The 134,089-nt window shown below is 45.8% G+C and overlaps 2 protein-coding genes and 1 long non-coding RNA gene across 4 annotated transcripts; 1 reads left to right on the top strand and 2 right to left on the bottom strand.

Annotated features, from left to right (window-relative positions):
* Positions 1 to 14,089: 14,089 nt before the first annotated feature.
* Trpm1 (transient receptor potential cation channel subfamily M member 1) lies at positions 14,090 to 127,741 on the bottom strand. Of its 2 annotated transcripts, none has more exons than XM_038313418.1 (27): positions 127,667 to 127,741; positions 84,207 to 84,286; positions 81,371 to 81,566; positions 78,642 to 78,855; positions 77,560 to 77,684; positions 76,110 to 76,281; positions 72,449 to 72,623; positions 71,918 to 72,041; positions 71,058 to 71,130; positions 70,193 to 70,293; positions 62,181 to 62,351; positions 60,683 to 60,817; positions 59,616 to 59,666; positions 57,614 to 57,754; positions 56,749 to 56,778; positions 51,507 to 51,799; positions 49,064 to 49,292; positions 45,402 to 45,524; positions 44,678 to 44,809; positions 42,745 to 42,873; positions 40,003 to 40,254; positions 37,172 to 37,364; positions 34,825 to 34,845; positions 33,524 to 33,668; positions 32,119 to 32,321; positions 31,342 to 31,474; positions 14,090 to 15,266 (listed from the first exon to the last, which is right to left on the bottom strand). In XM_038313418.1, exons 1-27 carry the CDS (start codon positions 127,739 to 127,741, stop codon positions 14,090 to 14,092), a joined length of 4,893 nt encoding a protein of 1,630 aa, XP_038169346.1. The 2 variants fall into 2 exon arrangements, with proteins under 2 accessions (XP_038169346.1, XP_038169347.1); XM_038313419.1 differs by having other exon boundaries at positions 37,190 to 37,364.
* LOC119802716 lies at positions 91,251 to 93,979 on the top strand. Its single transcript, XR_005283495.1, has 3 exons — positions 91,251 to 92,310; positions 92,566 to 92,675; positions 93,687 to 93,979. It is a non-coding gene; the product is annotated as an uncharacterized LOC119802716 (long non-coding RNA).
* LOC119802715 (metallothionein-1-like) lies at positions 109,332 to 109,563 on the bottom strand. Its single transcript, XM_038313807.1, has one exon. The coding sequence runs from the start codon at positions 109,515 to 109,517 to the stop codon at positions 109,332 to 109,334; it is 186 nt and encodes a 61-aa protein (XP_038169735.1). The 5' UTR covers positions 109,518 to 109,563.
* Positions 127,742 to 134,089: the final 6,348 nt, after the last annotated feature.

Here is a 134,089-nt window from a genome sequence, read left to right as displayed (position 1 = left end):
CCCCTTCCCGGCTGGTGAACCGTCCCGTCCCGAAGTGCGGGCGGTATGCTACAGGCCTAGTACAGTAGTACACGCAGTCCGGGCACTGCAGGACCATGGCACCCGTAGCAGCGCAGGCGCTGTAGATCACCCCCTTCTTTGGGCTTTTGAGTCGCTGTTTGAGTGGTCTAATTACATATCTGTCTCCACTGTTGGGTTTTCTACCATAGGGAACCCTGCCATTCCCTAGAGACCACTTTCTTTTCTTTGACAGAAAAAAAGAAGAAGAATTAAAAGAATGAGTTCATTTTTGTTGAATATCTATCGAGTGCTAGATACTTTTGTTTCATTTAGATTCTCATCCAGTCAATTACCAGATTTTTATTGAGTGCCAGCTTTGTATTGGGCTTGAATCAGGACTTTTAAGAGGCCAAAGTTCTTTACATTCATGCCATTTTCATTATGCGTAAAAAGAAAAAAATGATATATAACATATAGGTGGTTTAAAGGGATTAAGAATGGGGGAGGGGTTGTATTTACCAACTAAGATTTAGGTCAAATCAGGGAAGGCAATGCTGTATAGATGACATTTGAGCAAAGGCTGAAGGGAGTAAGGGAGGTGGAAATCAGAAGGAAGAGTTTCCAGGCGGAGGTCAGCAACATAAATACCCCGAGGTAAGAGGCTTAGATTAAGTATTTGAGGCAAGGGCGCCTGAAGCAGCCTGATCTAGGGGAAGAGTAGGTCAGAGGGAAACAGACCGTCAGAGTCCTTGAGAGTTGGAAACTGAGCAGAGCTGAGAAGTGAGCGAGCCGGACTTCTATTTTGAAATAGCCATGCTGTAGTGGCACAGCACAAGAGACAAGTTGTGATAACAATGTAGATAAAAGTAGGAGACTTCGGTAGCTACGGATTTAACTAGAGGGGGCTACACTTTATGCCTACAAAAGGATGTCCTCGGCTGAATGTATGCTTCTCAAGCTAACAAGCATTTTAAAGTGTATTAAAGGAGAATTTAGGAAAATTTAGAATTTAGTTGACGAGCCACAACAGTTTTTAGTTCTCATATAAAACAGACAAAACAACAACATATTCAAGCAGAGCAAACAAACAAACAGAAAATCCCCCAAAACCACCCAAAGGAAGCATCAACAGCACATCTAAGGGACATTACATCCTCAAGTTTTCCAAAAGAGAGCAAAAGACACTAACAAACAAATGCTCAGGAGCCTGAAATGTTTGCAGTGTCAGCATCAGGGATCAGTGAGACTTCCAGAGAACTCCAGAGTAACCCAAGGTGTTTCCTGGAAGATCCAGCTGGTCTGGTCAAGGACAGCAGCTGAAACAGACGGGATAGTTCTTCAAAAGCAGGAGAAAGCCAGAGGCTCCTAATTAGGTGTGTGTTGACTAAGGAACTGGATTGACGGAATTTGAAAAACAGCCGAAGGAGACTTCCCTTCCAGGAAAGGGAGCCACACTGAGGACAAATTGATGAGGGTGAAGCACAATTAAGTAAAGAAGAAGCAAAGGCAAGAGAAAGGCACCTAAGAGTATGAGCTAATTGGAAAAGCTGTCTTAAACCGCCGCAAAAACTTAAGAAAACGAATTTCACATAAAAAAAAAATAATCTCAGCAGAGTATGTGAGTCAAGATTTGGGAGGAAAAAAAAACGTGCAATGAGCAGGCTGGGGAGATGGCTCGGTCGGAAGTGCCAGCTGCATAAGGATAAGGGTCTGAGTTTGCACCTTAGCACCCACATAAGAAGCCAAACTTAGTGGCGGGTGGCTGTGACAAAACAAAGACAGGGGGATCACCAGGACTTGGGAGCCAGCTATCATAGTTGAATCCAAAAGTTTCAGGCTCAGTGAGAAACTCGGTCTCAAAAAATAAGACAGAAAGCAATAGAAGACACGCTTCTTCAACATCTGACCTCCACATGCACCCGTACTCACTCAGAGATGCTAAACACATCGTCACCACACACGCATGCGCACACACACATGCATGTGCACACACACACACACACGCACACTATAAAGAAATGAAGAGTTGTGATGAAAGGGAGTAAGAAGGAAGCAACATTGCTGGGGAAGGTTGTTTTCAGGTGTGTGACTTGTTTGTCCTGCACTTGTTTAACTCAGGGAAGCTGTGTTCCTGTGCCTGTCCAAAACGCTTGATGGTCCTAATAAGGAGATGACTGGCCAACAACGAAGCAGGAGCAAGGAGAGGCAGGCCTGGCAGGCAGAGAGGATAAATAGAAGAAGAAACGAAGAAGAGGGGGAGCAAGAGAACAAGGAGAGGAGGACATCAGGGGTCAGTCACCCAGCCAGTCATGGAGTAAGAAGGAAAGAAAGGTATACAGAAATAGAGAAAGATAAAAGCCCAGAAGGCAAAAGGTAGTAGGGATAATTAGTTAAGAAAAGCTGGCAAGAAATAAACCAAGCTAATAGCAGGCATTCATAAGTAATAATAAGCCTCAGTGTGTGATTTACTTGGGAGCTGGGTAGCAGGCTTCACAACAAAGTCAAAAGAGTAAAACACACAACAGTCTTACACATGCCCACTAAGCAGAACTACTGTGTCAAAGGGGGTACAAAGTGTAAGCCCCCATCTCTGGCCTCTATCTTTGGAGGCCCCGTCCTTGTGCCCTGGAAAGTTTCCTCATGGTCTCCACTGCATCAGAGGCTGCACATTCACCAGTGACTCCCACCCAGGCTCTTACAATGCCAAGCTTCCAGTGATCTCCAAAGCCCCCTCAATCTTGCAGCTTTCATGCCATAAAACCAGAACCATGCGAGAGATTTCTGCACATTACCAAGTTTGGCTGCCAGAATGAGACGCAGCCTTGATCACCAGGGGCCACAACTTCTAGGTGCCAACCCTAAAGAAATAATCCCAGAAGATTCCACCTTAATGATGCTTGTCTCTTCTTAGCATCTGATCTCAGCCCCAGCTGACCAGTACCAATTGTCCTAGAAAACAAAGGCTTCGCTTCAGTAGTGATGGTCTCTTGTTAATCACAGCCAATTATTTAGCCCCAGAAGATCAGAAGCCCAGACTAAAAATGATCATAGGAACAATCCCAGTAAAGTCCGATGGACTCTCGAATGTCCCTCCAGAACATCTCATGCTAGGCCTGCATTGTCTGCGTTGCTCTCAGCACGCTGACCTCCCACAAAGCATCCCACTCAGCTTTAAGCACGAATGCTTTTCTGAACACTTCTACAATCCTCCCCAAACACCCTGCACAGGTCTGCCACAGTTACATCCCATTCTCTGGTGCCAATTTCTGCCCTACTTCGCTTCCTATAATTGTAATAAAAATACCACCAAAAGCAACTTTGGGAGGACAGGCTTTATTTCAGGTTACAGCTTGTAGTCCATCACTGTGGAAGTCAAGGCAGGAATCTGGAGAGACCATGGACGAATGCTGTTCACTGGCTCACTCAGGCTGCTTTCTTATACAACCCAGGACCACCAGCCAGGCATGGTACCACCCACAGTGGGCTGGGGTCCTCCTACATAAATCATTAATCAAGAAAATGCCCACAGACTTGCCCGAAGACAAATCTGATGGAGGCATTTTCTCAGCTGAGTTTTCCTCTCCAGATGACCCTGACTTGTGTCAAGTTGACAAACAAAAAGACAAAACCCAACCAGCACAAGTACAAAGTGGTAGCTATTTACTGTAGACAAAAGAGATCCATACAGAGCGTATATTATCTTTGAGTTGGAGGAAGGTGTGCGGGGTGCAGGGTAAGGAAACAGAACAGATACGAGCAATTGTTGTTCAAAAGAAGTCCTTCTTTCTGGTGAGGGCTAGAAGCAACCTCCGCGTGATCCAGTGAAGGAGAGAGTCAAAAAAGAGGAAGTGTTCTATCACAGCAACAAGGACAGAAACTAAGACAACTGGAGAAGCGGGGAGACAGCCTCTCCAAAAATGACGCCAGGAAACAGGATATCTTCCTATGAAAAGGGGATACTAGATGCCTGTCTCTCACCCTGTGCAAACTCCAATTCAAACGTCAAAGAACTTAAGGTTCAAAACACTGGAAGTTCTAGAAGAAAATGTAAAACATTTCAGGAAAAGACTGCTTTTTTTTCCCCCTTTTCTTTGTTTGTTTTGCGACAGGGTCTCACTGTGTACCCCTGGCTGGCCTGGAACTTCCTGTATAGATCAGGCTATTGTGAGAGCCAAAGCTACATTTTAGAGTTTAATTACTATGCCCAAGAGATCCACGCAATAAAAAATGCCGCTGATCTGCAAGCCCCTTGCCAAGGACAGATAGTTCCTGAAATGCTGGAGGCTATTGTTCATGGGAGATTATAAGTCACATGTTTTCACTCCCCTAAACAAGTTTTTTTGACCCAACTACACCAGACATGATTGAGCACGTGTTGGCGGGAGTTTCACAGGCAGGAAAAAGATGCACACTTGTCCCTGATGATGCACACAGGACCTGATGAAAAATACTAAAATACCTGCAAACCACGACTGAGGGCCATTTTCTGTGAAACCAGAGATGAACCTGAACAGAGAGTCCATCAACCTGGCCAATATTTGATTAAAGCTTGCTTCAAATTTGACTGTAAACTGTGGTAGTGGTTTTATTCTTCCCTGGTGGGATTAACACTTGCCTTGAACCCAAAGAGATCCATCTGTTTCTGCTCCCCAGTGCTGGGATTAGAGGGTATAAGTCACCACATTCTGATTTTACTTTTTTTAAAAAAAAATTATAATTTATTTTCTACATAGCAATACACTTTATGTATTAAATAACACTATTATAAAATGACTTGTTATAGTTCTGAACAGACGACAAAAGGGAAATTTTAAGTCTATAAAATCCCTCCACTCAAACAATTTTTTTTTAATTTATTTTTTCTCATCAGGTCAGTACAGCAAATGTACTCAGTGTCTCTCTCATTCCTATTGTACCTATGACACATGCATACTCCTTTCCTCCACATATATGAATAAACAAGTAAAGAGAATTTCAAAATTAAAAGACCTTCTGCACAGCAAAAGAGACATTAGTAGTTTACAGAATGAGAGGATTTTTTTTTGCCAACTGTACCATCTGAACCAAAATCTGGAAAGAAATGCAAACATTCCAAGCTCTCACAGATCATCCAAACCTACTAATCAACTGAATAGACACTTCTTCTTTTTAAAAAATACATCTCTAAAATTTTTATTAAAATTTATCTGTAGAGGTGTTTTGCCTGCACATATGTCTTATGCCATATTTTTGTCTGGTGCCCATAAAGGCAGAAGAAAAGGGCATTGGATCCTCTGGATAGTTATCATCTGTCATGTAGGCAGTGGAACCTGGACTCTGGCTCTCTGGAAGAGCAATCAGGTCTCTTAACTGCTGAATCATCTCTCTATAAATAGATTCTTTTTAAGGGAAAAAATACAAATAATTAGTAAATGCTTGAAAAATATCCCATATCCTTGGCTTCAGGGAAATGCTAATCAAAACTGCTTTGAGACCATTTCACCCCAATCAGAATGTCTATCACCAAGAAAACAAATGAAAACAGATGCTGAAGAGGATTGCAGAGAGGAACACTTCTTAACTTCTGGTTGAGTGTAAACTGGTACAGTCTCTATGGGAATCAGTAGGAAGTTTCTCAAAACACAGAAAAGCAGAACTATCTTACGATTCGGCGATGCCAACCCTAAGTCAGCCCCAATAGAGACCTGAGCAGATTCACATTTATTGATTATGGTACAATAGCCAAGATATGGAACCAGCCTACATGTCCATCAACAAGTGAATGGATAAAGAAAATGCTATATACATATGCAATGAATATTATCCAGTTGTAAAGAATAAAATTATGACATTTGTAGGAAAACATAGAGAACTGGAGATTATTATGTTAACCACAGTAAGTCAGACAAATATGGCAGTACTTTCTCTCATGTGGGTACATATGGATGATAGTAGAAGGAGTTAGGAGAGGGGAGAAAGAAACTGAGAAGGAGAGGGGAAGGAATAAGTATGGGTCTTAGAATATACAGGACATGCAAATATAAAGAGGGAATATTTGGGGATCAGTGAGAAGAAGAAGAGGGCTGGGATCAAACAGCCCAGAAGAATAAGAGCAGAGTATAATAATTTATACATATACATGCATATGCGTGTATACACACACACATATATGTGTATGTGTAAAAACATCATAATGAAAACCATAACAGCCATAACTTTGTATTTGTATGCTGGCTAAAATAATCAATCAAAATCATTCTTGTTTTGTAGTGGGGAGCAGTGGGCTGTGTTCCTGCCGCCCAGCTCCCAGTCGCCTGGCTAGCTTATGCCCCGAAATAACAACACACAAATTGTATTCATTTAAACACTGTCTGGCCCATTAGTTTCAGCCTCTTACTGGCTAATTCTCATATCTTGATTTAACCCATGTTTAGTAATCTGTGTAGCACCACAAGGTGGTAGCTTACCGGGAAAGATCCAGCATGTCTGACCTGGTGGCTGGCTTCATGGTGACTGACCCAGAGAGGAGAGGCATGGCGATTGCCTCACTTCCCTCTTCCTCCCAGCGTTCTGTTCTGTCTACTCCACCCACCTAAGGGCTGGCCTATCAAATGGACAAGGCAGTTTCTTTATTAACCAATGAAATCAACACAAAACAGAAGACCCTCCCACATCATTATTTGAAAGGGATAATTCACTGACATTAGAATACGGGTTTGAAACCACAAACTGAAAGATCATATTTTATTGAGAACACTAGTCTGGACTGTAACAGCATTAGGGCACATTCCTCTAGAACTAACTCTCAGACTCTCAGATTCTCAAGAAGGAAAAATAAGGAAAATATCTTTGTAGCTAGACAAACAAAGCCAATGAGTTTGGGGTGAAAGAAATCAGATTTCATCACAAGTTTTGATGGCTACATTCTATGCCAGAAGAAAGTCAAGTAATGTATTTAAAGTGTGAAAGAAAGAAAATGGGAGAAAATAATGCATACAATGGATGATCTCTGCCTCGTGCATATTTATATGGCTATCGGATCATGGGTGTGCTTCCAAAAATGGGACTAGCGGTCACTTTTAGATAGGAAATGGATGCATTGTGAAGGCAGCACATACAAGGGAGCAATCAGTCCTGTTTCACAGTGTGAATCCTCTTGCAGCGCACCCAACCAGTGGACAAAGGCAGCCATCTCTTCCTAAAGCATTCTGGCAAAGAAATAAAAAGAATAATAGAGTTTGGATATTGCAACGTTTTTCTGTTTATTAAATAATTTGGGGGGGGGGTTCATCATAGAAGTTGGAGGGAAACCTGTGAGAGTCAGTTCTTCTCTGTAGTGAGGAGCTGCGGGTCTGCTTTTCATCCTGCCCGGCTCCCGCATGGTTAGCTTTACACCCGAAATAACAACACACAAACTGTATTCGTTTAAACACTGCCTGGCCCATTAGTTTCAGCCTCTTACTCACATCTTGACTAACCCATATCTAATAATCCGTGTAACACCACGAGTGGTGTCTTACCGGGAAAGATTCAACATGTCTGACCTGGCAGCTGGCTTCATCACATCTGTCCCAGAGAAGAGAGGCATGGCGGTCTGACTAACTTTCCAGCATTTTGTTCTGTCTACTCCACCCACCTAAGGGCTGGCCTATCAAGTGGGCCAAGGTAGTTTCTTTATTAACCAATGAGAGTCCTCCATCACTTCTCTTTCTCCTCGGTAATCCCTGGGATCAAACTCAGGTGTCAGGTTTGAGGACAAGGACCCTTATCCACTGAGCCATCTTGGCAGCCCATGTTATAATGTTTGCTCTCCTATGACTGAAGGAAATTTGGCATTGAACATCAACACCTGCTGAGGGGACAAAAAGACAAGTACAAAGAGGTGTCTCAAGAGGAGTGGGGCAACAATACCTTGCCAGAGGCTTCAAACTGTGCACCCTGAGGGGAGCCCTGAGGGGAGGTGGGAGAGAGGAACAGGTCCAGCACTGCTGCCAACAGCCTGAGAAGCCGGACATGAATGCAAAGCCGGACAGGAACCCAAAGCCGGACAGGTACGCAAAGCCGGACATGAACACAAAGCCTAGACTTTGACTGTAGCACAGACAACAATTTAAGATGAGTCGGCGTGAAGCAGAAGTCAGTGAAGTTTATTCTAAGGGCACGTACACACTTTAGATTTGAGAGAGATGGGCGAAGAGAGCTGCTAACCCAGTGGTGAGTACTCAACACAGGCTAGAGGTAACATTTTTATGAGTCGCATTTAGGTATCTTCCTGACGCCCACATTCATGATTCTATGCTTTGTAAGGTATGCTGCTGAATGGATGTAACTTATAAAAAGGCGTACAGATTAAGCAAAGCTAAAATTTAGATAATTTTAGAATTAAGTAAAAATTATGTGAACTGATTTGCTTAATTTTCTTATCTTAAAGAAAAATGTTATTAACTCTAAGTTAATTTATAAGGTGGCCTAATGAGGTACATGTTTAGATTTCAGGAGAGAGGTGTGATAATATGGTAAGCCTTAAGGTCGCATACATTCTGGCCCTAAGTAAGCATGGTTTATTTGATGCTTTTAGCATCCTTATTTGATGGTGTCTTTAGGAGAACACAACACACATCTCTGCAGGCAATTTTAGCTTTATTAGTTCTGTTAAAATTTCCTGACTCCAGTAAGAAGAAAAGACAAGCTGAATTCCATGCTGAGGACTTCTTTTTCTTCTCCTGTCCCTTAATTTTCTTTTTGTCTTGCTGAAAAACCCAAGTATAAGCAGCCCTGGGAGTCCTCCTGCCATTATGCAAAACACAAGAACATATCAAGCTACTGCGAAGTATCCAAGAGGTAAAATTTAGACCAGAGGGGACTTGGCATAACAAATGATCCATGTTCTTGACAAATAAACTATAAGGAGAACAGAGAGCCAGAGAGCCAACCAGGAGATTAATACCGATTTCAAATACCTTCAAGCAAAAACAAAAAGATAACCACCATTCAAGAAGCATTCCGCTGGTAAAATCTATAATCAGTGAAAAGTAAAGTAACTTTAAAGCCTGTCTGCAAAAGTTTCAGCAAATTCCCGTATGTGGCCCCACCCCTCGAATCTGAGCTGGCGTTAGTGACTGACTCAACCGTAGCCAACAGAATGCACTGGAAGTCAGTCTGCATGACTTCTACCACAAAAATGCTGACATTTCCTCCCTGTTTGCACGGACGCTCACTTTCCAAATCCGGAACTACCATGGGAGAAACCTGATTACTGTGAGAGAGTCTGGGTCCCCCAGACACCACAGATAGGTGTTCTGTGCTGAGATGTAGATCCCAGCAGAGTGGGCTCAGCTTTCAGACTTGTGACTAAGCATGTCTCCGCCCTAGCTCAGCCCTCAGTTCTTGAGTCTCCTCCAGATGCTGAGTCTTCCCTGAAAGCCATGGAATGAGTCCATAATATGCTATTGCTGGCTTAGGATAAGACGTAGTAGGCAACTGTTGGCATCTTTATCCAATTCTACACTCAGGGCTCCCACATTAGTAGTCTGGGACTGGAAGGAATCTTTACATCACAGAAATCAGCGTGTGTTCAAATCAGGGTGTTGATTACCGACTGTGTCTATGAATTCCTGATCCTCGGAATCCACGAGGTGAATGAGTTAAAGCCACACAGTTTGGTAGTCATTAATTATGGATGGCAGTGATTGGAACAGCAAGGAAATGGTCTTTGTAAACAAGACTACTGGCTGGCTTCTTTTGGGAGATGAAGGGTATTGAGACTGTTGGAGTGAATGGCAAGTTCTCTTTTTAAAACCGCTTCATGGTTCTTATTTGATCATTATTATTGTTGTTTGGATGAGGTGCCCAGGCTCATCTCAACCTGTGAGCACAAGTGATCAAGTACCTAGGACTAAAGTTATGTGACACCACAACTAAGCTGCAAATTCTCTGACCTTAGTGGCAGTTGTAAAGATATTCATTGTATAACACTTAATTAAATCATATACTTTTTTCATGTGACTTTTCTGTATCTTTTATAAATAAGGCATGTTTAAAACAAAACATTTCTCTTTATTTCCAATGTATTCAGTAACATGCACTTGAATATGGAATTACTGTTTGTTAACATTAACAACTTAAATGTAAAAATTGAAGCCTAGATTAAGGAAGACTGTAGAGGGCACTAGGTCCTTGGGCTCACAGATAAGTGTTAAATATTTTTCCTTGGCTGGCAAATGGTTCTGCTGATGCCAACATTCCCACCCCCCCCCACCCCAGGAAAACACAGAGAAGGGACAGAGAACCGGAAAGACCACAGAAAATAGGGATACCATGAGACCCTTCTCTGGGAGGGGGCAGTTTAAATAGCCTGTGATAGTGGTCTTGACCTCTGGGCCACCTGGGAATGTTGGCATCCATTAAACCTGGGCATCTTCTAATTCGGCCTAATTTGGTCTGATTGGAATTATTGCATCGATGGAAAGGTTTGTTGGCCAAGGAAAAGTATTAGCAATAAGCACTAGAGAAACCAGGAATGTTAAAAAGTTGTCTCTTCAACAGAAGAGACATATTCCTGTTTTTCACCCAGAAATCAGGGAATGGATGTAGTTAGTAATCTGGTGGCCTATGTTATCTGAAGGGCCAGGCCACATCTGAATTCTCCACGTTCTTCCTCCCTCAACCTTTATCTTGAACATTGTTTCTCAGTCCTTAGGGGAGATGCCGAGAGTACTTTCTAGCTTGGTGATCTCCATGATGATTGCAATCATGCCAGATCCTCCCTTAGGCCCTTAAACTACAGAACCCATTCTTATTGTGAAGGTCGCATGCACTAAACAAAAGAATTTTTATTTAGTCACACCTTAAGCTTTATTGTGCGCACAGGATTGAGGTAATTGTTACCAGCAAACTCTTTTTTCAAAGTGGTACTGTACTTAAATGCCTCAAATAAAGTATCTGGTGTCAGACTCTAGAAGTTTGAACCAACACTGGCTACTGAGCTGTGTCAAACTGAATTTCCTTCTTGCCTTACATTGATGGTTACCCTGCTGATTCTAATGTTTGCAGAGATCCCCACAGAAGACCAAAAAAAAAAAAAAAAAAAAAAAAAAAAACCAACAACAACAAAATACTGTATGTCATTGTGTGGTCTTTTGATACTCTGAGTTCCTAATTCCCGTAGGACAGAGTTGAAAACAAGCTTAATATGTTAAGAACATGAGTAAAGCCATCTTGTATGACTTGGAATAATGTAGAGCTTGCAAGATAGGAGTCAGCCATAAGGCAGCTCCTATGTGAGTCACACCTATGGTAGACTGTTATAACCAATTCCAAAATGGTTTTGATATGTTAGCAAATCAACCCTAAGTTGTGGGCCCAGATAGCACAAAGGTAGTGCCCATTGGAATAATACAAAACACTGGAACTTTGGAAACTACACCAGAATCCCACTGTCATAGTCTAGGGACAAGGTTCCTCAAGCCTCATACTGATTCCCAGAGGCAAAGGGACTTTGAGACTGGCTACTGCTTCTGGTGACCTATCAAGGCTAGCCTCTGTCCAGATCTCTCTAGGCCCTTCTGGATCTTCCAACAGTGTGATCCTCTCTGCCCGCCACAGCCGAAGGACTTCCACGTGGGTGCTAGTGGAGCTTGCTCCTACATTGTCCTCACTGGAGAGGATTCCCCAGGAGAAGTCGGCAGCATCTCCTGCACCACTGCTCCCTGCTCTATAAGATGTCCGTTTATATGAGACTACGATAATAGGATGGCATTGGAAGGAATGTGTGTGTGAAATAACTGAGCATATTCTAAAGTCTTAGAGAGACTTACAGGGATGGGACATGTGTCTCACACCTGAGCAAGGTAGGAGAATTATCAGCAAGTGGTGTGTGTGTGTGTGTGTGTGTGTGTGTGTGTGTGTGTCTACTGTGGACATCCTAATTACCGAGTGCCTCACAGCTTACCGGCTCTGCTCGCCACATTTAATATCTACCAAATGCCATATTATAACTTGAATGTTATGTCTTGGAATCTGGGGTGATATAAGTATAAAAGCCTTATTATATTTTACGTTATATTTATATAGCACAGAAAGAGAATTTGTGTACTCTGTATGGATTCACCAAACCAGTTCAACATATGCAGTGTTTTATTTGGATGTAGTAGATGGTGCTATATATTTGATTACATTGATTATTTGTCCCTAATAGTTGGTTCCCTATATTTAGACAATGTGATGACAATAGGAACAGTAACAATGCCATAGCAAATAGTTGGGCCCATTACATAGATAAAACTCTCAGTTCCTGAGTTGTGCTAAGTAGATAAGTACATAAATAGCTACACAGTACTATTTAAGCTACATAACAAAACTCTTAAGAATATCTGGGTTGTCACAGGTTCTCAGATTTCAAGCTATTCATTTCTATCTTTAAATCATCATTTCCTGTTTCCATCTGTCATGGTCCCTTACTACTGCCATTACTTTGTAGATCTTGGATCTAATAGCCAATGGTTCTTTCTAGGAAGGCCTTGGCTTCTGTGAGAGCCATCAGTGATTCTAGGCAGGAGACTGGCTCTTTGTGTGTGCTGGAGACTTCCTTGAGTCCTTAGAAGAAGTACTTGGAACTAACTAACTTCCTTTAAAGCCAGGGAAGTCCTCTCTCTATTCTTTGTGTATAGTTGAGTGGTGACATTCTAGATGGTACCCCGTCCTTCCCCAACTCCTGCACAAGGTGCTGGTGTTATGATGGGTGTTGACTTGGTGAGGAATCATTGTACAAAATGGAGGTACTTCTGTCACACTTCAGTGAAATGAAGCAGAGGGCACACTGAGGGAACTGCATCAATCCCATTAAGACTAGCTTTGCATAGGCGCTACCTCCATCGGGTACTCAGCGACCGCCAGCTCCTGCAAGTGCTGGAAATGCCAGTGAACCTTCATTTGCAATGGCGTGTATGACATTTTCAGTTTTTAAACCCCAACCTTTTCTTTGTTCTCAGAGCATGCTACATTCCACCTGCTCAGGGGTATATGTGTCCCGGATAATAATCCAAACCTTTAGTCCCAAATGAAAGTGACTTTTTTGATACCTAGCCCTTTGTTTTGTATGAACAACACGTGGGAGCACAGCACTCTGTGTTCTTGGCCTTGAGCTGTCTCTGGTTGTTGAGCCAGCTCTGGTTGTAGATAAAGCCTTTAGGTTTTATTTACAGCTTTGCACAGCCATTCCTAGAGAAAGATGTAGCGATTTGGGTTTTGCTACTGAGGACCACAAAGAAAAGAAAATGCAACTCGGTACCCTTGTATTCACAAAATTCAGTCATCCTATATTATATATTATTAGAATGTGAAATTTAACAAAATTCTGCAATTTCTCCCTTTGTATAATTTTAAAACATAAAACCAGCAAAACTCCTCATAAAAACACATGAACTGTGTGGCTGCTTCTCATTTCTACCGATTTTTATTCTTGTTCTTTTTTCCACACTATTTTTCTACTATTTCTTTAATTTTCTTGTGTCACTTACTCAGTAAGTGGCTCAGTAGTGACTTCAGTACCTTAATGCCTCCGTCAGGCTACAGTGGCTCTCAGAAGGAAGAGCTCCTGCAGTCTTGACAGTGACCAACTAATTAGCTTCACTGGCCTAGTGTCTTGTATGTGACAGTCTTGGGTAGCCCACGCTGGCCTGGAACTTGCTGTGTAACCAAGGATGACTGTGAATTTCTGATCCTCCTGCCCCCACCTCCCTGGGTGCTGGGACCACAGCTGTGCTGGTGTTGTACCCCTACCCGCAGTTCTTATGGTGCGGGAGCTGGGATGTTGGGATTTGGGTGAACTGGGTAAGCAAGTCCTCTACCTACTGAGCTACAGCCCCAACCTGGCAGTATCACTTTCGTTCTGTTCTACTCCAACTGAAAACAACACAGTTTACAAAACCTTGCTTAACAAGACACGGCTGTAAGTTCATTACAACTTAAGTTTAAATTTTCATCGTTTTAAAATGAAAGCGTTTCCAGGCATTGATAATGCTTTGGATGGCCAAGACGGCATCTGTTCATGGTTCTGGTTGTGAGTGTGTTGTTGTTTTTGTTGTGGTTTTAATCAAAGACACAAAACAGATTAGCATTCAGTTTCTGTGTTTCTTTTCTCTTGCTTGGCATTTTGTCCCTTCGGGGCAACGGACACGACTGCTAAGTTGCTCGTGCTGCTTGCATGTCCTGCCCTGTCTAATTTGCTAGGAGTGGGTTCCGCACTCCTAGGATGGCCATGCAAACTTCTTGACCGCAGACAGGGGAATCCTACAGTTTGGTGAGGCTTCACAGACAGTAAGTTTTCCTTCTCAGTCCTGTCAACAGCAACTGTGAGGGCTGAACGGGAAATCTGAGGAGCCAGGAGAGAATCGCAGCGTTCATCTTCAAACTCATCTTGCACCGCTGCTTCCGACACGATGTATGGGATGTCTGTGCTGCGCGAGCGTGTGATCCTTTGAACTTGGCATTTCCATTCTGCCGAGTGGAAGTTCCATGCTTGGTCCATGATCGAACTGTACTCGGCACCCCAGTTGCTAAGTCCCCGGACCAGCTTTCTGCCCTCAGAATAGACAAAGCTTCTGGACTTCATTGTTTTATAGGCGTTGGGGTCTCCTGGGTAGTAGCGCGCGAGTTTGCTCTCCCGCAGTTGTTGGGAAACGGTGCTTTCGACTGTCAGCTGAGTGCCTGCAACACCCACTGCATTCAGATCCGGTGTAGCTTCCGCGCTCTTGAGGTCAGTCCGCTGGTCGAGCTCGCCCACGGAGGTGCCAGGATCCGGTCCCGGTCTGGGCTCTGCGCTCGTGGGACCATCCTGGGCAAGCTTGCTGCGGCCTGGTGTGGCGGGTGGGCTGGGACCCGGAGTGTGGTGCAGGCTGCTGGTCTGGTCCAGGTGCAACTTTGCATCCTCTTCCTTCACCCTGAAGGAGCGGGTTTTCTTCCGGAACGCTGTCCCTGGCGAGGAGAGGGCAGGCTCCTCAAACAGAAGCTCCTCGCCATTGAAATGGTAGCGATACATGCTGTAACCATCGGCGCTGTTGATGCTGCCCTGCCGCAGCAGGTAGGTGGCCTCGCATTCTGAGGACGCTCGCGACCTAGCCTGGATCAGGTCAGACCTGTCAATGCCCGCCAGATTCTCCAGAGCGTTCACCATCCTGCCAGACAGCTCCTCCAACTGAGAGAGCCGAAGGTCAACGGTTTGCAGAGACGTTTTCATGAAGTTTTCTCTTTCATTGATTTCCTCCAACCTCATTGACATATTTTCAACTCTGGTAAATACAAAGGGATACATTTATTAAATTGAGATTAATTAAATATTGAAAACAATAGAGATACTGTTGTCGTTGTTGGAACCTCCAGGCTTTGATCGCCAGCCTTGTTTGTGCATGTTGCCTATCCCAAATACAAGCTCTCACTCAAATTATGAGAAGCATTAGGAAATATCAGTCAGCATGTGGTATTTGCCATATGCCAAGTATTCTGTTAGAGGGGTGTGTGCTCACTAATAAGTCTACTTGGTGCTGGTCTAGGTATATTCAGGCCCCAGCACTGCCCTACGAGGTAAGCACTGTTACTGTCGTCCCCATTTTACAGAAAGGAAGTTGATCCACAAAAAAAATGTAACTCTTCAGGGGTCAGAGCTAATAAACGTTGCGGACACAACGTTTGCTTCTGCCCGTGCCTCGCAGCTGGTTCCTCACACTTAGGAATGAAGAAAGATGGGGCTGGCCAGCGGCATTGGATTAAGGACATGGACACTTTAAAGAACCCAGAGCCTTCCTGAGTTGGGAGCGCCTGTGAGGGCATTTTCAGAGAGGGTTCATTGAGGGGGAAGACTTGCCGTGGGCAGCACCATCCCATGGGGTTCCCACTAAACGAAAAGCAAAGGAGAAAGCCACTACAGCAGTACACCAACGAGCCAAGCAGGCTTCCGCCTCTCTCTGTTTCTTGACCAATCAGATGTGAGCGGGTTACCCTCCCCCACCCCCACAGCCCAAGCCAGCTGCCATGCCTCGCAGCCACGATGGACTGTACCCCAAACTGTGAGCAGAAATAAAGCACCCCTCTTTTTTTTTTGTTTTTTCGAGACAGGGTTTCTCTGTAGCTTTGGAGCCTGTCCTGGAACTAGCTCTTGTAGACCAGGCTGGTCTCGAACTCACAGAGATCCGCCTGCCTCTGCCTCCCGAGTGCTGGGATTAAAGGCGTGCGCCACCACTGCCCGGCAAAGCACCCCTCTTTTAAGTCTCTTCTACAAATACAGTACAACCTCTGTAGCTGCCAGAGATTGCTTCCAGGACCCTCATGGGCATCAGAGACCATCAGAGGCTCAAGTCCCTTATAAAACGGCACACTAACTGCGTATAACCTTCACACATCCTCCCACACACTTTAAGTCAGCTCGGGATGGTTTATAATGCCTAATGTAATGTAAATGCTCTGTAAAAATTGGCTCCATTGTATTATTTAGGCAATAATGACAAAATAAAAGTTGGCACGTGTTCAGTATAGAGGGAATTTTAAAGATTTTACTTTTAAAGCTTACTATACTTATTTAGTGTTTTTATTTGTGGTGTGTGTGTGTGCGCGCGCATGTGCTTCCGTGCCTGTGCCGTGGAGCAGGGGAGGATGAATGTTCCACAGCGCATGTGTGGAGACCAAAGAACAACTTGCAGAACTGGTTTTCTGCTTCCACCATGTGGGTCTCAGAGCTCAAACTCAGATGGCCTGGGGACAAGTACTTTTACCCATTGAGCTAGCTTGCCTGCCAATATAGTTTCAGTCTGAGGACGGATGCACAGATGCAGAATCCACAGATCTCGAAGGCCAAATGTACTAGTAGTTACCATTGATTTTAGCTATGACTGTCAACGGTAAATGGGTCATAGCAAAATAAATAAATAATTTTATTGGAAGTTCAGGGACTTAAAAATAAATTTTAATAATTAGATGCAGATTACCACATAATTATTTGAAGGACAATGGAACATTAAATTGTCTGCATGTTAGATTAGTATTTAACAATATTCTCTTGGTGAGAATCCCCAAGAAAAGATAATAGCACATTGTAAATTTCTGGTGTTAGATAATTTTTTTAAAATCTCCTAAATCACCAAGCAACAGCTCATGAAACTGTACTGCTGCTTGAACTGAAACCTGCTAGAATAAACCTCATCTTACATTTCAATAGGTGCAGTGTGGATAAGTTCATGACATACAACTCTAGGAGGCAGTGAGGAATGCCCAGCATTCTGGACGACCTTCTAAAAACTGAATTTATTCCAGGGATGAGTCGGGAGTTCTGGCTCCAGGGTACTTCAGTGGCTTGTCCAGGCAGGTTCCTCCCTATGATGGCAAACACCTTGATGCGAAGCCACCAGGCTTTGATTTTTCTCCCAACATTCTTAAAAGAAAATGTGTGGTTTCTTTAATAACTTGGCTGGCAGTGCAGCCTGGTTCTAGGTCCCTGGTGTCCTTTCTGCAGATCATCATAAGCTCCTCTCTGTTCGGCTGGCTTTCCTCATTCCCACACCGTGAGAGTCTGCCCTCCTTCTTGCTTCTTTTGTCCTCTGGGTGACGCCTGGTGCTCTTCCTTGCACTACCGCCTCTGCTCACGCTGGACATCCGGCGTGCCACACACAACCTGCCGATGCACTAGCAAGCTTGCCTGGCATTTGCCTAGAGTGGCTTTGTCAGTGCTGCTCTTCTGTGCCCTCATTGACAGCTCCACCCTGCTGCTTGGCAGGATCCTGGTGTCTGTTCTTAACTCTTCTCTTGGACAGAGAACTATTTATGTGCCCCTTGATTAGTTACATCATTTGAGGAGGGAAGGTCTGGCTTCCTGGGAGCTTGCCACTAAGCAGGACCAAATTTGCATGAACGAGAAGACCTGGGACCGCCTTACGGTATAGCCTCCCTCCGTCAGCCAGTCCAGTCCTGAGGGTTCTCTCTGCTCTTGCCCTGCAGGGCTGTGCAGAAGAGTAGCGCTGAAGGAGGCTTCCCATGACTTTTGAAGGACACTTGGAATTCACCGTTAACTATATTCCTTGCTCTCCTCAATCTATTACCTCTAATGACCCCTTTTGTATTTAAACCACAATGTGTCTGCAGCAGTCAAACTTGAAATTCTCCAACAGGCATCCCAGAAAAAAGATAATGCAGCTGTGCATGCATTTAAAGAGAAGTAAACTGCTATACACAGAGACAGGCATCTTTCCTCTGACATCTTCTATAATATCCTCCTCCATATGAACCAACTCAGAGTGCAGTTTGCCAGCTGCTCACACATGAAAAAGGAACCCTCAACGTCAAAGTCATTGTATCTTTGTTCTCCTTGTATTCTGCTTGCCTCTCTAAGCCTCCCGTCCCACTGCGTGGTCTCTGGTCCTGGCCTCTGGGAGAGACCCCATTTTGGTCTCTTACATCTCCCTTCTCTAAGGCTGCTTCCTGAAGCTAAAGAAGAAATGTTATGTCATCCAACAGAGGCCAAGAGAAACTGCCAGACACTTGGTTAGAACCTGAAACTGTTGCCACTTGGAGAAAGCCAAACTTTAATCACTGTGCAGGAATAAAGGAGGTTGACCTGGGGTGGGGTTCTTTTTGTTTGCTTTTTGTCTTTTCTCCCCATGCAGAAATGTTACAGGATATATGGGAAAAAGAAGGGAAAATGGACTGAGTTCGTTCACTTTTGAAATGGTTAATGAAAATAGCAAAGTATGAATGTCTTAATTACTTTTCAATTGCTGTGATAATTTATCATGGTAACTAAAGAGAGAGAGTGTCATTTGGCTTATAATTTCAGAGGGTTAGAGACCGTGATGGGGGAGCAAAAGAACAGCTGAATGAAGATCATATTCATAGGAGAGAGAGAGAGAGAGGGAGAGAGAGAGAGAGAGAGAGAGAGAGAGAGAGAGAGAGAGAGAGAGAGAGAGAGAGAACGCACTGGAAACAGCATGGGCTTTGGAAACCACAAAGGTCACCTGCAGTGACACACCTCCAACGAGGTCTCATCTCCTCATCCTTCTTAAATAATTCCACCAAGTGGGGACAAAGTAGTCAAATAAATGAGCCTATGGGGGGGACATTCTCATTCAAAGCACACATTTCACTCCTTGACCTCAACTGAACTTAATGTAAAACGCATTTAGTTCTACTTTAAACAACTTCACACTCTTACAATCTCAACAATTTCAAAGTCCAAAGCCTCTCTTGAGACACAAAACAATCTATGAATTGTAGCTCCCTGAAAAATCAAAGAGCAGTTTATACACCTTCAACATGCGATGGCACATTTATACATGACCATTCCAAAAGGGAGGAATGGGGAACTATGGAGGAAATACTGGGCTAAAGCAAGACCAAGACCCGGAGGGCGAACTTCAACTCCTGAGCTCAGTGTCTGATGCCAAAGGGCTTAAATGGTTCTCCCTACCTCTGCTTTGTGCCTACAACACCCTTCTCTCTTGTAGAGGCATTTCACTTGTATTTTAATAAATGAAGCTTACCCGGAGATTGGGAAAGTAAAACAGCCACACTGGCCTTACAGACCAGTAAGCAATGACATACACCTTTAATCCAAGTGGCCACAGTAGTTGCCATAGAAACTGGGCGGTGCGTGGCTTTAATCCCAGTGGTGCACACCTTTAATCCCAGCCCTAGAGAGGATTATAAAAAAGGAGAAGACAGTTCTCAGACACCATCTCATTCTGAGATTCCTGGAGGTAGGATCACCATTTTGGACTGAGGTCGAGGTAAGAGCCAGTCTGGCTGTTTTGCTCTCTGAACTTCAGGCAAGCTTTATTTATTAAAATATAAATGAAATATCACTACAGTCTCTCTTGGGCTGGATCCACTCCCTGTTTGCAGCACTCCTTGACAGGTAGGTCTTCCACATCTCTGGCCTCTCCAACATCCTGGTGTCGCTAACACATTCCAGGTTTCACTTCCACAGCTGCATGCAATGGCCTCTCAGTGCCCTGTGCACAGATTCCCCTGCCACACACTTGCCTCGGTGGCTCACCTTGACCACAGATAGAAGATTCCAAAACACCTTTATTTGTGTATCTCTCGTAATTCCAAAGCCAGATCCACACAGATGACGCTGCTGAACCTGACTACTAACTTTGGATGAACCTAGAACCCCTGAATAATATTTGCTGTTGCATTTTAGGAGCAGAAAATTCCTTTTCTGAAGTTGGAAGCTTAGTTGTGTGGGGTCTTGCTCCAGGGGCACCCCTCCTTTACTTCATCTCTGATCATACCTTTCTCTAATCTTCTCACTTCTTTCCGCACAAGCCTTAGCTACAACATTAAATTTTGGTGCTTCTCCTCCTCTTCTTTTAATATACAATTATATTTCTTTTTGTCACACTTGCTCTTTTTTACTACAGATTTGGTTAAGAGTGATTATTAATAACCCCATGACAGAGTCAATATTAATCTTGAATCTCTTCTGCCAAGCAAATTAGCCCATTGATTCTTGGGACAAGGGCAGAAAGCAGGCACATTCTTCATTGCCAAAATATCACAACAATGGTCTCTAGCCCAGTTGCTGATACTGTTCTTTGAAACCTCTTAAACTAGGCCCCCATAGTTTCCAAGCTTTCAAATACTTCTGTCTTCCGAGTTTCTACAAGGAAGGTCCACTATGGTCTGCTTTTGTAGTCCAAAGCCCCAAAGTCTTCTACATTCCTCCAAAAACATAGGTCACAGCAACAGTCCACTCTCTGTTCCAGCCTCTGGCTTAATTACTTTTCTATTTCTGTGATAAAACACCATGACCAAAGCAGTTTATTAAGTAGAGTGTTCAATGTGTCTTATGGTTTCAGAGGGTCAGAGTCCAGGATGGTAGACTGAAGGAATGAGCTTATATTTTGGTACACAGCCACAAAGCAGAAAGAGAGCACACACACACAAGGAATCTTAGGAACTTTTTTGAATCTCACAACCCACACCCAGTGATAACACCTGCTCCAACAATGACACATCTCTTAATCCTTCCTAAATAAGTCTACCAACTGGGACCAATCATTCAAATAAATGAGCCAGTTTCATTCCAAGCACCACAATGCTTCTTTTCTAGTCATGCTTTGTGACTTCTTACTAATCTTGGCATCTGCACAGAGTAACTCCACATATTATAGACTACCTAGGATTTATTTTGTTTGTTTGTTGTTTGTCTGTTTGTTTGTTTGTTTGAGACAGAGTATCTCTGTATCCTTGGCTGTCCTGGAACTCACTCTGTAGACCAGGCTAGACTTGAATTCACAGAGATATGCCTGCCTCTGCCTTCCAAGTGCTGAGATTAAAGGTATGTGCCACTACTGCCTGGCTGACTTGACATCTTTCAATGTGCTTAGCTGCTAACATGAAAAACCTCTATTCTTTGACTCATAGTGAAATTTGATTAATTAGTAAACTCAGAGATAACCATGTTATTTACAAATGAAAATAGTTATATTTCTTCCCTTTCAAGAAGACTCATGCAAGCCATTTATTTTTATTGTCTTATTGAAGGGGCCATGACTCTCAACACTGTGTAACAGATCTGGCTGTCCTGGAATTTGCTTTGTAGACCAGGCTGGCCTTGAACTCACAAAGATCCACCTGCCTCTGACTCCCAAGTGCTAAATGTAGGGTTTTTCAACTGGCAGGACAACAGAAAATTCCTGAGGGCTAGCCTTCACCCTTTATTATATGAAAGTAAATTTACACAAATGAAGTCTATAAACTTTCTGGGCCCACATGCATCAGGCCCTTGTCTTTGAGCAGAATTTTTAACTCCACTTAATTTCCAACGTCAGTTCTTTCACCCTTCCTCTTTCTAAAGACATTGAGGAGGTCAAAAACAAATTTGCTTAATCGATTAAAATTTTAATTAGTAATCCCAGTGTCCCATACCCCTTCATATTTCTCTGTCCAACTCAGAGGTTAGTATAGATTGACTTTGGGGTCCTCTGTTAAGAGCGTGCACCCTAAATGCCACCATCATCCCCAAAGTTTCAGATTAACAATTGACAATACATACTCTTTTTGTTTGCTTAGTTGAGCTCGAGCTCGTTCTCTCTCTCTCTCTCTCTCTCTCTCTCTCTCTCTCTCTCTCTCTCTCTTTAATTTTTTTAAAGGAAAAAAACCCGTCTGTTTCCGATTAATTCCATACCAACTTTGGGAATCCTGTTAGAGCTGGGGATGGAGTTATTCCTCTAATCCCCTTTATTATGCATCTGTCACCAAGAGTCCCTTGTAGAACAACAGCAGTATTGAGTGACTGTAACACAGTTGTGTTGGAAGACTTACTGAAACTGTATATGTGAAGGTTTCCCCATGAACGGCAGGTGCTATGTGAGTGTCAAAGAATGCGACTGTGAGGAACTAGGTGTCATTGCTAGCGTCCTCTACATCTCCATGGGCCTCTATACTGCTTACTAAATGGGTATTTTGGTTTTAGTGTAATAGCCATAAAACTTAAACTCGAGCAAAAGTTTTTGTTAAAGAAGTTGAAGCTAGCACTTCCATAACACTTTAAAACAATGTTATATCTATCAACATGGAACTTTTGTAGTAATTCCTGTGGGATGGTACAGTTCTGTTAATGTCTCACCTTCATCTCCGCATGGTGAGACCCTGTGTGCCTCTTTTGAAGGAAAGGACCTAGACATGCGGGGCTCTACTCCGAGCCAGTTATTCAAATGTATTTTTTTGCACAGCCACCTTTTCAGATGGAACAGTCACTTTTTACCTGCACAGTACCTCATAAATTACACAGAACATTTTCATAATAACAGAGTTAAGTATTCACATCAAAACATGATGTTAGTGGAGTTAGGTCCAGTTCATTCTTGTATAAACCCATGTTTCAAGATCCCGTGGTATTCTATACTTGAGTTCTAAGACTATTCCTACTCTATAATTTTATTCCAGATTCATAGATCATAAAGTTGTCTAATCCACTCTAAATTTTACATTAGGCATTTAATTTCCAGTTACTTCCTTACATAGACTGTCTTTAAGGTTAGTAATTATAGGGAGAACACCCAGGGTAGTGCCTTGCCCTGACTTGCAGAGATTTTATACATGAAAGACTGAACAAGGACTAATAATGACAGAATAAAATGCAAGCCTTAAGTCTCCCGTCTTTCTCACTCTTTGTAGTCAATACACAGAGCAGTTACTATAAGAATATTAAGCTTTCTGGGATGCTAGTTCTGTGTCCCTCATTTATACACAACCATTGCTGTTCCTCCATTTCTAGAATCGAAACATCAAAATTACTAGCTTCTTCTGGCACTTTCTACTTGGGCCAGAGCCTGCAGTCAGCTGCTAAGTGAAGCCCATTGGCATCCTGGATTCTCTCTTCCACAGTCTTAGATTCTCACCCTTTGTCTGGCATCATTAGGGCCATAGAGATGCAAAGAAAAATAGTGCCTGGAGACAATCAAAGGTGTTTTGCTGCCATTGGTGACACTAGTATTGTCCCAGCTGGTTGGTTGTGGATAGTAGAGTCTCTTCAATCTCTAAGCCCCATGCATCCTTATGTTGGGGCTATTGGGTGAGTGCTGGATTAACCTTATGTCAACTTGACATAGCTAGAGTCATCTGAAAGGAGGGAGCCTAGGTTGAGAAAATGCCTTCATAAGATCCAGTTGTAGGGCATTTTCTTAATTAGTTTGATTCATTAGACTGATTATGGGTGGTGTCACCCAGGGCTGGTGGTCCTGGGTTCTTTTAGAAAGCAGGCTGACCAAGCCATAGAGAGCAAGCCAATTTGCAGCACCCCTCCATGGCCTCTGCATCAGCTCCTGCCTCCGGTTCCTACCCTGTTTGAGCTCCATTCCTGATTTCCTTCTATGACAGACAGCAATGTGGAAGTGTGAGCCAAATAATCCCTTTCCTCTTCAACTTGATTTTTTGTCAGGCGTTTTGTCCCAGCAATAGAAATCCAAACTAAGAAAGATGTCTCTCATGAAAGCCACGGAAGTCACACTGACATGTCCCAGTACAATGCCATGCTGTCTCATGGCTGCATCTTTATTACTCTGCCAAACAACCCTATGGCTATTGCCCTTCTGTGTATATTTTCCCTAAAACTAAGCTTGTGCAACTAGAATCACCCCTACTGGACTCATGACCACTGTAGCACTCACGTGAGTGGTCCTGAGTGCTGGTTTTTTTCCTTCTATGTTCTCAGCCTTTACATTTGTGTCTCTAGCCACTCTCGTGGTCTTTATTTCTTCTGGAGGAGGAATGATTTTCAGGTTAGGAGCTGCGGGCTGTGGATTGGAATATAGGCCACCTGTACACTTTACTTTCTCTCTTTGAAAGTCGGCTGCCTGCAAGGAAAGTGGTTTTCTTTTTGTCTTGGTCCTACAGAAGCGTGGTGAGACTGATGACCACGGGCAGGGGCTGTGATAATCACTACTGCCAGTGGCTGAGCTGGCAGGCCCAATCCTAGGAGTATATTTAACAAGCCCTGAGCCACACCGCCCAGTATAATTCCATTGCTAATGAAATTGGTATTTTTTTGTCTGTTGACTTAATGTTTGTATCTCGCTCTGAATTGACTTTGTGTTGGTTAGTTTTATGTCAACTTGGCAAAAGCTGTAATCATTGGGAAGAGAGAGTCTCAATGGAGAAAATGCCTCATATGATTGATAAGATTTGCTTATAGGAAGTCTGTAGTGCATTTTCTAGATTAATGATTAATGTGGGTGGTCCCGGTTCACTGGGGGCAGTGTTGCCACTGGGCAAAAGGTTTTAAATGATATAAAAAGCACTTGCTGATCGAGTCAGCAGACAGTGTTCCTTGATGGCTTCTGTCTCAATTCCTGCTTCCAGATTTCTGCCTTGAGTTCCTGTCTTGGCTTTCATTAATATCACCCAGGATATGTAAGCCCAATAAACTCCTCCTCCCAAATTGTTTTTGGTCATAGTGCTTTATCACAGCAATAGAAACTGTAACTAAAACAGGTTGTCCAAGACAGATGAGGAATAAGAATACCACTTAAGGAGCAAATAATGCTCCAGCATTTAATCCATTCCTTTCTCTGCTCAAGCAGCCTTGATTCCCATTAACTTGTAAGATGAAAGCATTCAAAAAATTTGAGAGCAGGGTGGCAAGGAGTAGAAGGAAGGGGAGAAGGGGAGGTTGAGGAGAACTTGAGGGAATGGGATAGTCGAGGTGGAGGAAGGACAGATACAAGAGCAAGAAAAGAGATATCTTGATTAAAGGAGCCATTAGGGAGGTAGCAAGAAACCTGGCTCTAGAATAATGACCAAGAACCCACAGGGATGAGCCCAGATAAGACCTTAAGCAATAGAGAGGGTGTCTGAACTGGCCTTACCCTGTAGGCAGACTGATGATTATTTTAAATATCACCATAGAACCTTTGTCCAACAACAGATGGGAACAGAGGCAATGACCCACATCAGAGCACTGGACTGAGCTCCCAAGATCCAGTTGAAGAGTGGAAGGAGTAAGAATATGAGCAAGGAATCAAAGACCATGAGGGGTTCATCCACTGAGACAGTTTGCTTAAGCTAATAATGGTAGCTCATCAACTCCAACTGGACTGGGAGTCAGTTCTGAAGGGGGTTGACAGTTGGGGCAGACTGAGGGGCCACTGATAGTGACACTGGGATTTGTCTCTACAGCATGTACTGGCTTCTTGGGATCCTGTTCTCTTCGGATGTAAACCTTGCTCAACCTAGATGTAGTAGGGAGGGCCTTGGACTTTCCACAGGGTGGGGTTCATGGCCCTCTGTTAAGACTGGAGAGAGGGGTGGGGTGGGAGGGTTTTTGGAGGGAGTTGGAGAAGGAGAGGGAGTGGAAATTTGGATTGGTATTTTTAAGTAATAAAATAATAATAATAAAAGAAAAATAAAATTTCATGGTATTAAATAATAAAAATTTTGTAAGGGTAAAAGAAAATTATGTTAATAAAAATTTATATGTTAAAAAAGAAAGCATTCAGATGTGATTGGTCCTAAATGTCTTTCTCACTACTGTGTGTTTTGTCTTCTTATGCTCTCTACATCTTTCTAAGACTGATCTCACAACTCCTCTTCTTGCTACCATCTTGTCTCTTTGCTGAGGTCTCTATTACCAACACCTTCTCTTCCTTATCACATGAGAAAAGGAAGCCAATTACACCTCAGTGCCATGGACTGTTGACTTCCTGTCAAGCCTACAGGAGACCCAAGACTTAGTCCAATTCATGAACGTGACAAAAATACCCACCTGAACAGGATCTATGGATCCAGCTTCAGCTAGCCCAGGCCTAAGGCTCTCTAGGGACAGGACCAATTGCATTCAAAATGTGCAGCTTGTGAACTCCAGTCTGCATGTTTTGAGATATTAGACATAATAAAACTTATGGAAGTACTGTACTGGAAGACTGAGGCAGGAGGATGTTGAATTTGAGGTTAGGATGGGCTACATAGCAAGACGAACAAAACAAAATAATACAAATGGCAGCAGCATATAATTTTGAAAGAAGAAGGAATATATCACATATTCTGCAACAGAGACTAACAGATTTGTTGTACTCAAAAATTAAACTTTGGTGCTAGACTTCCTTGAAGCCACATGAACAGGGTAACCATGGTGGATAACGTAATTCTTTTTTCCTTTTCTTTTCTTTCTTTTCCTTTCTTTGTTCCTTCCTTCCTTCCTTCCTTCCTTCCTTCCTTCCTTCCTTCCTTCCTTCCTTGCTTGCTTGCTTTTTGAAACAGGGTTTCTCTGTAGCTTTGGAGCCTGTCTTGGCACTAGCTCTGTAGACCAGGCTGGCCTCGAACTCACAGAGATCCACCTGTCTCTGTCTCCTGAGATCAAGGATTAAAAGTGTGTGCCACCACTGCCTGGTGATAACGTAATTTTTTTTTCAAGACAGGGTTTCTTTATAGTTTTGGAGCCTGTCCTGGAACTAGCTCTTATAGACCAGGTAATTCTTGATTATGAAAAACAGAAGTTAAATCACTCAGAAAAGACTCCTTCCAACCCAGTTGGCCTTGTGGATCCATTGTAAAGATGTGGACATCAAGAAAACCATGTGCTCAACACTAGACTTGCAGAAGACTTCGGGGAGATGTTGACGCTTCAATTACCAACATACCCATTGTCAGCTAGCCATTAAGTAGGAAGTGATCATCTCATTTTAGTTCAACTGGATTTGAGTCCACTAGGAGACACACCCCTGTGTGTCTATAAGGTGTTTCCAGACAGGGCTAACTGAGCCAGGAAGACCCACCCTGATTGTGGGTGGCACCATTTATAAGCTGAGTTCTCAGAATGAATAATGGAGAAAAGAAAGCCATGAGCTGAACTCCAGCTTTTGTCTCTCCCAGTTTCCAGGGAGACTGGCACCGGGGGTCCAGGGAGACTGGCAGCTTCATGCTCCTGCTGCCAAGCCTCCCACCACGATGACCCTCAGACTATGAGCCTAGGTAAAGTCTTTCTTTAAGTTGCTTTTGTGGGCGTTTTATCACAGTAACAAAACATTTAACTAATGCATATGATGAGGATGAAGTGTTCAGGTGGGCAAACTCTGACTTGGTCTTGCTGGTGGCTATCACTATGTAGCCTACTGACCCCAGTTCTTGGTTGTCCACTTTTGCACTCTGAGGAAAGAGGCAATGCCTGCCAACATTAACCCTTGTTTTGGTGCTGCTGACATTAAGCTCTCGCTCCTCCTCCACATCATTTCCTCCTCTCTCCGCTCCATTCTCCTCCTCTCCTCCCTCCTCTTTCTCTTCCTGTTCTTCTTATTTTGATACACATTTAAGACTTCTTTAGAATTCATTACAAACCTCAGAATGACTTCAATGATCCTTCTGCCTTAGTTCTCATGCAATATGCCACTATGCCCAACTAATATCGAATGTCTCAGGGTTGTGCGTCCTATGGTCCTTTGCCTTTCTCATTCTTAATAGGAATCACCAAGTCATCATCATTTTGAGTTAACCGAAAACCTTAACTCAAATACATAAATCTGACAGAAAACCTCTAAACAGGGACCGGGAAGAATCAGAACCTGTAATTAAAGGATTGGACTATTTACAATCAACAGTTTCTTTCGGACAGGATCAACTGCATCTAACTGTATAATCTATGAGCTGCATTATGTCCTGTATGTCTTGAAGTGATTAGAAGACATAAAATGAGTAAAGGCTATATAACAAGATTCATGCACAAGTCTATGAGAATTTTCAAAAAGCTCCAGCATAGAAGGCCATGGAGATCAGTGTCTGCCAGGACATGTTTGGCCCATCAAAACCATAGACATCTGAAGCACGAGGGAGCATAGCTAAGTCCCATCACCTGCCTCAGATTCCACAAGGGTTGAGAAGAGATTAGAGATTTGTAGTGAAGTGTGAATGATTTTTAGTCACTCATTCATAAAACTCTATTTATACCTTATGAAATTATTTTGGCGGACAAAATCCAGACATGCTGACTACATCTTAGGGTTCAATGGTCTTGACCCAGTTACACATGTTTGGTCGACAGGGAGCTTTTTCACATGGCAATGGTATTTGAGCAGAGGTTCAAAGGATGAATAAGGAAGGTGGGTGTGGGTGGATCAGGTAGAGGAGTTGGCATGGGCAGAACTCCTGTGTCAGAAAGGACAAGGTACTCGAAGGAAGTCAAAGAAGAGTAAGATAAGGGACATGAACCACGGTGACATTCAGTTTCTGCCTTATTGAAGCGGCTGAATGGTGGTGTCATTTACAAAACCTGGAGCCCAGGAGAGGTTGTCTATATTTAAGAGAACTATGAGAGCCCATGGGCATGTTGGTGGAGCTTTGAGTTGAACCCTTTGCTGCAACCCAGGGCTGTGTTATCTAACAGTGAGTCATACTGTAAATCTCTTACTGAGGGACTAAACATTGGGTGTTACAAAATATTGACATTTGATAACAAAAATCAGTATTAGAACTTAATGTTCATTCCCAAGCATTCCCCATAGGGGGAAGGGCTAGGTTGAGTTGTGGGGATGTGCGTTGACATGCTTGGTGGACCCTTGGTGGAAGGGAATGACTGATGTGCAGAGCCCTGTGTGGGCACATCAGGGAGACAGACAGTGATGAGACTCCCCAGTTTGTGTTTGCAGAGGTTCTTGGGCAACAGAGTGGTAAGAGAGGGTCTGAGGCCTGTCTCTTCAAACCAGACCTGACCCCGCACCGATGGCTGAATCAGATACCATTGAGAGAAAGAGCAATCAGTAGTCAAATGAATGAAATATGGTGCAGAAATGAACTGACTGAATCAATTGACGGGATGGAAGAATCAGCAAAAATTTCCAAACACACAAACGTCTGTTTTGAAAGTAACCACAAGTACCCCAAATTAGGTACAGCAAGTGCCTGCACGGCACCTGCTCCTCTGGTGGTCTGGTCCCTGGGCAGAAAGCTCCCCCTCTTGCCTAGAGCATTCACCTGTGAGTCAGCCTTGGCAAAGAGCAGCCAAAGGAAGGAGAGGGGCAGGAATGTGTTCCCTTCTCTCGTGGGGGCCTCAGGCAAGAAAACAGGAAATAGTGTGTTTGTTGCCCTGCACACTTTCATTCCTATTACGTGTGCACAGCCCCAAGAGAAAACCTCAATTTGGTAGTGCCCTGATAACTACATTCATGAATCACTGGTCCAAGAATGATAAAAATCCAAACAATGCTAGGGAAAGGGAGAAGAGAGAGAGAGAGAGAGAGAGAGAGAGAGAGAGAGAGAGAGAGAGAGAGAGAGAGAGACAAAACAAAACCAAACACAATTTCCATTGTGTTTCTGACTACAGCAACATTCAAGTCAAGGTCTAGCTCCTAACTGGAAATTTTCACTATATTATGAAGAAGGAATTTATATGTTTTAGAAACTTAATAACTACTGTAAAGCCACCAAGTTGAGTGTTTCAGTCTTTTTTTTTCTTTTTTTCTTTTTTTTTTTTTTTTGGTTTTTCAAGACAGGGTTTCTCTGCAGCTTTTTTAGAGCCTGTCCTGGACCTAGCACTTGTAGACCAGGCTGGCCTCGAACTCACAGAGATCCGCCTGCCTCTGCCTCCCGAGTGCTGGGATTAAAGGCGTGCGCCACCACCGCCCTGCTCAAAGTCTTTTTTAAAATGTCCTTCATTAAGGCTAAATGTTGGTACAGGTAACCTTTGAATTTAGCTGGTCAGGCTCAGTAGATTACAAGGTGACTGTGGCCAGGAGGGGCTGGGGACCAGAGGTCAGAAGCATATCTAGTTGTTTTGGCTGGGGCAGAATCAAAGGCCGTGCATGCAGCAGAGAGGCTTGATGATGCATCTGAGTTCTGCAGTAGTCTTTGGGCTTCGCTGGTCAAGGCTGACTGAAGAACCCTTTTTAAATGCTATCATGTTTGTGTTTCTCAGAATATGCTGGTATCTGTATCAGAAAAATACTCCTAAGTGCTTGGAGATACAGGATGGGCCAGACCTTGCTTGGGCATGTTTCCTGCGTCTGTTTCTACCCAGTTTAGTGACATTCTCAGGAACAATATGCCAGCAAGATCCAAACAAGCTTGCATTCCTTTTCCTAAGAAATAACGGGTCCCAACAATTCTGATTTCAAAAACATGTATATAGAGTTTGTTGTTCCCGCCCATCCTTTCTTTACTAGTTACTTATTCCCAGTTTAGGGTACAGAAATACATCAGACTGACACCCTCCTAGCTTTGTGTTTCTCCTTGGCCGTCCTTCATTGAGCCATTTGTTGATTTATGTGCTTATTCATCCATCTACCCACCCTCTCGCCTGTCCATCTATCCATCCATCCATCCATCCATCCATCCATCCACCCACCCACCCACCCATCCATCCATCCATCCATCCATCCATCCATCCATCCATCCATGCATGGTTAACCAGTGTCATATTTCTCTGTCTACCAGACAGATCCTGCCTAATTGGGGAGATTAAGGGAAACAGACACTCACCCCTTACTCCAGCCCTGCATGTTATACCAGAGATGGGAGCCTTTTCTTCTGGGCTTCCCTGCAGCAGCAAGGAACTATGCATATGTGCAGGGTGGGGAACTCAGTCCCCAGTGGGCCTCCTGGCTTGGCAAAGGGAACCTCACACTAAAGGCAGGGATTTTATGGTGGCCTCCTATAGCTGATATAGGGTTTGAGGTAAACACTCCACTTGAAGAAGTATGTTTTTTTCATGATTATTTAAAATAAATATTATTTCCCATATACAATTTGCATCACTATTGCAGAGGTAGAGAAGGTGACTTTTTAAAGCGTGGGAGAACACTGAGCAACTACATGCGATCTTAGCCAAAATCCCAAGCAGTGATTTGAAATGAACACCCCGCCAAGAGTGGAGTGCAGAGTCTGGCGTACCTCTCACATGTGACCCGGATGCGCTCGTCGCTGGATGACTGCTGCTCATCCTCCTTTTCCCGGAAGTGTTCCTGAACGCACTGCTCCTCAAACTCGTGCAGTTTCTTCAGCTCCTCGTCACTGAGGAACAGCTCTGTGTGGGGGAAAAAGTGTGGGGCACGTGAGCACAGCTTTTAGAAGAATCGTTTTGGCTGTAGCTATGCCATTGAGAATTTTATAACCAGGCTTTGATTAAGCTTTAATTCGACCCCACGAATAGACATTTTTTTGATTACTTCAAGTAGTTGTTATTCCCTACGTTCCCCCCCAAAACAAAGTCTGTCACAGTGTTCCAAATGCTATCGGAGCAAAATGGATCACGTTTTAATGAAAAACAAAAGAGAACTGCATCTGTCTGGAAAGTAAAAGGTTTCCCAGAGAACAGTTTGCACATTATTGCATAAGCAGCCAAGCTTTTCTTTTCTTACCTTCTTTAGATGGAGCACATTAATACACTTAAGGGGGTCTTCAAGCATACGGAAGTGGAAATAAAAGAAAGACTTGCGAACTTTAAGTCTCTGGTCTCTGTGAGTTGGCTTTTTACCAACACCATTTACAATATAAGTGAGCAAGGCTAGAATACCCAGAAAACAAGAAACATTCTAAAACACCCAGCAGTTGGACTGCCGTGGTTTTCACACACCTCGGTACTTTGATGAGGCTTCAATGGAAGTGTCTATTTAGTACCTTTTTAAAAAAAATTATCCTGCAAGTAAAAATGAAGAATCCCCAACGTACTCAGCCCACGGTCCCGTTCCTCCTGCTCCCCTTCTTTCTTCTTTCTGCAGCGACCACTGAAGCGCATAATGATAATATAGATGTGGCTCAAAATGATCATGGGTGGGGGCAGAACTGGTCTATCGTGAAATGTCATGATCAGTTGGTATCGCTGGAACTTCCACACTTGATTGGATATTGACTTGACTTCAAAGAAGGTATTGCTTTAAAGGAAGACAGTTTTACAGTTAGTTCCTAATGGGATTTCAGGGCTCTCTGTTCCTTGGGTTTAAATGACATCATGAGATGGACTTAGCGCAATCTCACTGAAGCAGATTCCTCGATCATCTGATTTTTTTTAGCCTTATTCATCAGTGTGGATTATCCACGCTCAAAGACATATCAAGTATGTTGAATTTTGGTTTACACTGTTTTCTTGAAAATGCACACCAAACTTTGCTGATTAATATACTCAATGTGTTATTTTATGTTTTAAAGTTACTTTGAGAAAACTTTCCGTTCAAATGACTAGATGACCTACTTTTTACTGTGTAGATGATCAGCTGATTAATTATTGAGCTTATTTGAGGGTGCACTATTTTGGATGTGGGCAATGTAATCTTTGTCATATTTTAGCTTTCAGCAGGAGTCAGTCAGCATGTGAACGTTGGTACTGGAGCTTTAAGAAAAACCCACTATTGTCTGGAGACCTTAGTATTCTCTTTTCTCAAGTCTCAGCCAGACCCTTGTCTTGTTACATGGTATGACTTTACAATTCTAGGGAGAGTTAGAAGATGTTTCGTGCTTGTGTTTTGGTTTTTGAGACAGGGTCTCATGTAGCCTTGAATTTGTTGAATTTGAACTTGTTGAATGGTCGAGGATGACTTTGCTCTCCTTGATGCCCTTGCCTCTATTTTCAAAACCCATCTTAGATTGTAAAATAATTTTTCAACATCTTTAAAGTGTTGTCAACAAAATCAATGCATGTTAAATGGGCAGTTTTATTTAAAAAAAAACCCTTTATTTAGTAATTTAAGCCACTCTACTGCTCTGACTGATAAGATTTGATATTTTATATATAAAATAATTATGAAAGTAAGTATTTTTGTCTCCCGTAGTGAATGAACAGCACAAGTTGCTCAAATCTTCTGTTGCTCAGGAGACTTTTGCATAAGAAATTATCTCCATTAGTTTAGAATGTGTGCTTCAGTGTTAAAATACTAGCGAAGATTCAAAGTTAGTATAGTCAAGTGCTGACACTTGATTTATGTCTACACTGAGCAAAATGACTGCAAACCCTATCCCTTTTTAAAGTTTTAGTAAAGTTCTCTGAACGTACTGTAGGTATCACCATAACTTTCTGACCCTGAGCTGGAGCCCTTAGAGCAATGAACAGCAGCCACGAGGCCTCTGTCGTGATCCTTACTTGAAAACAGCGATCAGGAGGTTGACCAGCAGGATGTTGGCCACCAGGAGATAACAGGCCATGAGGGCAGGTGTGAGCCAGGCACCAGGGATGCAGGGAGGGAGCCGCTTGCCTTCCTCATCATAGAGATTTTCACCACAAGGAGCTGAAAGAAAAGTTTGTTGGGGGTGAGCTTGTTTTGTTTATGTAACAAAAAGAATAAACATCTATTAAATGTGTTTTAAATAATCTTTTTCTTTTGGGGTGGATACATATGTGTCTGTGTATGCACATCTGTGCATCTGCATGTAGAGGCCAGATGCTCTCCACCTTACTTTTGATGCAAGGTCTCTCTCTGAACTTGCAGTTTGCTATATTGGCTCCACTAGAGCCAGCAAGCCCCAGGGATCTTCCTGTCCGGTATGTGTGGCTGCACCTTGATTTTTCATATGGGTTCTGGGGACTCGAACCCAGCTCCTCATGCTTGCAGTAAGAACTTCACCCACTGAGCCATCTCCAGCCCTATTTAGTTTGACACCGTCTTACAAATTTGAGATCCTCTGGCCACAGTGCTAGAATTACAGCTATGCACCCCCACTCTTGACTTAATTTGATTTTTGTATCTCATAAGCAATAATTTTCTAAACAAAGATATCAAATCATATAAAGAAGGTAATACATTTATGTTTTTACTTTGGGATAGTCATAGTGAGCTTGTTGCATTTGTAAACATTTTCCATTTTCTTACCATTGTATCCCCTCACTATGTTTAGAAGCTTTATTGTTCATTTGGTAGTCCTGGGAAAAATGAGCACAGGGCCTTGCACATGCTTGGCAGGTATTCTACAACTTAGCTACACCATGTATATAATCAGCTTTTAGTGATGATTAAATAGACCCATTAACCATTATTGTATCTCCCTATGTTGTCTATTAGAATCTTATTCTGTCATTTAATAATTTACCATTAGCTGATGCTGTCTTCTTGTGATTTTCTTGCTTTCATTGTACATTAACTCTGAAAACACATTTGGTTTCCGGTGTGACATAGGAGTCCCTGCCACCCTCTCAGATCGACTATGGAGTCTTGTTTGAAAATGAATCCTTCCCCTTCTGTTCACATAGGAGATCTATTTCCCAAAGGGGGAAAACACAAGGATCCCAATATGGAACTTAACAGTCTGCAGTCTAAAAGAGTACTGGTCTCAGGAAACCAAAGCCATATTTAAAACTAGGATAAGACCATCAGTAAACAGATGAGGAAAAAGATTACTTAGGAAAACCCTTCACAAACTCACCCCACCAATTCCATGTGAACTTACGATTGATTTCCATGGCGTAGACTAGACAGTCATTGGATATGAAGAATGCATTTTGTTTTTTGATTGTCCCAGGAGGGGAGAAAAGAAAACAAGATGATGGGTGAGAGGAACATAAAATAATTTACCATCACAAGAATTGCTTTGCTGCTGAGATACACAAAGACTCAAGCCTGCTAGAATAAATGTACCTATTATTAATTCTGAGAAACAGATTTCATGAATATCCATCTAGCCATATGTCTATAAACAACAGTGTGAGCTCAGAAGTTAAGCGCTGGGAAGGCATGATGTTGCTTCAGATGATCCTTTGAACTTTCGAGTGTGACAATCAAGCATTCCCTGTATCCTGCCATGAACACCTCAACAGCACAAATAGAGGCAAAAGTACGGGGAAGCAGTCAGATGATGAGCTGAAAACCTGCACTGAATGACGTTACTGAAAAAGTATAGTCTTTTGTTTACCTCATTATCGTCTCTCATTAACCAATGTGATTAAAAGCACGAACCATAAAAATACCACAGCTATATCTGTAGTCCAGAAACTTCTGTTTGTTGTAAATATATATGTTTGATTAAATTTGTATTTAGACCAATTTCTCACAAGGTGTACCAACCACTTTCATCCCCACCTTTCTATTTTTCCAGTCAACCTCCCCTCCTCCCCACAAATCTCACTCTCGTATTTCTTCATTCGTTTTGGCCCACTTAGATTTATCAGGACCACCTGTGTGCCCATGAATTTGGAGCGAATCTTTCGGGTCTGGTAGGCTCAGCAGAGAACACAGCTACAGACAATGATTCCTGCCCTCCCGCGTCTTTCCCAGAATCTACTGATAGCCAATAGTTCAGAGGTAAAGGATCGCTGTGAACATCTCCCATTTCCTCGTCTTGTTGGTAGTCCTTTGTCTGGTGTTGTCCCTATGCAAGTAACTATAGTTGTGAGAACTTGATTGTAAGAGCTGTATTGACTCCAGAGAATGGCATTTTGTAGCGCATCCTTCACCCTGTCTTCATGACATAAAGGGAGGGGAGCAAAAGGGGTAATTGGAGGAAGATAAAATAAATTTTCTCTCTTATAATATGTATATGCATACATATTAAATATATACACACCTATGTAATAGCAAAGCAGAAATGGGGCTATTTGAAGGGAGGAAGTGACCAATAAAAGAAGGGAATAAAGGACAGGAGGATACTGGGAGGGGGGACAAATAAGAGCAAGGTACAATGATATGTAATGTGAAAAATGTCAAAATGAAGTCCATTCTTTTGTATGCTAACTAAAACACAATAGAAAAAAACAGGGAATAATAATATGCTTACATAGGCTAAGATACTTTCAAAACAAAATTAGATTTTGATGTTCTGATTTACAGCACAGCAAAGCTACAGTAAATGGTTAAATTTGTTATATTTGTAATAACGATGACTTTAAAAGCTACAAAGAAGTTACTAGTCCAAACTTGTGTCCGCAGATATACTGACAACTTCGTATTTCACATGAGAGGAGAGTGTTTTTAACCTCCTGCTTCTAAAGAGCAGAACTCTGGAAGCAATAGAGACACCATTGGACTTGGTGCTTCATGACAAAGGATGAGGGGCAAGATGTGGTCACTGCATGGAAATAGAACTGAAGTTCCTGGCTCATTAGAATCCGAATTGTCCTGGTGAGATGGGCACAAGGACATCTGAGCTTCACACCCTACAATACAGAGGCACTGTCACCTACCAGCTTTACCCGACAAGGAGCTGGGGCTTAGAGCCCGTCCTCGCATGCAACCTATTTGCTCTACTATATCCAGGTTATCACTGACATTGAAAACTGGTACTCCTGCACACCTGCATTGGATTGTCACACTGTAAATTTGTAAAATCATGTGTTATTTAAAAAATAAGTAAATAATACATTTTTTAAAAGAACACCCATGGTGAAGAAGAAATATATAGCTATATGGGAAGCAGTCTGTGGTGGCATGAGGAAGAGGACCATATGAGCTGTCACCTGCTGTGCTCACTGCCTCATGGACTAAGCCTACCTTCTTTATCCTGGTGTGGGAAGATATCAGGGTTGAAGACAAATTAATGGACTGGGGTTACATCATGTGAGGTAATGTATACCAGCTCCAGGGAAGAGAATCTCTGAATTACAGAGAGTGGGCTTTAGAGAAAAAGAAACAGCCAGTACCTCAAAATCTACACTTCATAGTCTGTACTTATGTTTTCATAAAATAATCCAGTGCTTGTGGCAGAATGAAAAATACTTTACTTCCAAATTAATGAGCATTCTTCCATTGACACGCAGCTAAGTGATGATCATCTGCCCTGGAAGCAGGGAAGAGAATCTTACTATGAATTCTAGTCTTACGGTCTATCTGGTCTGCAAACACCTCTCCGTAGATCATCCAGTAGGGCATGTAGAAGATGTTTCGAGCCAGTTTCCAGGAAGGCTTCTCCTCTGGGTGCAAGATGGCTTGGCGAGCTACTCCAAAACTCATTAGCACCACCAGCATGATGACCACAAAATACAGCATGTCGATCATCTGCGTAGGAAGAACAAGCATTCCTCAGTACTGACTCGTGGACCAAGTTCACTTTGGCTCGTGCTACTGTGCTCCCCAAAGGTGTCAGTTTAATTGTGGCAAAAAAAAGCTTCTTTCCCATCTTTCCTCCTAACCCAAGGATGATAGCTTTTTATACCCCATGCAAAGCTTGTGTCTTATTCCAGAACCCTGATGCCTTCAGCTGCTTGGGCTCATTCTTGCTTCTCTTGTTGCTGCCCATTGCTCTAGTTCAGTTCTAGAATGCCCCTTACCAGAGGCATTTGAATAATGTTTTCTAGTTTGCATCTAGAATACCCCTCACTAAAGGCTGTGTGTTAAAGGTTTGGTTTCCAGGTTGACGTTATTGGTCGAGTCCAGGACAGAGATGGAACCTTTGAGATTTGTGGCTTTGTTGGAGATCCTTAAGTCATCAGGAAGATGATTGGACCCCATCTCCTTCCTCTTTCTTTCCTCCTTGCTTTATGCTGTAAGCATGCTTGCTCCAACATGTACTCTTGCCATGAGGAGCTTCCTTGACACACACCCAAAGCCACAGGCTCAGTCAACCGTGACTGTGACCAGTAATAGATGTTTTCTTTTATAGGTTGTATTTTCTTACAGTGACAAAAGCTAAGTGACACGCCCCTACACAGATGTTCTTCTGGTAATTCTAAGTGCAAATAGAGAAAGGGCTGGCCATGGTGGCACGCAGCTTTAGTACCAGCACTTGGGAGGCAGAGGCAGGGGGTGTTCTGTGAATTTGAGGCCCTGCATGGTCTATGAAATGATTGTCATGTCGGTCAAGGCTACATAACAAGACCCTGTCTTACAAATGAAAAATGAATAGAGGCAGGGAGGCCTCATCAGAAAACATGGGAGTTTCTAGGAACTACAGCAAGAGAGGATTCTTCTTAGAAATAAAGGCATGAATGCTGAGAGGACAGCACTCCAGATGCTAGACAGATAGAACTCCCATTTCCCTCCTTTTATGTGCTGCTATAGATTGAACTAGGGCCTCACCCATTCTAGGCAGGAACTGAACTACATTGCCAGTGCTAAACTACTGTAACCCCCAATGTAAACAACCCCCCTTTTTAAATGTATGGGTGCTTTGCCTCCAAGTTTCTCTCCATCACATGTATGCAGTGCCTACAGAAAGTGTCAAATCACTTGGGACTGGAGTTACAGACGGTTCTGGCCAACATGTGGCTTCTGGAAGAATAGCCAGTGCCCTTATTCATTGAGCCATCTCTCTAGTTCCTATAATCCCCAATTTTGAATGTCCCTGAGCATTAGGGTCCTTCCTGGAATTAACTAAACAATACGTCCTGTAGCTCAAATATACTGGCTCTATTGAAGTATTTAAAAATAATTATTATTCTGTTATCCTATTTCTTGATTATTGCATAACTTAGAAGGTTGCCTTTCTTCTATACTAGCCCTAACATAAATCAGTTTAGTTATGTAGGGACAACTTGCTGGGTCATAGGTAGTCTTACATTCTGTGGCCTGTTCTCAAATAAATGTCATCATGGTTGCAGCTCAAACTAACGGCACAAAGAACATACGACCACTACCCCAGGCCAGAGCTCACGAGCCAGAGTCTGTTGGGCCCCAGGTAAGAGCCAGGCTTGGGCCCCATTGTCACTGGCTTCTGCCAGAGGCTAGGAAGTTAGCAGTCTGAATTGTCTATGAAAGCATTCTGAAAATGGATGAATCTTCCTGACACATGAAATCCACACCCTGCCGTGAAGAGTTTCTATGATGGTCCCAGCCTCCAAGAGGCAGAGCAAGTATACTGAGATACAACTATTGCTGCTGAATTATTTTTAAAAAGTTTAAATATTATTATTATATTATATTATTATGTATATGGTGCTTTGCCTGTATGTATGTCTATGCATACAGTGCACTCCAAAGCCAGAAGAGGGTATTGGATCACCAACACTGGAGTTACAGATGGTTGCATGCCACCATGGGGATATTGGGAATTGAAGTTCTTAATTTTTTTTTTTTTTTTTGGTTTTTCAAGACAGGGTTTCCCTGTAGTTTCTAGAGCCTGTCCTGGAACTAGCTCTTGTAGACCAGGCTGGCCTCGAACTCAGAGATCCGCCTGCCTCTGCCTCCCGAGTGCTGGGATTAAAGGCATGCGCCACCACTGCCCAGCCCGAAGTTCTTAACTTTTGAGACATCTCTCCAGCCCCCTGACACTGAACTCTTACTACATATACGAAACTTAGGCTTCTTATGTCCTGGGACAGCAAAACAAATTCTTAGAGAAGTGGAGGATATTTTCCTTTCTCTTCCTATCAAAATATAATCAGTACAAAATTGGAACAAATTTGATAAATGCTTGATCATCCTACAGTTTAAATATGCTGTGAAAGGAGGGATATGTCATATATTGAGTTCCTGGTACAGAATCAGAAATAAATGTCTATATGTGTGTGTATAAGAATCTTCAACTCCTGGTTTCCTGTTGGAATGTATTAAGATATCAACACGCAGGGTAAATGTACATGTTAAACCAGCTGCAACGGAAAGACCACGTGAAATCAAAGGAAGCCACACCCAAGCCCGGCCCAGTGTTCTAATGCCAGCCAAGCTATCTGGTTACTCATGGGGAGCTATTACTAACCATCTTTCCGATCATCATCACATACGGACCAAGGTATTTGTTGACACCAAAGATGTCTAACACTCGGATGTACCAGAGGATGATGTCCACACAGTAGATGACCCGGCCATAGCCCATGTATGGCTGGTTCTGGAGACGCAGGATTGCCCCGACCATGAACATAGAAATGGCCACGAGGTCCGTGATGTTCCAGTACTCCTGAAGCCACACTTTGATTTTCTGGCTGAGTTTGCCTGGTTCCGACATGAGGATCTAAAAGTAAACCCCAAAGAGCAGTAAGCGGAGAGGGTCCTATCAGAAACCTCATCTTCATTGGAATCTAGGAAAGATAAGAATGCTGGGACGTTTCAGGGCATCTGAGCCCTTTGTGACTCAAGATCTCCACACATGAATTTTTCAGGCCGAGGATATATCTAGAGGGGGAAATTCCATGGAATCCTCTGTATTCTTCGATTCAGGGATTTTGTAGACACGGGAAATGCCTTCCAGATTGTCCCCTTCTGACTGTAATTAGAGCAGCTACCTTTTGATTCTCTTTTTAATTATCTGGACTCGTGCCTGCTGACTCACATTCCAGAACTGTAAAGAAGGAAAACTCTAGAGCAGGAGCAAGTTCTGTTACCGCAGAGGGATGACCCACCCGGCAGAGACGGCTGGATGGGGCTGGGAAACACAGGCTTGCCAAATTTTTTTCTCAAGTTAGACATGAGAAATCAGAGAAAGTTGAGCCAAGATTTTTCCTCCTGCTTGAGATCCTATCCTTTTGCATCACCACTGACTTAAAGGACTCTTCCACAGAGAATAGTGGGAGCTATTCCACCAGCAGAATGCACAGCCATGCACTTGCAGTCATGACAGGCACAGTGGAGGCACGGCAGGGGACAAGGAAGCCATGCCAAAGTACCCTTTCAACTTTGAAAATCTTGGGTAGATCCCTGGATCCAAGGGCCAGCGGGGTATTGACCATCTACCAACTGACATAGAAGGGCTCACTGTCTCAGCAAGCCATGCGTACTGGCTGACAGCTGTCCCATCTTTCCTGGAACGATAGGTAGGATCCAGATCTTGACGGAGGGTGAGCAAGATGGTAAAGACACTTGCCATACGAGTCTGGTGACCTGAGGCTGATCACCTGGGACCCACATAAAAGTAGAAGGATAAAACTGGCTTCCCCAAATTTTCCTCTGACTTCTCCATGTGCCCCCAATTATATAAAGGTAAGACCGGCATCTAGGGAAGTCTTGGGTGTAGCAGCTGCAGAAACCTAATAGAGCCCAGCAATGGAAGAAACAACGGGAGTCATGGAAGAGGATGGAGTGTAGAATTCTCAGCACTCTTGATTGCCCTGCTGTCCCTTGACTGACGACATCAAACTTACTCTACTGGGTGAGGTCAGTAGTCATTACAAGATAACGGTATTGGTTCTGTGTCCACTGGGTAAAGGTCAGCAACCTGTGCTGTGTGTTTCTTCTCTGTAAGTTCATGTTCTGCCTGGATAAAAACTTGCGGTTTGTGAATGAATACATTAATGTCAGGCTTGTGGGTGACAGCTCATTCCAGGTAGCACTTCCCTTGCTGTCTACAGAAACTGACGCTTGGCTTTCCATTTTAAATAAAATACCTGGTTGATGTGAGCCATATGCAAGAGCATGTCTGTTCTTTTACAGCACTTAGTTTAAAATCCAGACCCTTCTGTTTGCAGCAGATGCTCTGGGCCCCGCCCAGGTTCCCTGGAGCCTCTCACCAGGTGGGCATGCCACCCAATTTACTGCAGGTGCTGCTGGGAGGCCCACACCTGCCCCTTTCTGGGAGGCCCGCCCTCGGGTAATTGGAGTCACCGCTGCTCTGGGAGCCAAACACTGATGTGGGTCTGAAATTCCTCTCCCTCCTTGCAGGGTGGATCACCTGTGGGGTTACACAGAGAACAGCCTCTTTCTGGAGCCACACCTCATTCAGCTCCTTCTCCTGCCTCCTTCCCCTATTCCCTCTCGCCAAGAACTCTTCTTCCATGCACCTCTGAAACAAGGCACCAGCTATGCGAATGCACAGTGCAATGCAAAGTCCCAAGTTATAGCACCAATGTTGTTCCCGGGGCTCGGGAGGGGGAATCTGTGAGCGAAGTGCCTGTTGGACAAGCACAAAGTCCTGCATGTAGATGTCTGGAACTCACGTGAAATCTGGACAAGATGATGTGTGCCTATGAGCCCAACATTGGGCTCGGGCAGTGATGGGGCGGGGGCTGTTGCAGAGACAGAGGAATCCCGGCTTTCTCACCCGTCAGTCTAGTCTAAGACAACCTATATGCTTGCCCATGCAAGTGTACCAACCCACACGGATGGGTACACTCACTTGCACACACACACACACACACACACTTTTAAAAAGTTGCCGTCTCAGTTTTAATCTCAGGTCCCACAAGACTGCTGAAAGTTGTGGCCACTCGTACTTGCTGGCTCATGTCAAGTAGCTGGCAGAATTTGCTATACCTCTTCCATACACTCGAACCTATTTTTTGTTATCATGCATCATTTACGTTGCTTTGTGTTTCGAACTGTGAGTTCAAAGTCAGTCAGAAGGAGGAGGCATGTACATCTGAAACAAGCGAATAGAATGACTCCGGGAGGTGAGGCCTCACAGGGAGGGCCCTCGGGCAGCCACCGTCTGCACACAGCCCTGCGTCAGTAACACCTGAAGCCGAACCCAGCAGTTAGTGGAGGAGGGATCGTTCTTTTCAATAATCACCTCTCGTATTTTCTCTAATGCCAGGCTCACAATGTAGGAGATGACGATCCACTCTTGAGGGGAGGGCCATCCGTCCATCCGCACCAGGATAACATAGTTAAACAGCAGCAGGTAGCCCAAGTAGGAGATCTGAAGGAGAAAAGCTGGCGGTTGTGTCTCAGAGATAGCATTCAATGCTTCATCTACAAGAGGTTCTTTCCTTCCCTGCTTAGTGGATACCCTTCCTCCGTGCCCATCACCAGTGCAGAGATTGAAGTAGGTTGGGGGTGTCACACAACTTGGGGACCAAGCAGGCCCTAGAGCCCATGCTTCACCATAGGCTTGTCATGAAGTTGCAGAAACCATAACATACAAGGGACCTTTTTTTGCTAATTTGCTGGTGTGTCTTCTACATTCTGGGGAAAATGGCAAAGGTGACTTAGCCTTTCTGTCTCACACAGCTCGTTCTTCTATCTCCCATTGTAGACAGACAACTGAGAGTTTAGAAGAGAGAACATTCGGATGAATTGTCTTCTGAGGCCCTCATCAATGGGCAAAGAACTTCTCACTTTCCAGCGGCAGGTCTGTGATTTTTCCGTGGCCATAGCCAATTATCTTTTTTTGACAAGAAGAGGGGTAGAATAGAGGTGGGGAAGAGGTGAGGCGAAGGGGCATAGCTGGAAGGAGGTTCTCTGCAGCTGGATCTCAAAATGGCATTGTGACCAAGCTATAGAACTCCTGGCACAACACTGGGATTGCATGTGGGTAGTCATGCTCCATCTAGAGAATGCTCCAGTCTGTTCTTGTGTCCTGTCCTGCTCTTGCTACCAGTGAGCCACATTCTCAGAGAGTATAGCTCTCTGGCGAGAGAATGACCCACTATGGCCCAGCGTATTGTTTGGTGACAGCTTTAGAGAAGAAAGTCTTTGCTGCCCTTCTAATTGTGTATCTGGGTTCAGCCATGCTATTGTTCCTAATGGAGATGCTCCCATTGGCCCATGCGTTTCCAGCCTGTGGTGCAGCCTTTAAGAGCTGCAGCCTAGAGGGAGGGCAGTGGTGGTGGGCCTTTGAAGGTAACATGGGGACTCTGGTTCTTCTTCTACTTTCTGTTCTATTCCCATCTGTGAGAAGTGTGGTTCTGCTCTGCTGCAGATTCCCAGCTATGATGTATGACTTTACTACAGGCCCAGAAGCACCAGGGCCAACTGACTACGGGCAGAAACACCAGAACTATGAGCAGAAGGAACCCTTTCTCTTTACATGCTGATCAGTTGTTGGGAGGGGGCAGGTTATAGTAACAGAGAGCTGACAGAAGCTATAGCCTTTTTAACAACTATGTCATTTTAGTGGAAAAAATGGGGTCTCTGCGTTGACCCTAATTCACAGGTCATTTTTATTTTAAACATTTTTTACATTTACTTTTAATTTTTTTATGTGTATGGGTATTTTTCTTGCATATGTGTCTGGGCACCATGTGTCAGTGGAAACCAAAAGAGGGTGTTGGGCCCTTGGAACTGGAGTTACAAATGGTTGTGAACCACCATGTGGCTGCCTGGGATTGAACCTGGGACCTCTGGAAGAGTAGACAGTGCTCTTATTTGCTGAGTCATCTCTCCAGCCCCTGTTTTTTGTTTCTTTTAAAGTCAAACAAAACTTCCTCTAGTGTCAATTACTAAAAGTATTTTTAAAATCCTTTCCATAAGCGAATAGAATATGCCTACTTTGCTTAATGAAGTGGCCATGTGGGGCTAGGGTAGCCAATAATCCTGCATCTATAAAATATATGTGACAATATATTGGGATCTAATTTAAAAATTCTCAGTCCTATTTTTTTATGACTCATTTTATCTTAATGAACCTTTGAACACTTTTTGAAGCTCTGAAATTTTTCTTGATTCTGATGTAGCTCAGTAGTCCCCACATGACCAAGGGCAATCATTGGGGAGAGCCTTACTGTGTAAAACCAGAACTTGACAATGGGCGCATTATAGAACTCGCAGATCTTTGTTCCAATGGGGATGCTCCTCTGCTTTTTGTGCTCATTCTCCTCATCCCCCTTTCTCGAGCCGGCATCTGCATTTGCATCCTGGAAAATAGCATAGCATATGGCAGGCAGGTGTGAAAGGCCAACCCCAGTGCATGGCAGGCAGTCTGCAGGTGTGTATGGGTATTTTGCTTGCATATGTGTCTGGGCACCATGTGTCATAGGTCATCCCCAGCAAAGGGCAGGAAGTCTACAGGTGGGAATAGGTCACCCCCCAGCAAAGGGCAGGAAGTCTGCAGGTGGGAATAGGTCATCCCCAGCCCATGGCAGGCAGTCTGCAGGTGGGAATAGGTCATCCCCAGCCCATGGCAGGCAGTCTGCAGGTGGGAATAGGTCATCCCCAGCCCATGGCAGGCAGTCTGCAGGTGGGAATAGGTCATCCCCAGCCCATGGCAGGCAATCTGCTGGTGGGAATAGGCCATCCCCAGCACATGGAAGGTGGCCTACAGGTGGGAACTACCTCTTTCCCAGCACAAGAGGCCTTAACAATAGGAAATTCTTCTAGTGCCCCTATTAGCAAGCCTTCTAAGTCCATAGTAAAACAAATCTAAACACTGAAAATGAGAGCCACATGACCCTCTTGGGAGCCATGTGACCCTCTGAGAGCCACGTGACCCTCTTGAGAGCCACTGACCACATTCTCCTCTTCTTTTTCTTTGCCGTCTTCATTCTCCTTGGATGTTTGATATGAGAAGTCATCGTATGTTCGGAATTCCAAGAACAGGATGGTGGGTGGAAGAAGGATCCCCATGATCACCTAGGTGATGAGGAACAAACCCAGTTTTAAGCTAAGATAATCCAAGGAGAATCTAGTCTCTGTTAGTTGCTCTTTTTGTATTGGGATGAAATACCTAAGAAAACAAGTTATGGGAGGAAAGACTTGTTTTAAATCAACATAGTAGGGAAGAGACGAGGAAGGGAAGAGGAGAGGAGCTGCCATCCTCGTAGAGAGGGTCAGGGCCCGAGCCTGTACTTTGTGCTTTCTCCCTTTTCCCCCTTTATTTCATCCATTTGTAGCCTATGCACTGATGCTATCCACAATTTGGGGGGGTCTCCCCCTCTTGCCCTTAGTTAATCCTTCCTGGATATGCCATCATGGTCAACCCAGAGGTGTGCTTTACTGATTCAACGACCTTAGATACCAAAACCTGTAGGCGCTTATGGTCATTAAGTGACACAATATTTGCATAAAATCTACACACATCCTTCCACATACTTTGAATCATGTCTAGATGGCTGCTAATTAAATGCAATGTAAATGCTGGGTTAAAAGCTGTTCTACTTTATTGTTTGGGGAGTAAGACAAAAAGGACAGCGTGTATACATTCAGGTCAGATATACTTACAAATGTTAATTTCTTTAAAAAAAAGAATCACACATCCATCTATTGTGTGTGCATGTCACATGCCACAGTGCATTTGAGGGATCAGAGCACAACTCTTGCAAGAGTTGATTCTCTCCTGCAACCATGTGTGTCTTAGGGATTGAGTTCAGGTTATCGGGGTTATAGCAGGCACCTTTGCCCTTTCAAAAGCCCTTAAAGGGGTTTTGTTGTGTGTTCGGTTGATTTCAAGAACACGAAATCCTGGGAGCTGGAAGGCTGACTGTACTGTTGAAGTTGTAAAGTTGGACTGCTCACTTGGGTCACCTAGGAGCCTGGGTTGTCCCCACCCTGACAATCTGTGTCTTTATGTGCTAGATACTTTGGTAGAACCACAGGCCGTGAGAAGTTTGGGAATATCCACTGAATTTCTTTTTTCAAAAGAGGAGAAACGACGAGCAACGCTGTGTGTGATCCAGACTTTAAAAAGCAATGTTTAAACATTAAATCCCCACACAGGTAAGTCGGGGTTGAGGCTTAGCTAGAATTTTGCCAGTGTGGATGTGTCCAGGCTGAGGTGAACTCACTCTGCAGATCAGGCTAGCCTTAAATTGTAGCCTTTTCACCTCGGCCTCCCATGTAGCCAGGATCCTGGGCATGCACCACCAGTACTGGCCCGGTTCTTCACCTGGTTTAGATGCATCTGCTCTCCTTGTATATTTTGCTTGTTTTTCTGTTGCCTCGTGCAAGCTAGGAACCCAGGGCCTCATGCAAGCCAGGCAAATGTTGAACCACTGAGCTACATCCTGGCTCTCCTCATATGTTCTAAAAAGCTGGATCAAGTAAAAAAGTAATCCAGATGTTAAATGTTTTTCCTATCAAAACGATGCTTCCTTTTCTGCTGCCTTCTAGATTTCATTCCCTCGATGAGGTGTGATGCCAATCCAGTCTTCATCACGTCACACTTGACCTGTTTTCTTTAATGCTTTTAAGATCTCCTTCATTCAGAAAACAAACTATTTGTTAATATACAAGGCTATCTACAATAGCAATCTAACAAATTGGTGCTTTGTGTAGAATTTGATAGCAAGGCATAGCATCTGTATTTGTAAGAGGTGGAAGTTCTTCTGCTAGTCACTATGCCATACAGGATGAGTGCCGACCTGAAATTTTAAGTACCCCCAAATCTGATTTCAACACAATGCCATAAGTGGGAAATTCCACACCGAGTTAATGTAATGGGCCATAGTCAAAATGCAGGCACCCTAGAAATAGTGAATAAAATATACCCCAGGCTGTGTATATAAAGCAAATGTGGGACAATTAATTTTGCAGTGGGGCTTGAATATCATCTTCAAGACATCTTATTATGTCTATGTAAAAATTCCAGACCTAAAAAGAAATTGAAAACAGTTTTGACCCCAGACATTTCGGATAAGAGATAGTGAACTTGCAGTATTTTGCCTCTATTTTCAGAGAGCCCATAAAATCGATATAATAGAATCATTATATAGTTGGATTCGCTGCCAAATAAAACCTTTTCTCAAGATAACCTAAGAGTTTGTTGACTGGTTTTTCTCTCAACACACCTTCTTCAGACCTTTCCATTGCTTTATGTTCTCCCATAAGCCATGTGTAAGGGCGCCATGTTGTCAGTTCAAACACAGAGGGCAGAGCTGTAGTTTGACTTTTTAAGGTGAATTTATTTTATGCATATGTGTCTGTGCACTGTGTGCATGTTATGCCTGAGGAGGCCAGAGAGAGCATTGCCTCTTCCGGAACTGGAGTTACAGACAGTTGCTAACCACTGTGGGGGTGCCGGGAATTAAACTGGAGTTACAGACAGTTGTTAACCACTGTGGGGGTGCTGGGAATTAAACTGGAGTTACAGACAGTTGTTAACCACTGTGGGGGTGCTGGGACTTAAACTGGAGTTACAGACGTTGTTAACCACTGTGGGGGTGCTGGGGATTAAACCTGGATCCTCTGCAAGAGCAATGAGTGGTTTTAACCATTGAGCATTGAGCCCCCTCCCTGGCCCCCAGGCCTGTGCTTCAATAGTAGATTGGTGACCTGTCTGGAGAGCATGCTCCAGCTGAAAACAAAGACAGTGACAAAGAGCTCTGTAAGCGAAGCCCACTGGCTACAGTGGGGCCAGACTGTCTGGCCACCTCAGCTCTGGTCTTGTCCTGTACTGACCAACTCAGACCCTGGGAAACTTAATCGCTAAGCTTCGAGTTCTTCAACTGTGCAGTCAGAACCGTTGTAGTGTCCCCTGCATGGGGATGCTTAGGGGGGATACAGTGGTGCCCCTTATCTCTAACCACCAGGATGCCTGACATAGACGCTGCTGACCTCTGTGTCCTCTGGGTGGGGTGTTGCCTACGTGCCTGCAGCATTGCCACCTAGTAGCTAAGCTAACGTGCCATGCATTTTACACCCTCCCAAGCGGAGTCAGCAATGCTCTCTTCTTTGCGGCCCTAAATAAGGAACTTCTGGGTCACGTGAATACAAGCACTGGGATGTTGTGGCAGTTGATGTGGTCACGGAGACATCTACCAGGTGACTAATGGGTAGGCGCAGCATACATTGTGAATACTCTGGACAAACAGATGATTTATGGTTTTGGGGGGAGGTAGAGTGAGATCATGTGAGACTTCATCACTCTGCTCGGATCAATACACAATTTACAACTCAAGCAAGAGGATGAGGGTGGAGCTCAGGGGCAGAGTCTTCATCTAGTTTACATCAGGCCCCTTATTGTCCCCCCCAAACAAGTGAAAGAATCTTATGAATTGATTATTTCCTGAATTTTCCACTTAACATTTCTAGGCTGTGGGTGGTGGGGTGACTGAGGTGGAGGAAAATGGGCTCCTGAACCACAAGGCAGCTGTGGATGGATTAGGCTACTGCTACTGAGCTCAGCCTGGTGTTCCGTCTTGGTGACCCTAGCTTAATGTCCGCATCACACCCACCTTCAGGCCAGGGTTCTTCCGCATACGGAGCCTTCCCATCCACATGTCCGTCAGCAGCATCTGGCTGCAGGTGTGAGCAATGAAGTCCCGGTGCTTGGCTGCCACAGCCAGCTTGAGGCAGGTCGAGTTGCTCCAGTTTTTGAGCTCGTAGGTCAGAAGTTTCATGGCCACCTGCTCATCGTGCTTGTAAGACTGATCTAAGAGCTCCACAGCAAGCTGCCCAAAATCTCTGTGGGGAAGAAGATGTTGGTGGTGATGAAGCCACAGTGGCTATGAGTTTGTACTTAAATGTACGTGTCCATGGGGATGTGGGGAGCCATAAGACACAGAACACGGGATTGAAAGTGGCTTTAATGTCCTCTTTAAGGTCTTAAGACCTGTCACCAGAGGAAGGAGACAGCAAGTAGCAGGATTTATGATTGGTCAGAGAGGGAACAGGTTGCTCTTCTTGCAAACAGGGCTTTAGGTAGACCTAACTATGTCCTTCAGGAATCGAATGGGGTTGGTGGAACACCAGGATGGCTTGTGAGTGTTCGTTAGGCGTTGCAGGGAGGGGCTGCTTGTTTTTAAATGTAGCTGCTGGACATGCACCTGCATTGACACAAGCCAATCATTTAAGCCGTGTGCTCTTCATGTATCATGTAAGACTTCAACAAGGCATTGATTGCAAGGTAATTCAACATGCTCAGTGCAATGAAACAAAGTGTAGTTGTCATAGGGCCCAGAGCAGGACATCTGATTGCCAATGGCAGGGTAAGTGTAGGAGTCAAGGGCATGGAGAAGGAGACATAGCTGTATTTTGAAAATAGTTTGTCCCTTTTCCCTCATGACCACAATTCCAATATTTAATGACAGTGATAGCCATTTCCCATTTCTTTGACTTTTTGCATGAGATATGATTAAAATATGGCCATATAGTGATCATTCCCTTCTGGTTTTGCTTCTCCATTTATAGGGCATTTTATTGAAGTTATAAAGATGAAAATGAAGGAGGGAGAGTGGCCATTCCTGTCCCTTGAAGATTCTACACTGTACGGTACTTTCTTGTCCTGGTCCTAGGCTGCAGGGTGACATATCACCAAGGGAGGATTCTCTAGAAGGCAGGATTGCATCTAGAATAGCTGCATTACCCAAGGTAGGTGAACATATCTCTATTCTAAAAGTCCTTTGGGCTCAGGATTTATAGAGATGGCTTTGTGGCTAAGAGCATTTGTTTCTTCTGTCAAGGAGCCAGGTTCAGTGCCCACCACCCACATGGTGACTCACAACCACCTGTAACTTCAACTCCAGGGGATTGGACGCCCTCTTCTGACCTCCTCAGACACCAAGCATGCAGGTGGGATGGCGCACACATGTGCACATACACACACACACACACACAGACAAAACATTCATACTCACAAAATAAATCTAAGAGAAAACCATTTAAAGCCTCGGGTTCTAACATTTAGAAGCCTACTAATCATTTTGGAAATCACTGCATCTAGAACAAAAGCAGAAGGCTTCCAAAGCCCTCAGATGCTGGCATGACTGCCTGACTGCATCTGCCTCAAGTTTATATGCTTATAAAATCTTCCCTGGGTTTCGTATTTCCAGTCTGGCATGTGACAAACTTGGAAAGGGCTGGTTGCTCCTAACAACAGAAGAAATGCTGAACAAGCTGGAGATCAGAATCCTTCTTCACTCCATCACAGGGAAGACTTCTATACCTAGACTGCTGGGGCAGGCAGGCAGACACAGAATCACTGCTCACTGTAGCGGACATGCCCACAGAACCAGGGCGAACTCAGGAAACACAACATGAGCTATATAACCCATGAATTGCTAAATGCTTGCTGTGGCCAAGTCCAAATGGGATCAAGTCCAGGACCCTACCCAACCAGGTTCTGACAGCGAATGTAGGAGCAACCCCTCTTCCAATAGCGGGGAGGGAAAAGGAGCCACATTGAAATCTGGGAGTATTCTGCCCTTCTTTTCCAGGCCTGCCCCGGGAGAAACAAGCTAAACAGAAAACCTAGCCTACTGTGGGTATCCACATGAAGAGAAAACACCAACACCAGCCCCCTTTAGCCATCTGCCCCAGCTACAGGGGAAGAAGAATCCAGAAGTCCTCCTGACATTCAGAGCCCAGTGCATAGTTGTGTTGAAGTTTATATAACACAAGTGAGTGCCTCTTTATGGGAATCTATTTCACTACCTTGTTAGCACAAAAGTGGGCTTTGATAACTGGCACGGGAAAGCAGCAGACTAAACCAGTAACCACCCAGAAATAGCCCAGGGGACAGCTGTGAAAATACTGGCAGACATGATGAGCGGGGAGGGGGGTTATGAGTAAGCCTCAACCACAACGGTCCTCAAAGGGGAAGCTCAGTGGCCATGCCTTCGAGGGGAGAGCACCAGGGCAGCAGCCAATCTTGGCCTCACATTCCTTCAAGATCCTCACTTGGAGTTGTTGTCCAGGTCCTGAGAGATGTCATCTACTAACTCGCTCTCGGACGACTCATGGGCCATGGCCTTGTAGAGCTTACAGGCCACCAAGGCCTTGGCCATGCTCTCCTCCCCGCGCTGCCACAGGAAGACGGCCATCTTCTGGCGCTTCATGAGCACGGCCCACACCATGAGCTCGTGAAATGGGTACTGGAATCGACTCACGGCCGGGTCGTCCACATCGATGTCAATCTCTTCCTCTTTCTTCTTCTTCTTTTTCTTCTTCCCTTTGGCTGGAGGTTCATCATCCTGGGAGGAAAGGAACATGGCTTTTTTTTTTTTTTTTTAAATGGCTCTTCTTAAATTGACAACAAATTAGCTCTTCAGGAGCTACAGGAGAGAGGAAGGCTTCTGTGTCAGAAGCAGCGGAGAGACTTGGTGAGCCCCAGGCTCTGGGCTCCACTCTGCATACTGATTCCTTTGAGAAGGCCCCGCGTGTTTACTATGGGAAGCCAAGTGATCTGAAAAGGAATGCTGCTATTTGAGTAACTTATCCCACCGGGTTAGCAGCTGTTTGTTTTTTGTTTTTTTTTCCCTAGAAGGTTTAAACCAAGGAGACAAAGCAAACAGCTGAAAACCTCCCCATAAACTAAATACAGATAGCACAACAGGAAAGGTGGAGTCGCTGTTTGTCTCTTCAGGGGCATCTTCCAACACAGCAGAACACTGATACTTGTTTGTAAGATATAGCTGGAGCTAAGAACTGATGGAGACAGTGTAGTGGGGCCTGGTAGCACAGGCCTCTAATACCAGGTAACCCAGAGGCTGAGGCAGGGCTCAGCAAGGTCAAGACCTTCCTGGGCTACTGAGAGAGTCAAAGGCAAGCCTGGGCAACCACGTGAGATTCCCCTCAGAATAAAAGTAAAGGCTTGCTGTGCAAGCACGAGGAACTGGGTTTGGATCCCTGTGCCGTGTAGAAGGTCAGCCGAGGCAGCAAGGGCTTGTAACCCCAGCACCGGGAGGCGGAGACAAAAGGATCTCTGGGGCTCGATGGCCAAGTCAGTCTAGCCAATCGGTGAGGTCCAGCTTCAGGGAACGACTGTCTCAAAAAATAAGGGGAAGGGGAAAAGGGGATGGAGGAATATGTACATCTTTTAAAAATCAGGAGATCGGTAAGTGGGCCAGCAGGCTCTTGCTGTCAAGCCTCAGGACCAGAATTCAAAGACTTCAATTCCCAGCACCTACATGGTGGAAGGAGAGAACGGACTTCTACAAGCTGTCTACTGACCTCTACTGGCATATATTTTGTGTGTGTGTGTGTGTGTGTGTGTGTGTGTGTGTGTGTGTGCGCGCGTGTGCGCGCGTGCGTGCGTGCACGCATGTGTGCATGCGCATACACCCACACACCCACACACACATAATGTAATTAAAAAGAAAACTCGGAATAAGAACTCTGCATCACAGCCGGGCGGTGGTGGCGCACGCCTTTAATCCCAGCACTCGGGAGGCAGAGGCAGGCGGATCTCTGAGTTCGAGGCCAGCCTGGTCTACAAGAGCTAGTTCCAGGACAGGCTCTAGAAACTACAGGGAAACCCTGTCTCAAAAAAAAAAAAAAAAAAAAAAAAAAAAGAACTCTGCATCACTAAGCTATCGGACAGATGGGAGAGGCTAGAATGGTGTGTAAAGGCTTGTAAAAGTGAACTTGGAAGTCTCTTTTAGGAAAAATGGAAATGAGCAAGTTCAACGTTGGAAGACAGGAAGACAGGACGAATTCGTATTCTTAGTGCCTGTCATTGAGGAAATGAAATATAAAGTAAAAGCAGGCCTGGGAGCGGAGGCACATGGAGCAAATCTCTGTGACCAGGTTGGTCCTACCAGATGAAAGGACTTGAGAAAGGGAATGATAGAAGACTGGGGCTCGTAGGATAGAGCCGGAGTTGGGCCTTAGCTGTGAGTTCTGAACTGAAGCCTTTTTTTATCAAATCATTCAGAATGGGATGCTGTTGAACACGGCAGTTTATGTATAAGCACACTCAGCAATAGCCAAGTGCCATTCTGAGCTGCAGTATTGCTCCCACTGCTCCAGGGTGGTGTTGTTTTGTGTGTGTCTGTGTCTTGTTTTTCTTAGTGCTTCATTTTTAAAGCTTCTTGTTAATGGTGCTGTCAACTCTTTTGTCCCGTGATGAGGGTACTTGAATTGATCTTCCTGATGTCAAATAGTATTCTTTGCTGATAGTCATTTTGCTAAAGAAATGCAGCAATAAAATTGACTCCCAATGACATTCCTCTATACCCATAGGCTGGTTCCTCTCTCAGCCAGAGAAGCTTCCTCCTGCAGTAGATGGGAACCAACACAGAGAGCTACAACTGGATGCTGTGCAAAGACCTTGAAACTCTCCGTTCTAAATGGGATGTTTTCACCAAGTCCCTCCCCCTCTTGGCTCAGGGAGCTTTGAAGAAGAGGAGGCAGAAGAGTTATAAGATCCAGAGGCACTGGAAGACACTAAAGAGACAGTGTCTTCTAGATATGACAGGGTTGATCCGTTAGAGACTGTGGCTGCATGCACAGGGCCTGCACAGATCCAAACCAGACAGGGTCCCAGCACCAAGATGAGGAAGTGGGCATGAATGTCTATCCCCATCCAAGAAGCTATTTCCAATTGATAACTATGAGAAAAGGAGTCTCACTGGGTATACAAACCAGATTTAAGGGCCAGCCTATACCCAGCAGCAGATGGGCACAAAATGAACTTGGTGATATCTTACAAGATTTTTTTGGTCTCATATTGCTGTTTGAGTTTTTTTTTTTAAAGAAAAAAGAAAAAAAGAATAAAAGGGAAAAATTTGCTTGTATATTATGGCTTATGGTTTTGAGATTGTATGGGGTTTGCTTGCTTGCTTGTGGTTTTGTGTGTGTGTGTGTGTGTGTGTGTGTGCATTTCTCATGCTCTTTCTTAGTTTCTTTTTCTTTTTTGTTAGTTTATTTTGTTTTATCCTTGTTTGTCTTTTTTATTTATGTGTTTTTCTGTTTGTTTATTTGGTGGGTTGGTTTTTCAGGGCTGGGTTTCTCAGTAGCTATGGAGCGAGTCCTGGAACTTGCTATATACACCAGGCTGGTTTTGAACTCACAGGGATCCGCCTGCCTCTGCCTCCTGAGTGCTGGGATTAAAGGCGTGCGCCACCACAGCCCAACATGGGTTTGTTTTTTAAAGAGAGAAATAAAAAACATGCAGTTGGAAGAGTTGGGAGGTGGGGAGGATCTGTGAAGATATGGAAAGCAACCATGGTCAAAATGTATTCTATTAAAAAAAATACTTTATTTTTAACTTAAAAAAAAGATTAGGAATGTCATACAGTTTTGAGTTTCCTCATTAGCACCTATTGACAAATGATCGTGTCGTATCTTTTCCTTGTTTATCTTAACAATAAGGTAATATATTAAAGACTTACTAATATTAAATTTTATTTGCATTTAGGAAATCTTAATTTCTTATTTAGGACATTAAAAAGTTTTATTAAGTCCTTTGGTATTTTATGGTTTTTTAGATGATAGAAGTAATATTGTTCTCTATGGGTTTCTGGTAGTATTTCTTTGGAAACTGACTTTACAAATTTTATAGCATTAATTAGGTAGCCTCCATCTCTAAAGGTATCTGTTATCCCATAGACACCCTCAACAGAATCTGTGGGCTGTTATCATTGTTTCTGGCTACCTTCTAGAACCTGATCATAAGACCCCATTGCTGTGGACACCATATGCTTGAGTCAAGGAGAAGTCAAGCTGGTAAGACCTGGAAACTTCATCCCTATTGGCTAACTTTCATAGAGCTAGACGGTTCTGTACACACTACCAGGGAAGAAAGCTCATCGCCCCCTCCCCTGCAGGGAATCCTGTGAGCTACAGCAATGACTGGCCTGGCAAGACATGCCACCGGTGCAATAGCAGCATGAATGTTAGGGTAGCGACAACACCATCTGACTGGATTAAAGGCTAGCTTCACCAGATGGAACTCTTGTTCCTGTGCCTGCTACTGGGCCCCAAGCCCATGGCTGGCCATGTCAGAGGCCTTCAGGAATAACCTAATGTATCTGCTAAATGGACATAGTATCAAACTGCCCCCTAAGGTATTTTTAATGTTCATAGATCAGAACACCTTTCAAACCGTATTAGAGAAGCTTCTTTCTACAGTAGAGACTGCGGAGTGCTCATCTCTAAGGGGATGTTTACATCACATTTTCTTTCTCCAAGGCTTGGAGGCCATTGCAGAAAAAGGGGAAGAGAAATTGTAAGAGCCAGAGGTGGCTGATATCTGCAGTGAAACAGTACTTGCTAGACATAACAGGGCCGTTGCCTCTGTGAACTCACAGTGGCCGTGACTGTATGCCCAAGACCTGCATAAGATCAAGCCAACCAAAATCCCAGCATGGATGGGAGAGGAGCTTATCAAGTCCACCCCTAGCTGAGGCGTGACGGGTAATTGATGTCTATGAGGGCAAATAGAATCAGTTTTCTTCAGGGATGAGGTTTCTGAGAGGTTACCCATGCTTTGGTAGATGGTCCTACATTCATGTACATACAGGGAGCATCCAGTGAACCCTGTGGCTTTAAAAAGCAGCCCACGGAGTTATGAGTGAAGAGCGGTGTGTGGATATGGGAGGAGTTGGAGGGGAGTAAATGAGGGTGGATTTGATTGATCGAAATACATTATATTCATATATGAAATTGTTAACAAAAAAGAAAATTAAATTGTTAAGATATAAGCTTAGGCTGGGGAGATGGCTCAGTGCTTGGCTCTGAAGTGTGAGGACTGAGTTCGAATCCCTAGAACTCACGAAGAAGCTGGGCAGGTGTCATACCTGCGTGTAGTCCTGCCGTTGGGAGGCAGAGACAGCTTTCCTAGGCCAAGTTGGTTAGATAAAGTAGTTGTAACTAGCATGCTCCAGGTTCAGGCAGAGATCCTGCCTCAATAAATACAGTGGAGAGCAACTGAGGATGACGTGAGGACAACCTCTCACCTGCATGTGTGTGTGTGTGTGCGCGCGCACACACACACACACACACATTCAAAAACACAGCCTCCCCCAGTACTTAGATTTGTTTAAAGGTGTCTGACCTTTTTTGACGATTCCTCCAACCCATCTAATATTTTGGTATAGAGTGTTTATTCATGGAAAACATCACTCACTTTTCTGTTACTCTGAATCTAACCATTTCCACAAAGTGACCAAAGTGTCATACACAACCCCGCTCTACTTACTTCCATTCCCAGAAGTTTAAGTGCTTTCGGCTGCATAATGAAGAAGCAGGAAAAGGAAATAAATTTACTCAAGTTAACTGTGATCACTGTGCTAATTAAGTTAAATATTCTGTGTTACTACTAATTAATGGCAACATCCAAGTGGAGGAAATGGTTGCACGTAAACTGCTTCTGTCAGCAGAAGTCAGTTTGGAAAGACATACAGACACACAGCCCTCCTCGGGAAGCAGAGCCAAACAAATCTCCAGTACAGATTGTGGCGTAGGAGTGAGGAGTACTCCCCACAGATCTGATGTTTACAGGACTGGGGTTTTGATGGACTGGAGCAGCCAGAAGCATTAGGGCAGGCCAGGAATTAGCCTTATGTTTGGTAGAGAAATAGGATCTATTGTGGTAGGGTGGGGATGGCTTGCCACAGCTGTCTTGGATTCCTTGGATATACCGTGAGTTTGGCTATAATTGTGTGACAAGCAGGGAGCCCTTACTTTGGCGGGGGCGGTGGTGGGGGGGAGTAACAGATGCTTTTTCATGCTTTAGAAGGTGACAGCAGCTCCAGTGGTTGGTGGGAGGAGGGGTTGAGAGAGCAGAGACACGGGACCAGGAGGAAGGCTATTGTGGGGAGAGAGGGAGGGCAGACTGCTGGACAGGTTGCACTGACTGACCCAGTATTTGAGGTGACAAGAGTGTCTGCAGGTAGTACCGGGAAGCCTCACACCGGGGGTCAGGACAGGGGCAGTGTGGGTGTACTCTGGGACAGAGGGCGTGAAAAGCTGGGTTCTGCATGGGGAGACTTATTGGGAAACATATTAAGGAACCACACGTCACTCTGGGGGACACAGGACACTGGGTGGCCGCTGATCTGTACCCTCTTAGGGCCAAACAAGTTGTTATAGAGAGTTCGGAAACTTTTCCGAGTGTAGTTGCAGCGGTAGGCGCCTCCCATGAGATACTCCAGCACCAGCCCTATGTCGATGAGGCTGATGTGGTAATCAGGTGGAAGGTTGCTCTGCAAAAGAAGAAGTTCACAGTGAGGACAGAATCCCACAAGTTAGGCCACATCGCCCCAGTAGCAACTTGGCTGTTACTATAACAACCATGTTCAGTCTGTTACCATATGACGCATGGGGATGATTCCAAACATTGGCATCAGCTCTTGCACTGAAAAGGAAGAGTTAAGAACTCAGGCACTGCAGAGTCTATGGCACGCCCATGGCCAGACAGAGTGGTTTGCAGCTGGTATGTGGAGGTGGAGGGAGCAGTGTGGTACCAGCGGAATAGAAGTGTTTATTTGTATGACACATACCCTGGATAACCCCTTGGAGAAGACATGCTAGCTTCAGGGAGGGGCCAAGTTTCATTTGGAAAGTAGTGGGTCTTATGGGAAACTATAGGCGGCCAACGTATTTTTTAGGGCTGGAGCCCTTCTGGTGAAAGCCTAAGTGGTAGTCAGTGACTCTGGAGGACACCACCAGATCCTCAGTAAAAACACAACCAGCACCTGTCTGAACTGACAAGGAGCCACCACCGGGGCTGAATCTTATCAACATGGAAGAGGATTCTGCTGGGACAGAGTCCCAGTGGCGAGAGGCAATGGCATGAAGAGAAGCACTCATCCATATCCTAGACTAGCTACACTGGCTGAACCTTTGTTCCTGAAACCTAGTCTTTCTTCCACCTGGGTCTTGTGGCAGGAAGCAGAGTGTGGAACAAGGCTCTGGGTTCGGGGATCTCTGAGGTCCTCAGTTCCCATCCACTGATTCCATTTTGCTCTGTAGAAATCACATTATCATATTCTTAGAACTGAATAATGATAAGAAATACGTCTAGGTTATTAGAACTCTGACCAAAAGCCCCACTCTCTCATTCTAGAGATAAGATTGCCCCTATGAGACCTCATCTCTAACTTGGGATGACAAGAACAAGAGATGCCAGCGTAGGACTGAGTGAGCAAGACCCCACAGGAACACAGGCTGTGATAGTGGGGGGCCCTGGAGAATGAGGAGAGCTGATCCCCTTAGAAATGAGGGAAGCGCAAAGGCTGAGAACCTCTGGTGCACTACACAGGACACACCCACCTCCTGAGCAGCCTCCTGCCGGTTCTTCTGGAGCCTACACTGTTATCAGCGTGCCCCTGTGCTATGATACTTCGAGTTTTATTTTTGCTTTTTGTATATTTGTTTGTTTGATATGCATACATGTATGTATCTATGTTTGTGTGTGTAGGTACACATGCATGCATGTGTGTGAATGCATGTGGAGACCTGAGGTTGTTGTCTGGTGTCTTCCTCAATGTCTTTCTACCTTATATATTGAAGTAGAGGCACTAATGAACCTGGGGTTTGCCAGCTTAATTTTTGGATTCTCTGTCTCTACCTCTGGCAGGCTTGGGTTATGGAAGATAGGGCACCATGACCATCCAGCTTAGATGTTTAAAAAAAAAAAAGCTTTATATATTTAGTGTGAGTGTGAGAGAGTGTGTGTGTGTGTGTGTGTGTGTACACGTGCGCATGCACACACACACCACAGTGCACCTCTGGAGGTCAGAGGAAAACCTATAGAAATCAATTCTCCCTGTCTACTGTATGAGTCCCAGAGTACGCAAACTTGCCAGTAAGCCCCTTTACCCGCTGAGCCATCTCACATTTACTGGGTGCTACAAATACAAGCTACAGTTCCAAGCGTTTTACAGTCATCTCCCTCGCCCTTTGTTCTTCTCTTTCTAAAGTTATAGCTGAACTCCTATTATGAGCAGAGGAAGCCATTGTTGCCTATGCTTCAAATAAGAAGGGAACACATGTCAAAACAGAATACTGTTTTTACGAACTATTTTCCTGGCGGTGTCAGCCGGTAAAGGGTGGATAACTCACCTTCTTAACATCCCTCACCAGCAGGTGAAGGGTGTTGGGAGGGCCCAGTCTCTGAAAGGGAAGCAGGCAGCCTCAATCAGTATGGTTGACTCTTTAACTCTAGAACAAAATTCTACCCCAGTGAATTGTGGGGTTCACAATATACCACTGACTCATTTGTTATAAGGCAACTGGCTGTGGTTACCACATTTAAATGTGTGTGAAATGCTTTGAATAATTTTAGCATTCTCGCAGTGTTAAATATCTGCATGTTTTACACCATTTCTGCCACTGAAAGTCTTCGAATGACGGAAGAAGACGTAAATTTTCAAAACTTGAATTGGACTAGTGTGGGCAAAGCAAATTTTATCCACACACTTCCCATTCTGGCACAACACACTTCCTGTTAAAATGTGTTTTCCCTGTAACCAGGGAAACGTCAGGGTCCCAAGCAACAGTTGACTAATAACCCTGACAACGGCTCAGTCTGCTGCCGCCTTAGGACATGAGGTCCTCTTGCGTCACAAGCTTAGGATGTCAATGCAGACTTACAGGGATTCATCTGGTCACCTTTGACTTCTCTCATTGTGAGTTTTTACGAGAAATGGAATCTGAATCCTTTCCTCAGGCCAGTGAGCTACAGTCCTTTCCTCATTCTCCACATAAGCGGCAGTTCCGGGTAAGCCTCATGACCCCTCCCCGCCCCGGAAATGCCTGATGCTACGGCATTCTGCGTCTTGATGATTGGGTTCAGGGGATTGGAACCTTCAAGTACATGTTCAACTTCAGACACTTTCACTGCAGAGGTGGCTTTTTGAAGATGTGAGCCCACTGGACAGAAAGAATCATCCGTCTCCTCTAGCTGGAGTGACTGGCTGTCACTGCACAGTTGCTGAGGATATGAATATGCACTAGCCAGGAGCAAATAAGGATTAGCCGCCCCGCTACACGCTGGCCTTCCAGCTGAAGCTGCCCTCGTGAGTCTGCACTCAATGGAGAGCTTTTGTTGTGGTGGTTACGTAATATGTGTCAGGTGATAAGAGTATTCTGAGCTAGCTTGCCCCCAGCCTTCTCCCGGGGATGCTCACGGTGTTGTAAAGCTCCTCCAGCCGCGGGATGGTGAGGAAGTGTTGCATGTTCACTCCGTTTTCAATCAGGAGCTTCACGAAGTCAACCCGATCTAAGACAAGAGCATCCAGCATGGCTTGTTCCAAGGCATTCACCTGCGTGAAATCCAGGAGGGAGTCCATAAATTGCCTCTCTCGAGACTCCAGGCAGGAGACATTAGGACACACCATGGAAAGTTCTGGAATGTTCTGAGCTGTATTCCCTGCAGTTTTGTTTGTTAACCTGGTGCTGGGAATTGAGCCCATGGCCTCACATATGCCAGCCAAGAACTGTCCTAAGGCTACTGCATCTGGACTATGCTTCCCAGGGTTGCTCCCTTTAAATAAACATACTTAACCTTCTCTCCTTTCTGCTCAGCCTGGTCCCACATGCTCTGCCAAAGTTTATAAGGGACTTTGTTTTAAAAAATTAAATCAAGAGGGCTCAATAGTTGACTCAAAGCTAAGAGCATGCCGGGTGGGGGTGGTGCACACCTTTAATCCCAGCACTTGGGAGGCAGAGGCAGCCAGATCTCTGTGAGTTCAAGGCCAGCCTGGTCTACAGAGCAAGTTCCAGGACAGGCTCCAAAGCTACACGGAGAAACCCTGTCTCAAAAAACAAAACCAAAAACAAACAAATAAACAAAACACTAAGAGCACTTATTGCTCTTGGAGAGGACCCGGGCTCAGTTTCCAGCACTCCGATGACAGTTTACAGCCTGTCTGCTAACTCCAGCCCCAGGGGATCCAGGGCCTTCTTCCAAGTTCTGCAGGCACCAGGAAAGTGCACGGTGCACATACATATATTAGGCAAAATGTTCCTATATATAAAATAATCAAAAATCAATCTAAAAACTTTTAATGAGTTAAGACAACTATCCCAATGTTGCCCTATTAAGTATCTCTCTGCTGTTTTTTTTTTTGGCTGGGGAGCATCTTCTGGTGGTGGTAGGACCATGTAGGCATATCACAGGTCACTGGGGTGCTATGTGAGTGAGTGGCCATACACTTCTATGTATGGAACAAAGGTACCGCTCCAAGAGGAAGCACTGGTCATTGCTCTCTCTGCTTGGCAGGTGTGCAGACACTTGGTACAGAAACTAACCACATGTTTACAATTCACACAACAAAACCCTTTTGATGATAGAACTAGCGGTAGTGTGGGGATGGGTGGTGGGTGAGTCGAAGCAGCTACCAAGCTTGGGAGGCTGAAGACACCCATGCAAGATGTTTCTAGGTCTCCCTGCTGCTGAGACACAGGCAAGCAGGGCCTCTGCAGTGACAAGCATATGCCATAATGATGATCACTCCCATTTATTAAACAGTAGTAAACACACTATTGTCACTGAAATATTGGCATTATTCCATCAATCCTCCATCCTGATGGGGATGAAGCAAAGGTAACTAGAGTGTCCCAGGGCACGAGGAGAACTAGGGCAAAGCCAACTCTGGGCTCTACAATCAAGGACTTTGCACACACCCAGTTCAACAGCTCGATCTTCCGGGGGTCCGTTTCTTCCTCCACTTCCTCTTTCGCTTTGCCTTTCTTCTTGCCTTTTCCTTTCCCTCGCCCCTTGGTGGTGGCTGTGGGTGGCTTCTTCTCCTTCTCTGTGACTTTGTTGTCCACTGGAGGGGCCAGGCTTCCCAGTGGCTGCAATCCACAGCAAGTAGTGTTGATACCAAGACTGCCCCTTACTCCAAGACAAATATAGTGACACCCCAAACTCTATATGCGCACACACAAAGTAGATACACACACCTACATTCTCACAATGCACACATGGCATAGACTTCCATATATTCACACACATGCATAGTACACACACCTGTACACATTGTAAGGCATACATGTGCACATTCATAATCACACAAATATGCTTTCATGTGCACATGGGGGAGGTGTACACACCCATGGATAAACTTATGAACATGTGCTTGAGTATACACATATGCATACACCCAGGGCACATATGCACCAGCACATATACAGGCATGCACACATGTATACGTACAAACTCTGCACTGTGGCCTGGCTGTCTGATAAAGAAGACCCTAATACTGTGAACCACTGTTCATCATGAGCACAAAGACTTAATTGGTCTGATGCAATGGCTGTGAGTATTTGAAGTGAATGACGTGCTGATGGATGAGTGCATTTTGAGGGAAGGGCGCTGAGAGGCAAATTAAAAGGTACCAGAGGTGTGCTGATAGTCCTCTAATGATGGGAGAATGTGACCGTGAATGAGTCAGAGGCAACAGATAATAGCGCAAGTTGCTGTCCAGAAAGAAATGTGAGCTGGAGATTATTATGGCTAAAGAGGCTTCAGCAGATGCCTTGGAGTTGCTCAATGTGGTGATGGATGGAGGATCCAGGAGCACATGCAGTGAGGTGATGGATGGAGGATCCAGGAGCACATGCAGTGAGCTGATGGATGGAGGATCCAGGAGCACATGCAGTGAGGTGATGGATGGAGGATCTGGGAGCACATGCAGTGTGGGGAAGGATGGAGGATCCGGGAGCATGTGCAGTGTGGGGAAGGATGGAAGATCCGGGAGCACATGCAGTGAGCTGATGGATGAAAGATCTGGGAGCACATGCAGTGTGAGGAAGGATGGAGGATCCGGGAGCACATGCAGTGAGGTGAAGGATGGAGGATCAGGGAGCACATGCAGTGTGGGGAAGGATGGAGGATCCGGGAGCACATGCAGTGTGGGGAAAGATGGAGGATCCGGGAGCACATGCAGTGAGGTGAAGGATGGAGGATCAGGGAGCACATGCAGTGTGGGGAAGGATGGAGGATCTGGAAGCACATGCAGTGAGGTGATGGATGGAGGCCTTGAGGATGAAGGGAGGTTTCAAGGACACTTGCAGTGTTGACAGACTGAAGACCTCTGAGAGGGTGCTCACTCAGTGGAATAGGAAGGAGAAAGAAGCGGGCCTGGCCTCCTGGTAAGTGTGGAGCATGGGGTATGTCCTGGTAATGCAGCCAGGGTCAGAAGCTCCAGCCCCCTGCTGAAGTCCTCGCCCCAATGCCTTCCTGCCATCACCCTCTACTGGTGAGTTATCCGTGGTCCCTCCACTTCACCCTTTCCTCTACTTGCTCCGCTATACCTTTCTGTCCATTGTTCTGACTTTAGTCACTGGGCATCACCCAGCCCCCTTCATGCCAAGCCCTTAGTCGTGTGACTCAACAGTTGCTTTCTCCCTTAACCAGTTTCTTGGGCGCTGCAAGCTCCAGTTTTTTTTCTTTTCGGTGTGGTCAGTCCTTCTCAAAGTCAATGTTCTTCTGAGTTCTGCCCCTAGCCCTCTTCATTCTCATCTTTCTCTCTCCCTCGCAGTCTTACTGATGCTCATACCGCTGGCCACTATTCAGGAACAATCTTCCCCGTCTAGTTTCAGTCCACGCTCCTCCCCAGAGTCCCTCTGGTGAGCTTAGCACCTGCATGTCCCACAGACTCTTTACTTCCGTATTAGTTAGCTTTCTGCTGTTATAACAAAAATACCAGGACTTGACACTGTGTATGACCTATGGTTTTGGAGGCAGAAACTCCAAAAAAAAAAAAAATAGAGTCAGAGCTGCCTAAGGCCTTGTTGCTGCATCACGAACATGGGGGGAGACCCACGGTGGGAGCAGCTGTGGCTGGTGACGCAGGAAGCCAGAAAAGCCAGGAAAGGGGGAAGAGGGGCATCCTTGCTCCTTTTATTTATCACAACCTCTTCCGCAGGAGCTAGTCATGGGTCTGAAGAATGACAGCAATCCATTTTGTTTGTTTTCATTTTTGCTTTGTTTTTTTTCAAGACAGAGTTTCTCTGTGTTGTGTTAGCTGTCCTGGAACTCACTCTGAAGACCAGGCTGGCCTCGAACTCACAGAGATCTGCCTGCTTCTGCCTCCCAAGTAATGGGATTACGGGCATGCACCATCATTTCTCTGCTTCAGACCCCACTTCATAAGGCTTCAACACCACTGTTCTGGGCACAAAGCTTCTAGCAGGTGAACCTCTGGGAACAAACCAGAGTCTGCTATTAAAACAAGCAGGATGCCAAAGCTACACAGAGAGACCCTGTCTCAAAAACCCAAATAAACAAAACAAAAAAAATTAAAAATCAAGCAAACAACTGTCTGTAATTACAGTTTCAGAGGATCTGACATTCTCTTCTGGCCTCCATGGGAACTGCATATATATAGAACACTCACATACATGCAGGCAAAATACCAATTTTCATTAAAAAAAAAAACCAAGTAAAGGTTTTTAAAAATTAAAAGTTCTTCACCCCAGAAGGCTTAAGAAAAAAAAAGCAGAAGCCTTAATCCCAGCACTCAGAAGACAGAGGCAGGGGATCTCTGTGAGTTCGAGGCCAGCCTGGTCTACAAAGTGAGTTCCAGGACAGCTAGCTCTACACAGAGAAACCCTGCCTCAAAAACCCAAACCAAACCAAATCAAACCAACAAACAAAAACAAAGCAGGAGGTAGAAAGTGTTGCTGAGAGAGGATTTCATCCAGGAGACATCTCCTTCCAAGAGTCCTTTCCAGCGTCCCTCACTCTTCCATGAGGTGGGGCCCCAACTTATCCGCTGTGCAAGTTGTGGAGCAGAGTGCCCTTGTTGACAGCTCGCTCACGGTCCTTCTCCTCAGGTTTCGTGCCCAAAACTCCTTAATTCTATCTCATTATTGCTTTGTTTTCTATCTCTACTCTACATCCAGATGCTTTTTTCTCATACAGATCACTTTACAGCCCATTAGAGGGTTACACAGCTGCCATGGATGGTACCCTCCTAGTGCTTCCGAAAGAGACGGTGCAAAGCATCCTGGGATAGACAAAGTATATAATGTAATGCCTCCTGCGGACACAGGTATTCAAATGCGCACACACACACACAAAGAAAGAGAGAGAGAGAGAGAGAGAGAGAGAGAGAGAGAGAGAGAGAGAGAGAGGAGAGAGAGGAGAGAGAGAATATAATAGTGATAATAATGATTCTGTTGAAAGAGTAGAGGCCTCCTGTAGGTCAATTGGTTCTCAAACTCCCTAATGTTGTGCTGGCCACAAACTATAAAATTATTTTGTTGTTACTTCATAACTGTAGTTTTGCTACTGTTATGAGTCATAATGTAAACATCTGGTATACAGGATGTCTGATATGTGACTCCCAGAGAGGTCACGACCCACAGGTTGAGAACCGCTGCTATAGGATGAGGGCCTGTGTTACAAACCACAAATACGCAAAGGGATCCTTGCTCAGAGTGTGTAGAGAGAACGCCTAAAACTCAACAGCAAAAACCCAATTCAAAAATAAGCAAAAAGGCTTGGATAGACACGTCTCCGAAGAATTTCCCAAGTGGACACCACAGATTATCACCTCCAGGGATCATGAAGGAAACACAAACTAAAACCAGCTGAGATGCCCTCCCAATCCACTAGGAGGAAAAACAAAACCACAGAAGGTAACACATTTTTGAGAAAGTAGAGAAATGAGAACATATGTACCTGGGCTGTTATTTTAAAAAAAAAATGTGATGACTCCTAAGACATTAAACGTAGAATTTTTGCATAATAAGTGAATTATGACAGAAGTCCTTCTGGATATGTTCTGAAAGGAACTGAAGCAAGGCTCAAATGGATCCCTGCAAACCCACTTTTGCAGCAATGCTGCTCACGATAGCCACTGTTCACCAGGCTGCAGGATAAGCAGGTGAGATCACACACAAAGCGGGACTCTTTTCTTTTTAAGACAGAGTCTCACTGTGTAACCCTGCTGGCCTGGAATTCACTTTGTAGACTAGGCGTGTCCCAAACTCACAGTGCTCCACCTGCTTCTGCCTCCCAACTGCTGGGATTAATGACGTGCGTTGCCACACTAGGCCTAAAGTGGAACATTTTATAATCTTAAGAAAGAACAGGCAGACATTGTGACACACGTTTTTAGTATTAGCACTTGAGAGGCAGAGGCAGGAGGATCTTTGCGTTAGAGGCCTACTTGGTCTACAGTGTGAGTTTCTCAGGAAACCCAGGGTTACACATAGAAACCCTATCTTGAGAAACAAAAAGACAAGAAAGGAAAAAAGGAAACAAGGAAGGAAGGGAGGGAGGGAGGGAGAGAAGGAGGGAGGGAGGGAGGGGAAGGGAAGGGAAGAAGGGAAGGGAAAGGAGAAAGAAAGAAGGAAGGAAAGAAAGGAAAGAGAGAGAGGAAGGAAGGAAGAAAGGGAGGGAGGGAGGGAGGGAGGGAGGGAGGGAGGGAGGGAAGGGAAGGGAAGAAGGGAAGGGAAAGGAGAAAGAAAGAAGGAAGGAAAGAAAGGAATAGAGAGAGAGGAGGAAGGAAGGAAGAGAGGGAGGGAGGGAGGGAGGGAGGGGAAGGGAAGGGAAGAAGGGAAGGGAAAGGAGAAAGAAAGAAGGAAGGAAAGAAAGGAAAGAGAGAGAGGAAGGAAGGAAGAGAGGGAGGGAGGGAGGGAGGGAGGAAGGGAGGGAAGGAGGGAGGGAGGGAGGGAAGGAGGGAGGGAGGGCGGGAGGGAGGGAGGGAGGGAGGGAGGGAGAGAAGGGAGAAAAGGGAAGGGAGAAAGAAAGAAGGAAGAAAAGAAAGGAAAGAAAGAGGAAGGAAGGAAGGAAGGAAGGAAGGAAGGAAGGAAGGAAGGAAGGAAGAAAACATTCTGACACAGGATAGATACATCTATAGGGAGGGGCCTTGAGAACACTATGCTAAGTGGAAGAAGCCAGTCACCCAAGGATAAACTCCATGCTTCCATTAATGGGAGCCCCCAAGTCAGAACTGCCCAGCTAAGCCACCCTCAAGTTTCTGACCCTCAGAAATGTTGCAAGATAACAAATACTGTTGCCTAAAGAAAATGTTCTGTGTATCCCCCAGCTTCTAGGTCCCAGCACTCAGCCCTGGGTTTGATTTGCAGGACCCAGCAGCACACCCCCTGGCCAGCTCTCAGCCTTCTGAATCAGCGCCTTCTCGCTTTGTATTCTCGCCACCATGCTCCTTCTGGCATCCCTTGCTTGCCCTTCTCTTTCTTCCCTCTTCCCTCAGTCTGTTCCAGGTGCCCTTCCTCCTCCACAGAAGCCAGCATCTGTCTGGTCACCACCTAGACTCAGCGTCCACTTCCTTTCCTCAGCAATGTCTTTCCTGGTATTGCATTACAAACTAGTACCCTAGATTCTCTCTCACGCATGTTTATCTTCTGTCTTAGCTCCTCCTGTAATTTGGAATCCAGTAATTATCTGTTATTTTGTCCCAAACCAGCTTCCTTCTTCTTCTCATTGCCCCACCCTCACATCTGCCCCAGTGTTACAGACTTCCGTGAGTCTGCTCTAGTCACGTCTGTGTCCCCAGCACATGGAACAAGAGCCCCAGACACAAGAAGCAGCCATCAACCAACATTTCCTAAATGAGTGAGTAAATGCGCAGCTTTGAAAACACGGTGAGCGAGTGGGGTGCAGCAGCCTTTCCCTGCTGCAGCTTCTGGCCTTGCTGCTGTGTGGAGTGGAGAAGGCACAAGGGTGCGGTTGCTCTAGGAAGAGAGTTTCGATTTGCTCGGGTGAACTCACCTACTTTGCTTCCTGTCTGACATCCGGGATTCCAAGAGCATCATGGGTAACCTTAGAGGGATAGCTTGTAACTTGAGCTAGCAGAGGAGGGGTTTTTAGGAGGGGCTTCGGGGGTGTCCAGAAGAGGGGCAGCTGATGAGTGCAGGTAGCTATCATGCACTTTAGAGGTGGACACTCCACACTAAAATGGAATATTAGGGAGAACGAGCAAAGAACAAGAGAATAGTGGTAGCCTAGCAGAAGACCAGGGTGTTGGTGGTATTTGCTTCAGCCATGAGGAAAGTCAGGTGGATGACGTAGTTGGAATCTTACAAACCCTGATAGGGTTGTAACATGGTAGACTAAATCTAGCAAGGGAGAAAATAATAAGGAACAGAATCCCGACCCTACCTACCCCACTCCCAGCCCTGCTGCCTTCTGCCTGGCCCTAGAAAGGCTACCACATCCACAGAGCTGTGGGCTGAGAGATCTGAGTAGCAGGTGGTGTGCATGACAGAACCCTTAGGGCATTTCTGCAGATGGGTTAATAGGTGTGAAATGAGTGTGGTTCTGTGCCGGGGTATGGATGGAGCCAGCACAAGGCAGGTAATAGTCATTTGTGCTGTGCAGATGAGATCACACTCAACACAGGATGTAACAATGTAGGTACCACACCTTTAAAAGGATGTGGGCTGGCATGGACCACATCCACAAACTTCAAATATGGGCTGAGCAATTATTGCTGGAAATAGTGTCTCTGACATTCCTTTGGGTTCCTTGTGTGACTTTCTAGCCTGTCACTGGCTTATGCTCTAATTTTTAGAGCAAAGAAGTTGCTTTGATTGAAGGAGTGACTTAAGGACACCTGAGTCACTTATACACATACTAGCTGCACATGCCCATTATGGTTGCATGTGTGTGCACATACACACAACTTGCCCTACATCACAACACACACGATCTTCCAACCACACACATATCGTGTCTCCTTTTCATATACATTTTCTCAGCCACAAACATACAAAATATCCTTCAATAAAAAACACACACATACATGCCTGCCAATCATGCACATACACATGCCTGCTTCCACACATCATGCCACAAACACATCATACAGCACATACGTCTGTGCTGTGCAGGTGAGATCACATCCAACACAGGGTATTACATTGTGTTACACTATTCTACAGATGTGACAAAAGTCACACTTTCCATTCTCTCACACTTATAAACACACACATACACACACAGAGAACACAGATACATGCTATAAACCCTCAGACATCACACATTAAACTACATCTTTCTGTCACAACCCATGTATCATGATCCACATTTGCCACACGTGTGCTGTGCACAGACTTGATGCATACCGTACATTAAAGCATCCCACAGGTACTAGAGCAAAGAATACAACAATCCCATCACATACACATCACACGTAGAGTTCTCTAGGCCCCCCAAAGTTTTACAAAACAGCCTGAAAACCCAGCGCCCTAGAAGAAAACGCTGCCATTAATTTTGGTGCTCTTCTTTCAAAGGATAAAAACCCCCTCTTTTACCAGCAATGATGAAAGGTTTGGTGGTTAGTTTCCTCAGGAAGACCCGCTCAGTGTGGAATCAGTGCTCAGAGCCCACCTTTCTTTGGTTTCTTTGAAGTTAAACAGCAACATCTTCCAATAATCTCATGGATTTCCCAGATCAGAACCCTGAGATCATCTCCTGAGATCCATGTCATGATCAAGGACATACTAACACGGCACCATGCCAAGTCACAATAAATATTCTAAACTGAAAACTGCTCCAACAGGCACAGAGGCCTTTAACCTCAGCACTTGGGAGGTGAGGGCGGGAGGATCAGGAGTTCAAGGCCAGTCTTGCCTACATAGCACATTCTTGCCCAGCCTGGACTACATGAGACCCTGTCTCCAGCAAAACGAAAACAACAGAAAAAAAAAAGTTTCACCGGCCAGTGTGGGCCAAAGATGAAGATCTGACTTCGTGCTATGTCAACTCGGTTCCAAGCCAGTGCCAAGCTCAGCTGATCAGGAGCCGATGCGTTGGTTCCTGGGAAAGGAAGAAGTGAGTGTTTCTCACTTGTGTCTGGACAACCTGAGTTTGCCAGGTTCTGGGGAGGAAGCTTGGGCTTCTCACTTCCCGGTGGGAGCTAATTTGGAACTAAGCACCTATTATTTCTTTCTTGACCCCAAATGACCACCAAAGCTAAGACCTCTGCTTTTTGTTTTTTTAGGTTTCCTAAGAAGAAGCCAGAAGCAACCTCATCCCAAGCCAACTGGGCATGGTTTCCTGGAAGGGATGGAGGAGGAGCCAACTAATTCATTCTTTTCTCATCTAAAAAGGAGAGAACTCTGCCAAGCTGGGCCAAGGACCGTAAGTCCTAAAGCAGCACCCAGTGCAGCATCAAGTCTGTGGTGAATGTCCTCTTGTCCCTGTAGCCCCAGACTAGCTGAGAGGCAGGGAGGAAATGTGCCTCCCACAGAGAGACCCCCACCATATCATAAGCTCCTCATCACAACCTGCCTTTAGAGGCAGGGTGCAACGTTCAGGAACCAGACCCACCGGGACAGCTATGGGTAGGAACAGCTCTGATGAGTTGGTAACATCCATGGGTCCCACAAAAAGCCCTCTTAGAGTTCAGTCATTCCAGCATTTCATGCTGAGGTCACCCCAGGCAACCTGGCTGGCTCAGGGTTCTTTTTCTAAAAGTTTTTAGGAGGAGGGGAAGCGAAGGAGCACTCATTATTGGCAAAGCCCTTGCCAGGCAGCTCTGAAAAGACAAAAATCAGAATCACCACTTCCCAGAGGCTCACCTTTCAGCAGGGCTGTTAAAATTGCCATCTCGACATCTTGCTGACCCTCAGAACCCATCCGAAACACGGTGACCTGGAAACAGGTGAATGGGGAAGAGACGGAATCAAGGCAACAAGAGGAAGATTGAGCTGTTTTTTTTTTTTTTTTTTTTTTTAAAAAAAAAAAAAAGCTGAACACAAGGACTGGAGCAGTGAAGCAGAAGCCTGGGTAGAAGCTCACAAGAGTTTTTAGTCTCCAGGAGTTTCCATGTTGCTCTTGCTGATGGGATGCTTGCCTGGATTTGAGTTTATTATTTATCCCGCCTGGGGCAGAGGGCGCTTACTTGGGATCTTCACTAAATAGCCAACTGAGGTGCTGAACACACATCTAATCAAAAGGAATATGTTAACAGGGGATTTGCGAATTTCAAACTTTGAATACGTTATCATAAGTGAATGAGGAGGGCCAATGCCTCATAAATACAGTTGAAGGAAGGAACGAGAAATGACCCCTGCATTGGCAAAGGGAAGTGAATTTGACTCTGTAACCATATCTAAAGGGCTCTTGCATGTCTCTCTTCCCAGGGACTTCATGTCTGATTTATGGTTGGCGTCTCTGAGTTGAGAGACATGGTTGGTCTGACATCACCCCATGTTTGCTAAGATCTGGAAATACCTGGGACCACCTGTGGGCTTGTTCCCCACCTCACCCCCCCCCCCACAGGCGCACATGGGCAGGTAGTGTGGAATGAGTTTCTAAGTCACCCTTTGAGAAGGTCAGCTGAAGTGTGCAGAAGTCCATCAAAGCACGCACGGCGGAGGGAGACAAGGAAACAGCTCTCTCCGTGGAATGTGTTTGGAAAGAAACTGAAGACACTCACGAGTTCTTTCTTCTTCATGCACTCCATGATAATTGCAAACAGCTGATGAGACTGTGACTTGCTGTAATTAAATGTTTTCTGAATGGTGACTAGGAGCTGGTCCCGCAGGGACTCGTTTATGGTCCTGTTCAAAGGGATGGAGATAAAGAGGGAAGCAGGGGAATTAGGGCAACTTCCGAGTAAATGGGACGACTTTGCCCAGCCAAGTGTTTTTGATTTGCGATTGCTAATGGCCGAGATTTGTGTCCAGGAGACAAAAAGTCACCCTGGCCTAAAAGCAGCATTAAAAATTGGCCTCAATTTAGCTCTTTGTGAGACTTATAAGGGAAAATGAAGGAGTGAGAGAGGGGGCTCAGAGAGGGGGTTCAGGCAGGGATAGGAGCTCCCGGCAGCACTCACACTGGCCTTGGGAACTGGAGAGAAGGTCAAGAAAACTCCTTATGAGTTAGACATTTCTGGGATGTCTGAGCAGTTCAAGTCAGCCTAACAGAAAGCCATTAAGAGCTTGCCCGTATCCCATGCCGTTCCTACCCTCCTTCTTCGCAGTATTTGTGGGCGAAGGACAAAATATCAGAGGCACGTCCGCTGCCATCGCAAACCACCACGGGGACAGGAGGGTCTTCTCTGAGGTACTCCAGCACAATAGAAACCACATTAGGGCCACCTTCCACCACAAGGCCCACGACAGGGACACCCTGGCCCAGCCCTGCAACAAAACCACACTTGGTCTTCAAGCCAGCATGAACATCACCAACTTGTCTTAAATGCTGACACAGCAAAAAGTACGGCTTCCTGCCCCAGGGCTTTCCTTGTGGCGCTAGTGTTGACCAACAGGCAGACTAAGTCAGGGAAGGGTGACTGTGTTCATTCCTGCATTCCAACTTCATATCATGGTCTCACTGTGAACTCCAGAACCTCAAAACTCTTGAGCTCCTCTACACTTCCATGTGACCTGTAAGGAACCTGACACAGAGACACCTGGGTGTGAGAGCCTGGGTGTGAAATGCCCATGCTGGAGGTTGTCTTCTAAGGATTATCCAGTGTAAGGTGGGCAGGACAAGCTAGGGAGGAACTAGCTCAGTCCAGGGCCTCTCCCGTATTGGCATTATAATGTCGGGCTAGTGGCCAAAGTGCCCATCTCACAGATGAGCCACTGTAAAAGAAACAGTGCCTTATTTAACTCCTGAGGAGGAATGGATCTGAACTATAAGAACACATTTGCCAGCTGGGTGGTGGTGGCGCACGCCTTTAATCCCAGCACCCGGGAGGTGTGCAGAGGCAGAGGCAGGTGGATCTCTGTGAGTTCGAGGCCAGCCTGGTCTACACGCACTAGTTCCAAGACAGGCTCCAAAGCTACAAGGAAACCCTGTCTCAAGAAAAAAAAAAAGAACACATTTGCTTTTGGGATATTGAAGAGGCAAACGTGTAGCAGTACACTCTTGTTACTGCCTCCAGAGCCTGGAATAAGGCCTTACAGGTTAAGCATCCCCAATCTAAACAGCTCAAGTCTGAAACCAACAGTGCTACAGGTATCTTTTTTTTTTTTTGATTGGAGATGATCAGTGGTAAAGGTTACACAAATATGACAAAATGTCATCAACTCGGATGTCTGAAGCACTTCTGGCCCCTGTATATTATCTTAGGGACAAAACATGGACCACTCTTAGCCCATTTCTAACGACATTATTTCCAGGATCTGCCTCTGCTTAACGTAAATAAATAATTTGGGCTCTTCAAGAACACAGTAGGAACAGGACCCAGCAGGGTGGGCTCAAGGAAGCAGGAGGTGACAGAAGTCTGGGAAGCCGAGGTCATATTTGGGAAGACGGTGGGAGTGGAGTCCTTCATGACGAATTTGCCTACCTCATAATGTCACCCCTGCCTGGCCAGAACATATTATGTAGTTGCTCCTTGACATCTGCTGGGGATAAGTTCTGGAACATCGTACTATCCGCCGCCGGACACCAAATTCAAGATGCTCAAGTCTCTTACATGTAATGGTGTATTATCTACATCTACATTCTTCTGTGTGCTCCAAACCACCTCTAGGGGACTTGAAATACCTGCCATGACGTAATGGCCTGGAAGTAATTATTATACTGTGTTGTTTAGGAATAATGACTAGGGAAAAAAACTGTACACATTAATTAAAGACTGAATCTCTCTCCTGAATGTTTTCCATCTGTGACCAGTGTCTAAAGTTCTGGACTTTAGACCCTGTTGGTATACAGGGTTACTGTTTGCTGATCAGGTTTTGCCAGGTTTCCAGAGTTGTGATCAAACATTACAAGTAGCAAGTAGGGCCAGTGTCCTTGACCTCACAGTTCTCAAGAGCTTTAGCTAAAATCTGCCAGCACGGGTTATGAGAAACCTGGAGAATCTCAGAGAGGGATTTCAGAGCCTCGGCTTCCCTCCTGCCAGGCCTTCCCCTGGGGATACTTTCTCTTTAGGACAACTTTGTTATCTCCTGCTGGAAGAACTGCAGTTAAGCTGGTTTCAGCAAACAAGCATTGAAGGTATGTCATGGATAAGGAATAATGGCAAATGGATCAAAATGGCATCGCCTCTGTCTTTGAGATTCCCATCCAAGCAGGCTTGGGAATTTATATCTGTAGGAGCGTGGTGACTTCATCTCCGGAAGCAAAGGAGAACTTGTTCTTGGCTCGGGCTCATGGAACTCAGTGCAGCAGAGGTGACTACTGAGCCCCCCTTTGCTGTCCTTGCCCCACTCAGAGGTCTAGGCAAAGGATGACAAAGGGAAACCCACAAGTCACAGGTCCAGGCAGAACTTACAAGTCAAAAAAACTTAAAGTTGAGGGAGGACTTGGACTTCCCACAGGGCAGGGAACCCTTACTGCTCTTCAGACAGGAGAGGGAAGGGAAGTGGATGGGGGGAGGGGGAGGCAAATGGGAGGTGGGGAGGAGGCAGAAATTTTAATAAAAAAATAAATTATATAAAGATTAAAAAACATAAAAAACTTAAAGTGTAAAACAAATAAAACCAATGTATCCATCAGGATCTGATTCTTAGGGCCACACTGCACTTACAGAAGCGAGGCTCTCTGCTCAAGATCAAGCCGGTCAGCATTTTCAGCGTGGGGGTGGGAAGGGGTTGGGCAACTTTTGTAAGACTGTGACCCGCCTGGTAGGTTCACTACACTCCAGTGGATGGCCCCACACCCATAGGACACAATGAATTATTTTTTAAAAAAGAGGACATGAATTTGGGGTGGGGCAGTGGTAGGGAGATAAGGACAGATCTGGGAGAAGCAGGGGAGTGAACATAATAACATAATTGAATGGAATTTTCAAAGAATTGATAGAAATATTTTTAAATTGGTTCTTGAAAACTCCATAGCCTTTCATGGTGGCCCCGTCAATCCTAACCACTTGAGTGATATCACAGTACCTTACATTAGGGCCTTTTCCCAGGCTTAGCTTCTTGTGCACAAAGATATTGCTGGTCACGTTAAGAATGTAATGTTCTGTGAGATCACTTAACCATTGTTTGGCAGCGTTTTTGCATGTGGGCACGTCGCAGGCGGTTATGCCAGTGACCTTGTTCTAACAAGCTCTCTCATCCTTCCATCTGGCCAGGAGCCAGTCCTTTCTCTTTATCTTATCCTCAAATTTGCCCCTGCACTGTGCGTTCTTCCCTCAAAGCTGGGCCACATGGACCACCAAGGATGGTGTCCATCAGGAACAGATGGCTCTGCAGCCAGGTCCAGGGACTTCCTCATTTGGCCATCTTAGCCTGTGTGAGAGATCCAGTTCTACAGAGATATTTAATGGCCTACAATACTTATCTGTTCGTAGGATGAATCATGCTAAGTCTTTGAGAACAAACTGTTTTTCTAATAAAAACATTGAAGAAAATAATAGCTGTGACTATGGTAAACAGGGATGAAGGCAACATGATGGGCAGTATCATCACCATGACAACGGCGCAGGGGTACTTCTCAGATCAACTTGTGAACTTGGGCAAGGCATTACATGGCTGCTGTGTGCAGGCAATGACGGTGGCCAGGGCAAAGGGTCTGACCATGGTCCATGGGCCTGGCAAGAATAGGAACTCTAAACATCCTTGGGTAACGTCCTTCTCAGCTGGCATCCACCCTGGTGGAGCCAGGCTCCAGTTGTCCACCCTGGAGGAGCCAAGCCCCAGCTGACGTCCACAGCCTCCCGGACTTACTAGTGTTAATCTTCTGCAGGGAGATATGCTTTTCCAGTTGTCTTCGAAGCTTCACCTCAGCACCGTACTTGCCCAGAGTGCCGTTGTCAGCCAGAATGAAGTGAGTGTGGGAATTGTTGAGCACAGAGAGCTTGCTCAAAGGGTTGGACATGGTCTGGTAGACTCTCGTGACCTAACAAGATGCACGATACCAGTCAAAGCTGCAGGACTTCCATATTGAGTCATAGGATATTCAAGCACTATGTATACATTCCACACGTAAACTTAGTCTCGGTTCTCTGCTGTGCACTCTGGAGGCTGTTTTCACAATTAGTGTATTAAGACCAAAAGAAACTTGTTTGCTCTATCACTGGTTCTCAACCATTCTCACACTGCAACCCTTTAATACAGTTCCTCATGTTGTGCTGATCCCCAACTATAGAATTACTTTTGTTGGGGGCTGGAGAGATGGCTCAGAGGTTAAGAGCATTGCCTGCTCTTTCAAAGGTCCTGAGTTCAATTCCCAGCAACCACATGGTGGCTCCACAAACCATCTGTAATGGGGTCTGGTGCCCTCTTCTGGCCTGCAGGCATACACACAGACAGAATATTGTATAGATAATAAATAAATAAATATTTTTTTAAAAATTACTTTTGTTGCTATTTCACAACTGTAATTTGCTACTGTTATGAATCATAATGTAAATATCTGATATGCAGGGTGTATTGTCATGGTTAGAAATTGGTTGAAAGGAGTAGCAGCCCACAGACTGAGATCCGCTGCCTCAGATAATGGCAATCTCGTGTGTACGTGTGGTGTATATACATGTGTGTGTGTGTGTGTGTGTGTGTGTGTGTGTGTGTGTGTGTGTGTGGTCTACCTAAGCACCTTCCTCAATTGCTCTTCACTATAGTTTTTAAGACAAGGTCTCTCACTAAATGTGGAACTCACTGACTTGCTAGACTGGCTGACAATGAGGCCCTAGGACCCTGAGTTCATTTCCAGCCCTGGAATTATGGTTACACGAGATCACACCTGACTTTATATATGAATGTTGTGAATCCAAACGCCAGTCCTCATGCTTGTTCAGCAAGCATTATACCCACTCACTGAACTGTCTTTCTTTTTAATAGGCCAGCTATAAACAGCCTAAGATATTCTTCAAGGTTATAGACAACCTGCAGTAGTATATACATATCACAGAACACCATTCAGCCCTGGGACAGAGCATATGACAATCTGAGTTTCCTGAGAATTACAGAGGCTGGAAAAACCCAGCCCTCTAAGGTTGCGTGATACAATGTCCTGAAAGTAACAAAAACGTTATATAGCTATGTAACACATTAGTGGCTGTCAGGGTTAAAGAGGAAGTAAGAAGAGTATTTCTTACAACCAAGTATGAATTTAAAATGATCTCAAAACACAGACTTCATTTTTTAAAAACCGTCAATGTCTTCAGAGAAAACTTACATCTTTGCCAACCAGGTCTTCCTTGTTCTCCACCATGCCCCACGGAGCGATCCCTATTGCACAGAGCCGGCCTCTAGACTTGGAGGAATGGTCTTTCAAGGCATCCCCCACATGGCTGACGACACCTGTAAGCAACCACAGGCCACGTTTCAGGCCCTTCCAACCTCAGGGGTACCTGCTCTGAGCCCCCATAATCCCCGGGATCAGGGGTGGGACCTGTTCCCTTCATGAAGAGAAAACATCCCATGAGTCTGTGCTCATCATGACCTTTAATCCTGTGTTAACTTCTGGAGTATGGAAAATAAGAGCGGCACCCCGGCAGCTGGGTAAGAACTTCCTCCACAGATTTCTATGACCAACGCCGGAAGTCACTGGGATCTCGTTGGTAGTGCTTGGGTACCTTCTGCTAACAGCAAGGGACAGACCACTAGGCATGTTTCTTAACTCTTATATGCCCCAAGGCCTATTGGCTCGTGGAAAAGGACATTTGTCCATGGCTATGCTTAAGCAATGGCTAGGCTGGATGACTCAGATGTTTGCAACCATTTCTGTTATTCCTATTGAACTTTGGACCTCAAATGTCCCCCCAAAGTACCATATTAGATGTTTGGTGACCAGCTGGGCACTGTTTTGAGGTGGTGGAGACTATAAGAGAGAGGACCCAGCATGTGGTTTGTGGGTCACTGGAGCGTGCCCTTGAAGAGTTGTTCACCTCTCTTTGTTTTGCTTCACCGCACGCTCCCGCCATGAGGTACTGCCACAGGTCCAAAGGCATGGGGCCAATTGACCGTAGGCTGGAACCTAACACCACGAGCCAGAGTAAACCTTTTCCCTTTAGAAGCTGATTGCCTCAGGTGCCTGTTCGGTAATGCAAAGTCGCCTAACAAAATTATGTTTATACTTTTTAAAGAAATCCATTGCAATAACAGGAAAACCCTGCTGAATAGGTTTCCCTCTTGTTACAGTTGGGAAACAGGATTTCATGTGTCCAGTCTCCTGGCCCTTCTCATTACGAGGCCCTCTGAAACCTCAGCTGAGTTTCAGATGTGTTGATTCGCAGCAAGGACAGGGGCCCCTCTTACCAGTGCTCACACCCCCGGTGAAGATCCAGGCCCCAGTGGTCATGGCAGCCTTGATCAGGCCTTTCCCAAACACCTGCTTCAGCTTGGGCTGCATCTGAAAGCTCTGGAGGCCTCCGTGCACGGATATCAAAAGCTTGGGGAGCTCCAGCTGCCAATCTTTCACCATGAGATGGAGCAAGGAATCTGGCTTGGTGTCATAGGAAACGCGGATGTACTGCAAAAGAATGCACCGTGCTCAGCTGCTGATCTCGGTTTTGTTTGTCTTGTCAGAGGGAGCAGGGTTACTACCACATATGTCCAAGGAGGAGCTCCCTCGGGGCCTCGAGGCCCTCTGTGACCTGGGCCCTCTGCATTAATCTGCAGCCAAGTGACTAAAGAGAACTTGGGGAAAGATGGCCAGATTTCGTGAAGGAAAACACAAGACACCAATGCCATGATCCAAACGTTGGTGTTACTGACAGCCACATGTGAAAACTCTATCCCAATGCAGTAGTGCTAAGGGGTCGATAAGGGACAGTGCTCCAGAGGCCCATGGGAGTTTACTCATTCATCCTGTATATGAACATACAGCAAGAAGGTGTCATTTGTTAAGCAGGGGGCGAAATTCGATGAATTGGGACCTTGACTGTAGGTGTCTTAGCCTCTAAAGCTCACACAGTACATTTCTGTTTATAAAGTCCCTCATCTGACTTATGCCGGAGAGGATGTGGGGTAAAGGGAACACTCCTGCATTGCTGGTGGGAATGCAAGCTGGTACAGCCCCTTTGGATATCAGTGTGGTGGTTTCTCAGAAAATTAGGAAACAACCTTCCTCAAGACCCAGCAATACCACTTTTGGGTATATATCCAAAGGATGCTCAATTGTGTCACAAGGACATGTGCTCAACTATGTTCATAGCAGCATTGTTTGTTATAGCCAGAACCTGGAAACAACCTAAATGCCCCTCGACCGAAGAATAGATAAGGAAAATGTGGTACATTTACACAATGGAGTACTACACAGCAGAAAAAAATGACATTTTTTTTTGAAATTTGCAGGCAAATAGATGGAACTAGAAAACATCATTTTAAGTGAGGTAACCCAGACCCAGAAAGACAATTATCACATGTACTCACTCATAGGTGGGTTTTTAAAACATAAGGCAAAGAAAACTAGCCCACAAATCACAATCCCAGAGAACCTAGACAACAATGTGGACTCTAAGGGAGACTTACATAGATCTAATCTACATGGGAAGTAGATAAAGACAAGATCTCTTGAGTAAATTAGGAGCATGGGGACTTTGAGAGAGGGTTGAAGGGGAAGTGAGAGGAAGGGAAGGGAGAAGAGAAAAATGTGGAGCTCAATGAAAATCAATAAAAATATAAAATAAAAATGGCAATTAATAATAAAAAGTCCCCCATTTAAAATGTTGTAGTGTCCATCTACCAGGCTAATGTGCCTGTTTAAATGTGAATTTCTGGATGGTTTATAATGAATATTTTAAGTGACTTAGCTCAGTATCTTTACTAAATGCAGCACATCACACATGAGCTGGTATAGATCTGTGCTAAAGATTCTGTCTTCTTCTGACATTTCAATGTCAGACATTGAAACATATCTCAGTGTCTTGTACTTTGTTCGCAAACTTAACCTTGAAAGAATTGATTTGCAGTGGTCCAGGAAGTTGAGGAATGCTATCATTGAATGCATAAGGAAGGGTCATGGGTTCACATCTGGACTTGTTTCTTCTCAGACGTCAGTGGTCAGGGGCCATGGTTCCTCTGTGTTGCCATTTTGTGTCTATTCTAATACGTGGCCCAGAAAATCTTATGTTGTGGTATTTGGAACATAACTGGATTTTATTTAGTATTATATACATTATTTATTTACATTACTGTTCTAATGTTGGACCAAATGAATGAAATTGCAAAAAAAATAGTATTAAGAGTCAGCAGCATGGGGTTATGGGCTGGCACCTTCCCCTCACTGCAGGACGCACCTGAAAGGGAGCTAGCATTCCCTACCGACAGCAAACTGTGAGGGACTGTTCCCCTCCTCTTGCTGTCTGAGAAGGCACAGGGAAGCTGGGCTCAGAGGAGATTGCTTGTAGAGGCTCCGCCTGCACCGCAGAGGGTGCCAATTCCCCTGCTATTGGGACTGTTGTTTAAAGAACTTTTTATCACTAGGGATGCTGGTGGGGGTTTTGTTGTTACTATTTTGTTTGTTTGTTAACTCAGCACTAGCTGATGACAAGGGTCATCAGGAAAGAGGGAACCTCAACTGAGAAAAATGCCTTTTAGCAGACTGGCCTGTAGGCGGGTTTGTGGGGCATTTTCTTGATTAATAACTGATGTGGGAGAGTCACCTGTGACCCTGTGAGGGATGCCACCCCTGGGCAGGTGGCCCTGGGGTGTATAAGAAAGCAGACTAAGCAAGCCATGAGGAGCAAGCCAGTAAGGAGCATTCCTCCATGGCCATTGCTTCAACTCCTGCCAGAATGGAGACAGTGTGCAAGGCTGGGCTAGGGTGTACCTTGTGGTTTAGAGCTTGGGGTGGATTCATGGAGGTTGGGTGTTCTCTACAGTGATCTAAAAATCCATCCGCACAGATCTACAGCGTGGACTTGCAGCAATGTGCCTATGACGGTTTAGCTGTAAGTCAGAGGAAGACCCAGGTCTCTGCATCCGGGAGCCAGGCACTGGTGAAGGCTGAGTCCTTGTGCACAGAGTCCTGTCACCCCTCTTACCATGGCTTTATTGTAGTAGCCCCCACCCTGGAACTCGAGGCTCCCATAGGAGTCTGTTGGGTAGCTCTGGGTGTGTTTGCCGACAGACCATTTCCCGGGCTGAGTGTCCACCTGCTTGCTCTCCTCCCCTGTTGTGCTGGGAGCCCCGCTCGGCAGTGGAGGGATGTGTTGGTTGATGAGCTGCCCACAGCAACACCTGGAAGAAGAGAAAGTCAGACTGTTCTGCAACACTCCCCCTCCCCTCCCATCAGTGAGCATAAACCAGCCCTGCAAGGACGAGCTGGGTCTAACCAGGGCCACAAGGAATATCTTAGTCATCGGCTTCATGAGGGACAGAAGCGATCCCGGCCATTTCTTTGCCCAAAAAGCGACACCTCACTTCTCACGTACCAGGCTGTTTACAACACATTGGATGGCCGTTCTTTCTCAGAGTAAGTGGTTATCTTTCTGCTGTCTTGAGGACATTAACAGGCATGGGACCCTCTAAACACTGCTGAGCAGTTTGTAGAAAAGTACAACTATAGCCTTGGAGTAGATAAGTGACCTTCTGGAATTCTACGGTGCTACAGGGTTCTTCTGTTTTTTAGTTAAACCTTTCTGTCTGCCCAAGTAGCACTGAAGGCTGTGTCGTCCTGTCCCGAGCAGCCATATGTTGGGCTTTGCAGATCTTGATTTTCAGTGCCTCTCCACAGCTCAGTCAACCTCTGGCCTGCCCTCCTTCCTAGTCTACTCTGAGCATGTCCCTTGGTTTTTCCATGTATGTCCAGAGTTGCCTTTGTCACTGTCCTGGTTGGCTGCCACATAGTTCATGCATGAACCATCAAAGCTTGGAATGTCCCTTAGGGAGAACGGCAAGGGCCCAGAGTGATGCCTTGGTACCAACGCGGGAGGCTTTCCTTCCATACTGTTCCTTCATCAGTGCTGTAAGCTGATATTTGGGGTTTTCTTCCTCTCTCTCTCGCTCTCTCTCTCTCATCTCTCTCCTCTCCTCTCTCTCTCTCTCTCTCTCCTTCTCCCTTCTCCATCTGCCTTTCTTCCCTTGCCTTTCTTCTTTCCCTTCCTCTCTTTGTTTCTCTTTCCATTCTTTTCTTTCTTCTCCTTTCCCCTTTGGGTCCCCCCCCATTCCATCTTCTCCCTCCCTCCCTTCTTCTCTACTCCCCCATTCTTTCCCACCCTCTGTCCTCCCTCCCTTTCTTCTTCCTACCTCCCTCATCCTTCCCACCCTCTGTTCCTCCCTCCCTTCCTTCTTCCTACCTCCCCCATCCTTCCCAGCTTGGTTTCCCTCTTGCTGTACCAGGGTCCCAGCCTTGGGGATGGTGTCTCTCACATTCTGGGGCAGACCTTCCTCCCTAGCTACCTCTTCTGTAACCACCCTTACAGACAAGTCCAGAAGTGTGGGCCACTAATGGATGTGTTTCTTAATCTAGTCAACTTGACATCAAGATTAGTTGTCATCTAGGATTAAGCTGAATTTGTGGGTCATTTTGTGAGCATTGCTGTTTTAATAGTGACATATCTTTGGCTATGTGAGCAGGGATGGTTTCCAAACTGCTTGGAACTTCATTCATTCTTTCAATAATGTCTAATGTCTCATTTGGGGAATCTGTATTACTGGCTTCGTGCAACTAGTCGGCAGAGTGCCCCCAACATGTTTTGGGCAGAGTGTGTGGAGGGTTTGTGTTGTATCTTCTGGAATGGCTTCAGAAGTCAGTGGAGAGAGACTGTCTGGACGTGGGTTCATTCTGACCGCTATTGAGGACCAATGTGGAGGTTTTAGATCACTGAACCTAATCGCACCAGTTACTTAAGAGTGCTTCCGTTGGGTATTTCTCCCTTGGGCTAGCTTGGGTAGTTTGTACCTTTCTGGGAATTTGCTAAATTCTAATTTGTTGTACAAATCACAGTATTTCTTCATGCTGGTTTCCATTTAAGACTGGCTGTCGCTCCCAACCCTGCCATTCCAGTCCTTATCAGCTTGGCTGACTGATTCCCAGGGTTTTGTTCTTTCCCAAGAACAGCTTCTGACTTCTGCCACCAAGTCCCTCTGCCCCGCAGCGTGGGCTGCCTCGTTCCTCTTGAAGCGGGGCTGTCTTCTGCTTGCTTTCCGTCCGTCCACTCCGCTCCTATTTTTCCCGTGGATTCTGGTGGATAGCTAGGGTGTTTATTTAGAAGTTCCTCTTTCTTAATCCAGGGGTTTATGGGCACAAATCTCCCTCTCAGCCTATATGAGCGCAACTCCTCAGCTTCAGTATGTTATATCTTTATTCTAATTTATCTTGGAATATTTTATTCCCCATCTGATTTCAACTTTGATCTACTGGTTACTGAGGAGTATCTTCACTTTATGAGGTGCCAATTTTTTTCTTCTTCTATTGATTTCTGACTTTATTTAATTATGGTTCAGGACTATGCTTTGACTTGTTTGAGAATATTGAGGCCTATGGTCTGTCTTGGAAATGATCACATGTACTTGAAAAGATTGCTTAGTCATGTGTTCTGTAGATACATTGTTTCAGTCTTTCCCAATGATAGACATTCCTTCCATATAAATAAATTAGGGAGTTGAGCTGCAGACACCCCAGAAGATATCCTGAGACTTCCAAAGTTCTGGCTAAGAGAGAGCCCAGAGAAGAGGTGCAAAGAGAAATTCTCTGTTGGGGCATTAGCCTGTCAACAGAGGCGCTTATTAGCCTCGTGAATCTGTATTAGTGGCTCCTGTGGTGACAAATTCTGGCATGTCCTCCACTCCCTTCTCCCACAGATATTAGAATAGTTGCTGAGGCATGTTAGACAAGCCCCGACTCAGACAATATCTCCACAATAGCATCCAACATACCTGTTTGGGTCTTTTGTACTGGGAATTACAAAGATGCATTCTCTTTTGCAAAACGTTTTCTCTATCCAAGCTTTCTGACCCTGGAAGAGAAAAGAATGAAAATTAGATTCCATAAGCCATCACCAGGGTTCATGAAAAAAATCATATGGCGTACAAGACAGGTCAGCTGGTAGAGGTGTTTGCCACCATGCCTGACGATCTGAGTTCAATCCCTGGAACCTACATGTAAGGAGAGAACAGATTCCTGCAAGTTATCTTGTCCTCTGCTCAACCCATGCACCATTACACATGAGTACAATCAATCAATTAATTAAAAAAATTAACATGACATTAATAGGAAATTTCCTATTCTCTCTCTCTCTCTCTCTCTCTCTCTCTCTCTCTCTCTCTCTCTCTCTCTCTCTCTGTGTGTGTGTGTGTGTGTGTGTGTGTGTGTGTATTTCTTTTCTGTAATGCTGGAGAATCAAACCTAATTTCTCACTCAAGGCTGAGTTATGGCCTTGCCTATGATACCTGAGTGGTCATTCCAATCAACAGGTTGCATGTGTTTAGGGATCTGGTGTTTTGTAAGACAGGTGGCTTGGAGACATGTATTTGTTTCCCACTTGCTGGACTTAGTTCACTGGCATCCATTGGTTGAAGATCTCCTTTGTGCAAGGCTGATGTGGGATATCCTTCTTTATATGTGCTGCTTTTATTGGCTAATACATAAAGCTGCGTTGGCCTATGGTAGAGCAAAATATAGCCAGACTGGAAGAGCTATATATAGAGAGAGTAGACAGAGTCAAGGAGATGCCATGTAGCTGCCGAAGGAGAAGGACATGCTGGAACCATGCCAGTAGGCCACAGCCTCATGGCCATATACAGATTGATAGAAATGGGTTAATTTAAGATGTAAGAGTTAGTTAATAAGAAGGTTGAGCTACTGAGCCAAGCAGCGTTGTAATTAATATAGTTTAGGTGTGATTATTCAGGTCTGGGTGACCAGAAATGAATGAGCAGCCTCTGGTTATGCTCTGTGCTGGGTGCTGTGGAGACTTTCAAAGGAAAAGGAAGCAGAGGGCACATGTTCTTTGCCCTCCAAAAATAGCAGGCGATGGCTGAGAAAACACAGGGAGAAGGGGTGGGGCAGCATGGGGATCCAGGCCACAAGGATCCAGAGAACTTCCTGTGGTGGCTTTTTTTTTTTTTTTTATGGAGAAGGCTGAGGCCCAGATGCCTTTGTTCGAGTTATATTGTCCTCAGACACCAAAGCACCCTCACATGGAAGAGGCTCAGAGCAGTGAAGTGATTGGCCTTCCTCAGGAGGAGATTGTAGGTGGAGAGTCAGCGGATCCCTCTGGGAGCAGGTGCTGGGAGGGCCCTGGCAAAACCTGTCCAGGCTGACTGGAGGAGAGTTAACAGTGTGTGTGTGTGTGTGTGTGTGTGTGTGTGTGTGCTGATGAGTGTGTGGACAACCTGAGCATCATGTATGCCAGTTGATACATGATCCATTTCATAGATGTATGTATTGTGGTATGCATAGATGTAGTATGTGTTTGTTGCATGTATTGTGGTATGCATAGATGTAGTATGTGTTTGTGTGTGGGAGAATGTGGTAATGGAAATATGCGAGTGGATTGTGTATTTGTGTGTGTGTTATGTGTTAGATATGTAGGATGTGTGTGCTGTACTGTATGGAATGTGCATGGCATGTGTGTTGTGCTGGTTTGTGTGACATCTCTGGGATGGTAACGGGTGGCTCTGCAGATACTTGCTCCACACGAGGATCCTAGGTAGTCTTAAAGAAGTGGCCTACAGAGCCTCACGTTCATGGCTTCTTGGGAGCATAGCAGTGTTATCTGAGACTAGGGTGTGACTCTAGTGTCTAGAGGGACAGGCCTCAGTGCCTAGCCCCCACACCTGGCACTGATTGTGACTTAGGGACTCCCTGTCCCTTTGAAGTTGTCTCCCAGGATAGGGGCAGTGACAACAGAGTATCACAGAACAGCTCCCAAGTCAGTTCAGGCCAAGGACCAGATCCCCACCTCCTGCTTCACCAGAGCCCTGCCCAACCCAGCAACATAGACAGGACTACTGTGTTCCTCTCAAAGAAGTGTTTCTGGGCAAGTCCATTAATCATTCAGTGTCTTTTTAAATGATGGCAACGAAGGTAATTAAAATCCTTCTCCAGGGGCCTTCGGAAGTCAATGACATATGCCTCACCCTTTGAATGACCATGTGATGGTGGTGTGTGTACTCCTTAGCGTTTCTTGTCAACTTGACACACCTAGAATCACCTGGAACGAGGGAACTTCAGTGGGAAATTGCTCAGATCAGACTGGCTCATGGGCATGCCTATGGGGGCATCGTCTTGATTTCTAATTGATGTAAGAGGGCCTACTTAGTCCACTATGGGAGGTGCTATCCCTAGGTCTGGACTGTATGAGGAAGCTAGCTGAATCCAAACCAGTGAGTGAGCCAGTAAGCAGCACTGCTGGATGGGGTTGGTTTCATTCCTGCTTTGGTTCTGTCCTGACTTCCCTCAGTGACAGACTGACCTGAAAGTGTAAGCCCAATAAGCCTTCCTGCCCCCAAGGGTTTTGTCAGAGTGTTTATTACAGTAGGAAAGAAATGCCTCTGCCTACCTGTGTGTGTGTGTGTGTGTGTGTGTGTGTGTGTGTGTGTGTATCTGTGAGTGCGCGCACTCATATGTGTGTGTTTACACATGTATGCACAACCTGGAAATAAATCAGTCCAAAATCCTCGTATATGCTAGGCAAACACTCCACCACTGAACTAAAGTCCCGTGCACAAAAAATTTAATAATTGGCCCGGTGATGGTTCTCGACCTGTGTGTCGTAACCCCCTTGACAAACTTCTATTTCCCAAACAATATTTACATTGCAATTCATAACAGTAGAAGTACAGTTATGAAGTAGCAATGAAAATAATGTTATGGTTGGGGGTCACCACAACATGAGGAGTTGTGTTAAAGGGTCACAGCATCAGGAAGGTTGAGAACCACTGGGTCTTGAACACTGTGTCTTAGAAGTTGGTGCTTTCGTGTTCTTGACAGAAATGGATCTGCTCAGAGGATGGAATACAGGGAAGTCAGTAGGAGCTTCATCCAGCCCAGAACCTAGGAGCAGGATGTTCGAGCCCAGCTCAACAACAAAGCAGACTCAAAACTTTTCATGTGAGAAATTTATAGTCTCCAGAAGTTAGCATATGTGTATATCTGTATAACATTTATTGATAATAAATTGTAAAGAAATGCATTTAAGTAACTATTTGATTGATATTATATATTGATATTGATATTATATGCTGTAATAACTCTTTGATATAATAATATAAAACTTTGCCATTTGTTGAGGATGAAAGCAATCCTGCACACTAATCAACGAACGTACTTCTTCATCTTTCCATAAAGAATTCAGTCTTCGCTGAATATTTGATACTGCATGGTTCAGATCATCTTTAACACCATTCAGAATTGGTTGATGTTTTAGTTTTATAATTGTCAGTGTTAAGAGTGCTGCCTCACATAAACACCCCGTGCGTACTATGTTAAGGACCATTTCCGAAACTGTTGGAAATTTCTTCCAATCCCAAGACAAAACTCAATAGCTTTTTAGAATACAGCTCAAGTCCACAAATCAAATAGCAGTCTTTAAAATCAGATGTTCTAATGCATCCAGAACTACCCTTACTTGGTACTTACATGCTGAGAGGTGGCTAGAAAAATATTACACATCTTTGCTTCCCATAATTAAATCATTATGCTTCTATAAGCGCGCCACAGTTAGCTAAAGCCCCAGGACTCAGCAGAGACCACAGTCTGAGCCTATGCATTTCAGGTGGTGATGGCTGCACTTGCTGGCCTGATGCCTGCCCAGTGCAGAGCTCTCATCTGGGCAGTGCACTCAAGACCCAGGCTTACCCATGGACACCACCAAAGACCTGTTGCAATCACAGTGTGTTTGAGCTGACGTCTGGTCATCCCAGCTAAGACACCTTTTGCTGCACCCAGTGTCTCTAGATCTCCACCCTGACACCCCGCTCCGCCGGAATCACCATTTACAGTTTAAGAAGGTGGGCGTGGTGGCTCACACAGCACTCAGAAGTCCGATGCAGAACTGTCAGGAGTTTGAACTACTAGCGAGACTCTCTGAGAAACAAAGCAAGGGTCTGGATTGGTTGTTCGGTGGTTAAGAGTGCCAGCTTCTCTTCCAGAGGACCAAGGGATTCTATTCCCAGCACCCAGACGACAGCTCACAGTCAGCTGAAGCTCTAGTTCCAGGAGACACAACACCCTCTCTTGACCTATTTGGGCACCAGGCACTCACCCAGGCAAAACACCCATACACATAAAATAATAAACAAAAGGCCAAATGCATGCCTACCCTCTATTCCTTCTGCTGCTTTCAGGCACCCTGGAGTAAGAAAGGCAGGAGGGAGGATGTTGAGGAGGAGGCTCGGTAGGTGACCTGAGTCAGAATCCCAGCATACATGAAAAAAGAGGGGCATGGCCTGTGTCTGCACCTCCAGTACCACAGGGGTGTGTGTGGAGACAGACGGGTCCTGAGAGCTCTCTGGCTGGCCAGCTTAGCTGAAACTGTGAACTTCCAGAGCAGTGGGAGACCCTCCTTCAAGGCAACACAGTGGAGAGCCGGGGAAAGGCCCCGGATGTCCTGCCCTGGCTTTCACACTCACCTGCTCGGGCATACGAAGTGGATTAAAAAACTGGGCCAGGAGTCTTTGTGCCCTGCCTAGCATTTAGGTCTGTGTTTCTTCCACCCCGGGGCAGCACAGAGATGGAGCAGCCTCAGTGTGAGTCTCTTCCCCATGGGGCATCAGCTTTGCTTTTCCTCTCTAACTTCTGAAAAGGTGGATCTTCCTGGGTCTCAAACAACTGCCGTTGTTTGTGGCCCTAATCAAGCACAGCTGATGTCGTCAGCCCTGCTTCACTCAAAACCCTTCCCCCCAGTGAATGCTAGCACGTGGGTCCTGGGCGAGCAGTGGGAAGGATATGAGGGAGAGCGGGCTGATGAGAAAGGGGAGCTACTAGTTACCCGTATGTTTACTTTTTTGATAGACTCATCTGTAAAACAGCCAACGTGTCCTGTGTAAGCTCAGAGTCTGAATTCTCTAGGTTTTAATGTAGCTTATGGTATAAGGTCCGAGCGAGGTTGCACAGATAGCGTTATGTCAGATCCTGGAGACGTTTGCCCATGAGAAGAGCTGGGAAGTAGGGGTTCCAAGTGATATGGGGGGGGTCACAAGATGTGTTAACAACTTGACCTTCTTGTCTAAGGAGGGTGGCCAAACACGGAGAATATGGGAGGAGGTAGGGCTACTAGGACATCCTCTTGAGAAAGACGAGGGCAGGGGGCAAGGGTGACCTGGGCAGGCTGCGAAGGCGGGGTGTGACTCTGCCCTGGCAGAAACGGGAGAAGTGGCTTCCAAGAGTAAACACTGGTTTTCAGCTACATGAGTCTGTTTATGCAATGGTCATTTCTTGGGCCAAAATTAACAGCAAACTCCACAGTAAAATGGCTGATTTGTGGGCCAGTTTAGTCAGGAGAAACCACTCATTTCATGTGTATATTTAGAGCAGACGACTCAGACTCTCCCCCATGGCTGCTCATCCCACACAGGAGCTTGGCTGGACTCCTGCATACAAAGTATGGCGAGTTGGCGTTAGCACTTAAGAGGAGTCTAGACTTCTGGCTTCTCCTTATATCCTCCAGGAGGTGAGCAAACTGGCTGACGCCCCTTCCCATTGCAGGTAACTGTGGGGCTCCACCCTTGCCTGGATCCTGGAGGGAGGGGGGCCCACCAAGGGGAGCACCAGCTCACCAGGATAGCTATCCATTGCAGAAAGTCAGAAGGCTTCCTAGCCAGAGAGCTCTTAGGTGCACAAGGGATTGAAGCCCACAATCACCCTTTCCTGCTCCACCCTCTGCTTCAGGGGAGGCCCTGACCTATGGCCAAGGCCTTTCTGGCTCTTGTGTCTCAAGTTAGACACAGTCTCTCCACCTCTGTGACAAAGCAAACCCTAACATTGCCAAGCTTCTTCTGGAGAATGGAGGGGATGCCGCCCCTAATTTGGGGACTTTAAGCTGGTGTCAGACTCAAATGATACAGTGCCTATGATGGCAGGGAGACCTTATTTCTGGTGGCTGATTTTCAAAATCCCCAGAGGCCCAGGGCTAGCCCATGTGAAGTGCCAGGTGTCCCAGTGTCAGGGCTCCCTCTGTCCTTGCCAGGGACATTGCCCTGGAGACACTTCAGGGGGAGTCCCAAGTGGGAGTCCCGGGGAAAGAGGGTGCTCTGCAAGGCAGGGGAGGGCCAGTGTCTTCCTCAGGAGTGTGGACTGGTCAGCTGCCTGTCTCTGGTGAATCCCACCTTCATCTAGACAAGTGACCCCAAGTAAAGTCACACAGAGAGAGACTGGAGAGGGACTGGAAGATGGGGGAAGGGGACGTTAACAGGAGATAGAGGGAATGAAAGGAGGTGATGGGGCAAGTAGGATCAAAGTACACTGTACGCATGTGTAAAATTGTCAAAAGGGAATAATTAGTTAAGGTATAAGCTACAAGACCTAGAATTTTCCTTAAAGCTTGCAGCTTGGCGCTTTTGGTCCATTTCGGGGATTGTATGGCCATCAACACCATCTATACCAGATCATCTCAGGGCTCCCATGAAATAGTCACGTGGGCTGACTAAAGGGCTTATTAGGTAAGTCACTTGTCGCCAAGCCTGGTGTTCTGAGTTCAGCTCCCAGAATCTACATTGTAGCAGGAGAGCACTGACTCTTACAAACAGTGCAGTTTGCCCACACTGTCGTAAATGCTCATACACACACACACACACACACACACACACACGTGCACGCAGGCGCACGCATGCACCCCCCCCACACACACGCACACGCACACACTGAAACACTGAATAAAAGCATTAGAAATGGCCATGGACTTGTTAGTGTTACTTCCTGTTCACCCCCACTACCAGCTCCTGGCAACAGCTGTTGTTTTTAATAGATCCACAATTCTATTTGTTTAGATCCCAAACTTGTGAAAAACAAGTCATGAAAAGAAGCCAAGAGGAAGAAGCAATCCAGTGTCCATTAACGGATGGGTGGATGGATGCACACAGTGTGAGCCAGGCATGCAATGGAATATAATTCATGGTTTAAAAAGAAAGAAATTCAGACATAGGCTACCACACGGCTGGTCACTGATGGCACTATGCTAAGTGAAATAAGCCAGTCGAAGAACAAACTCGGCATGACTCCCTATGCAGGAGGTTCCCAGAGCTGTCAGATTCACAGTGTCAGAGATTGTAATAGTGGCTGCCAAGGGTGCAGTGAGGGGAAATAGGGAGCTATTTAATAGGAGCAGAGTTTCAGCTTTGCAAGATGACCATAACTAAAATTGACTGTACAATAGTACGAGTGTAATCAATGCCACCATAGGTGAAATCAGCCAGACTCGGAAAGACAGACGGCACATTTGATACTTGTGCATCCTAGCAAGTATACAGATGTGTAAGTATACAGATGTGTAAGTATACAGATGTGTATGTATACAGAGAGTAGGAACCCAGTGGGGATGCAGGAGAAAAGGGAAAGTATGGGGTGAATACGATCGGGGTGCATGGTATACTTGAAAGAAATTGTCTTTATGAAACCCAGTATTACATAGAATGAACACACACCAATAAAGTTTTTAATAGAATGTCTATAGCTTTGGGTAAGATACAATAAGATGTGTGTATGATATATTTTAAAAAAGCACAGCATTTTGCACGACAACTAAAAAAGCATCAGAAAATGGAAAGGGTGAGAGTAACTCATATTTTGTGTATTTTGCTACAGCTGAAGACTAAGCAGATTGGAAATGCTGACTTGCGGTCTGCCCAGAGAACAAGGGCCCAGAAGAGTGCATTATCACAAACCCTATCATGGGTGGAGGCCAGACCAGTGTGAGCTATACAGCAACACTGTGCCTATCTGGGGGGGGGGGTGTCCTTCCAAGGCAGGCCTCTCCAGGGACTGCAAGTTCATGTGTTGGGGAGAGGCAAGGAGCAGCACCAGGATGACTACAGTGTGTTGGTAGGTTTTCGTCAACTTGACCCAAGCCTAGACATACTGAGAGGAGGAATGTTTGTTGAGAAGATGCCGCCATGATTGTGCCCTGTAAGCAAGTCTGTGGGGTGCTGCTTTGATGAAGGATTGATGTGGGAAGGCTCAGCTCACTGTGGGCAGTGCTGGCCCTGGGAAATCCTCCTGGGTTATATAAGGAAGCAGGCTGAGCAAACGATGGGGAGCAAACCAGTAAAAAGCACATGCCCATGGCTTTTGCTTCAGTTCCTGTCTCCAGGTTCCTGCCCTGAGTTCCCATAAGCATTATACAGTGGAAGTACAGCTGGCAGATCATAAACAACCTCGATACTTCACGATGGAAATGACTGGGACATGTAAGCTGAAATAACCCTCTTTCTCTCCAAATTGCTTTTGGTGATGGTGTTTATCCAAGCAATAGGGACCCCAAGTAAGGCGGAGATTGGTACCAGGTCATGGGAATTCCTATGACAGACAGGTTTGTGATGGTATTTGAACTTGGGGCTAGAAAAGCTGTTGAATATTTAAAACGCAAGCTCTGTAGGAGCTCGGAAGAAAAGAATGTTGGGAGAGACGCGGAAGATGGAGGCCTGGCTTGTAAAGTTTCAGAGGTAAGAGGAGACCGTGGGGGCCCTTTGATATTTTGAATTCAGAATTTGTGTCTGGTCAGCTGGTCCTGAGGAGTCAGTGTGATTAGGAAGGGTCCAGCAGTGTTGAAGATCATAAGTCTGGGGATATTTCCTCGGACTCAGCACACAGAGACTGTGACCCTGGGGGCCAAGGCTGCATCTCATGTGAGCAGCCAAACTGTGTAATATGTGAGAGTTATCCAAGGGGTACTGGTTTTGAAAACATGAAGGAGTCATGAGGAATAGCTAACACTTGACCCTGCCGCGTGCCGTGAGAGGCCATTGAGAAGGCTCAGACTCAGTGGCCGTGGACGCACCAGTACCAAAGGAGGTGCGGGAAGAAAGTGAGGCCTGACACCATGAAGCAAAGTTAGAGTCCCTGAAGAGAGGCCAGGAGAGGCTATGGGTGAAGGTGCCGCCCAACTGCTGTGCTAATCCCAACATTTTGGAGATGCTAATACCATGGACGACCACCAGGGACAGCAGCAGCCATGGAGGGGTACCCACCTGAGCCACAAGAGTTGCGCTTGTGATAGAGGGCAGAGTTGGAGGAGGGCCACTGGGGAACCCTTTGGGGCCCACAGGATTATGTGTGGGTCCCAGATGTGAAGAGCTGAACTTTTTACACCATCAAACCTCGGTTTTGCTTTGATTTGATTGTGATTGTGCCCTGATTCTTCCCTCTTGGAATATGAAATTATGCAACTTGTTTATTTTAAATTTTATTGGATCCCACAGTTAAGATATTTCGGACTGTTGGAGAGACTTTGTAATTTTAGAGAAGCTTTGAACTTTGAAGAGACAGTTTTTGGCAAGACCAGCTATCTACACCAAGGAACACCACCAGTGACTTAGCTCCAGATGCCGAGATTCTATCACAAGAACATAAACAACATGAGTAACCAAAGAAGCGTGTCTCCTCGAGACATCAAACACCCCACCATAATGTTCCCTTGGCTGATGTGCAAGACAGTGATTTTACAATTTCAGTTATAGATGTGCCTAGAAATAAATCCACATTATCTATGGAAGATGCATGTGTGATGAGGCTGTCAAGATCTCTCAGTGGTGGTGGGAAAAGGTCTCACAACAAATAGTGTTGGAAAGTTGTATTTTTACACACCAGAGGACAAATTTAGACTCTTGCCTCACACCCTTTACAAAACTAACTCAAATGGAATCAAACCTAAAGTTAAGAGCTAAAACTATAAATCTCTTAGAAGAAAGAGGAAAATGAGGCTAAATCTCCATGACCTTGGGCTTGGCAGTACACATTTGAATGACACCAAAATATGAGCAACAAAAGAAAACAGACAAATAATTTCATTATGATAAAAAATATGTGCATAAAAGTTCATCCAAGGATATCCTGTAGAAAGGGAGAAAAGATTGACAGACTGTGAATCTGGTGAGGGTCTAGTGTCTAGGCTGTATGAGGTTCCTCACCACTCAACAACAGATTACAAGTCATCTGAAAAGATGCAAAGGGATGTGCCATACCTTTTGGTGGCAGAACTTAGCAGTATCAAACTGGTAGTGACTTGAAAACCTTCTCCCGGCCAGCTAGTTTTTACAGGGCTGGAAGGTGCTATGCATGCCAGTCAGGGAGAAAAGATTTGTCTTACCCAGCGCTGGAGCATGTGACAATATCAACCTGCCAGGCAAGACATGCCCACTGATTCAAGAGTAGTATGGAGATTCCGGGGACAACCAACTTCTTTCTGGCCAGGTCTGAGGCCTGTTCCAGAGGAGAGAAGATATGCCAGGTACACCGGTAAACGTGGTCAAAAACTGAGGGTTTTGGTAGTCGGAGGTCCCAAGGGGAAACCTATCACAAACATGTTAAATTGTCTCATACCATTTACATTTATATATCTATATCTAATTCTCCGTGTGTGTGTGTGTGTGTGTGTGTGTGTGTGTGTGTGTGTGTGTGTGTGTGAATGCTGCCTTTCACCTTGGCCAGAGCATCCCCTTTCTGTAGGGGGCAGTAAGGCAGACTCATAACTGGTCCAAGTGCTGGGAATAAGTGATTTCTGGAGTGCTCAGCACTAAATGGGACATCTAAATCAACCTGCTCCAGTGCACAAGGTGCAGGGAACATTTAGGAAAAGGAACAGAAAGAATGTAAGAGCAGGAAGATGGGCAGGAGGGTGGTAAAATGCTGTCCTTTGGTTGTGGTGTGCTAGTCGCTCTTATGGACTCCCTGAAATTATCTGTTATGTCAGGCCTGCACAAGGCCAGGCCAAGAAGGTCAGTCAGCATTCTAGAAGGCAGCACTAAGTGAACTCAGTGGGAAAAGGGAAGGGAGAGAGGGAGGGAGGGAGGGAGGAAGGGAAGGAGGGAGGGAGGGAGGGAAGAAGAAAGAAAGAGAGATAAAGAGATTTTGGGTTGAGTATGATCAAGACACAGCATACACATGTCTAAAATTATCAGAGAATAATTGATATATTCTAAAAGAAAAATCAGCAAAGGACTTTCTAATAGGCAGTTCTCCCTGGAAGAAGCGCAGTAGCCAATAAACACCTGAAAAGTTGTTCAGCACCACAAATCATGAGGGAAACAGAAATCAAAGCCACAGTAAGGTGCCTTCACTATTGCCTCATGCCCCCAAACAGAAAGCCAAGCCAGCTGGCACCCACTTGTCATCACAGTGCTGGGGAGGCAGAGACACAAAGATCCCTGCAGCTCTCCTGTCTGTTTTTAACATATTCTACATGTCAGCATATTCTACACATTCATGCATTGCATTTACAGTCATGGGCTGTCTTCCCTGAACCCAGCTTTCCTGCCCCACGCCAGAGGATCTGCCTGTCCTGGTGCTGTTATTAGGAGGAGACCCTCAGATCAGGAATGTAGTCAATTTCAAACACATCAAGCATTACCAACCCCAGGGGGAGGGGCAGGCACAGGGGACAGATGAACTCTGCTGGGAGAGGGGACCTGTGCTTGCCATAGTCACAGAGAGGACACTTGGAGGGGTGGCAACCCAGAAGGAAGGGGACATAAGAAACACAGGAGGCCCAGTTGCTGGGGAAAGCCTGGAACTGCACCTGTTCTTAAGTGGCCCCTAGCACTGTATACACACACACTCACTCACACACACACACACACACACACACACACACACCTGCACACACATGCACACTTGTGCGCGCACACACACTTGCACACACATTTGGATGCCAACTAAAGGTGATTTCTGGAAAATAGTGAGTTAATAGTAACATACACTTTCTGCGGGAGCCTGGGAGAATTGCCCCTGACTATGAGGTGTCTGGGGCATGGACCAATTGGCTTCCTGTGCCATGGAGGTTTCTAGTACCGTCATCTCAGTTGCCCACTGCCCAGTCTAACAGAGCCAGTGAAAGCGGGATCAGCAGGCCAGGTCCCTAGCCAGGTCACCATGGCAATGTGTCTCTGGTTCAGCATGCCTTTTTTGTGGTTGTTTTTTCCTTGAGACAATCTCACTTCATAGCCCGGTTGATGACTCCTCCTTACCCAGCCTTTTAGGTGTTGGCATCACAGGTATGTGCTGCCACAGTGGGCAGGTTACTCTCTTTTTAATGGAAGCGTTTAGACGGTGAATTCCTTTAGGTTCCAGAAGATAGGGGTGGATAGGGATCCATTGTGCTCCCAGTGGGGACTTCCAGTTTCCCGGCCCAGGCTCCAATCAATTCTCTCTGTCTCTGTCTCTCTGTCTGTCTGTCTGTCTCTCTCCAAAATATCTTGGAAAAAGTTTAGCCAATGTGTAAAAAGAGTTTTTCAAAACCACCTAATGTCCCTACGTAAGAGACTTTTGGCTTGTTGGAAAATCTATTTTTGCTCAGTTTAGCCTGGGGATGACAAGTGACCTCAAACATCTGGGGCCATCTCATTTATTGTACTACTCACAAACTTAGAAGTCAGAGAGAGTCAAATCAAGTTCTAGATTTCTAGAAAATAATCAAGCAAACAACAAATCACAGCAAACACATGTGACATGAATTGGCATTTCCAGTGACATTTTCTTATTTCTAAAATAAACTGCAAGAGAGTGGCCAACTCGTGCTACAAATATAACTGTAAATACCACACAAAACACTGCCAGAGAGAAGCCTTCCCCAGTCAAACCTGTCTTCCCCATGGGGAGATCCTGGCCTTAGTCCTGTTGCTGCACCGAATCCAGACAGGAGTGTGTGTCTGTCCTCTCTCCCCACCTTCATTCTCAGTGCCTGCACCTCATCAAGGTGAGTACACACTATGCACACCGCCATTCTCCCCACTAATTAGGTAGATTTTTATGGTTTAAAAAAATGCATATTTTGGTTTAAAGAAGTTTCTATGAGGGGAAAAGGTGGACCTGGAGAGATGACTCAGTGGTTAGGAGCACTGATTGCTCTTCCAGAGGACCAGGGTTCAATTCCTAGCACCTGCATGTCAGCTCACAACTGTCTCAAACTTCAGGATCCAACACTGCTAACACAGATATGCATACAGGCAAGAGACCAATGTACACGAAATAAAAATAAATTCATTTAAAAAAGAAATTGTTATAGAAACTTACAGAAGTGATAAAGGAGAGACATACAGAAGAACAAATGAGCAGGTCCTCCCAAAGCCTCCATGCTACCATGACAACTGGTCACGTTTCCACGTGCTCACTCCTGCCTTTTGTCTACAGATACATTAGACATGTGGTTAGACACGGGCGGTACAAACCTCAAGGCTAAGACTACTCTGAGCATGGTGATCGTACCTTTTTCTCCGCCATGTAGAAGTGTCTCATAATGTTTCATATGAACAGACCAGGATTTGTGTCCGCCCTGTTACTGGATAACCCTGGATCACATTGTGGCACACAATACTGGGTAAATGTCCTCTTACCCTCAGGACAGATTCCTCCATATGGGATTGCTGGCCTTGGCATGTGCCATTGAACATGTCTAGAGTCCAGTCCACACTTCTGTTGTGAAGGATCAATGAGAAGTCTGGGGCCTCCACCCTATTTCCTCCAAGACTAATTAAACTTTAGTAGCCCCAACGTTCCTGTGGTGAAGGCTTCTAAGTACACACTCACCCTGTGCACTTAGGTGATTTGGAGTTTTTTGAGGAAGATGTCTGTTTCCCCAAAGGAAAGGGGTGAGGTAAGAAACTGAGAGAGGGTGGGTGCCACTCAGCCCTGGAACTTACCAGCAAATCCGAGGCACCTGGATGGAGAAACTGCCACCCAGAGACACTCTGAGTATTAGCCGCTCCTTGACCTGACAGACCCTCTCTTCTGCCAACCAAACTGTCAGTCAGCTCAAGCCTCTGGGAACACAGGCAGAGTCTGGATCCAGTACTCACTCCCAGGAGGCCCTGAGGCCATCTTTGCAGAGAAAAGCAAGAGGTCAAAAGCCAAGCTCCGCTACTGGCTTACCTGCCTCAGCTGCCCAGCAGGAAGGGTTCAACCTGGCCTCCTCCAGACTCTTCCTTGGCCCAGGCAGGAAACTGGGTGAGGGGGGCTCACTCTTTAAGAAGAGCAGCCCACATGAAGAGCATGTGAGTGTGCATGCCCTGGCCTCATGATCCCTGTGAGACAATGGCCCCATGACCTGGCTTCCAGTCTGCTCAGCGTGGTACGCACAGAGAGCCAGCTCCCTTTGAAGTGGTCCCCATCTCCCCTACCCCAGCCAGGCCTTCTGTGCCACAAATGTCAGCCCACTTTGCATAATTGAGACAATTGGACCTAATCATTCTTTCAGAAGCCCCATGTCGGGCGGCCAATGCCCCCACCCTCATGAGCCAGGAAGGGGAGCCACATGCTTCTAATTACTGCTGCGCCTTTTCAAGTTGCTCAGGGCTGGGCCAGAGGTTGAGATGAATCCAAGGCAAACGCTGGGTGAGTCCCACATGACTTCCAGGCCCACGTGAGGCTTCTAATCCTCTCTGTCCCTACCCTGCCAGCAATCTGCCTGACTGGGGTCACAGTCACCCCCAGGCCACCGCAATGAGAGCTCTTTGGATCTGCTGTAACAACACGTCTGCACATGTGCCCCGGCCCCTGGTGTGCTTTCTCTGCCTCGGGAAGGCCAGTCCTGAAAGGCTCCTTGACATCCCCTGGGTTAGGCTGCTCTTCACCACGGGTCTGGGAGGCTCCTTGAAGCAGACCCCTCTCTGATTTACCATGAATGTGTGTCGTAGGCAGCTGGGATGCCTGAACAGGTTCCCATTTGTAGGAGAGGACATTGCGGGTGGCCGACTTTCCCCCCAAAAAACCAAAAAACACATGGCCTGGTGCAGGCCTGGCTGCTCACTCCAGGTTGGACTATCCATAGTAGAACCCTGAGGGTGGGAAATACTGAACGTGTAGACCTCCCTAGAGCCAGCAAACTGCAAAAGATTCACGGCAGGAGTTGGACAGGTATCCAGGGGCGCTGGGAGTCTGAATTCCCCCAGAGGATGCAGCTGGGGTCCCAGCCAGGCCAGGAACTGAAGAAAGTCTGCTGTTTCCTTTCTTTGATTTCCTTCATCTCTGGGTCCAGCAAAGGCTGGCACCTGTTGTGCTAACGGGCAGGGGCTGTGTACCAATGCTTGACTTCCCAGGTGGTGAGCTGGGTAGACACCTGGGATGGCAGGCTCATACCGCAGCAACCCTGGGGCAGGTCTGGTTCTTCTAGGCAACGAGCATTTGACTCCAAAGGGGAATTGCACCAGGAGCAGAAGTAAGATGCTAGGCTGCTGCAGTTCTGCCTTAACAGAGGAGGCCGAGCTTGGAAAGGAGGCTGTCTCTGGGCACAGCGGATCTGCCTCAGAGTGGCCAGGTACAGATGTTCCAAAAAATGTTACAGTATTTGTCCAGAAGCTGCATCCACCCTCCTGTAGCTGTCAAATCATCTTTACGTGACTATGATACTCAATACTATGTAAATGCTATATGTAAATAGTTATGCTCAATACAGATGAATGGGTTTTTGGCACAGTCTGACCTGAACTTGGTTGAATCCATTGATGGAGAACTTGGGGAGTAGGATGGCCAACTGCTCCAGAGAGGTGAGAGGAAGCTCTTCATCCAGATATGCAAGAACCGGGAAGGCAGAAAGGGAGAGAACCTTCCTCTCAAGAGAAAGCTAGCAGGCTTTAACATGTGGGGGTAGTCTGGATAGGAGTCCGGGTGGCACATTACTGTAATCGGAAGCTGTGGGGCATCAGAGTAGGCACATGGCCCCTGTGAGCTGGAGCACAGTTCCCAGGTCAGGACAGACAAAGGAAGGAGAGGACAAGATGATGTTGAAGATGGAGGGAGGACTGAGGCAGACTGGAAAAGTAGGTACCACACACTTAGTCAGAATTGCCAAGGTCATGTGCGCCCTGTCCCGGGAGTCCTGATCCAATCCATTTCCTTTATGTCTTTCTTGAGGCAAGACATACCAGTGAGAGACACTGCCGTGCCTGGGATTGGCAGCAGAGGCAGGCTTCGTAGCTCCTACTTTGGAAACTTATTTTACACCTTTAAATCGAGGGAGCACTGCCCTCCCGTGACTCAGGTAGAGATTGGAGAGCCTAGGGTGGAAGATTAAAATGACTGCTTAATTGGAAAGTCACACGATGCCTATGTGAACAGAGGAAGTTAGGCGTAACTTTAAAAATCTTTGACTTCATTATAAAAGGTTAAGAAGAGTCACAAGATATAATTATGAACGACTAGATGAGGCAAAGACCAAGAGGTTGACCCGTGCCATTGATTGCCTTGAACTTTAGCTGTTTCTCCAGGGACTGAATAAGTAAAAATGTGTTTTCCCAGTTCAGGGAGCATAGATCTTTAGAAATTAAGAATGCGGGCTTTGGGAATTCCTCTCTCTGTCTGAAGGGCAGAAGGTCTTTCCAGGGAGTGGACTAGTTCAGCTAGGCAGCAAGGGTGAGCCCACGGCATCTGCTGGCCATTCTCCAGAGGTCTCCAGGCCTATGGGCAATTTAGTATCACAGCAGCCTTCCCCAAGAACACAGCCCTCCCCCCCACCCCAACAGCTCCAGACTAGCAGGAGAGGCATTAACTCTTCTGCTTGGTGATGCAGGTTCCAGACAGGAAGAATCCATGAGCAGATCTTGAGTGGGCGGTGCTTCCTTCTCAGCTCCTACCGGCTTTCTTTTCCCCGCTTTCTCTATCTTTGCTTCCTTCCTTGCATCTCAGAGGCTGTGTTGTAATGCGGCAGATGTGCTCTGGAGAACAAACACATTGGTGCGAAGGACCTGCCAAGCACTTGACACGCGTTAGTCTGCAGGATAATCTCTACAATGATGATGGCAGTAGTGGCCGCAGCCAATGAGGACCCTGGGCTGCAGCTCTGTTGCTGTCTCGCTAGGGTTCGTGAGCCCAGAACGGGCGTGCTCATGTGAACTCTCCTACAACAGCAGGCAGCAGCTGGAGCTTCTGGATGGTCCCTGGAGAAAGCCTTAGAGATGGCCCACCATGTCCCCAACATCTCATTAATCCTCACCCCACCACTGGCTGGAGTCCCAGCATCACTGTGCTGGAAGCCAACAGACCCGGTGTGGCTGACTGCCCTCTGCTGGGACCCAGGGAGGACTTTCAAACACTGTGACTCACGCGTCTTCAGCCGCTTGGGGCGGTGGCGAACCTCCCAGAATGTGGGTCTCATTACAGGCCAGTCAATGTGGCCCTTTCCTCTTTCAAGATGTCTGTGTTCCTGAGGAGAAATCTGGGCAGGAACCAGAGTAAGAACTTATTTTGCCTGGGCCTGGCCGCAAACGTGTTTGGTTTGCAGGCGTTCCCTAGGCAGGCAATCGTGCCTTCTCAACAGACTTGGAGGAAGATGCTCAAGTGAGTGAGCCTGGGATCCTTGGGGGCGGAGCGCGCATGCTCCCAGACAAGCCATGAATTCTGTTCCATGCGTTGCGCGTAAGCAGGAGCACTCAGAACCGTCCAGAGGGGCTTGTTCCGGTCGCAACTTTTTCGAGTAATACGTCATCACTCCTAAAATATGGATTTTTATTGCAAGTTGGGGGATAATAACTTTTGCAGAAAATCTGAGCCTGTGTTAGTCAGGATTCTCTAAAGTTTGTCGGCAGGCTCATCCCGAGTTCCCGGGCCTTGGAAGCCTCGTTTAGCAGCGTGTTCTCCTTTCCACAGTGCATGGCTCCTTCTTCCCCAGAGACAGAGTTGCATTTCCTAGTGACTAAGATAAAAGGAGAGAAATCCCTAACTCAGAAATGATATCTCCTATCAGATCCAAGGAATGGCATTCTCAAAACTAGCCTAGTCAGATCTGGGGTCTTTTCAAAAGCCCTCTCTGTGTGAATAGAAATTAGGTGAGACTTGGTGTAGATTTCCCTCTTTAGGCCCATAATATATATACGCCGAAGACTCTCTCGCCCAGTGAGGAAATTTCTTTACTTCTGGACAGCCCAGCCCCTTCTTAAACATGACTGCAACTTCTCTTGTTCTGAAATCCTTGTCAGGCCCAACATGGCCGGAGAAAGAACTTGGGAAGCTTCACTCCCCAACCTCCAGAGCTTTCCAGCCAGGCTGCTCAGTTTTCTGCAGTGCAGGGCAGTTGCCCTGAGCTTCTCTTGGGAGGCAGGAGGCTTCCGAAGGTCCTTTCTGAGGGCCTGATTGGCTCTGGTGAGGTGAGAATCACCTCTCCCGCTGAAGGTTCTACGGAAAGTACTCCTATGGCCACTGACTGCAACTGTCTGCCTCATCTGCTGGATGGAGGCTTCCAACTCTCTTCGGGATAAGAAGGGGAAGAACAGGCTGCTCTGCCTTGCCCAATTCTTCTTATCCTCTTTCTGGTATGACCTAGAGAAAGCCAGCAACAAGGCAGCCCTGGCGGATGACCTCGGCACAGAGTTCTCAGAAGACCACTTGTATTCAGAACGTTCTGCCAGCCCAGCCTTCGGGGCTCTACCTGGCGGCACCTGCCCAGCCAATTAACTCCGTCCCTTCCCGTTAGAGGTCTCCAACACACCCTGCAGATCTGCTTTCCTTCTCTGACTGACCTTTGACCCTTCCCGGGGCACACCTGGGACGCCTCTGCTTCTCTCTCCGTGGGAGTACACGCTGTTCACAGGAAGGCCGGTGCAGAAACCTGCAGTTCTCATGCACACGCCAGTGCACAATGGGCTTTGTCCTTGCTTATAGCGCCTCTGGTGGGAGTTAACCTGACTTTGCCTTTTCAGTGATAAGCAATTGGGGAAAGCATGTGGATCTGACTTTTACTAAAAAAATTCGACTCCACTTGAGCCCACAATGTAACTAAAACGGGGCTGGAAGCCTGGCATCTCTGCCTTCCTTTCGCCTTGGGGGGGATCTATTTATCACTGCGCATGCGCGTGTTCATCACGCCGATTTTAATCACTCATCGAGCGTTTATCTCATTCCCTCTACACTAACGGCACAGAGAGTCATTTTCCAAAACCTGTAGTCACCCCGGGTTTGAGGATGAGCAAGGCCTCACAGGAAGGACAGAATACCCCCAATACTAGAATAAATATCTATGTGGGAGAGCCTACATCCTAGAGCAATTCATCATGTAGATGACCAAACTGGTCCCCTCAGGAGATGACTGTCATAACCAGACTCACACCTGATGGGCCATTCTGTGGGGCTGGAGGCGGACCATGGGCCTTGACAAGAACTGTGGGATTACATTCGCTTCTTACTCCTGCTCAAGTTTTTCTTACTTTAAACCTAGATCTCATCCCAGTCAGTGCCCTAAAGATGGAGCTGGGATCACCACACCCCTTTATCAATTCCTCATCCCACTGTGCATTGATTAAATCTGCTTTTCATCATCCCGTGTCTCCTCGGTTGGTATTTAAAGGTGGGTGGCCAAGCCTAGCTCCTGGGGCTTCTGCAGACAGTGCCTTTGCCTTAAAGCTCTGGCCACAGATCCCATCTTCCTTAAGGAGCTGCAGTCTGTGGGGAAGGAGGGTTTTTGTAAAAAATAGCAGGCAGAAAAAAAAATGAAGATGTTCCAGGAAGGTAAGACCTCAAAATATGTGACTCTAGTGAAGAGTGGGGGCAGTGACCGTGAGCCAGAAAAGGGCAGCCTCTCACGCAGCCGCGGTCCTCCGGCCTCTGCAGCAGGCCTCCCCCCCGCCTTCTGCCTCCTCATGGTCACACCTGCCTTTTAACAACCACAAAAATGAGGGTGTAAAAGGCACACGAGCACTGCAGTTTCCAAAAGAAGAGATGGAGAGGGAAAGGAGGAGAGAGGGGGGAAAGGGAAGGGAAGAAAGGAAGAGGGAGAGGAGCAGAGAGAGGGGAGAGAGAGAGAGAGAGAGAGAGAGAGAGAGAGAGAGAGAGAGAGAGAGAGAGAACCTGCACCTGTATTAAAGATTCTACACATTTTGTTGGGAGCATCTATGCCCCTAAAATTTACATAGCAAAGATTTTTGTTTTTGTTTTTGGTTTTTTTTTTGAGACAGGGTTTCTCTGAAGGTTTGGAGCCTGTCCTAGAACTAGCTCTTGTAGACCAGGCTGGCCTTGAACTTACGGAGATCCCCTGCATCCTCCACCTCCCTGGAATTAAAGGTGTGCGCCACCACTGCCGGGCCATAGTAAAGAATTTGATTTGTAACTTTCTTTATTCGATAACTAAGAGAATGCCATGTAGCTACTGTCATGGTGGAACATAGTACAAGAAACTTGAATCTGATCCCTAACCATGATCTCTCTGATTTGGCTCCAAGATCAACTCTTACTTCCTTTGAAGTGAGTACTATGCTTTTTGTGTACACACACACACACACACACACACACACACACACACACACACAAGACTAAAGGAAGTAGATAATTGGTAGAGTCAGGATTGATACAGGGAGCATTTAATTTTAATTGTAAAATTACAGATTAAAGTAAAGTACAGGGGCAGTTTTATCATGCTAATACTAATCAGAAAAAAATGCTAGAGTCACTATAGTCATTTCAGATGGAGCCTTGTTCAGGAAGAGACAAAGGTGACAAAAGGCCTGCTCCACGGGAGGACATAGCTACCCTTAATAAATATGTAGGTGGCCGGGCAGTGGTGGCGCACACCTTTAATCCCAGCACTTGGGAGGCAGAGGCAGGTGGATCTTTGTGAGTTCGAGGCCAGCCTGGTCTACAAGAGCTAGTTCCAGGACAGGCTCCAAAGCTACAGAGAAACCCTGTCTCAAAAAGCAATAAATAAATAAATAAATAAATAAATAAATATGTAGGTGCCTAGTGACACGGGGCCAATCTATAGGAGGCAGAGGCTGGTGAAGCTGCAAGGGTGGATGCACAGATCTACTATAGTAATTGAGAACACAAAATACCTCTATCTGATGGAGGACTCTCATTGGCTAATAAAGAAACTGTCTTGGCCCATTTAATACACCCGCCCTTAGGTGGGTGGAGTAGACAGAACAGGAAGAAGGAAGTGAGGTAGATGGCTCAGTCAGATGGCACGCCTCTCCTAAGTCAGGCAGACTGCCGTGCCTCTCCTCAGGGAGAAAGATGTGATGGAGCCAGCCACCAGGTCAGACGTGCTGAATCTTTCCCGGTAAGACACCACTTCGTGGTGCTACACAGATTGTTAGAAATGGGTTAAAGAAAGATGTGAGTAAGAGGCTGAAATTAATGGGTCAGGCAGTGTTTAAATGAATACAGTTTGTGTGTTGTTATTTCGGGTAAAGCTAGCAGGTGGCTGGGAGCTGGGCGGGATGAAAAGCAGGCCTGCCCGCAGCTCATTACTACATCTATCAGTAATTTATAGTTTTAACTGCCAAAGAAAATCAGTAAGGGCTTATCGGTGAAGGCATAACTGAGCCGAAGAACCGCATCCATAGACTGGAATCAGACGTATGAAAGACTCTATCCACTACTGCAGAATGCCTGAATACACACACACCCCTGAAGGTTCACTAAAAGGGATTGTATTCTGAGACATGAGATGCTCTTCCTTGGTGTGGCTCGAGTCTCTTTGTGCAGTGGACAGAGCAGAAACTCAAACCTGACCAAAGAGTGGAGAGGAAGGGTCGGCAGATGCTCAGGCACAAATGGATGTCCATATAATACAGACAGCCCCAGGGTCAGGGCCCAGGGACCGTCTCAGGAGATGGGGCAGCGGGAGTGTAAGAGCCACAGTGGGGAAGACTGCAATGAAACAAGCCCTTCTAGATCGGACTGCTGAATTCACGAGCTCACAGCAGTGGTTACCTGTACATGGTCAAGTCAGTCCACAATCCAGCATGGATGGCAGACGGCACATGAGCCCTGACCACAACTGAGGATTTGGTGACAGCTGGTGGCTTCCAAGGGAGGGAGAGTAAGTTTTCTTTGAGGGTGTGGCTCTGGAAGGCCAACCATGCTGCTATAGTTACCCCCATACCCGTGACTGTATGGGCGGCACAAACTGGACTCAGTGTTTACAATTGTAAAAACATGACGTGAAGTTGGGGAAGGGTGGGTAGATGGGGGTGGATCTGGAAGGAGTTGAAGGGAGAGGGGGAAATATGATTAAAATGTATCATTTTCATATGTGAAATTCTCAAAAATAATGAAATAATATATTAAAAAAATAAAACTCCAATAAGTTTAAAAGAATAGAAATGGAATCAAACCAGAAAGCAATGAAAGAAATGTAGCTAGAAAATCTCCAAATATTTGGAAACCAAACCACTCATTTTAAGTGGTATTTCTCAGAAAATGAAAGCAGAATGAACAATTCCTAACTCTTTTTATACTGTTAGTGTCACCCTAGTATAAAAACTAGATGAACTACTATGAGGCATGAAACATACATACCAACATTTCTCACAAATGTAAATAAATTTTTTCTCAACAAAATATTAGTAAATTGAATCCATGCAAAAATGATGAAGTTGGATTTGTTCCAGACATGTAAGACTGGTTCAGCATTAATACAATTAATTAACAAATACATCCTATTAACAAATTAAAGAAGATAATCATATTATCAGTGAATGCCAAAACATTCGAGAACATTTAGCATTCATGTATGGATAAAAAGAAATGTCTCCAAGAAATAGTAGAGAGGGCCTACCATAGCTTGTGAGCAAAGCTTCCAGCTCACTTCGCACATAATGATATGGAGGCAGAATTGTCCCCACTAGAAACAGGAACAAGACAAAATAGTTCCTAGACCCTTCAGGAGGACATGTTGTTTTTCAAAATCATACTGAAAATCATGGGAAAATGTCAAGATAAAAGGAAACGAAGGTGCATCAGTGCGAAGAAGAAAAGCTGTCGGCAGGTGCTTTGATGATATTCCGGAACTCCAAAGAGCGGGCATAAAAGTTGATGAAATTTGGAAATGATTGCAATAAATTTGCAGGACAAGCTGGTAATAGACAAAGTTGACTGCTTTCCCATGCACCAGAAATGAACAATTGGCTTTGAAATGAAAAACACAGTACTATTAACATTAGCACCCAAATGAAGTATCTAGAGATGAACTTAGCAAAAGAGAGACAAGAAGAAGAACATGAGGGTCTGGATATGGTGGACATGTCTTTAGTCCCAGCACTTGGGAGGCAGAGGCAGAGGCAGAAGGATCTCTGTGAGTTCAAGGCTAGTCTTGTTTACATGGTGAGTATCAGTACAGTCAGAACTACATAGTGAGACCCTATCTCAAAAATAAAATAAAAACAAAACAAAAGAAGAAAGAAAGAGAGAGAGAGAGCATGAAAGAGAGAAAGAGAAGGAAGGAAGGAATTAAAGAAAGAAGGAAGGAAGGAAAGAAAGGAAACCATGAGGAAAACTGTTTAATTCCAATGAAAAAATAAATCAACTTTTAAACAGTTGGAGGGCTATCTCATGCTCACAGGTCAGAAGACTCAAAAACCTTAGGATGTCAGTTCCTTTCAACATTCTCTATAGAGTCCAATCACAGCCCAACTAAACTTTGAAAATGCAAGCTATTTTTGGATACTGACAAACTATAGAACGACGGAGAATGCAAAAGAGCTAATAAAATACAGGAGAAGGAGAAAAAGAAGGAGGAGGAGAAGAAGGAGGAGGAGGAGAAGGAGGAGGAGGAGGAGGAGGAGGAGGAGGAGGAGGAAAAAGAATGAGGAAGAGGAGAAGGAATAGGGAGGAAGAGGGTAGGAGGAGAAATGGGAGGAAGACAAACACCAAGGTGCTTTAAGACATGGCTGTAAAGTACTTGAAGTAGCACAGTCATGGTGAAAGAGCAGGTAACAAGATCACTGGAACAGAAGAAAGGATGTGGAAATATACTCACACTCATATTAATATAATAAACGCAGTTTGAGCAAAGGCAAGAAATAATACAACAATAGCTGCAAGTTACTCTGGTTGCCAGCGTTACACCTTCCACAGCAACTGACTCCAGTAGGTCCCAAAGCTGAAAAGTGAACCACACAACTGCAAAACCTTCAGAAGAGAGCTGTCTTAGTTACTTTTCTATTGCTGGGATAAACCACTATGACCAAGGCAACTTATAGAAGACAGAGTTTATTGGGGGCTCACGGTTCCAGGTGTGAGTCCATGACCATCCCATGGTAGCAGGCAGGCAGGAATAGTGCCGGAGCAGCAGCTGAGAGCTCATATCCTGAGCCACAGCCAGGAAGTTGAGAGAGAACTAGAAATGGTGTGAGGCTTTTGAAGCCTAGAAGCCCACCCCTGTGACACACCTCCTCTCCCAAAGCCACACCTCCCAATCCTCGCCAAACAGTTCCACCAACTAGAGACCAAGTGCTCCAATGCCCGGGCCCATGAAGTTCATTCTTAGTCAAACCACCACCCCAACCTGTGAGAATCAAAGTAACCTTGAGTTTGGCGATGATTTGTTAGATATAGTCAAAAGAAGGACTTATGAAAGAAAAAATAATCATGAGTCAGACTTTATTAAAATGAAAAGTTTGGAGCTGGAGAGATGGTTCAGTGGTTAAGAGCACTAATTGCTCTTACAAAGGACCCACTTCCCAGCACCCACATGGTGGCTCACAATTGTCTGTAACTCCAGTTCCAGAGGCCCCCAAACCCCTCTTGATGAGCACACGTGGAGCTCATATTTACATACAGGCAGGCAGACCCTCACGCACATAAAATAAAAGAAATAAATTTAAAAATATATTTTGATGAAAAACTTACACTCTGAAAGGTGTCTTTGGGAGAATGAAAGGGAAGCAGCAACTGGAAGAAAATATCCCAAAACTTCAGAGTAAAAAGGAATTGGATCAAAATAGACATAAAACCCTGAAAACTCGGGGATGACTTGATGACCTCTAGAGAACTTTGAAAGAGTGGACTTCTTTTTTTTTCAAATCAAATTGGCTTTTTATTTACATATTTCATAGAAAAAGCAGATTTATAAATGCGGTAGAGCTGTATGAAAAACTTCGGGTTGGTCCACACTATTTACACCTCGGAGCTGCACTGTCCTCCCATTAGGCACAGCACGTGCACTTGTCAGAGGCCTCTTTGCAGACACAGCCCTGGGCACACTTGGAGCAGCCCACGGGGCAGCAGGAGCAGCAGCTCTTCTTGCAGGAGGTGCACTTGCAGTCTTTGCAGCCACAGGAGCTGGAGCAGGTGCAGGAGTTGCCTGTGGAGCAGGAGCAGCTGGGGTCCATTCTGAGATCTGGTGAAGCTGGAGCCGTGGAACAAGGGACTAGGAGGCAGTCAGGCTGCTGGAAGTCGTGCTCTGAAAGAGTGGACTTCTGAGTAGGAAAACAGTTCTGAAAATGATTTATTACTACTGTATTGGGGGATGGGCAAATGTGTGCCATGGGACATGGATGGAGGTCTAGAGGCAATTTGCAGGAGTCCGTTCTCTCCATAGGGAATCAAATTCAGGCTTTCAGGGTTGGCAGCAAGCACCTTACCCACTGAGTCATCACACTGGCCCCAAATAACCACTTCTAAATAGTGGAAGGATCCGGACACCTCACCAAAGAAGATGCAGGGATGGGAAATGACCCTGTGAAAGGATGCTCAGCATCATGTGTCAGGAACAGCAGGCATTTCAAACAGCAATAGCATCCACCAAAATATCTATAACAATAGCTAAAATGCAGCCGGGCGGTGGTGGCGCACACCTTTAATCCCAGCACTCGGGAGGCAGAGGCAGGCAGATCTCTGTGAGTTCAAGGCCAGTCTGGTCTACGCGAGCTAGTTCCAGGACAGGCTCTAGAAACTAGAGGGAAACCCTGTCTCGAAAAAACCAAAAAAGAAAAATAGCTAAAATGCAAAAAGTGACCACCGCAGATGACAGCAAGGATGCAGGTGGACAGCCTTCCTTGATGCTATTTTAAAATGGCTCCTTGAAGGGTAGGCAGGCAGCCTCTGATGAGCTAAACCCTGTTTTGCCACATGTCCCAGTATGGAATGGGAATTCACAACGTAAGTGTCCAGCCAGACCTAATGGCACATGGATGCAATTCTAGAGCTTGGTAGGCAGAGAGCTAGGAGGATTGCCACTAGTTGGAGGCCACTCTTGTCTACATATGCAAGTTCCAGGCCAGACAGGGTTATAAAGTGAGGCCTTGTCTCAAAAACACAAACAAACAAAACCTAAGTCTGTATAAAAACCTACATACAGATGTTTATGGCAACTTGTTCATAATTGCCGAACAGCTGAGACAAACAAGTGTTCAACAGCTGAATGCTGTGTATCACTTAAGATAGTATTATCGTCTTTAAAGAAGAAAAAGGCACAGATACCGAGGACCTCAATGCAAGTCACTTGGTGGGAGAAGCCAGTTCCATAGGGTCGCACACAGTATGAGCCCAACCCTACCATGTGGGTTCGAGGAGACGGAGGCAAGGATGGTAGATCAGCTGGAGCACAGGAGACTAATTTGAAACTCGTTGTTGTGTGAGTGTAGATATTACAGAATGTTTGTAGAGTCATTTCTGTCCTCCCAACTCTGCATGGATTCTGAGAATCAAACTCAGACCACCAGGCTTCTGCGGCCATCACCTGCCCTCACTGAGGCACTGAGATGGATAGAGGGGGAGAGCTCCTCAGGTCTCTGCTGATGAGGTTAGAGCAACCGGCACCCCGATAGCTAGACTGCCCAAGGAGCTAACACTCTTTTCTGAAAAATTATCTACCTAGAATCCTAGGTAACAATAAAAATGTAGAAAAACAATAGGTCTTTTAATCGAGAGAAAATCAACAAAAACACCTAATAAATAAGAAAAAAGAGGCAGAATAAAGAGAGGGAAATATAGAAGGAGCTCAAACATAAGATGAATTTTAAGATGAAAGATTTACATAAGTGTGTTAGAAATTACGTTGCATGTAATATTATAAATGCTTTATATAAAAGGCCAAAATGTCATGCTTTATTTCTTAAAAACCCAAAACTACCATATGCCATTTATAACTGGTCTACTTTTAATATAAAGCTGTAGAAAGTTTGAAATCAAAAGGAACAAAAGAGAGAAAATTCATCTAGGTCAATGGTTCTAACGTTGCGACCCTTTAATACGGTTTCTCATGTTTTGGTGACTCCCAACCATAAAATTGCTTTTGTTGCTACTTCATAATTGTAAATTTGCTATTGTTATGAATTATAATGTAAATATGTAATACAGAGGACATTTGGTATATGACCTCTGAAGTGGTTGAGAACCGCTGACCTAAGTAAAGACCATAAGGCAAAGGAATGAGCAATTTAAAGAAATATGTATGCTGGAAATCTGGTGCATATGTAAGATGGAATACTATTCAGCTCTGTGGAAAAGTAAAATCACAAAATTTGCAGGAGAATGAAGGAACATAGAATGTATATTAAGTGAGGTCATTCAATCTCAGAAAAAAAACTGAATATGTTTGCTCCCATATGTGGATCCTCGCCTATACTGCAGACATGCACATAAGCAAACAAATGTATGTGTGGGTGTAATATAACATAGAATGAAGAACAAGAATGGGTACAATCAGGCAATGAGGAAGACCAGAACTCAGGTAAAGAACACGTGAGCTACGACAGTGTATATAAAGTTTTAGTTTTAACTCTGTCACGGAATTTTAATTTTTTATAGTATATATGTGCATTAAAAATATAATCAAGGCAATCTTGCCAAAAGCAACCTACAGATTCAATGCAATGCCCATCAAAATCCCAGCAAACTTCTTCAAAGACCTCGAAAGAACAGTACTCAACTTCATGTGGAAAAGCAAAAAAAAAAAAAAAAAAAAAAAAAAACAGGATAGCCAAAACAATCCTGTACAATAAAAGAACTTCTGGAGGCATCACAATCCCTGACTTCAAACTCTACTAGAGAGCTACAGTACTGAAAACAGCCTGGTATTGACATAAGAACAGACAGGAGGACCAATGGAACCAAATAGAAGACACGGATATCAATCCACACATCTTCAAACACCTGATTTTTGATAAAGAAGCAAAAAATATCAAATGGAAAAAAGAAAGCATATTTAACAAGTGGTGTGGCATAACTGGATATCAATATGTAGAAGAATCAAAACAGACCTATATCTATCACCATGCACAAAACTCAAGTCCAAATGGATCAAAGACCTCAACATAAAACCAGCCACACTGAACCTTATAGAAGAGAAAGTGGGAAGTACACTTGAACACATTGGCACAGGGAACCACTTCCTAAATATAATTAACCCCAGCAGCACAGACACTGAGAGAAACAATTAATAAATGGGACCTCCTGAAACTGAGAAGCTTCTGTAAAGCTAATGACATGGTCAACAAGACAAAACAACAGCCTACAGAATGGGAAAAGATCTTCACCAATCCCACATCAGACAGAGGTCTCATCTCCAAAATATACAAAGAACTCAAGAAATTGGACACCAAAAGATCACATAATCCAATAAAAAAAATGGAGTGCAGACCTAAACAGAGAACTCTAAACAGAGGAATCTAAAATGGCTGAAAGACACTTATGTTCAACATCCTTAGCCATCAGAGAAATGCAAATCAAAACAACTTTGAGATTCCATCTTTCACCTGTAAGAATGGTCAAGATCAAAAATACTGATGACAACTTATGCTGGAGAGGTTGTGGGGGGTGGGGAAAGGGAACACTTCTGCATTGCTAGTGGGAATGCAAGCTGGTACAGCCCCTTTGGATGTCAGTGTGGTGATTTCTCAGAAAATTAGGAAACAACCTTCCTCAAGACCCAGTAATACCACTTTTGGTATTATATATCCAAAGGATGCTCAATCATGCCACAAGGACATGTGCTCAGCTATGTTCATAGCAGCTTTGTTTGTCATAGCCAGAACTTGGAAACAACCTAAATGCCCCTCGACCAAAGAATGGATAAGGAAAATGTGGTACATTTACACAATGGAGTACTACACAGCAGAAAAAAATGATGACAGCTTGAATTTTGCAGGAAAATGGATGGAGCTAGGAAACATTATTTTGATGAGGTAACCCAGACCTAGAAAGACAATTATCACATGTTCTCACTGATAGGTGGTTTTTAGACATAAAGCAAAGAAAACCAGCCTACAAACCACAATCCCAGAGAACTTAGACAACAATTAGGACACTAAGAGAGACTTATATAGATCTAATCTACATGGGAAGTAGAAAAAGACAAGATCTTCTGAGTAAATTGGGAGCATGGGGACCTTGAGGGAGGATTGAAGAGGAGAGGGAAGAGGCAGGGAGGGAAGCAGAGAAAAATATATAGCTCAATAAATGTCAATAAAACATGTAATGATATATATATATAATTGAGAACCAGACAATGTGGTGCACACCTTTAATCCCAGCATTTGGGAGGCAGAGGAAGGTGGATCTCTGTGAGTTCAAGGCCAGTCTAGTCTATAAGAGCTAGTTCCAGGACAGACTCCAAAGCTACAGAGAAACTCAGTTTCGAAATATATATGTGTGTGTGTGTGTGTGTGTGTGTGTGTATGTATATGTATATATATACACATATATATATAATTATATGTACACACACACAATCGATAGTGAAAGCATAAAATCCAAAGAGAAGCTCCATGACTTCAAAACGGCTGTTCCAACTGTGTAGATGTTTGTTAAGACATACAGACCTTGGGGTCTTTATTTGCAAATTCTTTACAACAAAGTGATTTTTTTAAAGGTCATTCACCAATAAACATGTTACCATGGGACGGGGAAATCTCATGGGCCTACTGTAAACAAAGAACTACAGACAACTAAGGAATGCTGGGAGTGAAAGAGTCTTCCCCAGGGATTAGACCAGTAATTGAGTATTAAGTACCAACTGGTTGGCCCTAAAATCAGGTCCATACAAGTAACATTAAACGGACTGAGCAGGTGGTATTTATACATTTATGCATATGTATGTACATGTCACAGTAATGGAGAAAAGAGGGCATGAATTTGAACGGAAGCAAGTGGGTGGGGTTGAAGGAAAAGAAAGGCGGAAATTATGTGATTATGTTTTAATTTTTAAATATATAAAAAAGCTGGGGATGGAGCAATGGCTCAGCAGTTAGGAGCACTGACTGCTCTTCCAGAGCGCCCAGGTTCAATTCCCAGCATCCACATGGAGTTCACAATGGTTTGTAACTCTGGTTCCAGGGGATCTGGTACACACACACACACACACACACACACACACACACACACACACACAGGCAAAACACTAATGCACGTAAAATAAATCTTTAATATACATAAATTCATTATTCTTACAAAATAAAGAGGAAAGATTGGAATCACCAAGGTGTTTCACACACGTACACCTCATCAAGCAGAGGAGAAACGTTTTCATTTTCTCTGCACCTTACAAAGGTATCCTCACCACCTTCAGAGCTGCAGAAGCTAGTGGGAAGGATTCAAACACCCACATTTCTCCAGTGGGGAAACCGAAAGATTTGCCCCTGCTGAGCAGGCATGTGAATATGCCCCAGGCTGAGGCCCTGAGTTTTCCTACTCTCGGTGGGTTTCAGCCTTGATGATGGCAAAGGGCACGCAGCAAAGCACAGCTCACACGCCTCCTTGGAAGTCAGCACCCGTGTATTTCTGGGTCTATCATGTGGAGACCTGTGGGCAGCTGCCATCTGGCTGCAGTTCGGAATTGTGCAAGGCCTGCCTATCTCTAGGAAAGTCTCTCTCTGTCTGTACCCCACCACCACTGTGTTTGTGTGTGTGTGTGTGTGTGCATGTGTGTGTTTGCTAGGAATCAAAACCAGGGCAAGTGCTCTCCCACTGAGTTGTGTACCTAACCTACAGAAATCATCGTACCGGCTGAATTCCAGGGTAAGGCAAGATTCTGAGCAGAAAGACTCAGGCAAGGGAATTCTGAATGACAGCCAACGGTTCCGCAAGAGAAAGGAGGTGCGGCGGGTGTGCAGAGGAAACTGACAAGGGGCAGAGCTTTGGGACAGCTGAGGACAGGCAGGCAGCTGGGGCATCTCAGGACAGCTTCAGGTTTACATCATTCCTGAGCCTACACAACAGCTAAACCTCCTTCAGCTGCCTGCTGAGGGGCAGGGGCAGTCGAGTGAGGAAGAGGCTAGTGAGGCGGAACTGTGTGACCCCGGCGGGTCCCCAGGGAAGAGAACAGAGGGTGATGTGTAGCTGTTTCCTTTGGATTGAAACGCCACTCTCTGGTGTGCGGGGAAGCAGGGCCTATTCAACTCACCAGAAGTCCTGTCTCGGAGGCTCTCCCTGAAGTTTCATGAGCAGTAAACGATTTCTGAGAGAGAGGAGACTCTTGGCCGGGGGCGGGGGACGGGGGGGGGGCACCTGCAAATTGTGCTACAACTGTAGCAATACATCTTTTTGCACTGTCTGACTCAGCTGTACTTCTGCAAGTAACCCCAATACACTCAATGGCTCGCCAGGCTGGAACTGGCTGGAATCACTACTCTGGCCTGTTGTTCCCACCTCTATCTGGAGAAACTACAATTGTCTTCCCAGGAAGTCATGCCCGCAGGTGGGCCTCGGAACTCCCTGAAATAACTAGCACTTGAAGAACGAAAGAGCTCAAATACCAGGAATCTTGGTCTCCCGAAACACAAGCTAACATGGTTTAAGTGCCACAAGAGAGCTATTTCCACAGGGGCCTCAATGGCTCGTGGGGTGCATGCCAGGAATCCATCCCATTCCTGGAAGGGAAGAAGGGCAAGATTCTCTGTCTGGGAACCGTGAAATCTCCTGTGCTGGCTAGTCTCATGTCAACTTGACACAAGCTGGAGTCACCTGAGAGGAGGGGACCTTAGTTGAGAAAATGCCTCCGTAGGGAAGCCTGTAGGGTATGTTCTTAATTAGTGATTAATGTGGGCCCACCCTGTTGTGGGTGGGATCACCCAGGGCTGGTGGTTCTGGGTGCTGTAAGAAAGTCAAATGAGTGAAGCCATGGTAGGCAAGTCAGTAGGTAGCACCCCTCCGGGGGCCTCTGCAGCTGCTCTTGTGATGGAGGAGGTTACTTTCATTGGTTAATAAAGAAACTGCTTTGGCCCTTTAATAGGACAGAAAATTAGGTAGGCAGAGTAGACAGAACAGAATTGTGGGAGAAAGGAAGCAGAGTTGGGCAGACGCTTCAGGCAGTCGCCATGCTTCTCCTCTCCAAGACAGACGCAGATTAAGATCTCTCCTGGTAAGCGACCACCTCGTGGTGCTACACAGATTACTAAATATGGGTTAAAGCAAGATGTGAGAAATTAGCCAATAAGAGGCTGAAACTAATGGGCCAGGCAGTGTTTAAAAGAATACAGTTTCCGTGTAATTATTTCAGGTGTAAAGCTAGCCGGATGGCGGGACTGCACTCTTGCCCCAGGCTCCTACACTGTTTGAGTTCCTGCCCTAACTCCCTTTAAAGATGAACAGGAAAATGTAAGCGAAGTCAACCCTTTACTTACAGAGTTGTTTTGGTCCTACTGTTTCACGGCAATGGAAACCTTAAGCCCATCGTTCAAAACCCCCTGCAAGTGGGCCCTGGGCTAAGGATGGCCAAGGGGGATCTTTGTGGGCAGGGGGACTGTGCTGTCATGTGGGGTCCTATAGGAGTGGCCCTGAATTCGGGTTCCTACTCTACTGCCATCTTGAAATGTTTGAAAAAATTTAAGGCAAGAAAGTGTGCCTATTATTTTGCACTGTAACCAACAAATGTTACGACAGACCTCCAATAGATGTTCCCCCAGTGCCAAACCAAGGAAGCCCCCAAGTGCCAAAGGCTTGCATGCTGTCAGAGTGGTAACCGCCTCTGGGGCTTGCCAGGTAGAGATGACGCCAAAAGCAAGTTTCATCCTTCTGAGTGCCTCATGTACCTTGGCTAACTGGCTGAGCTGCCTTCCACTGTGGGTCAGTTTAGGGGACTCCCAGAGCTTAGGGTATCTCTTGCCACGGAGTCTTGAGGAGGGTTAGGAATCCTTGTGCTGCTGTTGCTCTGGCAACAGTACCAACTTTTGCTAACTGGTAGCAAAGCCAGTCCAGCTACCTTTCCCTGCTGGTGAGTCAGGCGTTACCAGCTCAGCGCTCTGCTGCCCCCTCCTGGTTGTTTTCAGAGCCAACCCGAGCCCTAGCTGTCGTTTGCTTTCCATAAAAATAAATTATCAAATTGCTGCTCTTTTTAGTCAAAATACTGACCTACACGAATGTCAGTTTAGAACTCACACAGACCAATCTCGTTAGTCATAGGAGTTTTAGAAGTAGGAGTGAAAATCTTTTATGAAGGATAATCTGAAAATACATTCTGTGTGTGCTAAAGATAGCCCCCAGAAGCCAGAGGGCTGTGGTGGCTCTGGGGGCATGTGACACATGGCCTATGGCTTAGAAAACTCCGGAGAGTATGACGTAACACCCATAAGTCTCCTGGACAGAGGTCTTTCCACAGGTTCTGTGGCCTCTTAGAACCTGTGTGGTTTTGGCACCCCAGCCCCTTCTTCTCCATGTTATAGCATGAGGCCTGGACTTCAGCAAGGGTATACTTGGGGGTACAGTTATTCCTAAGTACCCAAAAGTGGCTGGTTACAGGGCTCCTCCAAGGTATGTAAAATTTGTAGGTACTCAAGTCCCTTATACAAGACAATGTTGTATGAGCATAGAACCTATGTGGATTCTTTAAGACATACCTGGATGGCATAGACTACCTACAAGAACACACATGTTGTGTGTACATATTGAGTGAAGATGCACATATGTGTATTTTGGGGATGCTGGGGCTTGGAGCCAGGTCTCTTCACATACAAAGTCACTGAGCTACACTCTAAGCCCTACATAGCACACAGACCATGCTATCCTCTATTGGTTAGGAGATAGCAATAAGAAAAAAAAGGTCTGTTTAAATCCATGGATTCAAAACTGAGGACACAAAGGGCTCATGACACATGAGTGTTCTTCTATGTGGGTCAGGAAATAAGTCTTTTCTAGAGCTGAGAGGCTGCCTGGGCCCTAGGCCAGCCTTAGGATTCAGTAATTGAAGGGACCTGCCCCATGCTCTGCCTGGCATTTGGCCTTTTCCACCAATGGCTGTTTGCCTGGCCAGGATGAGGAGATGAGATGGGCCAGAGCAGCGAGATGTAGGTACAGACCGTTCGTTTATTGCCGCAACATTCAGTGCATAGCTAGTGTATAGCACAGTGGGTAGGGATTGGTCCAGGGACTTTATCTAAGGTCCAGGGAGGGGGAACTGGGCTCAATGAGCTGTGGCCCTAGAACTGGGAACACTTTTGCCCCTGGCTGTTTTCACACCGTCACCATCAACCTCAGCCCTGTCTCCCCTTGTCTCTCTCTGGGCTACCCATGAGCGCCATGCTTCCTTCTTCACTGAAATGGCTCCCAAATCCCAGGAGAACAAAGTCATGCTGGTAGCTGGGCTCAGCGGCCAGGCCTGCTTTTCCAGGATCAAAGTCTTATTGACAGCCATTAATCACATGTAAGCAGATATTCCTCGGGCATCAGGCACCAGCAGATGCTGTACGGCTGCCTGGGCCATTAGGAAGATTATGCCTGGGCCCGGCCAGCACCCAGCACCCATTGTCTGGGGAGGTGGGGCTGAGCTCTTGATCCTTAAGCAGGGAACCAGCATGTGTGCTTCCTTCCTGCCCTCCCTGTAGCAACCCCTAGATCTTTCTGCTAAAGGAGCTCATCTCCCAATGCACAGTCTATGCTCGCCTCAGACCTCATCATTCTAGCTTGATGCCCAGCCACACTGGCAGCCTGGTAAAGCAGAGGATCTGCCTTCCCCCATACTGGAGGCTCTGCCAGGCCCCAAGCAAGTGGTTGGCCCTGTGGGTACCAGAGTAGGAAATGCTGAGTCTAAACCAGGAGGAGCGGGTGGGAATTCCACCGGGTACCAGGGCTCAGGGGAATGGAAAGGGAGGGCCTTACAGACCAACAGTCATACACATGTCCCCCTGCACGGTGGGCTGGCCACTTACAGCAGACTTATCAGGGACACACCACTGCCCAGTCTAAAGTGACCTCATGGCAAAGGCTCACTGTTTCGGCGTTCCAGTTCCTCACCAGGCGGGTGTGGTCCATGTCCCTTATTGAGTACCCAAAATGTCCTACCATTGGACTAGAGAGGGTATTGGCTTCCCACAAAGGGAGGTCCCCTTAGTAGTTCCAGCGGCCAATGAATCGTTTGCTAGTAACCATGACAACTGATAGTCAAAAGCACATTTGTTTCAGGGGGCTCGGGACATATTAGACTCTGTAGAAACACACGTGTGGAGAATAAGAGAGTCCCCTTCTTCGTGGGGAACCTCTCAGGTCTGGGAAATAATCACGGAACAGTTGATTCAGAGTCTAGTGGCTAGAGGAATGAACGAGTGGTACAGTGGCTGCCTGGGATGAGGCCGCTGGGGAGAGGGGCTGCCTGGTACTTAGGCCCCTCTTAGGCCAGCCTGCAGGAGCAGTTGGAGGTCCACGTGGCTGGGATGCTGATGATGAATGTGGCTAGGGAAGGCTGTGTTGGACCTAGCAGGGCAGGGGTATGCCTAGCCGTGTTCACTGCGTCCCTCATTTCTGATCCCCATTTTCCTCAAAATGGCTTTGGCTGCTTCGAAGAATCTTAAAGTGTGTATTCTAAAGCACCAAGGAGAAGCAGCGGAGATGGTTCAGGGAGCAAGCGGCTTGCCACACAAGCGTGAGGACCTGAGTTTGGACGCTAAGAGCCCCTGTGCCATCTAGTGTGGTGGTGTGAATCCGGAATCTCAGTGCTTCTGGAGAGAGATGGGAAGTGGGGACAGGAGAATCTCTAGAAGCCCGACACACAATATCCAGCAGCAAACTACGAAAGACCCCGCCTCAAACACGGTGAAAACGTGAGGACTGGCAGGTAAGCTGATTTCTCATGGGTACTATGGTACAAGTGCATACGCTCGCACACGCATGCACACACACACATGCACACACGCACGCACGCATGCACGCACACGGGGTGCGTAAAAATAAAACACAGAAGAGCATAAAAAATGTCCTGATGGGTTTCAAGACTCTTAGGAGACCAGATACGCCTCTTTAGAAGGACTATTTTGGGCGAGTTATTTTGGAAAACCGTGGACAAAAGCAACTCTTTGAGAATGGAGCAGAAGTGCCCTTTCCAGAAGGAAAATGCTCGTCTCTGAAAGGGTCTCAGTGCTTGGCATGGCTTCTCCTCACTAGGAAGCAACAGTGACTCTATGTCCTAAGAGATTCTCCTAGATGAGGCTGGAGAAACGGCTCAGCAGATAAGAGCACACACTGTTCTTGCAGAGAGTCTGAGTTTTGTTCCTAGCACTCATGGAGGGTGGCTCTCACAGCTCCCGAAACTCTAGCCCCAAGAGACCCAGGATTGTCTTCTGGCTTCTGAGAGCACCTGTATTCATGTGAATAGCACTCTCCCCAGCACACCACACTCACACACACACACACACACACACACACACACACACCTGCAGAATAAGCCCTATCCTGTTTGCACAGGCTTTTGCCCACACCCTCCTTTCCATCTTTATTCAAGAGCTGTATGTAAGCCTGAGGTAGCGAAAAGATTCTGAAGACGTGCAAGCCTCTCTGCATTTTCTCCCGTGTATACGGCAGGTGGTCGTGTCATTAAACATCTGTTCCAGATACTTGTGCTAATCTGCCTTTTGTTGCAGGGAGTCTCAATGTGGAGAATGCGAGAAAAAAATCAACTCTCCTCCCCCAAAACCTAGGTTAGAAACACTGCCAAGACCCCTGGATGCGTGTGCAATCCACCCCCGCCCCCCAAACACACACAGTAGCGCGTGCTCCCTTGAGCAGAGAACTCTGTAGGTAATTATGGGTTTCTCGGGGGGAAAAGAAGAAAGCTCAAAGGCTTTCTTCTTTGAAAACATACCTCAAAGTATCATATTGTGCATAATAGAGATACACAATTTTTATTTGCCGGTTTAAAATTAAAAAATAAGACTGGAGAGACGGTTCAGTGAGTAGAGTTCTTGGCATGCAAACATGAGGACCTGCGTTCAAATCCCAGAACCCACATTTATAAAGCTGGCTGTGATAGTGCATGTGTGTAGTCCCAGCATTCCACAGTGAGACGGGAGGTGGAGACAGGGGAATTCTTGCAAGGTGGGGGGCCGGATAGCCTGTCTGTCACACACTGTGTGGGAGGTGCGGAGCGACACCTGGGGCTGTCCTCTGACTTTCTCACGCACTAGCTACACTCGTACGTGTAGGGAAAATGAAATACACACATGTGTCACACAGAAAGAGAGAGCTAATAAAAAAAATAAGCCTTGAAAGCACTTAAGAACCTGCTGTTCTTAAGAACCAAGGACATAGGTGAATGAAATAACAGAAATGCAAACCAGAGAGAATCTGAATGACTGACGTGGGACAGTAATGAAGTTGAAGAACCGAGGTGTGTTTAGTTCTGTCTTAGCCAAGACCACCAGGCACTACCAATGAATTCCTTATGCATACACTATCAGAGGGACAGGAAGGGTGTGGCCATTCCTTCCTTGGAAAGGGAGGGGCTCTGCTTCCTTTGGATGGATGGTGAGGTGGGAAGAGCCATCCAAGCTCCCTGGTGTCCCCAAGGCAGCAGGAGGCATAGGTGACCTGGGATCCCACTGCCTCTAACAGCAGCGTTTACTGTGCTATGCTTCTGCACACAGGAACTTTTGTCTTTGGCCTGAAATACACACCACAGGCTGCTTTCAGCCTTCGGTGCTCATGGGGGCATTTCCTCCAGCTGCCGTGCCCAGTTTCCACCTGAACCATCTCATGGCTCAAGTCTAGCTGCTTCTGAGGAGGACCACAGTGCCATCTCAACTTGCTCAAAAGTTAAATCCTAAGTTGCTCTTTCCCTGTAAACTCTCTTTACTCTTGGGCCAAAGATCTATCAAAGGGCAAAGTCAACTGCAGATGAAGCCTGCATCATGGCCCAGAGAATCAGCAGATACGGGGGCACCTTTTCCCCTCACACATCCCTCCCATTTATCTCGATCCCCCTGTGTCCTAAGTCCCCTCCAACTCTCTAGCCTGTGGATGGGCTGTTTCTGCGAGCCAGATGCTCTTCCTGTGGAGGTCAGCATGGCTCAGCTCCCTTCCTCAGCCTTGAGGCTTTTGATTATTGTACACCCTACCCTGACGTATGGGCCCCTCTCAGGTCGTCCCTCTTCACAGCACTTTCTCAGCACAGCCGACTCCCTGGGAAGTCCACCCCTGGAGGGTCTGCTGCTGTTTTCTGACTTGACATTCTAGCCTCCCATCTCCAAGGAGGCGGCTGTTGCTGACATGTGCTTGTGGGAGAAAGGAGGCGTGTGCATTTATCAAAGAGCAGCCTTTGTCCAAACACCACAATAGATTTGCAGAGAAAAGTAACAAAGAACAAGCCACAAAGAGCTCCCTCCCTACAATCGGTTTTTGTGCTTGTTTGGGGTTTTTTCAGTTGGTATTGTAAACATTAAATCTATACTCCTAACAAGGGTAGTCTAGTGACATAAGGCAGGTAGGAACTGAAGACATCTTCAGTGATGGAAGCAGGAAAGTCCACCTTATCAATGAGGAAATTAAGCCCGGAGAGGTTGAATAACTTTTCTGTAATCACACAGCAAAACCCTAAGCAGGAGTCCTGCAGGCAACGGTGGTCAGACCCTTCAAAAGCTCTATCCGTGGAATGCCATTGCAACCCAGATTTACCGGAGCCCCGTCTCAGCTCTGCGTGGGAAGTACCCATTGGGGATGTGAGCAGGTGCGAGAGCCCACAGATGCTGGGAAGGCCCAGCTAGAAGCTGGCCTTGGAACTGCTCTGCCTATTCCCAAATCCCAGAGGCAAAGAATGAGAGAAGACAGGGTGGAACCAGAAGCCTTGGGGGAGGGCCCCTGCCAGGCTGCGACCCACTCTGAAAGACAGGGTGCAGAAGTGAGGGGTGCAGTTGCAGCGACATCCAGAGGCTCTACTATGGACAAGCGCATCTATGGCCATGTGGAGGAGCAGCGAGGGACATCTGCTGGCTTTAACATGGGTAGGAGAAAAGGGAGGATTTTAGAGGTCCCTGAGAGCCACCAGGATCATCCTGATCTCTAAAGTGCCACGTCTGGCTCTGCCCTAAGGAAACGGCACGACAGCTCAGAGAAGGGTGCATTGTGTTCTCTGCCTCGACACACTGGCCTTGCTGCCTCCTGAATCTCAGGGCCTCTGAGCAGAGACTCACAGATGCGCTGCAGCTGATGTGGGCCCTGAGCTTCGACAACCGGCCTCTGCCTCACATTTGACAGATGTTGGTTTTGACACTTGAACATTTTCTTTTGGGGAACGTTGACAGTTTCATAGTAACTTTGGATGGCAACATCTTTTTCCTCTGTCTTTCAGGAACACTTAGATGTCCTCTGCTCGGTGCATCCTCTAAGCCAGTGTTTCTCAGTCTTTGGGTTGTGACCCCAGATATTTACATTGTGATTCATAACAGTAGCAATATTACACTTATAAAGTAGAAATGAGATAGTTTTAGGGTTGGAGTCAGCACAACATGAGGAACTGTATGAAATAAAGAGTTACAGTGTTCAGAAGGCTGAACCACTGTTCCAGGCAGTGCTGGCTAGTGGGAGGGGCAGCCTGTTCTGTGCTGTGTGCTACTGGAGCTCACCTCAGTTCGTCCTCCAGAGCCAACCCTCCCGTTTTCTGCACCCTAACAGGATGCTTCCTAGCCTGGGCTCCACCAAGGGTCATCTGACCCTCACAAAGGCAAGGGCTTCTTTCGGGAACTCTGCTGAAGTGCAGGCTTCATTCCTCACGACTTAGCAGAGCCTTCAGTGCCCCCATGTGCACTGTGGGGCTTTCCCAGTATGCTCACTCCATGGCTTGGAGCTGGAGTCGTGTTCCCAGGATGCACTGGACTTAAGCTGGGATGGGGTTTCTGTGACATGTTGAATAGGGGGATACCTCAGTGGGCTATGAGCAGTCCCAAGTTGCCTGCAGCTTTGCCTTAAGTCTTAGGATCACCTCCACCCCAACGTCTCAGGCCAACAAAACCAATCTTCCAAGTGTTTCCTGGCCTCTTTGGTCAGGATCCTCCCCAGAAGAACAAGGCTACCACCTAGGGTCCCCATCCAGGGCTCTTGTCCTGTGCCTTCTCCTACAGCCTGTAGGGGAGTGTCTTAATCAGTGTCACACAGCCCCTCTTGTGACATGAATATTCTAGAGGTACCCTTTGGAGGTCTCCAGGCTCCTGTGGACACCCCTCAGCCCTGGCCTACCCCATGGTACTCTCAGCTGTCACACCTGTTTATCCCGTTGCCATCTCCCCACCCAGACCTGCTGGCTGTGTTCACTGCCTCTGACATCCTGCACAGGACAGAACTAGAGACTAACATGAAAACCTACTGGGATCCCCGGATTCCAGCCACAGCCTCTGAGAAGTGAGGGGGTCTCAAGTGAGTTGGATGTAGTCCCCCTGCTTGGTTACTAAGGTGAATGATGGCCTTGTTTCTTTGGGCCAAGGTGTGGTTGCTGAGGAAGCTGCTACAGAGGGTATTGGGGTACAGAGGGCAGTGGGGTACAGGTCGGGTGGTGCTCGGGAGGCAGAAGCAGGTGGGTCTCTGTGAGTTTGAGGCCAGCCTGTCTACAAGAGGTAGTTCCAGGACAGGCTCCAAAGCTACAGAGAAACCCTGTCTCGAAAAAACAAGCAAACAAACAAAAATGACCCAGGCTCAATGACTCTCAGAAAAGCCCCAGGTTCCCAAGGACAAAGGAGGTCCAAGTATCCATGAAAACAGAGGAAACCACACACTTCACACTGTGGAACTTGTTTCTCGGTATCCCCTTAAGGATTAACTTTCTTAAAAGTCTTACATGCTGGTGGGGCATGGTAGCTCACCCCTATAATCCAAGTACTCGGGAGACTGAGGCAGGAGGATTGCTTTGAGTTCCAGACCAGCCTGGACTACAGAGTAAAACTCCTACATCGTTGGGGAAAAAAGGAAAAAAAGATCCTAAGATCCGTTCTTCATCTTCATTTTCCCTTCTGTGCTCTCATTCTCGGCCTGGAGACTGTCATAAAAAAGCCAGGGGCAAACGGAGCACTGAGCCTCTAAGTAGGTCAGGTTCTGGCAGGGAGGGTTTGGGGAGTTCAGGTTTGGAGGTGGTGGGGAGTACAGGCAATGGAACCCAGGGCCTCCCTCCCACACGCAGCTCACATGCTCTGCTACTGGACCACACTGCCAGTGCAGGCATGAGGTCACCATCAGTTGTCATGGGATGAGGCCATTGGAAAGGGGAGGGGCATCCTCTTCTTAAATGTGAAGTAAAATTGAGTGCATAGTCCTGGGGGAGTCGGGGGGAGGGGAGGAAAGAGGTGGCAGGAGAGGGCGTGCCAGAGGGGGAAAGGAAGAGGGAAATGGGGGGTGGTGGAAAGAGAAAGGTGCTAATTTTCAATGTTGACCAAACTCCCAGTGCTTCTTCCCTCAACTGAGTTCCCCCACGCCCAGACTCCGCACCAGGCAGAGGGCTGTCAGAAACATGGGATCCCAGAACAGCACAGCCTGCTTCTTTCCAGAAGCGCTTATCAGTTAGCACGAGCAGCTGTGTTCTGGGGAGGAGGCCCTGCAGCACTATGTGGGTGCAGCCGCGTAGCTAGTGGCGTGCGGGTGAATGTCGTGTTCCTGCCAAGTGTGGTAGTAGATCTGAATGCTAATTTACAAGACACTGTGGGTGTGCTGGCTCCAGAGGAAGAATGGTGACTCTCACAGGCCTGGGAGGACAGGGAGATGTACCACACCCCGCCCGCCCACCAGGAGCCCTTGGGGGTGGATCTGCTCTATTCTTCAAGCTGGGAAAAGCCTTAACTATTAAAAAGAATAGTTTCCTATTTTCTGTGTGTGTGTGTTTTCAGGCTCTTGGGATATCAGACCTGGCTGGATGCATACCCAGCTGTTGACATGCAGTGAGACCACAACCTGGCCAGCCCCTGAGTGATGACCGAGGGTCTACAGGGCATTCACCTGGCTCACACTGCTGCCCTGGCTTCTATCCCCAACACTGACCATGGCACTGGCTGGCACGCCAGTGTTCAGAACAAGCTCCTTCAGGGAAGTGCTCTTCTGCTCATACCCTCTCCTTCCTGTCCCTCGCCCTCTGGAGGAGAAGTGTCTTAGAAGGAAGAGGATCAGCACCATCTCTACCACCCATGCACTCAACAAGTGTTCAGGAGCCTCTGCCTTCTGGCTTGGGCTCTACCTGAGGTCCGCTGAATCTAAGATGACCTATTCAGGCCACCAAGTGTGGGAAGCGTGTATGCCTGTTTGAATGAGCATTCACGACAAGAGCATGGCCATGTCAAGGACACCAGTGCCTCTGATTCATGAGAATGGCCAGACCTTGCCCTGGTCCAAGTATGGATGCTGATGAGTGGGTAACAGTAGTATAAACCATACAGAGCTTGCTAGTCCCAGATGACTTCATGGACACACCCTGTGAGGCTGTTCCTCTGCAGAGACCACCTACCGAGATCAGCTGGGCAGCCTCCTTGTCCATACTGTATATAATAAACACAGATTAGCTGACCAAACACACAGAGTATCCAAGCTGCTGGCGTGCCTCCTTCTGAGGCCATGGCCCACTGGATCCCAGCTTTACAGTTACTTGTGTCTGGTTTTCTTCATCTCTGGTCACTCTCAGTCAGGTTTCCAGTGCCCAGTTGCATGGTAACCTGGATCCAAAGGACCTCTTCTTGAAGTCCAAGGTGCCTAGGGACACTCACTCCTGGGCTGGTGTGTAGTCACCTTGGACAGCCGATGAATGAGCCTAACAGACACAATAGGGGACTTCCACACAGCCTGCTCTGAGGTCACAGAACCCAGGCCCAGCTCACGACTCACTAGGGTACCCTTCCCCCAGCTAAAGCACCACTACTCAGCTTCCTTTGGTGTTCTCCATACCCTGGGGGCCAGGACCACACTGGGGGGAACAATTATCCCCAAGTCTCCTCGGTAATTTTATGAATCTGCGAACAGAACAAAGCAGGGGACAAGGGGGCCACATAGGAGCCCTTAGTGGTGCCCTGTGGTGTAGACAAAAGATGTCATGGGGACACTGCCCAAAGGTATCTGTGCAACATTCTGAGTGAGAGAATGGAGACAGCAGGCATGGGACAGAGACGGGAAATGTGGGGTCCACCTCCTAAGAAGGGAGCTTGATGTGGAAGATAGTATATGTACACAACACACACACTACACACACAACACATAGACACTCAACACACACACACCTGGAAGGCGAGAGTTCACTGGAGCAACAAACAGAATAGAGACCCACGTCCCTCCACCCCGCTGTCCATCTGCCCCTGGGCATCAAGCCAACTTTACTCACCTTCTGGGACCCCGAAGTGGAGCTCTTGAGTGAGCCACGCTTGAAGGAGCTGCTCATTTTCCTGAGGGACCCCATGGGTGCTTCTGCATTTCACGTGAGGCCCAGCCTCACATGAGAATTCCCCGATGGGCTGAGACAAGAGACACACAGCTCTTTTTAACCAGGATAGGCACGGGGGCGGGGGACTCAGGAGGAGCTGGGCTGCTTCCCACCCTCCTGCTGGACTCCCACCTGGTGCTCAGAGTCTAGATGGCTTCTGTAACATCTGTAATCAGCTTTAATCCACCGTCCCTCCTCCCCGCGCCGCTGCATGGTTTTTAGGAGAGGGATTTAGCAAATGGGAATTGGAAGTGAAATCTACTTTGAGAAAGTGGTGGCAGAAGTGGGTGGTGGGGGCACATGGTGAAGATTTGGGGATCCTCCAGCACTGGTGTCTAAGGCCCCTTGCTGGACTATGACTTAGTTAAGGTTTTCATTGCAAGGAAAACACATGATTAAAATCTAGTTGGGGAGGAAAGGACTTATGTCAGCTTCCAACTCTCAGGTCACACTCCATCACTGAGGGAAGTCAGAGCAGGTACTCAAGGTATGGCTTGCTCATTCTGCTTTCTTATACACCCCTGGACCACCTACCCAAATGTGGCACCACAAACCCTACTGTGGACTGGGCTTGCCAACATCAATCGTTAATCAAGAAAGTGCCCTACACACTTGGCTTACAGGAAATCTGATGGAAGCATTTTCTCAACTGAGGTTCCTCTTCCCAAATAATACTTGTGTCAAATTGGCAAAGATTTGACTAGCACAGACTGTGGCAAGCTTCCCAGGGAGTCCGTGTAGCGGTAGGGTGAGTGTCCGGGCCCAGAGAGTAGGTAGAAACTCCCTCCTAGAAGCCACCAAGTTGCACTTCTCCATTAACTGGGTAACAAAGCAGTGTCCCGTGTGTGTGTGTGTGTGTGTGTGTGTGTATGTTCCATGTCCAATCTCAAGTCCATGCCACTTGTTCTACATGGGCCATCATATTCAGGGATGTGGCCTTTCCCTCTCAAAGATGGGCTAGGGTAGGACGCAGATGTGCCATGTTGCTGTGTGGATAGGGAATGAGGGGGCACATCGCAGATCAAACAGTGCTACCCCAGGTCTGTGCTAGCCTATCCATGTGTCATCCTTTTGGGGAACTCTCTTGAGATGTACGTGTCAGCTAACGTGCAGAGGAGAGAAACGAGACACAATGAACAAAGGCAAGCAAAGGCAAGAAGAAGAGGAAGATGAAGAGGGGGAAGAAGGGGAGAAGGAGGGGGAGGAGGGCACCACCCACAATGCACTGGGCCCTCCAAATCAACCAGTACTTAAGAAAATGCCTTACAGCCTCCTTTCAGACGACTCCAGTTTATGTCAACTTGACATAAAACTAACCACCAGGGTAAGCCAGGCACACCACCCTTTAAGCAATAAAACGCAGCATGATGGAGGCTTATTGGGGTGCTTATGTTTAGAAAGTCTCAGAAGGTCTTCAGAGATCTGGGCAGAGGGTATAGGATCACGCCTTGACTTGAGGGTATGCCTGACACATTCCAGGAAGAGTTGGAAGAGCAGGTAGCTGGAAGGCATGCTGGAGGGGAGAGTGGGAGAGCCTTATTGTGTCCCAAGCCTGAGGACAGAGATTTTTGTGCATTCTGGTTTCAGTCTAAATGGTCCATGGTAGTCCCTGGACTGGACTAGCCAGAATCCACAATGGGAGTCAAGTCAATGGAATGACAGCCTCTGCGACAGAGTGGTGACTTCTTCAGGGAGAGACATAAAGCCAAGAGGACGTGCAGAAGGGTAGGGTGCCTGGTCTAAGGAGAGGATACATGACAGGACAGAGCCAGGGAAGGATGAGGTCCTTCCAACAGGGGCAGACGAGCGGGGTACAGTAGTGCAGGCCTGCAGTTCCGGCAGAGTGGATGCTGAGGCAGGGGGCATGCTTGGAGTGCAGGAGTTGAAGTCCTGTTCAGACAACAGAGGGACCCTGACTGTCTCAAAATGAAACAACAAAACATAAAACCAAAGAAGGCCGTGGGAGGAGCAGTGTGAGCAGTGATCTGACCTCCGTGTTGCTGAAAATAACGATCTGTGATTGTTGTTTCTGCTAATGCTCTCTCTATGAGCCTCTGGCTCTCCAAATCTTAACGAGGGTCTCTGGCCCTCGGCCCTTATAATTCCCAAGGACATCCACAGCCCCTACCACTGCTCTGGGCCCTTCCCCTTGCACTGTCTTCTGTCCTGACTCCCCAGATGTACAGCTCAGAGCCAGGCCCAGATCTCTCAAAAGTCAGTCTTTGCCATACTTACTAAAACGTAAAAACATTTCAAGTCTGAGGTGTGGATAGATGCTTCTTTTTCAAAAACCTTAGACTAATCCACCCCTCTCCTGCCTCCACTGTTCCTGTAGCCCTGTGCTGGCCTTTGCTTCCTGGCCTTCCTCTGACTTCCTTGAGGCCTGGCTGCTTCTCTCAGCAATGCTTAGATACTGCTGGCCTGTGGGTGCAAAACTACGCTGTGACTCCTTCCCTCCCTCCCTCCCTCCCTCCCTCCCTCCCTCCCTCTCTTTCTCTTTCCCTCTCCACCCCCTTCCACCACCCCTTGCTCTGGAGTTCCTGGAGGCCTTCCCTGGGTCTGCTGGGCTCGAGTCTTAATTCTACCATTTTTTTAATTTTTTTAGAGTGGGGGGAAAATATGGGAACCTTCCCGACTTATTTGGTGGATGGAGTTGGCACAATCATAGCATAAAAACCTGACCAGGAGAGGGCACCTTAGGCCAATTTGCTGTGAAGCTCTAACAGAAGTAAAACTCCTAACAAATACAGGCACAAAGCTTGGCCTTGGCGAATTCTAAAACACTGGCACCACAGGATGGGCGGGCTCCGCCTTGTTCCCAGAATGCAAAGCGGTTCTCAGTGCAAGAAATCCATTAAGTACAGCTGAGCACATTAACAGATTAACAAAGGCACTCTGTGATCATCTTCGTGCTACAGAAGCCATATGGCCCATCCCAGGAAGGCCAAAACCGAGAACAAGAGCAAAAATCTCCGTATTTGACAGCATACAGTCACCAGTCCGTACTAAGAGAGGAACAAATAAAAACACTCAGCGTCCATAGAAAACGGGAAACCCTGTTGCTTGTAAAGTGTAGAAAAACTCCAGCATCCCTACCAAGATCAGAAATAAGTCAAGTGTTTCCACTTTATTCCTAGTTAGATCAGCAAGATAGGAGAAGGAAATAAAAGGGATACAAATAGGAAAGGAAGGCCGGGCGGTGGTGGAGCACGCCTTTAATCCCAGCACTCGGGAGGCAGAGGCAGGCGGATCTCTGAGTTCAAGGCCAGCCTGCTCTACAAGAGCTAGTTCCAGGACAGGCTCTAGAAACTACAGGGAAACCCTGTCTCAAAAAAAAAAAAAAAAATAGGAAAGGAAGGACTCAGAGTAGCCCTGCTTGCAGATGACATGATTCTATTCAGTGGAGACCCCAAAGACTTCACCAGGAAACTCCTAGAGCTGATGAATACTTTCAGCAAAGTGGCAGATTGTAAAACCAATGGACTGCCCATATACCAAAGACAAACAGACAAAGAGAACAATCAGGGAAGCGATCCTATCCATAATAACCTCAAAGCAAAAGACCTGCACAACGAAAACTATGTAGCACCGCAGATAGAAGCTGAAAAAGGCACCAGAAGATGAGGAGCCAATGTTGTGAAAATGGCCATACTACTGAAGGCAGTCTGTGGGTTCAACACAATCTCCGTCAAAATTCCAGCACAATTCCCTCACGGGAAAAGTAATTTATGGAAACAATGCAATCTCCATCAAAATTCCAACATAATTTCCTCACAGGATAAATGTTATATGGATGCATAAAAGGATCTAGATAGACAAAAACATCCTGAACAATAAAATGCTGCTGGAAGCATCATTACTCCTGACTTCAAGGTATAATACAGAACTATAGTAATAAAGACAAAATGGTACCAATGCAAACCCAAATACAGTGACCTATGGGACAGATATTAAGAACAGAAGCAGAATACCTCTTAACTTTGATCATAAAAGCATGTTGAACTTTGTCAGATGCTCTACAGTATCAATCAAGATGATTGTGTGGCTTCTGTCCTTAAATTTATTTATACAGTGTATTACATTTATTGATTTATCTATGTTGAGCCAACCGTTCCTCTCTAGGAGGAAGCTCATTTGGTCACAATGAATGGCTTGTTGAGTTGTTGGGCAGATGTATCCCAAAGACTCCCAAACCAGTACAGGCCATTTTTCTGGGTTAACTGCTAAAACTTGATGGTAAGACCTATCATTGAAGACACATGCACACTTTCATCATAGCGCATGAAGAAATCAGGTTGGTACTGACCAGGAGGCCTCCTTTCTGCTGGCTAGCTTGTCAGAGCACCAGAAGAATGAGGTCGGCTGATGTGAGAGAAAGGTAACAATAGTCTACCCACCCTTTACGACCCCCAGTAATGACTGAAGTAGCATGAAATGCCCCAGATGCAACAGTGGCAGAAATGTTCTGGGGGTAACCAAAACTATAATTAAAGCTTGCAGCTCAGGAGGAAATAAATGCTTAGTACTGTGTATCTGATCATGCAAATCCATGAGTGGGGAGCTCACAGGCCCAGCGATGAGTATACTACTATTATTTTGCTAAGTGAGCATAATGCCATGGCCACGAAGTAGGTGGATATTAAGGTAGAAGCTCAGACCTCACCAGAGTGCAGAGAATACGTGTCAGTGAAGGAGTCAGTCACAAATGGAGCATCCACATCACCCACTTCCACGGCTCAGAGAACATTGCAGGAGTGGGCATCGAGAATTATAAGAGCGAGAAGTTGAAGGCTGGAGGACAGGAACAAAACCGTCTTCTGTACGTGACAGGACCACTTAACTCACATAGAGCTCACAGCCCCATCCCCTAACTGGAGTTATTGATAGCTGATGGCTTCCGGGAGAGGGACAACCATACTACGTTAATTGTCCCCCACCTGCATGAGTAGCGTATGGGTAGCAGAAACTGGATTGAATGGGTCGTTAAAAGAGCAAAACGAAAGGACAAAGTTGGAAAATGGTGAATAGTGAATCTGGGGGGCGGGGAGTTAAGGGGGAAATGTGGGTGAATAGGATTAAAATACACTGCATGAAATTCTCAAAGAATGAACAGAAATATATGTTTTTAAAAGTTGATTCAACATCACTTGAGTTTGAAGAATCTTGTGACATATGTTATGTAGGACAAAGTGCAAGGAGAGGTAAGTTACATAATACAATATTCTTTGATAAATGTGTGTATACTTACATCTATCGCCTATAAGTCTTCTACCTAGTGTCTGTGTGTGCCTGAAAACAGTACAGATGATATGCAATAAGTCTGCCTTAATTCTAGTGCTATGATTTAGCAGCGGATACGTGTACTGAGTGTATATAAACATATATATAAAACAGATGCACCAGCAGTGCTTGTCCCAGGAACAATCATCTCTGATTTGTGTGTCTGTTTCTTTGCTATTTACTTATGTATTCTACACAATGCTCTTTCAGTTTTATGTTTTTATTTTGGTCATTGACTCAGGTTAAGGAAGATAAAGATACGATATTGGACACCATTACTCTTCGCCTCCTCCCTACCCAGATTTCTGCACCTTTCCAATAGGGTGATAGCATAGTTCTGCAGTGGAGTTAATTTAATGTATTGATGACTTTGTTTTAAAAATTACTTATGGGTAACTCATGTACTATTTCTATAATTCCCTTCTAGTCTTTATATTCTTTTTTTTTTTTTTTTCGAGACAGGGTTTCTCTGTGGCTTTGGAGCCTGTCCTGGAACTAGCTCTGTAGACCAGGCTGGTCTCGAACTCACAGAGATCCGCCTGCCTCTACCTCCCGAGTGCTGGGATTAAAGGCGTGCGCCACCATCGCCTGGCCCTAGTCTTTATATTCTTGAAGTTGACTCTTGTTGCATTTTCTTTTTTAATTATATTTTTGAGTGTTTTAATTTTTAACATCACTGGCCTCTACATCTCACCATATTGCTTTCAATATTGTAAAACTGGCGACGTGTGCCCTCCATTTTCTCCCCTGAAGCAGGGTGACTCAGTCTGGTTGCTCTAGTGCTTGCTACACAATTGTAGTGCTAGGATTTGTCTGACCGTCTTTATGGGGTTTCCCACCACCTGGCTGGATCCCATGTGTTCTTATTTCTTGATATGCTTGATTATTTGACAATAACTTTTTTTTAAAAAAAAATAAGACCTCTTTTTAATTATGTGTGTATATGATTGTGTGGGTATGTGCACGTCAGAAGTGGGCATCGGTCCCCCAGAACTGGAGTTACAGATGATTGTGGACTGACATGTGGGTCCTGGGAACTGAACC

Source organism: Arvicola amphibius, chromosome 12 (genome assembly GCF_903992535.2).
Source record: "Arvicola amphibius chromosome 12, mArvAmp1.2, whole genome shotgun sequence".
NCBI classification, from domain to species: Eukaryota; Metazoa; Chordata; class Mammalia; order Rodentia; family Cricetidae; genus Arvicola; species Arvicola amphibius.
This window is presented reverse-complemented; position numbering and strand designations above follow the sequence as displayed.

Bases quoted from the DNA above. Each gene is read 5' to 3' on its own strand.
- Trpm1 (XM_038313418.1), bottom strand. From the start codon at position 127,741: ATGGGGTCCCTCAGGAAAATGAGCAGCTCCTTCAAGCGTGGCTCACTC. The intron at 51,800-56,748 runs GTAAGTAGAGCG...CTTTCCTCCCAG, and splicing joins TTAAACTTCTGGGAATGGAA to GATGATGAACCTCCAGCCAA. The intron at 49,293-51,506 runs GTGAGGATCTTG...TCTTCCCCACAG, and splicing joins GACCTGGACAACAACTCCAA to AGATTTTGGGCAGCTTGCTG.
- LOC119802715 (XM_038313807.1), bottom strand. From the start codon at position 109,517: ATGGACCCCAGCTGCTCCTGCTCCACAGGCAACTCCTGCACCTGCTCC.